Below are 144,179 nucleotides of genomic sequence, written 5' to 3'. Positions count from 1 at the left end.
TCCTGGGATCAACGCTTGTGGAAGGGAGACCAGGATGCAAGATTGGGCAGCGGGAGATGGTGAGCTGCAACCAAAAGAGGCTTCTGCGAACCCACTGAAAAATTCTGGAGCTGAGCAGCCTCTCAGAGCTGTTGTGAGTTGGGGCCAGATGGCTATGCTGTTAAATCTCTGTGTTATCAGTCAATGAGTGCAGAGGAGGACCACCTTCCAGCAGCACTCCCAGCAACTGAGGAATTAAGTTGTCATTGCTAAAGGGAGAGCTGCGTGGTACATCGTAGCCACCACCATGAGAGGACTAGAGCAGAGGTCAGCAAACTTTTGGTAAAGGGTTTTTTTCCCCAGAATTTTCCCCTTCCAATTTTGAAAACTTTAATTCCAGTATAGTTAACAGGCAGTGTTATATTAGTTTCAGGTGTACAATACAATGATTCAACACTTCCACACATCACCCAGTGCTCATCACAGCAAGCGCACCCCAGAATCCCCATCACTTGTTTTCCCCTTCCCCCCACTTGCCTCCTGTCTGGTAACCAGCCGTTTGTTCTCTATACTTAAGAGTCTATTTCTTGGTTTCTCTTTCTCTCTTTCTTTCTCTTTATTGTTTCTTTTGTTAAATTCTACATACGAGTGAAATCATATGGTATTTGTCTTTCTCTGACTTATTTCACTTAGTATTATACTCTCTAGTTCCATGTGTGTCATTGAAAATGGCAAGATTTCATTCCTTTTTTGGCTGAATGGTATTCAGGTATATATACCACATCTTCTTTATCCATTTGTCTACTGACAGACACTTGGGCTGCTTCCATAATTTGGCTGTGCTGCTATAAACATAGGAAAGCATGTATCCCTCTGAATTAGTGTTTTTGTATTTGGGGGTAAATACCTAGTGGCATGGTTATTGGGTCATAGGGTGGTTTTATTCTTGACTTTTTGAGGAATCTCCATACTGTATCCACAGTGGCTGCACCAGCTTGCACTCTCACCTACAGTGCAAAAGGGCTCCTTTTTCTCCACACCATCGTTAATACTTGTCGTTTCTTGTGTTTTTTATTTTAGGCATTTTGACAGGTGTCCCATGATATCTCATTGTAGTTTTCATTTGCAATTCTCTGATGATGACTGATTGGGAGCCTCTTTTCATGTGTCTGTTGGCCATCTGGATGTCTTCTTTGGAGAAATGTCTGTTCATTTCTTCTGCTCATTTTTTATTTGGATTTTTTAGGTTTGAGGTGTTGATGTGTATACGTTCTTTATATATTTTGGATACTAACTCTTTACCAGCTATATCATTTGCAACTATCACCTCCCATTCAGTAGGTTGCCTTTTAATTTTGTTGATTGTTTCCTTCACTGTACAGAAGATTTTTATTTTAGTGTTGTCTCAATAGTTTATTTTTGGTTTTATTTCCCTTGCCTCTGGAGACATATCTAGAAAAATGTTGCTATGGCCAATGTCAGAGACCATACTGCCTATGTTCTCTTCTAGGATTTTTATGGTTTCAAGTTTCATATTTAGGTGTTTAAATCATTTTGAATTTATTTTTGTGTATGGTTTAAGAAAGTGGTCCATTTTCATTCCTTTTCATGTAGCTGACCAGCTTTCCCAACACCATTTGTTGAAGAGACTTTTTCCTGTTGGATATTCTTCCTTTTGGTATTTTACGTTTTGCTGGCCATGTGGTCTCTATCAAAACTACTTGTGTCTGCTGTTATAGCATGAAAGCAGCCAGAGGCAATGTGTAAACAAATGAGTGTGGCTATGTTTCAATAAAACTTTATTTACAAAAACAGGCAGCAGTCCAGATTGGCTCTGGGCCATAGTCTGCCAACGTCTAGGCTAGAGAACTACAGAAGTATGTAAGATCCAGCCCTTGTGATGGCATAGATCACTCTGTCCATATTCCATTGGCCAGAGCTCAGTCATGTGGCCCAATTTAACTGCAGAATGCTAGGAAATGGAGTCTTTCTGTGAGTCCCAGAAGAAAAGCAATGGAATTTGTAAGCATCCAGCCAGACTTTGCCACAGTGTGACGCTTATGTTGAAAGCCATTTTTTAAACATGATACAGTCCTGAAATACATTATACAGTTCTACATATCTATTACTAAGTAAAGTAGTATATGCTTAACTTCAAAGGAGACTTGGAAGATTTTCAAGAATATTTTTCACAGTGTGTGAATTTTGTTCCATGCATTGACTTTGGAACCTAATCTCCATGTGAACTATGACTCCACATCAAGTGAAATCGTGAAGAGCAAAAGAGAGAGGAATCAAACCTGGGTTTAGAGCTCAGGGCTGCTGTTAACCAGCCTCATTTCCTTCTTGATCCTCAGTGTCTCCTTTTCTAAAATGAGATGCTAATAGTGCCCACTCCATGTGGTTTTGGGGAGAATGAAAGTGATACAGTATAACTAAAGCACTTGGCACCCAGCACATAATAAGCACTCAACAAGTAGCAAAGACTGTCAATTCTTTATAGTCTATATACACAGCATAGGTGATCTAAGCCTGCTGGGGTGACCAGATGCCAGTTTCTGCATCTTTCCAAACCTCAATTACAGCCATAAAATAATCAGTTCCCTCAGCATGCAGGGTTGGGATGAGAATTTCTGTGACTCTTATAATTACAAATAAATAGAAAATGGCAGTAATACTTACCTGACAGGATTGTTGGGAAGATAAAGTTTATGTCAATAAAAATGCATGGAGGGCAGAAATATGCCAGGCAATTAGTAGGTTCTGGGGAAACAAACATGCTTAAGACATTTTGTTGGTTATCTACTGCCCCAGAGCTCAGTGATTTAAAACAACAGTTTTAGTGCCACAATTATGTGGGTTGATACTACTGTATCACTAGTTCTTAGACTAGTTTCACTTGGACTCACTTACACAGCTGCAGTTACCTGGTGGCTTGGCTGTGCATTGTGCTCAGCAGAGACAACTGGAAGACTGTGTTCCATGAGCATGATCCTCTGCTGACACCACGATTGTTGACATCCCATTGGCCACATCAAGTCACATGGCATCAGGGTGGAAGGGAAACACACCAAGGCATGGATACCAGGAGGAGGAATTCATCTGGGGCCATTATTGTAGCAATTTACCACAAATATTTTATACGCTCTTAAGAAAGCTGCCACGAGGGGCCCCTGAGTGGCTCAGTCAATTAAGAGTCTGCCATCAGCTCAGGTTATGATGCCAGGCTCCTAGGACTGAGCCCCACATTGGCCTCCCTCCTTAGCAAGGAGTCTGCTTCTCTCTCTGCCCCTTCCCACTGCTCATGATCTCTCTCTCTCTCTCTCTCTCTCTCTCTCAAATAAATAAAATCTTTAGAAAAAAAAGAGAGAGCTGCTACAAAGTGTCCATCTTTTTAAAATTATAATTCTCTTTATTTTTTTAACAGGATATATCCATTTTGCCTCACTAGACTCATTGCTTTCCACCTTCCCTGATAGCCCCCAAGGAAGCACTGATAAAAAGAACCATCTGGTGAGCTTGCATAAAATTGCCTAAGTCTGATTTTCCATCCAGAACATCAGGCATTATAACATCCATCTCACCATCAAATCACTCCCATTCAGATCCCACTGGCCAGAACCCAGTCACATGGCCCCACTATAACTGCAAAGGAGGCTGGGTAATATGGTCTTCCTGGACTGAGAAATGGCTCAGCTCTCACAGAGATTCTTGATTGGCGTTATTTATGTCTTCACAGGGTCCCTCACACTCTGGGAAGTCCACAGTGGGGTCTTCCTTTACCTACTGGCATGTCTTGGCTGACAGTGTAGCAACTAGGGGGAGATGGTAGGATCTGTGGAGGTGGGACCATTGTTCAGGCGTAGAGTAAAATGAGTTCAGGAATACCCAGACATTATACCTTGGTTCTGAAGTCCTGGACATGAACCCCTCAAACAGACACTGAGTGGTACAGCCCTGTAGAGTTTGTCTCTACTTATCTTCTGGGAAAACAATGTAGAGAGAAAATTGGCCTTACTGTTTTCCTTGAAGTTAGTATTTCATGGGTGGTTCTGCCTCAACACCAGGAATCAATTAGGACTTATCTCCTCCTACCATACAAAGGACAAGACCTCTTAGGTTTGGGGAGTGATCCCTAGGTCTCCATCCCACATGGAGTCTCCCCTCCTCCTGCCTTCTACTTCTCTTGTCTCTCCTTGGTTCTACAGTTCTCTCTTTTTTAAGCCATTCCCTGTACAGTATCTCTGCTCTGCTTTCTCCTAGACGTGACAACGCCCCCCCTTAAAGAATGGGGGGTGAGTGTCTCACATAGTGATAGAATTGAGGGATATGAAGGAAGTCTTATGAATAAGACTCAGGGGACAGATGAAAAGATATTTAATTCAACAGAATTTGATGATGTAGGGCTCTTGATCCTGTTTCCTTGATGCACTACTCAAGGCCAGCTCCATAATTTGCAGGCCCCAGTGTAAAATAAAAATTTAGGATTCTGTTCAAAATGCAGGAAGAAAAGTACCATCAAAGATACTAATGCATTTTTCTCTTCTTCCACAGAGTGTCTCTTACGACTTTTCATAGTATTTTTTTTTAATAAATTCATTTATTCATTCATGATAGACACAGAGAGAGAGGCAGGCTCCATGCAGGGAGCCTAATGCGGGACCGATCCCAGAACTCCAGGATCACTCCCTGGGCCGAAGGCAGACGTTCAACCACTGAGCCACCCAGGTGTCCCCCATGGTACTTTTTATTTGCTGTTTATTGTCATTCTAAGTAAAGAAAAATTTAAAATTTAAATTGGTAGCATGAGTTTTACCATTCACCTTTATACTGAGCAATGTCAGTTTTAAATGCAAATAGAAGAGCATTTAGCTCTTATGCAGAATCACCAAAAGTGCACAAGTCTTGTTTCATGGCTCTTACATGCATACATATTTCATTTTTACCAGAGCAGTAGAAATGCTGCACCAAACTAACTCAGTTGTTTTCATTTCTTAACTCACCAACATTCTACCCAAAATAATGAGTAAGGAAGGAACAAAAGGAAAAAGGAACTATGGGTTGTCTATGTTTCCCTTTCCTTCTATATCTACATTTTCAGCCTAAGTAAGGATACAGATGGGTTCCTTGTTTCTGCTTCTTAGAACACTATTACCTTCTTTCTGTGTTCTAAGAAAATTGTTTTAAATCGAGGTATGGCTTCTTGAGGTTGTCAGTAGCCCCACTTGGCCAATCATAGATGTAATATATCTACCTTACACTCACTTTGAGTCTCACTGAACTCCTTCACGTCATGAATCTACTAAAATCTGTGTCGGGGACATGACAACTACTATATGTGAATGGGCGGCAAGGAATGGCAGACATACATAGTGCGTGTCCTTCTTCTACTTGCACACATGCTCAGTTGTCCAATCCAACTTCACTTTATTATGAAGAATTTCAAGATGGCAATAGGAGAGCATTAAACAAAGCACAGGGCCCATCCTTCTGAGCAAAGTGCCCTGCACATGCCCACAAAGCTGAAATAGGCAGCATTTGGAATTTTCACCAGCCCCTCCAGCTAAATGCATCCCAAACTGATGTCTTGACCTACACACTACAACTATCATCAAATATTCTCATCTTCTCCTCCCTAACTCAGTAAATGGTTCCACTGTCCACTGTTGTGCTAAAGTCACACACCTGGTAGACACCTCCTTCTCCCTCTCCCCCAACCCCTCCCCTCTACCACATCCAATCCACTGCCAAATCCTGTTGATTTTCACCTCCAAAATACCTGCCCAATCTGTCCATTTGTAGTTATCTCTGCTAGTCCTAGTGTAAGCCACCATAAACCCTTGTCTGAACAACTGCAGTCACCTTTTAATTGGTCTCCCTCCTTCCATTCCTGCCCCTTATCCACATGGCTCTCAGAGTGATCAATCTAAAATGTGAAAACTCCATTCAACCCTTGCTACTGAAATCCCTTCATTAACTGGCGCCTTCTGACCCTTCAGATCTGAGCTCAAATGTTCCTTCCTCAGAAAGGCCTTCCTATGCCCCCAAAACAAAGCAGTCCAGCCCCACATACCTCCCCCAATCTTCTCTCTCAGAGAGCTTGTTCTTTCCCTTTGCCACACTTATTACAATTTGAAACTATTTATTTGTGGCTGTTTCTTGAGCCAGCATATAAACTGAAGGAGGACAAAGACTGTTTCATTCACCACCTATATACCCAGTACTACCATAGTGCTTGGTCCTTGGTGGGTGCTCAAACTTTTTAAAGAATGAATGAATGGATTCATGAGGTGAAGGAGAAGGAAGAGTCTAGGCTAACTCCCAGGTCTCTGGCTAAAGAGGACAGGGAGCCAGTGGTGGCAGACAGAATAAGGAGCAGTTCTAAGGGGAAAATAATTAATTTGGAAAGAGAATGATATAGGTGAAATTGCTTTATTAACTACAGATATTATAAATGTGCAATGATAAGCAATAGAAGCCAACTCTAGTTGGTGTAAAGTAAGGTGAGTGCACTTTAAGAGCAAATAGGATACTAGAAATAATTATGCTTGGATAATAGGCATAAAACAAGACTGGCCAACCAATAGGACATATGGTCATTCTAAGAATAGATTATAAAGACATAAAGACATGAGGCTATGTCACGGGGCCCAAGAGCAGGGCCCACCACTGCCCTGCTTTGGCCAAGTGCTAACCCCTTGGCTCTCTCTTCTAGGACCAGGGTGCAGAAGACCACTTCACAGACATGGTTTGCAGGTAGTACATGAAGCTGGGCAGATATTCATCTAAAAGAAATCAATCACAAGGTACTAAGGTATTCTAACTCAGCTGCTGATAAGTCCTGACAACGCATCAAATTAAGTGGTGGTCAAATGTTTTCAAGGGAAAGGTAGTCAGGGAAGAATTCCTAGAAGAGGCAATCCTTGATTGTCAGACTTTGGACAGAGGCAGAGGAATGGAAAAGTGTTTCAGGAGAAAGGAACAGCATGAAAAAAGGCCAGGTGGCAGGAAAAATTAAGTTAAATTGGTCATTCTCATTTGTCCTTGATTTCCCCCCCACCACCACCACCACAACCATTTAGGTCATAGTTACTTATTGTGAAGTCATTTTTCTGGTAACACTTTGTTTGAGGATATAAAACCTTGCTCCCCATCATCATCCTGCTCTGTGTGGATAAGCAGCTGACTGTAACTGGCTTTGTCTGTGAGGTCCAGGGTACTGGGACTGGGACTGATGAATTAATGAAGCCATTTTATGAGAAGCTGATGAGACCATTTACAAAGATGTCTATAACAGAGTTTTTCCAATCATGCACTAGTAGATCAACCAGTTCCTTTTTTTTTTTTTTAGTAATATAAAATATAGTAGAGAGAACCTATCAGAATTAATTGCAAAAGTAAGGGTAAATACTGCTTTGTAAAACTTTTGTTTCAGTCACATTTACATGGGTGTATGGATCACGGTCAAAAATATTTAAGAACATTCCCTAAGTCAGAGTCTTTTTATTAACATCTACTCCCAAGGAAATGGCTTTTGGGAGAAAAGTAAGCTGGAGGTCTATGATGGCAACTGGATGCTTTCCTAAAATTGGAAAAGCAGATAGAAGAGAATCCTCCAGCTTTTGGATGTTGCATTCTAAAAAGGAGCCAGAGATGTATGTCATGTTAAATTATAAAGTGCTTCTCTTACCTTCCTTTCCTTCTCATTCCTACCCTCCTTCTAGCCATTAATAGATCCATCCATATGGAGCAGACACAACAGAGACAGCACGGGCTGCTGGGCGGTACTGACGCATGGAGTGGACAAGAATTTGCTTCTCATCAACCTCAACGTGGATTCCTCCGATGGGCTATTCTTGGAGATGCCTTAACAGTGACTTTAACTGTCTAAGATACGAAATGACCAAACCTCCCTCCCATCCATAAACAGATTAGCCCTAATCTTCAAACAGCCACGCTAAGCATTCGGGTTCACCAGGTAGCTCAGGGGAAGTCAGCCCCTGATAAGCAAGCTAAGCAAATTCCCAGGGTTTCAGCTCTTCAGTCAAGATCCTAAAAGCCAACGGACTCTGCTATATTCTTCTCCACCCATGGAGCACTGTGGCTCGGGTCACCGCACAGGCCACTGAACCAATGCCCAGTTGGCCTGTGAGCCACGCCTTGATCACTTCACTGTGGGAGGTCAGTTTCCTTTTTCCCTAAGAATCCAACATTGAATTTCCCAGTCCGTCTTTTCTCATTACATAAGCCAGCTGTTTCCTGCAACCGCCTGCTGGGATGAGAGCACTGGGCCGGGAGATCTGGCCCCCGGACTGGTCTCCAGCACTCTCCAGCCACAGAGTGGCCTCTTGGAGATCCACTTCTTCATCTGCAAAATGGGAGTGCCCTCCCGGCCTTCCTACGGGGCTGCGGAGATGACCCGGTGACATGATTGCCACTCTGCTCCCCTTCCGTAAGCATAGGGTGGTGGGGGTATGTTACAGGGCACAGCTTGTGGCTGTAGCCTGGGGGTGCCCGGGTGGGGGTGCCCGGGTGGGGGTGAGAGAGGCCGAGCTGGTGCTCACACCAAGTGCTGACCCAGTGATACGTCCATTGTCCTTGGCCCTTGGCCCACCCACAACTTTCTCAGCAATCTCGCCGCTGCCGCACCTTAAAACCACCCAGCAAGAAAAGGGGAAACTATTTCTCTCCGTGAAGCCCTCAGGTCCTCCCTCCGAAACCAGAGCTTCGGGGAGAGCGGCAAGTGAGCGGTGACTCAGTGTTTAGTCTATGGCATTCCGGGTGCACACGGACTCCGGGGCTGTAGCCGAGCCCCCCAGGCGGCTCGGAGGAATCTGTGTGGGAACGAAGCACACTCGCAGGGCAGAGGAGCCCAGGGCAGCAGAGGCTGAGGTGACACACTGGTCCAGAAAGAGTGAGGACAGAAAGGTTTCAAAGGCAGCCCTGAGTGGGCAAGCTGGGGTCAGGTAGGGGATGGGCTGGGGTCACCCGGATGGCCATCCAGGCGGAGGCGGAGGCTTCTGGATCCAATATGAGGCAGTTTGGTGGTCAGAGAGCTTCTTTCCCCCAACGGCTCCCTGGCTGTGAGTGTAAACAGCGAGCAGGCTCGTCAGGGCCTTGTGCGTGACGAAGCAGAGGAAGCGGGGCTGGCCCACCTCACGCTTCTGGTCAGACCCCCCACCTCGAGCCCTGGGAGCAGCCAGGGATGATGCCCCCACATCTCAGCCGCTCAGACGTGGGAAATATAACATGGGAAACATCTGCTCCTCTTCATGGGAGTAAAGTGGCCTGTGTGTGTGCTGCTGTTTCCTCCTTGGGCCTCCTCTCTCCCTTCTCTCTTTCTTCCTGACTTTTGTAAACATAAAATGCGGTGCCACGGCCTGCAAACCAAATCCCAGAGATATCTGGGTGGGTTGGACCTGAGGGTCATTTGCTACCACGAAGCCCCGCCTGCCAGGGGGAGACATGTCTGTGAAGAGGGGGAGGGAAGGCCCAGGAGACAGGGAGCACGTCGGAGGTGTGAAAGGAATCCCTGGAATGGGGGACAAGCTAGACTCGCACCTTGGAGATGTCACCACCTTCTCAGCCCATGTGCTTAGTGAGAGCTGAGGAAGCTTTGCTTTGTCCCGTCCTTACACGGAAACCCCCTCGGCCCCAGGCCATGCCTTCCACCTGCACCTTATTTCATCCAAAGCTTACTGCCAGGACTCAGCAAGTCATAAATAACAGTAAAATACAGAATATCCACTGGATGTTAAATAGTTCAATAAATCAGGCTAACTAGACTTCTTCCTGCTCTCCCTGAAGGGACCAGTCACAGCAAAAGCAGCTGTTCCCTGCTGGCCACTAGCCACTCACGCCATGCATCTGGACCAATAATCAGATCAAATGTGAGCTCCCATAATTATTTCCTTCTAATGTGATTGCAAAAAGTCCAGCTACTCTCTCGGGCTTGGCCTTTTATCACCCAGCCTCCCATTTCCAAGTCATGGGAGACCAGACATGCTCCTACTGATGACAGGAGTGTCTTTTGAGGAGTGTCCTGCTGACTCAGAGGCTGAAATGTGAAAAGAGAGTGGTGACCTGAACAAAGAGGTCACTCGCTTACTCGTCTAGATGTGGGGAGCTATGACCAGGGATAAAGTAGTCTTTGTGTCATAGCAAGATGGAAGATGCTCAGTCCCCTTCCTTCATTTTATCATGGCCTGTAGTTTACGTTTTATCTGTATTTTATATGTATCACTATAAGATAAGCTCCCTGAGGGCAGAGACCTTGACTTCTAGGGTTGATTGCTCACTGCTGTGTTCCAGTATCCAGGACACATAGTAGGTGTTCAGTGACTATTCATTCAATGGAAGAATGATTGAATGAATCTCTCTGATCAGATTGGATCATGAATGACATGTGAAATGTCTAACTGTACCCACACAATGGGCATAGACACACATGCACACCCACACTAGAGGTAGTGAGGTTTTCTGAGTATGAGAATAATACTATTAATTCAGATAATAATGGCTAAAAGTCAAGCTTTTCTGTGCCAGGGATTGTGCTAAGCATTTACAGGCATTGACTCAACCAATAATGTCTTGTCCTAATTGTAAAGCTGATAGAACTTTCAAAGAGCTTAAGTGACTTGGCAAAGTCAAGACTTAGTTAAGAGCAGAGCCAGGCCTTAAAGTCAGGTCCAGATGCCTATAAAGTCCCTGCTTCTTAACCATGATACTTGCTCAAAGTCATCATTTCAGAAAAACACAATTAGGTGATTATTATTTGACTTCTCATGGGTATCTTATCTCCATCATTAAATTAGAACTTCCTCAAGTTAGGGACTAAATCGTATGTCTTTATTATGTTCCAAGCAAAACCTACTATGACCTGGACATAGTAGATGCACAATGTATGTCTATTCAATTAATTAATTATTATAACCATTGAGTATATAATAAAAGAGAAATAAACCACAGAAGATATTCAAAGAAAGAAAGAAATGATAAGACAGTAATGTCAAAATGGCCTTACCTGGCTGGAAACCTCTGCTGGGTAGGGCGGAGTTTTATTCCTCTTTATATTTTCAGTTGTTTCACAAAATTCTTGGTATCATGTTTGATGCATGAATTAAGAAAAACTGGTTCACAACCTGGAGCCTCACAGAGTAATAGAATTGAATAGCCTTGAGCAGTGTTTTATCTAGACTTCTGAAGGCTTTGATGGATAAGTACCTAGGATAATGTCTAGCACAAAAAATACTAAAAAACTCATTGAATAAATCAGAAATGGTCTCATAGTACTTGGCATGGTATCTGACATTCAGTAACTAGTTACCAAAATATATGATTAAATGATTTTTGCTGGTCTAATAAAAATAGTTTCTATTTACCTCGCCAGGCACATTTTTGCAGTTATTATCTCATTTAATCCTCATATCAACTCTATGGAGCAATAATAATTTAGGAAATTAAGGGAATGGCCTGGGAAAACAGGCCTTCCCAATTCTTGTCTGGCCTTGCCAGATATCTTATCTGTATTTCATAGGTAAGGAAGCTGAGGCTCAGAAAGATTAAGTAATTGCCTAAGGTCCCACAGATATAAGGGGTGAATATAGGAATTGAATTGTTTGACTCCTAAAGTTTAGCCATGATGCTTGTCAGCTCCTTCTGGCAGAGGTACTGTGTCCTGATATCATGATGGTCCCAGGAAACCCCTAAGCCCTTTATCCTAGAAAGAACTTCAGGTACATGGCAGTGGGGTAGGTGGCACCCAGTCTTCTGACGTCCCCAGTGTCCCACAGCCAGAATCCTCCATGCTATCCTAACCTGGCAATGACAACTTCAAAGCATGGGAAAGAACACAAAATGATTGAGGACTCTTGGTCCAATGAGGTGTCCAGTATCCAAGTTCTTTACTTTCATTATGCAATTCAGGTCTCTTGAAAGCATATGAAGTAGATACTGATTCTATTCCCATTTTATGGAGGAAGATACTGAGGCTTGGGGAGGTTGAGATACATGTCCAAGTTCATACAGCTGGTAAGGGGCAGAGCTGGGTTTGAACTCAGGTCAACTGGCTTCCCAAGCTCTTGACCACCATGACTGCCTTATTTACATTTACAGTATTTAGAAACTACCAGTTAAGATATTACTATTGATATAATAATTACAATCATGGCAACCATGTAGTTATTATTTTCAAGGCATTGTTCTGAAAGTGCATTCTTTATTTGATGCCTCTCCTAGTGCCAAGGAATGAGGACAGTAGCCATATTTTACTGACAAGAAACTGAGGCTAATGTAGGGAAGTAGCTGGTAGAACCAGGAACTGAACCCAGGCCTGGATAATTCTAACAGTTGAATAACTCCTGCCCCCTCCTGGTATCCACATCCTTACCCCTTAAACTTTCTGGCGTTCCTAGTTTGACTTTGCTCTTGCCCTTGAGGTTGTATTACACACCTCATCAGCTCTATATGTACTATATTATGTTTTACTTGGGAACTACAGTCAGGACGATCATAGGGAAATACAAAGGCTTGATGTTGATCCCTCTACTCTCTAACCTCTACTGCACCTATCAGCCCTGGTTTTCTGCCTTTTTCCACACAATTATCAGGGCTACACTCTCACAAGGGCCTGAAAGTAGATGGTTTTTGGAAGGATGCTCCTGCTCCATGAGAGTATATCTGGTTAGAAAAAGTGTGATGTGGGGCATAGTTTCATTAACGAGCAGAATGTCTTCATCAAGGAGAATCTCTCTGAACATTCCCGTAACCAAACACTAAGCAACAGAAAGAGAAGTAAATATATGTGCAGATGCTAAGTGGAATCCCCTTTAATATGTAGGTTTAGGCCCTTTCAAATTATGTTACAAAACCTATAAAAACCTATTGGAAAATGAATAATTCAAAGAGATGCCTCTGGGTGTTTTCCAGAAATAAGCATGCTGTGTTGTTATCATTAGAATCAACATTGTCAGAGTGAGTCTTACACAGTTTTTGAACTACCAAATGCTTCTGAGTATAACTTAAGCAATCAAGGAATGACGGTAACACCCCTTAACATCTGTATAAATTTATGGCGTGCAATATTTTTCCACATATATTGCATTGTTTTGTCCTTATCACAACCCATTGAGATCTATAGGATCTCTGTTTATTTTTAAAAATTTTTAAAGATTTTACTTATTTATTTGAGAGAGAGAGCATGCACAAGCTGCAGGGAGGGGCAGAGGGAGAAGGAGAAGCAGGCTTCCCACTGAGCAGGGAGCCTGATGTGGGGTTGGATCCCAGGACACTGGGTTCATTACCTGAACCAAAGGCAGATGCCTAACTGTCTGAACCACCCAGGTGCCCCAAGATTTTCATTTAGATAAAAGAAAACTAAAGTTCAGATTAGGGTCTCCTGAATTCAAATCCATTGTTTTTTCTATTACTCTTAAATGTAGTAATAATAATAATAATAATAATAATAATAATAGCAATAATGAAGGAAATTAAGGGAATGGTCTGAGAAAGGTGATATCACACCCCCCGTCACAGACACACACACACACACACACACACACACACACACACACACACAATTCTGCCTGGGTCTTGCCTGATATGTTGGCTTCTTGTATTTTACTAGGGATGGTGAAAAATAAGTTAAATAGATGTGATCCCTCCCTTCTGGATGATTATGTTTCAGTAAGGTGAAAGTGCTGCCCATCTAAAGAGTATGCATTTATTCATTCATCAAATACAAGGACATATGGCTTTGCTGGAACACAAGAAGGTTTTGTGCAAATTATAGAAAAGTGCACCTCACCTTCTGAGGTGATGTGACCTCAGATAAAGGCACAACCACCAACCAGCACAGCCCTAGCCAGAATTTTAACCCCCTATTTGTCCCTCCAGCCAGACTCCTTTGTCCAGTGCACATATTTCACAAGCGAGACTCACACTCTAGAGGAGAAGACATCTATAAGTGGATCATTACAGTGATATAACCAATATCATAAAAGAGATTTGAAAAAGACACTATAGGAGTTAATTCCGCTCAGAATTTTACTCTAAACTATTGCTAAGGTTTGAGAGAGCCTGACTAGTGGTATCCTTTCCCTGCCTCTGAGCCAATTGAGAGATAAATTTTAGAAACAAGCTACTATCAGAGGATATGACTTTAGGTCTATGGATAAGTAGACTTCTTCATACTAAGCCCTAGAATGAGACCAGTTTACCCATCTGGTCAGTTGCAGGCAGTATCGGATTTTCACTGCATACAACCAACCCCCAAGACCCACACTGGGGCCTGGCCATGCCAAACTCAATTTTTGGAGAAGTCAAACAGAATGTGTGTTTCCTGAAACGTGGATTATGTACCAGAGAAAGAGGGAAGTAAAGGTTGAGACTCTCATTCCCAGTTACCAATCCAAAATATGCAATTTCAAAGCTTTGAAAGGCTGGAGCCTCCATGGAAAGAACAACCAGAAGTGGGGAAGAATTCCCCTCTACCCCACTCCCCACGTAACAAATATGATGACGTATCCATTCCTATTCCCAACACCACACCACGAGCAGGGACCATATATGTTCCACTTTCCACTTTATCTCCATGGTACCTAGTAGGCACTCAATAAATATTTGTTGAAAAAATAATGATTTAAATGTTGACTGAAATGATCAGAAAAGGCTTCCAGAAAGGAAATAATGTTTAAGCTAAGCCTTAAAGAATCAGTAGCCAAGAAAAAGCAGAAATTAAGGGTAATTGCAAGCAGTTCAATGGGACAGTAGATTTTGTGAAAAGCGCAAGGTTGGAGGTGGCATGGGAGAAAGCACATCATAAAATGTCTTGTGTGCCAATCAAACAAATATTGGAATACAGAGAAAATTAAACAAGGATGAGCTGTGGATTCGTGGAGTAACGTCTGGGTTCACACAACAGCAAGTTGTGACCTTACAGGTATGCCTCCTCCACACCTCCTATTCAAATGCCCAAAGAGATGCTCCAAAAGGTAAAAACATCTTTAACAGGGTGAGCAAAAGATAAGGGAAAATTGTAAATCACATATCTTCTGGAAGTGATACATGCAGTGGGAAAATTGAGAAAAAGTAGAGCAAGGTAATCAGAAGTGCTGAGTTGTGGGACGGTAGGGGTGGGGCCGGCTACAGCTTTTGCCAGAGTGCTTAAGGCAGGTCTGCCTGTGGAGGCAGCATTTGAGGAAAGATTCAAAGGAACCGAGGAAATGCGGGGAAGTGTGCCAGGCAGAGGAACAGCCGGTGCAAAAGGCCTCCACTGGGGGTGTACCTGGCCATTTCAGGAACCACATGAATTCCAGGGTGGTTTAGGTGGAATGGGCAAGAGGAGGGTGGGAGGAGATGAGGACAGGGGGTGAAAAAGGACGTCACCAAAAAGACACTTTGAAAAGCCTTTGACTCTTTCTCTGTAGGACTTTGGAATTTTAGGAGGTAAGGGGGTACATAACTGAGTCTATATAAAGGAGTCACTTGGGGTGCTGTATTGAGGCTAGACCATGGGGGTCCAGGATGGGAGCAGGGAAACAGCATAGGGGGCTATCACAGTAATCCAGCTCAGGGAAGGCAGTGGTTTAGACCACAGTGAAAGATGGGAGATGAACTTATTCTGGGCCTATTTTGAAGGGAAAGTCAGTGGGATTTCCTGAGGGATTGCTTTAGGATGTGACAGAGGATCAACGATGATAACACCATTTGTGGCCTGAGCAACCAGAAGGATGGAATTGCTATCAACTGCCTAAGTTTGGGAAGGCTTTGAGGGAGCAAGTTTAGGAGTCAAAAATGTTGAGTTTGAGAAATCCATCAAACATACAAGGGGAGATGTTGGGTATACAGTTGGATGTGTGAGTGCAGAGTTTGGGTGAGATGTCTCAGATGGAAATTTCAATCAGAGTTTTCAGCATATGAGTGGCATTTAAAACCATGAAGCTGGATGGAAGTATCAGGGGAATGAGTGTAACTGAAAAGAAGACCAAGTCCGATTCTTAGGGCTCTCCAGTAGCAGAAAAGGGAACACAGAGGTAACAGAGAAGGAGCAGCCAGAGAGACAGTGGTACTCTAGAAGCCAAGGGTGGAAGCAAATTAAGGAGGAGAAAGTGATCAGCTGTGTAACATGCAGTTGATAGGACAAGTAAGACAAAGGCTAAGAAGTGAGCCTTGGATACAGTCTCAGGTTAGGCATCGTGGACCCTGCCCACAGTACTTTCAGTGGAACACTAAGGCAGATCAGAGCGGGTTTAAGAGAAAGTGGGAGAAGAGGAGATAAAGACAAGGTATAGACAACTCTTTTGAAAGAATTTTCCTGCAAAGGGAAACACAGAATAGAAAGGCTTTGGGAAAATAGAGTCATCAGTAGTTCATTTGTTTTTAAGATGGAAGAGAGAACACACATGCATGTTTGTGGGTTTGATCTAGCAAAAGAGCAAGATTGATAATGGAGGGGAGGGAGGGGAGAATCACTAGAGATATCATCAAGTGATTGGTTTTAGATTGCGTAGCGCATTTAGTGTAAGGACAGGGCAGGCAAAGAGGGTGGGGGTGGACCTGGGAACAGCATGGACAGCAGGGCAAGGAGGGCATAGAATAAAGGGTTGGGTGTGAATATAGTATGGTATTTATGAATAATCAGTGTATATATTTAAATTGAAAGCCCAAAACTATAATAAAAATAAGAATTATATGGCTTCACAAAAAATATATGATAAAATATTAGTAGTGATGACAAGAAGCTGGCTCTCTAACTCCAGTTTAAAGTCGAAAAAAACCCTAGGATATAAGTGGTGAAGGGAGGCAGAAGATGAAAAGATAAAAAAAGAATCCTCATGGGGGCACCTGGGTGGCTCAGTTGGTTAAGCATCTGCCTTCAGCTCAAGTCCTGATCTCAGGGTCATGGGATTGAGCCCTGCATCAGGGCTCCCTGCCCAGTGGGAGTCTGCTTCTCCCGCTCCCTCCCCTACTCCTGCTCTCTCTCTCTCTCTCTCTCTCTCTCTGTCTGTCTCTATTTCTTTCAAATAAATAAATAAATCTTTTTTTAAAAGTCCCTATGGATTCAGGGGTTAAAAGTAACTGGTCCTCAGCTCTGATAATTAGAGAGAGATTTCAAGCATATTATTATTTCAGAGGTAACAAAAATCTGTAGAATATAAAACAAGTATTTCAAATCTGAATGCCCTAAAAATCTGAGAGGTCTAATCACTCGATCCTATAAGCCACATGGGACAGGCCACGGCCACACCCAGAATGAGGCCCCAGAGGTTAGAAGAGCTCCACCGGAGAAACAGAGGCTAGGTAGGAGAGTGGCCTACTTCACTTTTGTTTTTCCTTTCGGGGATATGAATCATTTGTGAGATTTGCAAATTTGAAGGCAAGCAGAAACTCCCACACATCCATTGGGTACAAAAGGACAGGTCTGTCACCTATAGCCATCATCATTGTCAGCAAGGATCATTCTCTCGGGGCACCCACTGAAGGCTGGCTGCAGGAAGGTCTCTGCTCCTTCTTAGAAGGAAGATGGGAAAAAGCCCGCATTCCTATTCTCTGCACTCTCAGAGAGCCCCACTCCACCCATCCTCCCTCCCCTTCTCCATCAGTCCTACCCCTCCCTACACACACACACACACACACACACACACACACACACACGCACACACACACACAACAGCCCCACTCCTTCCCAACACACAGCAGCTGTGTTCTCATGATTGAAATGATATGAGATCTATTTATTTTGGTTAAGAAGAAAATGTTTATAATTCACAAAGTCAGTGAATGGTTTCCTAGCAACTTCTTGTATAACTATTGTGAAATAATATTCTCTTTCTCTCTCTCTCCTTCTCTCCCCCTTTCTCTTTCATATCCTCTTTCTGGCCACCAAGGATTTTTTTTTTCTGTTTTAAATAACAAAACACATTGAAAATTTGATAAAAAAAATTGGGACTCTCTCTCTAGGAAATACACGTGAACACATACGTGTTCACTCAAAATTCAACTGCAATATAGTCAATTCTATACATAACTCGAGAAGTTCCTAGAATTCCTGAAATGTACCCATGGAGCTCAGTTAATTACCCTGTCCTACACACAGATAATAAAAAATTCATTTCCTACCCCTCTCATCCATGCAAGAAAAAAGATGACTACATGTGGTCATCCCTTCAAAAATTTGATGGATTCAGATCACTTCAAAACATCTCTTCCAAGCAGCCCGGGTGGCTCAGCAGTTTAGCACTGCCTTCAGCCCAGGGCGTGATCCTGGAGTCCCCAGATCAAGTCCCACGTCAGGCTCCCTGCATGGAGCCTGCTTCTACCCTCTGCCTCTCTCTCTCTGCCTCTTTCTCTTTCTCTTTTTGTGTCTCTCATGAATAAATAAATTTAAAAATCTAAAAAAAAAAAAAGATTTTATAAAAAAACAAAATGAAACATCTCTTCCACCCTTCTCTGACATTACACATTTGAATCCCAAAGCATCAGTGGTCCTGCCGGGAAGGATCTGATCTGCCTGCTTTTCCCTACATTCTCCCAGCCAGCCAGCACTTGGGAAATGTGAACACACTTTATGATGGCCTGAGGAATATGCCATTGAGATAAGGCAACTTGAAAGCCTTCCAAAACCCAACAAAAATGGCATTGGTGGTTTCCTCACAAGGCTTCATTCCACAGGCTCAGCCTCCACTAAGCATCAACCATCTGTGAGTGTCCAAGAGCCAAAGCCAAGTGCAGATGCTGAGTTGCCCTTCTCTCCCTCATCCCTTAACACAGCCCAAGGGCCCAAGGTTGATTTCATTGCTTCATGAGGCCCAGGGGCCTCGTAAAAGTCAGCTGGACTGGGGTTAGTCTTAGATCCTTGATCACATCAGTGTCACCAAGTTGGAACATCTTGACCCAAGTCCTTTATAAAATGAAAAACACATTGAATAAAGGAAGATATGAACAATGATCTTGCCCTGCATGTGTTTCTTTAGTCTCATAAGCAATCTTCTGAAGTATCACTTCAAGGAATCCGTATGGCAATGGGAATTAAACAGGTAGCCTCTAGAGACAGAGGAACCTGGTTGGAAACCCATCACCACCACATACCAGCTGTGTGACTGTGGACAAGTTGTTTACCTCTCTGTGCTTCATTTTTATCTGTAAAAGGAGAATAAAAATAAAAATAAAAATATCTCTGGTATAGGGTTGTCCTGAGAATTAAATGAGTATAAGACATTTGGAACAACCTCTAGCCATCATAAGTTCTCAGTAAATGTAAGCTGCTACCACTCTTCCCATTTCACAGGTCAGAGACTAAGGCTCAGAGGGCAAAATGCCTCTCTCAAGATCACACCATATCTAGCAAGTGATTCTAAGGACTGGGATGCTGTTGATCTTTCTCAAACACCAAACTCTTTGAAACCAATCACCTTTTTCAAATTAGTCTTTATGATACTGCATTGTACCTGGGATATTCCTGCCCAAAATGCAAACCTGTATCTTATTATAAGGAAACATCACACAACCCAAATTGAGGGTCGTTCCAAAAAAAAATAAATAACTGGCCCATACTCTTGAAAAATGTCAAGGTCATGAAAGACAAAGCCTGAAATTTACTCCATATTGAATGAAATTATAGAGACATAATGATTAAGTTTAACACACAATCCTGGATTGGACCCAGAACCAGAAAAATGTGAGGGGGTTCTGCTACTGGGACATTATAAGGTCAATTGGCAAAATCTGAATAAGGTCTGCAGGTTAGTTATAGTATTATATTAGTGGAAATCACTTGATTTTGATTATTGTAAGAGAATGTCCTTGTTACTTGAGAAAATACACATTAAGTTATTTTGAGATAAAAGGACATCATACCCACAACTTCCTCTCAAGCAGTTCAGAAAGAAAAAAAAAAAATATATATATATGTATATATATATATATCTTAGAGAGAAAATAAATGTAGCAAAATGGCAACATTTAGAGAATCTAGGGAAAGAATATTAGGGAATCTGTGCTATTCTTGCAACTTTTCTCTAGATCTGGAATTACTTCAAAATAAAAATGTTTTGGGAGGGGCATCTGGGTGGCTCAGTCAGTTAAGCAACCAACTCCTGTTTTCAGCTCAGGTTATGATCTCAGGGTCATGAGACGGAGCCCGGCATAGGGCCCCAGGCTTAGAGTCTGCCCTCCCCCGCATGCTCTCTAAATAAGTAAATAATAGTCTTTAAAAATAAACCGTTTTGAGAAAAGAAACACGAGGAATCAATCTTCTCACTGCCAGTGATTGCCCCGAGCTACAAAGTCTAGAGCAGAATTTCTCTGCAGTGTCACCTACAGATACAGCTTCATTCCAGAGAAGCCTTCCTTGTTGATGTTAACATAGTGTATTTGTTTTTCCAAGAGAAAAAAAATACTCTGAAGCCACTGGACCCTTAAAAAGAGAGACATTTTTAAATTAGAAGACATCATTCTCTGTTGTCCAAGAGGACAGAGTGATTTTTCACCCCTTCCCCCACTCCTAAAAAAATGTCCATGGTTACACTCATCATTTGACACCCACTCACAAAACCCTTTTTTGTCTGCCAGATTTTCACAGGCTTCTAAAGAATGTGGTGAATTTGCTGTTCCTGAATGTGGTTCATTTGCACAAAATTCCTCAACCCCTTTTTCTATCCCCGCTTTCATCATCCATGCCCTTTTGTCCTATAGGCCACTTAAAAACAGCACCACAGAGTGAGCCGATAACCAGGACTGGAGAGGAGGCCGCAGGTTGCTCAGTGAGCAAGCATTCATTCAGGGAGCACCTACTATGCACTGCCCACAGACCAGGCACCCAGGGGGCAGGGGGCAAGCCTGCCCCCCTCACAGAACTTCACTGGGGAGAAGTGGCCACTGCTAACCAGAGCTTGGAGGCTGTTGCACAGGGAGAGGTACAGGGTGCCGGGGGACCCGTACAAGAGGGGGCCAACGTATCCTGCCCAGGACTGGAGAAATCCCACACCACATATTAGTTAGATCAGAGGGAGTTGGGTGGAGAGTGGGGAGGAAAACTAATGCTTTTCACTCATAAAAATGAACACCCATACTTTCTCGAAGCAAAACAAAACAGCACTAGAGGTAGAAAAGGGACTACTTCTTCCTTAGCTCTTTAACCCACTGGCATGGATACTCACAGACTCCCTGTGCGCTTCCCCTCCTGCCGCCCTGCCAGCATCAGGTCACCTGGCCAGAGCCAAAACCGGGTGGCCAGTGGAAGGAGAGCCCCTTAGTTGTTGCTCACTGATCACAACTCATCCCAGGGCTGGGTAAGGGCTCAGCCTCTCGGAAATAGCACAGCCACCAACATGCAAAACCAAATTGTTGTCCTGGCAGTGAGTAAGGAAGAATGGGGCTGCTGGGTGGGAAGCCAAAGGTGTTTGCCAAATCCGTGTCTCTAGCATTTCCCCACAGCTCGGACAGCCCGATTTCACATGGAGCCTTGGGACAGTGATTCTCCAACCTAAACGCATATCATTGTCACCTGGAGACAGAAACTTCCAAGCTTGGAACCCTTGTAGTTTTTGCCCTATGTACAACTTTACCAGCTGTTCATTTGTATCTTTTATAATGAAATGGTAATCATAAATATAGCACCTTCCTGAGTTCTGTAGGTCCTTCCAGTGAATTATCAACCGGGGAAGGGGCAGGTCATGGGAATCCCCAAGTTCATAACCAAGTCAGACAGAAGTGTAAGTAGCCTGGGGACCCCACTTGCAGCTGGCATCTGAGTAAGGGCAACTTTGGGAACCTTGCCCTTCAAGTAATGGATCTGATGCTAACTCCAGGCAGTTGGTGTCAGAATTAAACTGAACACCCATGTGTCAGAGATCGGTATGGGAATGCACATGTGTAATCATTATACATATATAATATACACACATATAATATACATATATAATCATTATCCTCAGTTTAGACATGAGACATGGACACTGAGAGGCTTTCCCATTCCCATGATCACACAGGAGACAGTGGAGCCCAAACCAACACTCAGATGTTGGTCTCCAGAACCTGAGCTCTAAATCCAGGTGACAGCTCGACACAGTGCAAAGGGTACCATTTACCTGTTGTGTTTGTGAACGATGTTCCAGTTTTACATGACAGAGAGCCCTGTCATCACCTCCTCAGTGCGGGTCAAACTCGTCTCATCATGAATCATCTAGGGCATTTGTTAAAAATAGGGGTTCCCAGGCCCTTCCCGGGACAATTCTGATTCACTAAGTTTGGGATGCGGCCTGGGAACTTTCATTTTTAACAGGCTCCCTGGGTATTTCTGACAGGCAAGTTTGGCCAATACTGGGCTGTGCTGCACTCCACAGCCTCCTTCCCCAGCTGCATGGATTGGCCGAATAATCACGCCCTCCTGCCACCCAGTCTTTGTCTGGGTACCTGACACATCCCAATGCAGAGATTCTAAGACCTGGGATATGGTCTCCTCCGATCTCCACACTGTTGTTCAGTCTTCCACTTGGAAGAATTTGAATCAACTAGTCAATATGAAACCAACGTGGCCTGGCCAAAGCCAAGCTCATTAACAGCCCCATTCCTTCCTGCTTCCTGCTCTTTCTCCCATGTTTTCCAGGTCAACAAATGCCCCACCATCTGCCCAAACACCAGAGCCTGAAATCTTTGGCACATCCTTGCTGCACTCTTTCCTTCATTCCTCATCTCCTGGTCACCATGTCCTAGCAATCTCTTCCTTCTACATAACACAAATCAGCTCCTCCTCTTCTCTCTCCCTGCCTAGATGATACCCCACTGCATTTGTCACCCATACCAACTTACTAACAAGACTTTCTGCTGTCCTCCTTCATCCTAACCCCATATATGCCACCCTAGGGAGGTAAATTGCATATTCCAAAGATAATTGCAACACCATCTCCCATGTCACATGTTCTTTTAGAATCTTGCCACTATTCCATAAGAGGTAGAGTCTTATTCCCTTTTACTTGAATATAGGTGTATTTTTGTGACTGTTTTAATTAAGAGAGTATGTAGAAGTCACACTACATGACTTCTGAGGCTAGTTCCTAAAGGTGACTCAAATAGCCCTTTACCCACCATGACACTCACTCTTGAGGCCTTCCGTCTCCATCTGTGTCTCCATGTCAGCAGCCAGCCACCCTGAAACTGCTGTGCTGGGGAGAAATCCAAATCAGTCCACACAGAGAGGCTATAGGGGATGGTTCTGGGGCTACACAAAGGAAGAGAGACACTTGATAGGCCCTCAGTGGCCTCAGCCACTCCATTCTTCAATGCCAGCCACCACTTGGCTACAATCACATGAGAAACCTCAAACAAGAATTGATAGCTACACCTTTCCCAAATTTCTGACCCAAAGAAATGATGAGAGATGATAAAATAATCATGGCGGGATTTTTTTTTGTATTGTATGTATGTATGTATTTATTTGAGAGAGAGAGAGCACAAGCAGGGGGAGTGGCAGAGGGAGAGGGAGAAGCAGGCTCCCAGCTGAGCAGGGAGCCAGACACAGGACTCAATCCCAGGACCCTGAGATCTTGATCTGAGCCAAAGTCAGATGTTTAGCTGACTGGGCTACTCAGGCACCCCAAAATAATTGTGATTTAAAACCAATAAGTGGGACATCTGGGTGGCTCACTGGTTGAGGATCTGCCTTTGGCTCAGGGCGTGGTCCTGGAGTCCCAGGATCGAGTCCCGCATCAGGCTCCCTGCATGGAGGCTGCTTTTCCCCCTGCCTGTGTCTCTGCCTCTCTCTTTATTTATTTATTCATGAATAAATAAATAAAATCTTTTTTTAAAAAATTTAAAAAGTAAAAATTAATTTTTTAAAAAAGCCAACAAGTTTCTGGAGTGGCATTTGTACATGGCAACTGCTAACTGGAGTACCCTTCAATGGGCACACAGTGGCCGGAACTGTATGAAGTGGTGCTACTCAGAGTGTGGTCCCTGGCCCAGGACTAGAGAGCGAACTGTTAGTTATCACTCAGTATGGATATTGAGAGTAAGTGCCTTTGACAGGGTGATTTCCTCCTTGTTGGGTCTTGTTATAAGAAAAGAAAAAAAAAAAAATCTTGGTCTTGAGCTTTGTCTGGTTTTGGGCAGACCTGGGTTCAAAGAAATCACTTTTGGTGGGTTGGTCATATGCTGTCCCTCTTGGAAACTGCACTGCATTGAAAGGATGAAGAGAGGCCATGAGGGAGGAGAGAGGAAAAAGCACACGGGCAGAGACAGTAGTATAGGGGGCAGGGAGTCCCTATCTAAGGCAAGAAAAACAGTGACGTGTTCATGGGACTGTAAGAAAGCCAGATGCCCTTATACAAGGGCTCATCTTGGGAATCTCTTCAGGTGCAAATAGCAGAAGACCCTGCTCCAGTGGCTTAAACAAATCAAGGTTTATTTTTCTCCCTGTATCAGAGTATCCTCTTGGCACTGGACAACATACACCAGCCAGTCTTCCTACTGCCCAAACTTGCAACTCTTTAGGTGCTTTTCCCAAGTCACAGAAGCTCACTCTGCCTTTGGGTGGGATAACTGAAATGTGTGTTCCACTCTGGCTCTGGCCATTCCCTTGCAGGATGAAGCTCCAGGTGCCCACAAAGGATTGTACATAATGATCACCCTATTGCCTTTCTCCCCATCTTGGTCTCCTGTTGCGTCTCCCTTCTCAGCATTTCCTGGGATCAGATTTTACCAAATAAGCTACTTGCATTCCGTGAAGCTGAAGCAGCCAAAGCAAGATGGAGAATGGTGGGTGCTAATGCTGGAAAAGTAGGCAGGGATCAGAGAGGTGGAGAGACAGGGACTTGCCTAAGGACACACAGAAGTTAGAGGCACTGCTGGAATGGGCCCCTGCCCCTGGAGTAGCACACCTGTCCATCTCCAGTCGCACTATGCTCACAAAGACATAAAGAAACAAAATGGTAACTTAAAGTTGCCTCCAAAACAATGTTGGTGGTTCTTCCTACAGATCACCTCATCTGAATTCTTCTCGTGGCTTCCACACCAAGCAGCATCCACCACAGACCCTTTCTCTAATACTGAGACTATCGATAGACTAAAACCAAACAAAAACAAAGACTCAGTAGGAGCTAGGAGTGTCTTACAAGTATATCCACATCAGTCAGCTTAAAGTGAAAGCATAGCCCTTGAAGTCAGACTGCTCTGTGTGTGTCTCCTGCACTTGCTAACTGTGTGGCTAAGCACAATTTTTGAAACTTCTTTGCGCTTCCTCTGGAAATATAGGTACATTCATGATGCTACATTATTGGATCATTTCAAAATAAAATGTATATCATGGACAGGTGCCTAGATCATGCCTGACCACAGTATATGTTTGGTAATAGCCAGGCCCCTCTCTTCTTTTCCTACACAACAAAATGAAAGACCAAGTAGAGATGGATTGCCCAAATAATCGACTCCATTTGTCTAGTGTTTCTCAGCCACTTGCTTCACCTGATTATTTCTATGAGGCTACTACCTCATTACAATAACACTGCACTCTAATACCAGTGGGCCCATAAACAGAGGCCCTACTAAAATAAAACCATTATAATCAAGGCTCAGATTTAATCACTGGCTAGTGGGCTCCCTGGTGGTTTGACCAAGAGCCAGGCAATAGTCAAATAATCAAACTGCAGATGCTGGGATAGCAAATCAGCTTAAATTTAAACAGTGGCAGAGACCCAAACTACAGTGGGGAGAGGGGAGATGAGGAGGGGGAGATGCAGGCTTGCACAGGGTTGGAATTTCCCTTCTGCGGCCTCCCAAGCTAATTGGCCCATAAAATAACCAGGCTTGTTAATGAATAATAGGCTGGTTCCTGAGAGGCTCCTAGGTCAGGCTGTTACTCTGGGCCTGCTGGCTGTTGACTCTGTACTTAGAGCTGAAAGGGATCCTGGGGTGACATGAAGACAGAGGCATTATGATCTCCAGCCTACTGGTTGCCCATGGGCGCTTGGCTACTTGGGAAGAGGAGCCTGAGTCATGGAGCCAATAATGACAGGGAAGGAGCCATATCAGTTATGGTGGGCTGAGGCTTAGACAATTCGGGAGCCCTTTTCAAGAAAAATAAGACAAAACTGTGCATATAAAATACCTTGGACCATCCAGTACCATCTTACGTGAAACAGTGGTAACCCCAACACCAACCAACCCAAAGAGAAGGTTGGTGGGGGAAAATGGAGTGGGGAAGAGTTAGCAGTCTTAGCCTGTTACAGTTTGAATATGTAAAAACATAAGGCCACATAAATATGACTCTGGACCCACTCCTAGGCAAGTGGGGGGCTCCAAAACTTCATTAGCTTCACGGTAAGCCCATCGCAAGAGGGATCTAAGACCATGAACTCTTGAGTTTTTCATGTTTTGCTTCCTGATGTCATTCCATCAAACCATGAACACTGGTGCTATCTAACTTCAGAGACGCGCTGTCAGGAAGAGCATGATGAGCAGACTATATTCCAGGTGAGTGTCTCAGGGCACATCAGACTCTTTCCAAAACCAACACACTATGGGCTTTTGATTCCCCAGTTTGTAGTTCTCTCTGTGATCCGTAGGAACTGTGTATTTAAAAACTAGGTGCTTTGTGAAATAGGCAGACATCGAAGCCCATTGAAGAATGTCCAGGGAACTGGACATTCAGGAGAACTGCAGTTCAGACCCTCACCAGGCAGGTGGTCAGTGTCTGGAAGCATCATGGCTAAGATTAAATTCAACAGATTTGGCTTCTGGTTCTGGCTCTGCCTCTTGGAGCTCTGTGACCTTACATACCTTATTTAACTGCCTTTGACACTGAGTGCCTTACAGAAAATTGAGGTAAGGAAAATATCTGGAAGAGGGCCCTCATCAGAAGCAGCTCCTGCCAGACTTTGATCTAAGACTTCAGTCTTCAGAACTGTAAGAAAATAAATGTCTGTTGTTAAGCCACTCAATCTGTGGTATTTTGTTCCGACGGCCTGAGCAAACTAATACACTTCCACATCAGTCCTCTCCATAGATACAATTACTGGCCAGGAGACCCTGTATGTCCTCTCAAACACTTGCAGCCAACACGGCACTTTCTCTGTGCATATGTGATCAGACCAGAAGGAAAGTACCATGCAGGGACACTTTAGGCAGGTCCTCCCAGATTTCATTCTCAGAGTCGCAAGAAGGAAATAGACCAGCATATATAACTATATATAAGAAGTGATGGCCTTCTTGCAAGGATCCTTGGAAATGTGAGGTGGAGGGAGAAATCAGCACACTAAACGTCAGCAGTACGATAATCTCATCTCTCTCTTCTACTCTGAGGTGGCTGCAGAGTAAAGGCAAATGTCATCCACCAAGGCTCAGAAAGCAACTTAAGTGAAGGCACCTGTCTTCCCTAAACTGGGCCACCATTTGTTCTAATTTCAAGATTTGAACACAAATCTTGATTGTTGAGGATCTCTTCCAGTTGTAGATACACTCCTCCCTGGTCCAGGTGCTCTCCGGGGACTGCCAATCTCCCACTTCTGCTCCGGGATGACCAATCAAAACACTTTACCTCTCCAGTCACAGTGACTGTGTGAGAGGTGGGCACATGACCCGTTGCCATGTGGGCTAGTCTTCACTGAGACTTTTCAGCTAAAACAATCTAGGAAGATCGCTTCCTGTTACAGGAGTTCTTGAGGGGATGTGAAGTCATGGTTTCTAGTGGTCACCTTTGTCCATCATACAGAGTTAACCTATCTTAGGGGGAGAAAATAAAAACAATGCAGAGAGGGAGGGAAAAGAGCAAAGAGATGAAAAAATAGAGTTATCTCTGAAGATGCTGAGGCCTGGATCCAGCTATGCCTAAAACCTACATGGACTTCCCAATCATAAGCCAACAAGTTTTGTGTTCCTTTTGAGGTAATTTGACTTGGTTGGTTTGGTTTGTGGTGGTTGTTGTTGTTTCTGTCACTTCTATCAAAAAGAGTCTTAATACATTTCCCATGATACCCAACCTGACTGGGAAGTTTTGGCACGATTTGGTCAGGGGGTCACTATGGGGTGGCAAATTTCTCTCCTTACTGCCTAGTCAACAGTGGTGAGACTCCCTTGCAGCCTCATCTTCCAGCTTCCCAGTCCTCAGCTGACAAGTGGTGCGGGTGGCATCACACCCACAGACCTATGCAAGGCCTGCTGCCCACACCACAGCAGCTAAAGTGGGGAAGCAGAGTGGAGGCCCCTCTGCTGAAGCCTGATCCAGGCAACTGTAAACCTGCAAATCCAGTTGTCGAAGGGAAAGTTTGTAGAGTCTGCCAGCAAAGAAGGGTCAGCAAGAGGGAGCAGCTGAAGTTCTCCTGTCACCCACAGATGGCTTCCAAAGCAGGCATCACATGTCCAGTGTTTGCTCTAGAGAGAGATGCAGTTTGTCTGCCTTGGCTTGTCTGTGTGCCATGGGGAGTGGAGGAGAGGAGGATCCAGCATCTCCAGCCACAGGACACAGAGAAGTGAAGTCAGCTTGCATCTGAAGATCATCCAAGCCCTGTGACATGTGACCAGGCCACCAGCTTCTGGGGGAAAGCACATTCCCACGTGTTTGTTTGACAGCCCAGTACATACAAAACAGACTTGCTTCTGGGCTACCACGTCACCGTCCAGCCTTGCTGGGGACAGACAGCACATCTGGGAAACAAGAATCCAGAGCTTGATGGCATTTCCTTCCCTTGTGACCTGTGAGGGGCTTTCACAGACGTCAGCTCCCACCAAGTTTGAGGACAGGAGCGGGGAACAGGGCAGGTTAAGTGAGATCACATCGCTTTCTCAAAGCCATGCTGTCAGTCCCATGCCTCACTTTCCCTTCCTCAGCTTCTCCCAGCTGAACCTCATCTTGGCCTACCAGTCCATCTACCCACAAAACCCATGAAGAAAGACTTAAGCAATCCTGTGGCATCCTGCCTAACCAACCTGGATAGAGGCAAAAATTTCTTCAACACACACATTCTTACACATATGCATCTACATGTGGGCATAGCCTCGCTCACATGTTGGCAGGCATATACATAATACGCCATACGCTCATGCATAGAGGCTCATCACAAGCACACATGCAAACATCCATGAAAACATTTAACAGAAAGACACCTCTGCTAGAGTTTAGAACCCTGGCATATTTTTTAGTCAAGTTCATAAAACCAATGCCAGTGTTACTCCATTGAGCAGAGTCACTGAGCCTATAAATGCCTTTCTGACACCCCCCACCCCCCAGATTCCAGTGATTTCATCCAGGATGAAGATCTGAGTTTTTCTTACTTACAACCTCTCACTGATGCTGCAAAGATGCAGATCTGTCGTGACAGCCAGAATAAAATCTGTCACTAACATATGTGGAAATGCAACTGAGAGGAGGTAGGAAAGACTATGGATTCACTTGTGCCAAAAGCTAAACAAGGAGAGCACACAAATAAAAAACCATAGTCCATATTCACCAAAATAGATCATAAATTCCTAATGAATATTAATGGATCAGACTCAGCATTCTAACCTCAGAAATACAAGAATCATGAAGACATCTATTATTGTAATTCACTCTATTAGCATTCAAAAATATTTATTTTATTATTTGAATATGCATTCTTTGCCAATGTAGTATTGGCTCAACTACAGAGAAATAGAGCAAAATAGATGGATGAATATGATCGAGCCTATAAATATATTAATGGAATAGGAGATTCCAGAGACAGACTCACATAGAGGGACAAATTGTAATGATAAAGGTGACAGTTTAAATCAGAAAGACGAAAGGAAAAACCATCCAATATGTGGCACTGACACAACCCTTCAGTTCACAAGGGGAAAAATAAAATTAGATCCTGCTCAACATCATTCAAAACAATAGATCCCAGATGTATGAAGCTTCAACATAAAAACCCAAACCAAGAAACCTTCTCTTAACTGTAGAGAATGAACTGATGGTCCCCAGAGAGGAGGTGGCTGGGGGGGGGATGGGTGAAACAGGTGATGGGATTCAGGAAGGCACTTGTGATGAGCACCGCGTGACATATGGAGGTGTTGAATCACTATTTTGTACACCTGAAACTGTATGTTCACTAACTGGAATTTAAAATAAAACTTCAAAAAAATAAAAAAAATAAAAAAAACTGCAGAGTATGTCCTATAGCAAATGAATTCAGATAACGTTTCCAATAAGTTCTCCCCTTCAGCGCAATAACACTGAGCCCACATTTTGAATAATACTTCAGGCCCCACTTCTAGCACAATGATGAGGTTTTAGTAGAGTAGGAGAGAACCTGCGAGAACGTTCTTACAAGCTTGAGATGAGGAGGTCTTCCTAAGCAAGGTGCAAAATTCAGAGCTGCAGAACACTGACAGATGTTCAATGCTCAATCAGTATTGAATGTTTTATCAAATGGACCCCAAGTGAAAGTTCAAATGTGAAATGCTACCAACAATCCAAAGTGCTTTCAACAGAAAAATCATTAATAAATGTGATTATACCATTTACTATACAGCCATTCTATGGAATCTTAAATAGTGGTTACCAAAAAAGATGCAAAGCTGGACATGGAGCCTTGGTAAAAATTTCCAAGACACGGAGCTAAGGGTCCAGAACTGGCCACATAGACAGATGGATCCCATTCGTGTTGAAAAAAATGCACGTGCAACTTATTATAAGACTTCATGGGAAACGAACTAAACCCATCTGTAATGAACTGCTTGTGGTGGTTATCTCTGAGGAGGACGATGGGGTCAGTGGGTGAGGGATGAACTTCACTTTCTAGCCTATAAGCTTCTGAATTGTTGAGTTTTTACAAAAAGAAGGGATTCATGAGTTTCCTTCGTGTCATAGGTAAGAGACAAAGAAAATCCTAACATTTGGAATCAGGCAGGCTGTTGTCCTGGCTCTCATGTAGCTGAGCTTTGTCACCTGTGGCAATTGGCTCAGTCAAAATCAGGCAACAGCATCACCTCATAATAATGTTATGAGCACTGAATAAGAGAAATTATAACCACTGTTTATTGAGCACCTACTGTATACCAGGCTTTTTAAATGCACTGTTGCCTTTTAAATACACCAGCAAGAGGATCCACAGCAGCAGCCTCATAATGTAACTATTGTTACTGATTTGCATGTAAGGAAACAGAGGCCCAGAGAGGTGAACTAACTTACTCAAGGTCACCGAGGGGCGGGGCGGGGGGGGGGTCCAGGGGAGGACCTGGATCTTTTTGACTCGGAGTTCCCCCATGTTCCTCACTCAAGGTCCTTTTGTTTTCTCTCTCAGAATGATGCTGGCACTGGGCTTAGACAACACCCTGGAATCAACCTTAAGCCAGCTCAGTACAGCCCCCAGGCTAGACCCTGCAGAAAGGGCACCAGGAATTCCTGACTCACAGCCGCAGCCGATTGCTCACAGACTGTCTGGAAGCACCCATCTCCCACTTCCTCTGAAATAGATAACAGTGATTTTAGCCTCAAATGCTCCTGGCATAAAACATGAACTGTAATAAATTTGGACTGGAAAAAAAAAAAAACCCTCCTTGTAAAATAGCAGCCAGAGACTTGTATTATAAAACTCTCTACCCTGCTACATCCTGTCAGAACCCCCACTTCAGCCAAAGAAAAGGAAGAAAAGAAGAGGCAAAGACCAGGAGACAGGTACTACGGTCAGTGAGGGCTAATCAGAACCAGCAGCGGCAGCAGCTAAGCAGATGCTAAAGACGAGGAATGGACAATTGCGTGTTTGAATTATTTACAGCAGGGCATACAATCTCCTTTCTCTCTGTGAACCTGATATTGTCAGTAAAGCCCAAAATACCTATGAATATTAGCTACGCCCTTTTATGGGCTTACTAGGTGCCAGCAACTCTTAAAAATTTCCACAAATTAACCCATTCAGCCCCGCACGATGACTCATAATCCCAATTTTCTGGATGAGGAAGCTATGGCGCAGAGAAGTCAGGTAAGTTCCCAAAGCCAGGCCTGTCTGACATCAGTGTCTGCTCCCTTAACCACTGCTTTAGACTGCCTCTCAAACACCTGGCGTGGGGAGATTGTTTGCACTGAAATCAAGGAAGGAGCAGGACGTTGGGTCTGGATTTATGTGGTGCAGAGAGGTTAGCCTCAACACAAAACTGACCTTGAGGCTATCAAGATACTTAGAAGTCTAGAGGAGAGAATTGGGCCGCCTGGGGAAGGGAATGAGGGGTCAGGCTTCATTCTACTACACCACTGTCCTTGCTGGTTGCTGTGGGACTTAACAGGATCAATCTCACCTGGGCCCCGCTGCCCCCGGGGCTAAATACACCTAGAGATACAGATGCCGGAGTCCGGTGGGAGGTAGACCAGCAGCTCTATTAGTGGGTTGCCTGAATGGACAACACGGCTGATACCCCCGGCGAACTGTTTTCCATCACCTTTCCCAAAGCTCATGCCAGGGCCATCCAGTAGAACTTTTGGTGATGAAGGGAATATCTGCTGTGCCCATGAGGAAACTACAAGCCACCTGTGGCTATTGAGCAGTTGAAGGGTGGCTAGCACAACTGAGGAAGTAAATTTTAAATTTGTGCCTGATTTCAATTCTCAGTGCCACATATGGCTACTGGTTACTGTTTGGGACAACAGAGCACTAGAGCTTGGAGCACACCTGCCGGGGAAGAGCCAGGGACCCTGGCAGCAAGGAGGGGAATCACAGCCTAATACCAACTGAGTCTATATTTGTTTCCTGTCACTGCTGTCATAAAGTACCAAACTGTAGTGGCTTAAAGCAACACATCTGTATTATAGTCCTGGTTGTCGGAAACTCAACACATATTTATTTCACTAGGCTAAAAGCAGGGTGCCACAGGGCTGCATCCCTTCTGGAAGCTCCAGGGGAGAATCTTCATTCCTTGGCCCCTGGACCCTTCCACCGTCTCGCAGCTAGCAGCATCACGCGTTCTCATCTCTGTCTTTCCTTATCACATCACTTTCCCTCTTATATGGATGCCACAATTCCACTGGACCTGCCCAGAGAATCCAGGTGAGCTTCTTGTCTCAAAATCCTTAGCTTAATCATATCTGCAAAGTTCCGTTTGCCATGTAAGGTAATATATTCAGAGCTTCTGGAATTGGGATGTGTATATCTCTGGGAGTGTGAAGTCAGTATCCTGTCTACCACAGAGTCCTATACTGGGACAGTGAAAAATGGACTTCCAGATCTGCCTCTGGGACCTGACCATTGAGGACTGGAATTGGAAGAGAATGCAGGGTACCCTGCTCAACTAGGGGGTGCCATTTGCTCCTTTTATACAAATGAGACCCCATGGAGTTTTGCAGTACACAACCGGAGCAGCTGTACATGGGGCTCTGGGAGATAGCTTCTATCCTACAGACGGGCCATCGTAAAATGAGAAAGGAAAGGTGAGCATACATACTCAATTCCTTCTCCTGGTTCGGCTAATCAGATTATGCCTTCTTCCTCCGTTGGGGGAAGATTCAGTGAACAAAAGGGAGGAAATGCATTATTTCCTAGTACTTTTCACCACCTGGAAAGTGGGGTAAAATTTCCTCATAGAAACACGAGGATAGGAGAAGTAGTTTCTCCTAAAAGGCTGTCTAGCTCAAAGCATCCAGCTCCTACTTGGCTGGAATAGATTCCTCCCCACAGCACAGCACATACCCAACACCTCCCCACCCCAAATGTTCCTGGACTGACGCAGCCAGAAGACCGATAAGACCAAAAGTCCCTCACTGGCAAGTATGACCCTGTATAACAGGCCCACAGGAATGTCCTGTGAGGTCGGCCTTTCCCCACCGTGGAGAAGTGAGTGCAATCAGCATTCTCTACAGCTCTTGCTGCCTTAGTCCAGTTAACCAGATCCAGCTCCCTTAAACAAGAAGGGATGTAATTTCAGCCACAATTTTCTCCCCTTCCTAGTACCAAGAACAGAGTTTCTCTGGCTCTACCCCCACACAGTTGGGGAAGCTCCAACTACCATCAAAAGCCCCTCTAAGGGAGTTATGAAAGTCCTCGTGGTGGGGGGTAGGGGCAGCTCATGTGTGCTCACCGATATCCCCTCCTAGCCACCAGGTAGCATGGGACATTCTTTTTCTGCTGCTCCAGCAATGACATCCCGCAGTCCCTCGGACGGTCTGGGTGCATCTCAGCCTCCCCCACTCCCTGGACAGTGTGGAAGCTGGGACAGCTTACAGCCTGACTCTGTTCCGGCCCCTCCCACACAGGCTCCCCACCCCAACCTGCCTTAGGCACCAGGGTCTGACAAGAGCTCCCACCACAGTTCCCTAAACGCTGCCTTCTATTCAGTCACCAGTTACCATGGCCTCTTTCCAGGGCTCTGCCTTAGACACCAATGAGTGTCAAGAAGGTGGTGAAATGTGAAGATAAGAGTGTGACTTGAGGGCCATGAAGAGGGCAACCTTACTGGGGCAGGCATGACATCTTCTCTGAGGAATGATATTTGGAGCGATCCCTTAACCTTGAAGGAGGAGGAGAGGCAGCTATGCAAAGGGCTTGGAGCAAGAGTACCCCGGGCAGAAGGAAAGGTTGTGCCAAGACCCCAAAGCCATGGGAGGCTGGCTTTTGGTCTGAGGAACAGAAAGAAGACCAGTGTGTGTGACTGGCACTGGGTGACAGAGGACAGAGGGCCCCAAGACAAACTGGGAAAGGGCAAGAGTAGAAAGTGGTCCAGGGGCGCCTGAGTGGCTCAGCTGGTTAAGCATCTGCCTTTGGCTTAAGTCATGATCCCAGGGTCCTGAGACTGAGCCCTGAATTGGGATCCCAGCTCAGCACAGAGTCTGCTGCTCCTTCCTCCTGCAGCCCCTCCCCTGGCCCCTGTGCACATGCACCCTCTCTCTCTCACTCATGCTCTTTCTCTAATAAGTAAGAAAAACCTTCAACAACAACAACAACAAAGTGGTCACATCATCGGGGCATTGTCAGCCATCAAGACATTTGAGCGACTCCTAAGTTTGGGGGTCTCAGAAACTGGGGAGACAAGACACTGTTCATTGAGGTGGAGAAGTGGGAGAAGAAAGCAATGGGCTGCAAAGCCTGTGAGGTGGAGCTACGCTTTCTGTCTGAAGGAGCCAGTAGGACTGACCACCAGGAAGCTGGGTGCTTGGGACCAAACATTTGCCCAGTAAGATAGATGGTTTGCACAGCGTTGCCCACTGTCTGCCCAGTGATGTCTCTGGAAGTGGCCAAATAGCCTCCTGGCTACAAAAATAGAATGAAATTCACCCATGCACTGACAAAGGACATTCTCACTCCTTTAATTAACCTCACCCTCAGGAGTCAGCTAACAGACTACTCTGTCCGAAACAGTAAATCAGCCACAATTTAAATCAAGTGGTCTTGTGCTCCTGCTAAAAATCTTCTCCTGGGATCCCATGCATTCAAAGGGGGAAAAAATGATCTCTACCCGGGTGTGTAGCTAGTGACATGGCCCATCTCCAAATCTCAGTGGCCAAACCCGATAGAAGTTTACTTCTTGCATATATGCTTTGGACTGAATGTTTGTGTGCCCCCCAAAGTCATATGTTGAAGCTATAGTCACCAGTGCAATGTTGGAAGGTAATTAGGATGAGGTCATGAGGATGGAACCCTCATTATGGGATAGGTTACTTCTAAGAAAAAGAGACTAGAGCTCTCTCTCTGCCACAAGAGGATCCAACAAGAGGGCGGCTGTCTGCAAGACAGCTAGCACTTGACCTTGGACTCCCAGCCTCCAGGACACTGAGAAATAAAAGTCTTTGTTACAAAGCCACACAGTAAGGTCTTCATTGTAGCATCCCAGGCAGCCTAGGATCACACCTGAAGTCCTAACGAGGATCCTGAGAAATGGGCAGCTGACATCCAAATAGTGATTCAAAGGTTCAGGCTCCTGCCAACTATGGCTCCACCGTCTCTAACTTCTAAGGTCACCATGCTGGAGAAAGAGCAGCAAGCACTGGGCCACTGGAGGTGCCATTGGCTAGAACTCAGTCACATGACCACATCTGACTGCAAGGAAGGCTGGGAAATGTAGTCTAGCTGTGTGGCCAGGAAGGTGAGGAGGACCATGCCTACTGGGCTCTGGCCTCCATGCTTACAGAGTCCCTCACAGTCTGGACCTGCCTACATCTCCAACCTCATCTCCCACAGTTTTTCCCTCACCTGCCATGCCCCAGCCTCTTTCTGTTTTATGAACACCAAAACCCACACCTTCCAAGCTTTTTCCGGCCTCAGAACCTTTGCACTGCTATTTGTCTAGCCTCTCACTGGCTGATTCTTCCCATCATGCTCACCTTCACTCAGAGATCCCCTCCTCTGCCCTACAGGAGCCCAGCCTCCCCCTATAGTTCTTTGACTTTGATTTTCTTTATTTCATTTTGCAATATTCAAAACTATGTAATGTATTTGCTTATTTATTGTCTCTTTCTGATTAAAATGGAAACATCAAAGGTACAGGAATTTTGCTTTGTTCTCTATTGTATTCTCTGCCAGAACACAGAGTAGCAGCTCAGTAAATATGTGTTGAACAAAAGGATGACTACCACCGGGATTGCACCTGCCTCTGGTCCCCTCAGCAGTTTCAAGGCAGCCTGGAGCAGAGCTTAGCAACCACACAGCCTGAATTCAACTCACATTGCCACACGATCTGGGATGATAAATTCACAAGCCTCTAAACTCTTAGTTCCCTTAGCTCTAAATCATAATGATATTGACCTTGGTTGTGAAGATTAGAAGTAATGTCTATAAGATGCCCAAGACTTTGTAGGTGCTCAAATAAGTGATGACTGCCTGCAATGGCAAGTGTTGAAAGATATAAATTGCTATTTCAGTTAACTTTTATAGAGGTCCCACTCCATGCCAGCCACTGGGCTGGTGACTACCATGACTAATCATGGTAATCATATCACGATTATGAGAAAGGGGTTGCTGTTATTTCCTCTGTACAAATGAATAGGCTTGCCAAATTTAACACATAAAAACACAGGATACTTGGTTAAACTTGGGTTTCAGACAAATGAACGATTGTTCAGCACGAGTGTCCCGTGCAATATATACCTATTTATACACCTAATGAAACACAATAGTATAACTGTGTTTTACACTGAAATATGTATCACATATCTAATAGGTGCCAGGCATGGCCTAGGAAGCAAAGATAATAAAACAGAATCCTGGTCCTAGAAGAATACTGTTGCCTCAGCTAAGACCATATGGGTCAGTCTTTTGAGGGGAAATTTTGCAACGAATATCAAAGGTCTTAAAAATATTCTTATTCCTTGATCTAGAAATCCCGCTGTATATGAATTTCTAAAGTATCAGCTGATTTTCTATGTCCTTAGTATATTTCATAATTTTTGGCACAGCAGGTTATAATTGTAACACGTCACTAGTTTCATCAAGAAAAATAAAAAAATGATTTGAAAACAAACAGGATTGCTGGAGGGGAGGTGGGGGCAAGGGATAGCTGGGTGATGGGCGTTAGGGAGGGCAGGAGATTGAATGAGCACCAGGTGTTATATGCAACTGATGAATCACTAAATTCTGCCTCTGAAACCAGCAAACAGGCAAGTAAATAAACTTTTAAAAAATATATCTGGACTAATGTCCTTATGGTGGTGATCGGGAACTGTTATGGATTGAAATAGTCTTTACAGAGGCAATCAAGGTAAAATGAGATCATCAGGGTGGACTCTAAGTCAATATAACTGAAGTCCTTATAAAAAGGGAGGTCCAGAGATGGACACAGGAGAGGGATGATGATGGGAAGAGACACAGGGAGAAGGTGGTCATCCACAGGCCAAGGAGAGTCTGGGGCTGGTCCTTCCCTCATGGCCCTCTGAAGGGCCAGCCCTGCTGACTCCTTGATTTTGGATGTATGGCCTCTAGGACAGGGAGACAGCCAATGTCATTGTCTAAGCCATTCTCTGAGTGTTATCTTGTTAGGGCAGCCCTGGCAATCTAACACCAGGACATCTGAGCTCATTTTCAAATTTTGCAATGAAACATATTGTGAGCTTCTTTTCCCTCCATTTTGTTTAATTTGGCACAAGTTGAAACCTGTCTACCCCTTGGGTTAAATGAACTGCAGCACAGTAGAAAACTTTGTAGCCATAGCTATGAACAAAATATGAATACGGCAAGATATTCCCATCTCTTGTTAAATGAAAATATTCTGGGGTCAAGCTGGCAAGATTCAAATACTGGCACCATCCCTTATGGGCCACCTTATTAACTTCTCTGTGACTCAGTCTCCCCATCCCTAAATTGGGGATGATCATATTCATACCTCCCTCATAGATTTATTTTGAGGATTGAGCAAGCTCAAACATACAAAGACATTAGAATAATGCCTGCGTGTAGAAGGTCCTCTGTAAATATTAGCGATTATAATTAGTAGTACAGCTTGATTCCATATTTGGAATCAAAGATCACTTGTATAAATTATATATAGGATGTCAGAGAGGATATATATATATATATATTCTAGTATATATATATATATATACACACACACACACTAGATGGCAGCTACTCATTCAGGATGGTGGGCTTACAGGTGCTTTCTATTTTCTTCTTTTGCTTTATATTTATTGACTGTTCTACAAGAAGCACATGTTACTTGTATAATTAATTTGGGAGAATATTTTTATTATTTTAGAAATACCGTGTCTTCGACATTCCTAAAATTATATTGCGACACAGTGATATACAAGGAGCTGATCAACAGCCAGCTAACAAAAGAACATTTCCATCCCAGTGACCTGAGCTTGGGGTTTGGTGCAGGGAGAGAGACCTGCAAGTTTGCCATCAGCAGAGCTTAGCTCTTCTTCCCATTCTCGGGCTGGAGGGAGGCCGCAGAGGGAGGCTGCAAGTTCAAAGCAGAAGGGCTCCTGGACCACAACACACAAACAGAAGGACACGCTAACTATCCTCTGCCAGTAGGTGACCTGACTGTTGTTGATTGCTTCCCTTGTGTGTGGTGTGTGTCTACACTAGCAAGGCTTCAAGTGTTAACTCACTTATGTTCATTCTACATATGCATTCAAGAAATATTTATGAAATAGTTATGAAGGACCTACACACCAGGTCCTGTGTTAAAGAAACACAAGATGATTCAGATGTAGCCCCTGCCCTCAAAAAGCTCACAGCAAAGCCAGGTGACAGAGGCTACACCACGGGTGGTGACAATATGTGCCGAGAGCATAAGCGATGACCCCGTGGGGATGCCAATGAGGCCACGGAAGCTGGGATGGGCCACCCTGCAGAGCCCATTTGGTTGATTCTGAATGGTTATGCCCCATATCAGACGCTCTGTACCCCTAACCCGGGGGAAAGGTCCAACATTGCCCTTGACATTCTGTTTGCTGATGTTTCTACAACCAGCGGAAGAGATGAACCCAAACCCTGAGAATGAAAAGCACTCCAGTCCCACAGAACGCAAATGTTCCATCTCCTGATGCAGGTAAACCCCTGCCAGGTTAGTAATAGCCAATAAAAAACATTTGTAAGGCTCTTTGCAAATTCGATAAAAGGCATTGTCAATGACCCTGGCCAATGTGGAAAGATACGTAAATGTTCAATAACAAGTAGTAATAACTGGAGAGCATTCTACAAACTCACTCTGGAGTCTCAGGCCTCAGGCCAAGCAAATGCCACTGCTTCACGTCATCATCTCCCAGGCCCTGCCTTCCTTCCAAGGGCTGAGCGGAAGAGGGCACCCTATGGGCCGGCACTCCTTGTTATCCTCAAGATGCCTGCAAGATCCAGGGAGAGGTTCTGAAGCTGAGATGGGTCAGAAAGGAAAAAAAACCTCCAAGCCTGGGAAGGAAGGAGGAGGTTAATGAGCCCTCTTCACCACCACCAATGTCACTGCCATTTTCAGCAGCATCATCCTCTTCTGTAGATTTGATCGAGCACCGATGCTATGCTCAGCACCACAAGAGCTGCAAGCTTGAGTGGCACAGAGGAGCATTCTGCCCTAGTGGAACTCCCATGCTCATGGAAGAGGCCATAACGAGCTTTTAGAAAATTCCAGATGATGATAAACCCTAGAGAAGAGATAAAACAAGGTGATGTGCTAGAGGGGAGCTTGGTTGAGCTTGGTTACCTATTGCAGGGCTGGTGTCAGGACACCTATGAGTCCACCTCAATGAGGAGAAGAGAGGATGTACCCTTGGAGGTAAGAAGGGGCCATGGGGCCAAAAATCCATGAGGAGAGCTCCCAATGCAGAGGGAACAGCACATGCAAAGGCCCTGAGGTAGGAAGGGGCTTGGCATGTTTGAGGAGCCAAAAGAAGATTGGTGTGCTTGCAGAATGTGCAATAAACTGTTAGGAAAGGGGAAAAGATGGGATGGTGGACATACTAAGGGCCAGATTGTGTAGGAACACAATTTAATTGTGTAGGAACACAATTAAATCATTAAATTTAATAATGGATTCTAACGGATTCTCTTTGACAAAGACCTGAAGAGTCTGAGCATGGCTTGTAGACCATGACTGGATATTGGATTTTGCTCATAGCTTCATTGATCACCTATTGTGTTCCAGGCCTTTTACAGACAGCATCTCTTTAAATCCTCATGCTAACCACCCAAAGTTGATGCACTGACTGCCACCACACTCGAGAGGACAACAATATGACCTAAGACATCACAGGGTGTGTTTTCTCTCCCACAGTAAATGGTAGAGTTAGAATTTAAATGCATGTGTTGGACTCCAAAGCCTGTGCAGCTCACCACGACATCGTGCTTGGTCCAAGGACAGGATCTTAGCGGTGCCAGTGACCTGTGGGTTCCCCCTTGTCCCCCCTCCTCACCCCCCCAAGGGTCTGTCTCTCCTCATTTCCCTGTTCTTCCCTCACACATCCGTGGTACATGAACAATCAGAGGGCCAGAGCAAGGCAGCCTCCCTAGGGCCCACTACTCCCAGAACCTGGGACCCTGCACCAACAAGCAGCCCTGATGTATCCTTCCATTTCTGCAGGATTCCCCTAGGAACACTCTCAGCCTCCCTGGACCCCTGTCACTCCTCCCTTCAGGGCAGAAGGGGTGACAACATGCTTGGAGAGGTTGAAAGGCAGCCCCTTTCCCTTGCCTTCCCTCCTACCTCTTAGGGTCACATTGCTCAGATGCAACCTCTGTTCCATTCTCCTACCTCGTGGCAGGCTCTGACCTCACAGTGTGCATGGTCCTGAGCTACCTAGGGCTAGTGGGTAAATTACCTATTGCAGGGCTGGTGTCAGGACACCCATGAGTCCACCATCGGACCCACAACTAGCTCACCTCGTGCTGCTTTCTGAGGAACAAATAGCAAAGGGGCACAATTAATCTTGCAGAGTGTGATGCCATCACGAGGCAGCCACTGTTGCCGCCGTCATCCGTGGGCCTCTACTCAGGTCCCCAGTGCAGTGGCTGCCACAACAGTAACAGTCAGTAATCTTAGCTCTGCTTCCCTCCCTAAGCTACTGTGAGAACTGGGGGAAATACAGTAGTGAAGGGTAAGGTGATCCATAGGCCAAGAAGCCCTATTAATAAAGGTAGGGGGAGAAGAATATGATTTGTACAAAGATACAGACATCCTAGAAATAAAAGGACCTCTAAGTCAGGCGTAGTCAAAGAGTGTGATGAGCAGAGAACACAAGATGGCATGCCTCAGTTACACGTAGCAGAGGGGCAGGCGCTTTGGGGTTCAAGATCTGGGTCAGAGGCTGGTGGCATTGCTTACCAGCTGTGACTTAAGCAAGTGATTTAACCTGTTGGTCTAAGCCTCAGTTTCCTCCTCTGTGAAATGAGTGAGGCATCTGTTCTGCCTCCCAGCATTTGTGCCCCTCTTCTAGAAAGAAGCTCCTGATTTTCCTTGCAAAACCACTCGCCCCCACTCTCAGGCTGTGTGCTAGAGCTGATCTCACCCTCAGGCCCAAGGTGGGCCTTTGACAGAGACCTGAACAGTCTGAGCATGAAATGGTGCTCATAGCCAAGGTGGGTTGCTCAGAAGCAGGCACATGAATGTATTCTCATTCTGAGACGTTCATTAAAACTCTTAAGAAGTGGGAACATCTTCTGATTTTGAAGTGGGTGGATTATAAAACCAGAGCTGCTGGAAGACAATTTGTCACAACAGGCAGCCTGATTGAGAAGCAGATCCAAGGGATGGAGAAAATAAGACCAGGACTTCATATAACATTTTCTGAACTCCTGGATCTAGCCATAATTGAAGCACAAGATTTTCCAATGCAAATAAATGTTATCTTTATTTTGATGATGCCAGTTTAAGATGTCACCTCTTACTGAAGGTTTCAATTAATAAATCATTTAATTTAATAATGGATTCTAAGTGCTTGAAACCATGCCTGGCACACAGTAGCTACTCAGTATCTGAAAGCTCATAGGAATCCCACCTTGGTGACAAGGCCTGAACTGAAGGTCCTAAGGAGGCTTAAGTTAAGTCTGTGTCATAGAAAGCAAAGGGAGCACAGGTCCCTCTCTACAGCTCCTTGCCGCATGCATAGAGCCTGTGAAGTATCTCTGATCCTGGAGCCTCTGGCTGCCGACCAAACACTATCTGCCACACTAAGGTCTGCCATCCTCGGGGCATTGAAGGAAAGGTCTCACCCCTTCCCAGGCCCCAGAGTAGATCCAATGACTTCTTTCCTTAGTCACATCTAAGTCAGGATTTCTTAACTTTGGCACAATTAACATTTGGGGCCAGATAATTCTTTATTATAGAGGTTTCCTGTGCATTGGATGTTTAGCATATCCCTGGCCTCCACCTCCTGGATATCAGAAGCTCCCCTAGAACGGTGACAACCAAAATGTCTCCAGACCTTGAAAAATGTCCCCTGGGGCAGAAACCATCCCTGTTGAAAATCACTGGTCTAGACCAAAGCCATGAATGTTCATTCCACTTAGAGTAACCTTGGCAGTGAAATGTGTAACCCAAACACCCCGCAATTTTCAAAGACACAAACGGTGTGAGGTTTGGAAAGTTTAATGGACAGCTTAGAAATGCAAATTACATGATAGTGATGAGAACAGCAACACGGGTAAAAAAATACAACAAAGCTTCTAAAGCATTGTCATTGTCCAACTAAGTAGGAACCAACCAAACACATAGCGAGAAATGACTATCACGGGAAAGAAGACACATCTTAAGTATCAGCACAGAGATGTGGAAGCAAATAATAGGAATACTTGACACAGGGCCCCTGGGGGCTCAGTCAGCTAAGCATCTGCCTTCTGCTCAGGTCATGATCTCAAGTCCTGGGATGGAGGCCTGCATTGGGCCCCCTGCTCAGTGGGGGGCTCTGTCTGCTTCTTCCTCTGTCCCCCTGCCATTGCTCTCTCTCTCAAAGAAATAAAATCTTTTTAAAAATTAATTAATGAGTTAATCTTTATTGAAAAATGGAATGCTTGATGCAATGTGTTAGATTGAACACTATTTAGTGTTCAAGACTAAAAATGTCAATTGGGAATGTGCTCAGGGGCCTGACTTAATCCAGAGAGCCAGTGGTTCCCAAACTATTTTGCCTGCACACACCATCAGTAACAAACTTTTATGCATGCCTCCACCCCATACATATACATATATATAGACACACACATTTGCATATAAATTAAATTATGCTAACAGCTACTCTTCTAATATGCTATACTCTATAGGAAACAAACACAGAAAGAGAACTGTGTGGAAGATAAAAATGAAATAAGTGATATTTTCTCCTAATGGAATTATCTTTCATTAATTAATATCTATTAAATTAATGAGTACTGTGGGCCAATATTACTGATCAATAACTTATGTAACTTCCACAATCAATGAATGAGTATACTATGCTTCTATTGACAAAAACACGAAAAAAAATTTTTAAAAAACGGATTGTCATTGTCACCATCACTATATTCATCATCACAAACCAGTGTGTATTGGATGTTCCCAGGAACTTTTCACTTATTATCTTTTATAATCCTCACAACAGCCTTGTAAGAGGGAAAAAATATTAGACACAAATCACAGATGGTTAAACAGAGGTATAGAGAAGTCAAGTAACCTGGCAGAGGTCACACAGCCAGCAAGGGGCAAAGGATATGTCTGGGATTCAAACATAGGTAGTCTGACCTCACAGCCCAAACTTTTAACCATGATGCCATGCTTAGATTTTGTTTGAGATTTCATCAACTAAGTGCTGAATTTATTTGATAATAGTCATAGGTGACATCTAAGGAATTCCTGAGACATAAGGATAGATAGATAGATAGATAGATAGATAGATAGATAGATAGATAGATAGATAGAATGAGAAATATGGAGCCAGAAAAGTGTTAGATGTCATTAAGGTCTGGGTGCCCCAACCTGGAGTCCTGGTATGCCAATAGCTTACCGGATGCTGAATAGAAGCCCTGTTTGGCTATCAGGGTCATCACAAGAATTTCTAAAAATGTGATTTAATTATATAATATTTATATAAATATAAGTATTTCTAAATCTGAATCATAGATAGCTGGAAAGAAAATTGATAACTACTTAACAAAGAGCCCAGAAGACAGTATCTTTCAAAACATGAGAGGGAAAGGAATCAGGAAAAAAAGAGCTCAGGCCCTAAAAAGTGTGAGACCCTGCCTGCTCCAGTCTGATCTTGTTGCTTCTCATGAAGGTGGGAAATTATGTGAGTCAACTTGGACAAAACCATAAAATGAAAAATTCAGTTGTCCTAAATGCATAGTCCTGAGAACACAGTCAGAGGAAGATGTGCGCATACAAATGTACTTCTTTTTTCTAATCACATGTGGATTGAACTTTCCAATGAACTTCTTACTATGGCCAACCAGTTGGCCAACCTCTCTAGCAATGGAAACGTTCCCGTAGAGTCTCATTAGATGATCACGTGACCAGCAGGTGGCTCTGGAAAAGGCAAAAGAGCAGAAACACAGCCTCCTACATCCTGACCAGACTCTGGCAAGGGTAGGAAGAAAGGCTGGATGTCCATTTCACCCAGACCATCCACAGGACATGATGTGCACATCTGTAGACAGGAACTATAAATCCTGACTGTTGGGGATCCCTGGGTGACTCAGTGGTTTAGTGCCTGCCTTTGGCCCAGGGCGTGATACTGGAGTCCCGGGATCGAGTCCCACGTCGGGCTCCCTGCGTGGAGCCTGCTTCTCCCTCTGCCTGTGTCTCTGCCTCTCTCTCTCTCTCTCTCTCTCTCTCATGAATATATAAATAAAATATTTTTTTAAAAAATCCTGACTGTTTTGCCTATTTACTGATCTCCCTTCTATGGGAAGACTGTAACCTCCTTTTTATCTCCAGTGCCCAGCACATTTCTTGCCATGCAGTAAGCATTCCATAAACATTGGCTGAATTAATTCATTTGCATAGAAAAGTATATCACATTAGTCAACAATGATTAACATGGACGTAAAGGCCCAGGGTTCAAATCCTGACTCTTACTGGAAAACTTTGTGACCCTATCTAGGACTTGTTGCCTTATCTGTAAAATGAGTAAATCCGTAAAGGAAAATTCTATGGCGTGTTGGTGGAAAGGTAAAGGATTACGAACACTTCAGACAGCAACCCACCAGTCCTCAGTGAAATGGAATGTGTGCAAGTCCCGCTGCAAACATATATCCCAGAGAGATTCTGGTTTATGGTAATGGGTGACACCAGGGGGAAAAAGCAAAATTAAATGTAATGAATACAATCTGTGGGAAGCAATGGTGCAAAAAGAAGCAAGAAACTAGACATCCCCAGAGCAATGTGAAGAGATTTCACCACAGTATTAACATGCAAAACAGGCAAGCAGCCAGAAATGCATGGGAAGACCCTATACAAATAAATAGAACGGAAGCAAATTAATTTTCCAACAACAGGAAACCAGTGGAAGAAACTTTCGTGCTTTGTCCCAGTGGAGCACCAGGCAACTGTAAAAAGGATGAAGAAGATCTCTATATACCAATTTGAAGTAACTCCATGATATATCGTTAAGTGAAAGAAAAACAAGCCTAGAATGCTGTTTACACATGCACTACATCTCATATAATAAATGAAATAAGAATGTGCATACATATATATGTAGATGTGTCGCTTTTTGCCAAAAATGGTCACCACAAAGAAAAACCAGAAATCAATATTAATAACAGTTACTCTTAATGGCTATGGGAGCCAGAAAATAGGATTGAGGGGGAGGGATGGAAGGAAGATATCTCTGGGTGGACTTTGTAATTTACTTTTGTCTTTTCAATGATGTGTTTTACATAGTCAAGGAATGAACCAAAAAGGTGGAGGACACATACCTCGAAATTGAAAGCAAGTTTCTAAACACAATGTCCTAACTGTTTATCCTGAGTGGGCTTTATTCTAAGAACCACAACAACAATCCAAAACAATTTTGCAAAGAAATCTTCAACTTCACTCAGCAGCTTTATTATTAATAATAACATTTGTGTTTTTTAAAGCCATAGCATTGGGTGAGAAAATAAGGAAAGAATAAGATTTGTAGCATAATGCCATTTGTGAAAATTAGAAACACATACGCCGGTACTATTGTACAAGGACACACCCCTATTTGAGGATGGAGTTGGAGGGAGTGCAGTGGTAGGTCGTGGGTGTTAGGAAAAGCAGGGGCAACAAAGCAAGACAGTCTTTGCAGGCACTACCTGGGACAATATGCTATGAGCCTAGAGGAATGACTTACAAGAGTCTCTGAGCTTGAATGGAAGGATGGACATGAATCAAGTGAAATGAAGGCTGACTTGAGTAAGTGGGTAGGGTAATTTTTCCTTACTGTTATTTAAATTTTAAATAAAGAAAAACTGAGGAGTCGTGAGCTTCATGATGTCATTCTTGTACTTCCAGAACCCAGCACAATGTCTGGCTTATAGGACAGAGCAGATGCACATCAGCAATGAAGTACAGGGACTGGCACACAGAAGATGTCTGGAGGTAGGCAGTCCAGGACAAGTATGGTGGATCCCTGCTCATGAGAAACACAGACATTTGTCTTTCTGCTCCACTGACCCCATCCTATGGCTTTTGTCCTCAAGGTTACTTCATGGTCTAATACGAATGTCAGAGTGCCAGTCATTTCATCGACCTTACGGACGAGATGGAGGAGGAAATGTGAAAGACCAGAAAGAAGGAGGTTTGTCCCCCTCTGTTTTAAGGAAGCTGTGCAGAAGCAGTAAACAATATTTGCCATTACATTTCATCTGCTATAACTTAATCACTTGGCCATCCCTAAGATATACGGGCCCAGTAAGGGAAGTTGTTCTGGATGATGTGCCCCACTGGAGATTGGAGTTTGTTACTGAGGAAGGACAGTGATAGTAACAGAAGTTGGGTAGGTAGCCAATAGTCTCTGCCTCTGGAGAAGGAACCAAGACCTTTTGGGTGCTATGGGCTAGGTGTTTAATAGAATTCGTACACCTATCACATGGCCATATTGCAGGAACACTTATAATAAAAAATTGTTGTTTATCTGAAATTCAGATTGAATTGGACATGCTATATTTGGTTAGCAAAATCTGGCAATCCTATATCCTTAGGATGCAGTAAAGGTTAGCAGTCGATTGGGAGGCGTATGACTTAGCCATTAAAGCAAGCAAACCCCAGAGTCTGACTGCCGGGGTTCAAATCTGCATTAATTATATGAACTTAAGCAATTTCTTAGCCTCTTCCTATGCTTCAGCTTCTTTCAATGTAAAACGAAGATAATGATAGTCTCTAACTCTTAGGATGTGGTTGTTAGGATTGGATGAACAATGTGAGCAAAAGACCCAGGAGAGATGGATAGGAAGTGGGTCAACAGACCCCATTGGGACCACAGGTCCCATCCACCATCTTGTAGTCCCACTGCTCAGACACCCTACAGGCTGTGGTCTGGGTAACACCTGTTATCATTGACCCTCTACATTTCACAGTCTTTCCTCTTGTAAAATCAGGGTAATAATAGTCTCTATCTCTTAGGGTGTGGTTGTTAGGTTTTTGGTTCTTTCTGATGTTGGCATGCTCAGAGCTACAGGGATATAGGGCAGAAGGAGAGAACTGTACTAAGGTTGCTAGATGGTGCCCAGATCTCGGGACACACCTGGGGGAATCCCACACCCCTCGAACGCTGGGATATTGTGCTGTCGGGCCAGGCACAATCCTGGCTGAGTGGGATTCTCAGGACTCCATCTCACTTCCCTTGCAAGGCCAGGTGGAGAAGGACAGCGAGCAGGGGTGGAAGGCTGATATCCTGTGAGGTGGGCAGGACAGAGGAGGGTGAGCTCTCTCCATGATGGTCTCACGAGGAGAGCCTCAGACATCCCTTGTAGGCATGTGAGGTCAACAGAGGGCAGGCCGCACCACAGGAAATAGCAACCTAAGGGCAGTGACCCAGAGCAGACGTTAGAAAGCATGCCTCACCAAATCAAGTTCTGTCATGCCCAGGACCCCATTCCCTACATCTCCCCACAGTCCCCTGAGCCGAGGACTAAACGGTGTCCACCTGATCCATCTTTCCTCAGAAGGGATCTGAACCGTGATGCTCACCCAGCTGAAGTCACAGGAGGGACATCCCGGGTGATGTGCTCAAGGCTCAGGTGGGCTGGGTTCGAGTAGCTTTACCTCTCTGGGAGGACTCAGTTTCCTCACCTGTTAAATGAAGAAAAGAAAAGCCCCCTGCTAGGTCATTAGGTGGATCTAACAAGATGACACGGGATGATTTATCACTCATTGTGGGTCATCTTTTGGCTTCCCAGCATCTGAACCTTCGAAGCCTACGACCCGAGCCAGAGCAAGCAGCCACATCTGCCCAGGATTTCAGGTCCCCGAGTAAAGGGCCACAGAAGCAGGGAAGAGGAAGAGGTTGCTCTGGCACCTCTGACCCGACCAACTCCTGTCCCGGGCAGCGGCAGCGCTGCGTGGCCGAGGTCAGCCCCGGCTGCGGGAGCAGAGCAGCCCTGAACGTGGCAGTGCTGTCTCCCCAGCAAGCTGGTTCCAGGGTCTGATTTGGGCTGAGGGCTGGCCACTTGCTTCCTTCATATTCCCAAGTCTTCAGCTTGCCAAGCTTTGCTTCTCAGGCTTTCTGGACGTTCTGGGGGGTTGTTTCATATGCCTTCCTAAATTCCTTGCCAGCTGCGATCAGCCGGAGCTCCTTTCCTTTGCTTTCGGGGTCCAGCCTGGAGAACAGTGGGAAGGACTGGCCACAGCGCCCCGGAGGCAGCAGGTGCACTGGGCGTGCTTGGAGCCGGTGTCCGGTCTGCATGCTTTGCTAGGGTTGCCAAAGCACAGGGCCGCAAGGTTCGAGGCTTAACACAACACCCATCCGCTCTCTCCCAGCTCTGCAGGTCGGAGGTCTGGCTTGACGGGGCTGACCTCTGTGCTCAGGGGCTCATACGGCAATAAGCAAGGTGCTGACAGAGCTACATTGATTTCTGGAAGCTCTAGGGAAAACCCCACTTCCGAGCTCATTCACAGTGTTGACAGAATGCAGTTCCTTGCAGCCATAGGCTTGGGATTCCCATGTCCTTGACCTGTGACTCCCTTCCTCCTCAAGCCAGCCATAGGGACCACTGGATCCAGCTCAAACTTCCCATGTCTGAGGCTTGCCCTTCACCTTCCTCGGCTGCTATGAAGGGTTCATGTGACTGCACTGGACCCACCTGGGTGGTCCGGGATCATCTGCGTATCCTAGGGTCAACTGATTCTCATCTAAAGTACGTGTGCCAGGTGCTTTCTGCCATCAGAGCTGGAATCTCATGGGGGCCCCTAGTGTGCCCACCATACCCTCTTCCCCAAAGCCACTCCGCAAGTGTCAAATTTCTCTCCCTGCTAAGACTGTTGATGTCACCTAGAAAATGTTTTATTTATTTTTTTAATGATAAATTCATTTTTTATTGGTGTTCAATTTGCCAACATACAGAATAACACCCAGTGCTCATGTTTTAAAGTGAGATCTGATCTGTGTTTTTGAAAGACAGCTCCTGAGGCAGTGTGCAGGAGAGAGTGGAGAAGGGGCACAGCCGCTGGGGAAATCAGCTCCCTTGGAAGAAGATGAGGGTGAAAATGAAGGTGGGGTGGGGCAGGGGGGAAGCAGAGGCAGCTAGAGACAGAGAGGGGAGGGGAGGGGACAAGAGGGGTGGCAGGAGCAAGGCTGGCTTCCCAGGTTTCTTTCCTGCACATCTGGTGCCATTTAAGCAATGAGGACGAGGAGCAGTTTTCCTGAGTGGGAAGAAGTGATTTTGATTTGAATGCCCGGAATTGGAGAGGCCTGAAGTATATCAACGTGAACACACCTCCCCTCACCCTGGGATGCTGCAGGTGAAACTTGCCAACACCAAAGTGAATGCAAAAGAAAAAAGAGAGTGGAAGCAAAGGAGGGACTGGGGAGGAAGCAAGAGAAACCGCAGTCGAGGCAAAAAAGAAGACAAGCGTCTCAAACATATGATGGGGCAGCTAGGGAGGCAGATGCTGCTCCATCTGCTTCCTATGGGTGCACGCAGGCCTCTTCCCCAGCACTGGAGCATTGGGCTCACATGCTCCCCGGGAAGCTGCCCCTGCCTCAGCCTGCTCTCCGGATTCTGCAGGAATAACTGCTGCTCCAGGACTTGGTGGAACTCCAGATGGCGCTCCGGGACTCCCACCCACCTGCCTGTTGCTTCCCGGGCCCAGGAGGGTCATCACTGCCCGGATTCCTATGACTCCTGTCGGTTCCTGACTACCTTCTCCAAACATCCCGCATCCTGCCACTTCATCTCGCTCCCCTTCCCCCTTCCTCTCCCTCTTCACACCCCTGCCCTGGAGGAAAGGTCCTGGGCCTATCTTTATTAAGTCCCAATAGTTCGTTTTTACTTTTATAGATGTATCTTGCAAGAAGTTGCCATGGCCAAGTTCAAAAAGGGTGTTGCCTGTGTTCTTCTCCAGGATTTTGATGGAATCTTGTCTCACATTTAGATCTTACATCCATTTTGAGTTTATCTTTGTGTCTGGTGTAAGAGAGTGGTCCAGTTTCATTCTTCTGCACATGGCTGTCCAATTTTCCCAGCATCATTTATTGAAGAGACTGTCCTTTATCCAGGGGATATTCTTTCCTGCTTTGTCAAATATTAGTTGACCACAGCAAAAGAAACAGTCAACAAAACTAAAAGACAACTTGCAGAATGGGAGAAGATATTTGCAAATGACGTATCAGATAAAGGGCTAGTTTCCAAGATCTATAAAGAACTTATTCAACTCAACAGCAAAGAAACAAACAATCCAATCATGAAATGGGCAAAAGACATGAACAGAAATCTCACAGAGGAAGACCTAGACATGGCCAACAAGCACATGAGAAAATGCTCCGCATCACTGGCCATCAGGGAAATACAAATCAAAACCACAATGAAAAAAAAAAAAAACACAATGAGATACCACCTCACACCAGTGAGAATGGTGAAAATAACAAAACAGGAAACAACAAATGCTGGAGAGGATGTGGAGAAAGGGGAACCCTCTACACTGTTGGTGGGAATGTGAACTGGTACAGCCACTCTGGAAAACTGTGTGGAGGATCCTCAAAGAGCTAAAAATTGAGCTACCTTATGACCCAGCAATTGCACTGCTGGGGATTTAACCCAAAGATACAGATGCAGTGAAAGACTGAGACACCTGCACCCCAATGTTTATAGTAGCAATGTCCAGAATAGCCAAACTGTGGAAGGAGCTTCGATGTCCATTGAAAGATGAATGGATAAAGAAGATGTGGTATATATATACAATGGGACATTACTCAGCCATTAGAAACAGCAAATACGGGATCCCTGGGTGGCGCAGCGGTTTGGCGCCTGCCTTTGGCCCAGGGCGTGATCCTGGAGACCCGGGATCGAATCCCACGTCGGGCTCCCGGTGCATGGAGCCTGCTTCTCCCTCTGCCTGTGTCTCTGCCTGTCTCTCTCTCTCTGTATGACTATCATAAATAAATAAATAAATAAATAAATAAATAAATAAATAAATAAATAAAATTAAAAAAAAAAAAGAAAAGAAACAGCAAAAACCCACCATTTGCTTCAATGTGGATAGAACTGGAGGGTATTATGCTGAGTGAAGTAAGTCAACCGGAGAAGGAAAATGATTATATGGTTTCACTCATATGGGGAATATAAAAAATAGCAAAAGGGATTATAGGGGAAAGGAGAGAAAATGAGTGGGAAATATCAGAGAGGGAGACAAAACATGAGAGACTCCTAACTCTGGGAAATGAACAAGGGGTGGTGGAAAGGAGGTGGGTGGGGGGATGGGGTGACTGGGTGATGGGCACTGAGGGGGGAACTTGACTGGATGAGCACTGGGTGTTATACTATATGTTGGCAAATTGAACTCCAATAAAAAAATATACATTAAAAAAAAAAGGAAAGGTCTTGGGCTGTGAGATCCCATGGACCAAGGTTAGTACCTGATTTAACTGCTGTGTGGCTTTGAGCAAGTGACTTCACCTCTCTGAGGCTGAGATTCCTCAAACATAGAATGGAATCAGTAATACCTGCCTCAACTGGTCTGTTGCAATGCCAGTAATTGCCTAGGACTCTGGACACAGAGCAGAAACGCATCGATGTTAGGCCCCATCCTCCAGCCTGGCACACAGGCCTGCAGGTCTCTTGGCAGAGACAAGAAGGTGCAGCCAGAAGTCCCAGGGCCAGAATGACTGCTGAGTGCAAGCTTTATAGCAAGGGGATGCCATCTGTCTTTGCCACTTCTTATGGATGTAATCTTGGGCTTGTCATCTATCCAAACTCCATGAGCCTTGGTTTCCTGGCCTAGAAAACAGAAGCAATAGCATGTGCCTCTGCTGGGTTATCTCCCCTTTACACCCCACCCCCACCCCTGCCAAGATATACTCTCCACCTTGCTCTACCTGCACTGGGCTCACCTGTTCTAAGGTGACCCACGGCCATGACAGCAACAGATATAGCTGCCTTCTGGCTCCAGCTGAAGTTGAAGTGAGAGGCACACTGGCTGATCAGAGGAAGGGAGACTAGTGGACCAAGGTGGTCATTTTCAAGTATCCTCCCTGCAGGGTCGCTGTGGAGCAGGAGTCTGTGCACCAGCCCCAATCCCAGCAGGGACTTGAAACATTCCTACCCTCTGCATCTTGGTATGGAAGTTGCAAGAACACAACTGGCCAAGTGTCGGATGGAACAAGGCTATAAGTTTACAGAGAAGAGCCAGAACAAGGTCAGCTTCAATGGTGGGTGTGGATCCCTCAAGGCTAGTAGGTCTCTCCCAGTGACTGATAGAGGGAAACTGGCCTCCATGTACACCTCTGTGCCACAGCATAAAATTGTCCCCTTCCTGTGAAGGACAAATAATAATGGTGGGGTTGACCAAGTGCCACAGGATACACATGCCTTGGACAAAAGAGTACATCCATCGTGCCTGAAACGGGAAGATATTCCCACACAAGGTGATAATCTGGCTCAGGCTACAGAGACTCCTTATCTCTCAGGAAGGAAGCATTACAGGCCCAAGAAGTCCCATTTGTACATGGCATAGCAGGACTTGAAACACTACATAGGACACACCGCCTTTTCCCACAGTCACCTCTGGCCAGCCACTTTGCCTGATAACAGGTCCTGTCAAGGAGGCCTTCCTGACACAGCTGTGACTCCTTCTGGAGCCCGGGACCTGCCTCATCCTCACACCTTCTTCACTATCCCTGCAGCTCCCCAGCATCTGCCCTACTCCTGCCCATACTTTTGGAAACTGTCCTTTTATTAAAATCTCCCCAACTTATCCCATTTCATGCCATAACCCTGCCAGTGAGGAATGAATGAATAGATGCCAAGGGCTTAGAACATTTGCTGGCACAAATACTAAATAAGAGTTAGCTCTTATTATGTTATTTCATCAGGTTTTCATGAAAATTCAATGAGATCACTTTTATAAAGTGCGTAGTAGTGTGTCTTACACAGAGGAAGACCCCAATTAATGATAGTACCAGGAGAGCACTTACTGCTCCTGTTTTGACAAAGGGGAGAGAATGCCCTTCCTACTCAAGAGAAGAGAATATTGGCAAGAGGGGCACATCTTGTCCTTCTCTTTTCTCCTCTCTCCTCTGGTGCACAGTGATTATCTGGCTGGTAAGACCAGAAAAGGGGTGTAGGGCAAGCTTGCCTGGAGCCATTTGGGGTGACTCTTTGGCTCACCATCCACCCACAGGAATTCCAGTTTCTTCCCTTGGTCCCAAATGAGACACTCTGCATGATGGAGGCTGTGTTTATCCAGATTTTCTGCCTCTCACTGCTTCACTTAAAGAGAAAAAGATCAACAAGCCCTATATGGCCTGGGGTCCAAGCCAGGGTCTAAGTTTGCTTTCTCAGGAATAAAGCTAATAATAAAGCCAAAACATGGGTTGGTTTCTCAACAGACTCAGAGCCTCAAGTGGAAAAACTGAGATTATTCATTACTTTATCAGTCTTAAATGGAAGTTGATTTTTGCCTCGTGTTTATTATTATGATCCTACTAAAAGATAATTTGCAAGCAAGAAAGAATGGGCATTGGTCATGTGGCTTCATGGGGAAATTGGCCACATGGGCCTACTTTGCAAAGTTTGTCCAACCTGAGTCTTCCATGGCGCATACTTGGCAGTTTTTGTAGTTGGGGCCAAAGATGGTGTGTGCTCAAACTTAACCTTCCCTAATATGGCCAATCTGTGGGTATTTGTCATCCTAGCTGGCTACCTAACATTTTTAAGACATGTCCTATGTCCAAAGAAGTCCCCATCCTATGAAGTGTAATGTAAGGTAGAGGTTACTATAGAAACCAGACGGTCACCTCTCTTGCCACCAGAGCAAGGCATGCAACCCAGACCCCACCAATCAGACAAATCCATGCTTACCTTTGACCCAGAGGCCAACCCTGCAGGGGTTCTATTCTAGGAAGGGTGGTGGTGGCTCCCTCTAATTTTCAGAGGCAGCCACCGTGACAAATATTCTTATTAGTGACCTGTCCCCAGCATCACCCTATAAGATGTTGGCGGTGCAGGGAGCCATGTCTGTGACCCTTGGGGCTGGCTGGGGATGGGCGGGGGAGGGTCTTCACCTGATAAGTTCTACAGCAGAGTTTTGTTGCTGCACCTGTAGTCTCAAAGTCAGGCCCTCCTAAAATGTCTGTGCTTACTGGATCACCATCAATAATTTCCGTAATAAGAGAACCAGAACTTGCACCTGAAGTGTCTGAAGCTGAAAACTCTGACTGATATAGCCACTGTAATGACAGCCCCCCTTGGACTGTGAACAACCAGGGCAAAGGGCAACTTATCTTCATCACCACCGTACTACTACAAGTTCCTTTTGGCTTTTTATTTCATATTATGCTCAGAAACTGTATCAGAAAAAAAAAAAGAAAGAAAGAAACTGTATCAGTCAAGAATCCTTTGGTTTCAAGTGACAGAAACCCAAATCAAACTAATTAATCAAAAAGAAAAACCAATAACAAAAACCAAGGACTAAGTCTCAAAGTTGTAAAGTCTTGGGTTAGTATTTGCTTTAGGGACAGTTGGACCCAGAAGTTCAAATGAAGCTATAACACACATTTAATTTACTTTCTTATAATTCTGTTTTGTTCTCTCTTGGGCTTCAGTCTCAGGCCTGCTGATAAAACCGCCCACCATTAGTATCTCTGGGTTTACTTCATTCTCATGGCAATTCCAGAAAGAAAAGACAGAAGGAAAAAACCTAATCCCCTCTCCCCCGACATCCACACCTAATCACCCAAATGACACCAATTGGCCATGTTCAGGTTTTGGAGTGAGCCAAGGACCAGTTGTTGAGGCCAGGAGAAAAAGAAATCCAACTAGTTAGGGTGGGTGAAGAGCTCATTCCTACGGGGTAAAAGGTTGTTACAGCAGGTGATGGCCTGCTAGAGCCACCCTGCACGGGGAGGTGTAGGCCCCCAAAAGAAGTGGTGTAGAACCAACAAAGCAGATTTCAACTACCAAACTCAAAGTGCCAGCGTGATTCTAGAAAAGCTGCTAGAATGGAAACTGTAAGGGTTCTCCTTCTAAGATTAATACCTTTCTCTTTCTCCTCTCTCTCTGTTTCTGTCTCTCCCTCTCTCTGTCTCTGTCTCTGTCTCATTTGCCCCATCTTACACATGCAGACAAGGAAGAGGTTTCTTTCTTTTTCTTTTTTAAAGAAATTTAAGCAATTTTTTAAAAAGATTTATTTATTTATTCATGAGAGAGAGAGAGAGAGGCAGAGACATAGGCAGAGAGAGAAGCAAGCTCCTCGCAGGGACCCTGATGTGGAACTCGATCCCCAGACCCGGGATCATGCCCTGAGCCAAAGGCAGACGCTCAACCACTGAGCCACCCAGGGGTCCCAAAGAAGAGGTTTCAAGTAGTCCCTGTGGCACCCACAGGGAAATGCCATGAGGAGCAGTCCCAGTGTTACTCAGGGGATACAGCTGAAGTCTCTGGTTACGTCAAAAGGAAAAGAAAAATACTGAAGTAAAGTATTAGAAGGACCAAATTAGAAGGACCATGATCAGAGGGCAGAGAAAACCTCCTCATTCTCCAATAGGCAATCATCTTCAGGAAGCCTTCAGTAAAAAAAAACAAAACAAAACAAAAAAACTGCCACTTTGACATGAACAAAGCGAGAAGAGGTGAGCTGTCCTGTCCCAGGAAAGGCTGACAGAGAGAAAAACAAAGCTCGTTTCTGGGGTCCCTTCATATCCTCCTCTGATCCAGACACTGAACTCGAGGCCCCACAATGAGCCAAGTATCAGATTCTTGGAAAATCTGCCAGACATTCCTGCCATTGCAGCTTTATTGAATTACTATGGAGTGCAGGCTTAGAAATATAAATCACAGGGAAGCAGGAAGCGCATTTATTTCATTAGCCCATGTAGCCTCCATCTGAGGCCTGCCCGTGCCTCTTCTAGAAACAGCCTTGCAACCTCGCCCTGCACATTCTTCGTGTCTTGTTCTCCAGCAGCAGCAAGCCTGGGGCTAGGCTATCACTTTGTTCCTGCCTCTCCTCTAAAGTGCTTTCTGACCAATTGAGTTGCTCAGATGGAGTACAGAGCCTTAAGATGAGAATATCTTTGTGTCCTTTTGTTTGTCATCTCTTGGTCTCCCAGGCAGTCATTGGCCAGACCTGCTTTTCACTTCTATTCCAATAGACCAGCCACAAAGGGGAAGAACTCGTTCCCAAGATGAGCCACCAACATCTGGAGGACATACAAGAACCCAGACAACCTTTGGCACAAATCATTGTGCTCTGTAGAGGGGCTGCACAAGCAAAATGCTTCATGGATGGCAGGGGTAAGAAAGGCAGAGACAGGTCTAGTCAAAGGGAGCAACTGTGCATGCTGGGATGACAGCGTGACGTTCGGATGGGAAGCCCCGGAGTCAGATGGATTGAGTTCAGATTCGGGCCATGCACTTAGCAGGTGCATGACTTGAGCTCATGATTCCCTCCTCCAAGCTGCCATTTCCTCAGTGGTATTAAGGTTTACTTCCAGGGACTATTGAGAGGTAACCGCAAGAACACAGAGAGTGTGGGGGACCTGTAACCTACAAAAGATCTCTCTCCTTTGTCGCTACTATGACATCCAGACAGAAAAGGGTGAGAGTCAGATACTGAAGCGACTCAGCTTGAAGCAAAATTTCCATCTAGCCTTGCCACCTTTCTTGTGAGAATGCCGGTGCCTTCACATCCTGTCCTGTTTCCTGAAGGGCCTGTGTTGTTCTCCATTCCTGCTCCCCAGTGAGCACTTAATAAATAAATCTCTCCTGAAACGTTAATGGCTGCCTAAGGTTTAGCTGACAATGACTTCATGTGTGATTCCTCCCAGGTTTGCTGGCATTTATTCTGATAGGACAAAAGGCCTAACTTCTCTCTTAACCACTCAGAAGCTCCCCCGGAGTCTAGGGAGACATCCCTAAAATGTCACCATCTGGGCCCTTCTCACATGATCATCACATTGACGGTTTGGGAGAGCGAGCAAGGAGAGGGAAAGGATAGCAAAAGAAAGTCTTCAGGAGTTCCTTCTGTCCTCCCAATGTGAACAGATGCCTAATGCCTGGAACACATTAGGTGTTCCATAAATAAGTTTGAATGGATGGATAAATGACAGAATTACTGAATGAGTCAGCAAATAAATGAAGATCTGTCCAATACTTTCTCCACTCACTCACAAGGAAAAAAAGAAATGAAAGTTCACTTTGGCAGAGCACCTCTGCAAAGTAGCCCAACTATCACAGTGAACTCCTCTCAGCTAATCCTTTTTACTGAAATTGCCAGCAAGCAGAATAGCAATTTGGCTTTTCACAGATAGGATTTTTACCTGACATCTTTCTGGAATGTGAGATTTAAAAGAAGCTGGGGAGTGGGGTGGGAAGAAAACAGGCTCTTAAGAATGAAAAGCATAGGCTTTGATACCCATCTCTGTGATTGGACAAAAATGGCTTAATTCCAACTTTTACTTCTATCCATGAAGGAGGGACTCCCATGAAAAACTCCTTGCCCCATTGTTAGAACAAAATACAAGACATAGCAGATTATATTCAACAATTGCTGTTTTAGGTGAAAAGCAATATAGAACTATGATCATTAGTAGAAAGGAAAAATAAGGTAAACCTTCTAATTGCATCAGCTTAACCTGGGGGGAGTTTCTGGTGAAAATCTTTTCACCAGAAGGAGGAACCCAAACAGAGACCAACGGCAGCTAGATTTGGGGGCATAGAACACTGGAAAGGAAGATACTACATAATCAAAGAGCTCCAGAAATCTGCATAGGGTCACTCTGAGCCTCTAGCTAAATACTAATCTGCTCATGTATAGGGAGAAAGCCCATGAAGCTGGGCAAAGAAAAAGAACAGGAAAAAACAAAGACAATGACTGGGGAGCTGCAAACTGAACAATTCTCAGAGTTCACCTATGGCTGGAAATATTCAAGTTCCCACTAGCCAAAGTACAGAAACATTGCTGAATGCATATGTATACCAAATGGAATTTTTAGGGGCGAAAAACACAAAATCTGAATACAATTTTACTGGACAGAATTAAGAGCATATTAAACACTACCAAAGAAAAGATTAATGAATTTGAAGACATACCAAAGAAAAAATCCAAAACAAAGCACAAAGAGAAAAAAAGATTGAAAAGTGTCAACAGTCTTATTGTCAAAAATGTCCACAATCTCAAGGGGCATAACACATATGTAACTGGAGTTCCAGAAGGAAAAGGAGAGAAAATATTAAAATACACAATGGCAATTTTAAAAATCCAAGTTTTTTGTTTGTTTGTTTGTTTTAACGTTCTTAGTTTATTAATCCTCTCATGAAAAATCTGCACAATCACCACAGATAAAGCCACTGCAGAAGCTTTATTCCTTCTGTTGTCCAATCTCCAGCTCACTTTTTGCCAGCACCAACGTTGGCTTTTGCAGTCCCCCTGACTTTCTTCATTCTGTTTTTGTGTTCTTTGTGCTGTTTTCTTGAAGTCTTTTTCTTCTCATATAGGCCATGTCTTGCAAGTCTATGTTTGGGTTCATTTTTCTTTGCATAATCCAAGGAATCATGAATCATGCCAAAGCCAGTTGTCTTGCCACCACCAAAATGGGTTCTGAATCCAAATACAAATATGACATCTGGTGTGGTCTTGTACATTTTGGCTAGTTTTTCCCGAATTTCTGTCTTAGGTACTGTTGCCTTCCCAGGGTGAAGAACATCAATGACCATCTGTTTCCACTGCAGCAGTTGGTTGGTCATGAACTTCCTGGTCCAGATAGTTACTGTGTCATTCATGATGGTGGCCCAGTTTCAAGCAGCTGGGGAGGAAAAGACTAAAAATCCAAGTTTTGATGGAATCTATAAAATTATAGATATAAGAAGGCCAATGAACCCAAAAAGGATAAACACATAAAAAAAGTATCAAGAGAAATCATAATCAGATTGCCAAAGGGTAAAATGATAAGCAGAAAATATTAGATGTTGCACAGAGAAAAAGAATGAGAACAAAGAGAAAAATTATCATGGACTTCTAATCAGAAATTATGCAACCAGAAGATAGTAGAGTGGTAACTTCAAGGAATAAGAGATAAAAGCTATCACCTAAAATGTTACAACCAGAGAAAATATCTTTCCAAAATAAAGTTGAAACAAAGCTTTTTATTTCAAACAAACAAAAGCTGAAAAGAAGTTGTCGCCAGCTGACCTTTACTACAAGAAATGTCCATGAAAGTTCTCCATGAAGTAGAAGATTGATACCAAAAGGCAGCTTGGAACACTTCTCTGTGAATGAAAGATATTGTCTGGTTTTTAATTTTTAAAAGATCATCTTAAGGTCATTTAAAACAAAAACAATAATAATGTATAGTCTTCTCAACATATTGCACTCCAACAACTGAAGATCTATATGCAAAAAAAAAAAAAGAAAAAGAAACTCAATACCATTTCCACATGATAAAAAAAATTACCTCAAAATGCATCATACACCTAAGTGTAAAAAATTAAATATAAATCTACTAAAAGAAAACAGAGAAAATCAGTACAACATTGGCATAAGCAAGTTTCTTAGGACATGAAAAGCACAAACTATTAATATTTTATGAAATGGATTTTGTCAGGGTTCAAAACATCTGCTTTTCAACCTACTCTGTTAAGAAATAAAAAAGGCAAACCCACAGAATGAGAAACAATATTTGCAAATATATATCTCACAAAAGCTTGTGTCTAGTATATATAAAGAACTCTCACAACTCAATATGAAGATGATCAGCCCAATTTCTAAAATGGGCAAAATAGGGTAGCTCAGTCATTTAAGCTTCTGCCTTTGGCTCAGGTCATGATTTCAGGGTTCTGGGATTGAGCCCTAGGACCCTGAGGGTCTCCCTTTTTCTCTGCCCCTCCACCTGCTTGTGTTCTCTCTCTCTCTCTCAAATAAATAAATAAATAAAATATTTTTTAAAAAATAAAATAAAATGAGGGAAAATATTGGGGAGACACTTTGCAAAAGAAGATATTCAGCTCAGAAGCACATGTAAAGATAGAGATGCTTAATATCATTAGCCATCAGGGAAATTCACATTAAAACTATAATTAAATTCTCCATACCCACTAAAATGACTAAAATTTAAAAGACCAAAAATGTCAAGTGTTAGAATGGGTATGAAGCAATTGGAGCTCTCTTTTTTTAAAAAAAATTATTTATTCATGAAAGACACACAGAGAGAGAGGCAGGAACACAGGCAGAGGGAGAAGCAGGCTCCATGCGGGGAGCCCGACGCGGGACTCGATCCCGAGTCTCCAGGATCATGCCCTGGGCTGAAGGCGGCGCTAAACCGCTGAGCCACCCAATTGGAACTCTCTTATGTATGTTTTTGGTAATAATGTCAAATGGTACAACCACTATGGAAAACTCTGGTTCTTTTAAAGTTAAGGATGCATGTACCATATAATCCAACAATTCTGCTCCTAGGTGTTTACTGAAAAAGATGCTAACATATGTCCACATAAGGATTTTTACACAAATGTTGAAAGAAGCTTTATTATAATAACAAGTTGTAGTATGTTCATACAATGGAACACTGCCTAGCAATAAAAAGGAGTGAACTACAACTACTTGCAACCAGACGGATAGATCTGAAAAGTACTGTGCTGAATTAAAGAAGCTGGACACAAAAGAGTACGTGCCATATGCTTTCATTTATATGAAATGGTGTCAGAAGGCAGGTTGGTAGTTTAGTGGAGACTAAAGGTAAGGAGGGAGGACAGACTGGAAAAAAGCACTAGAAAGACTTTGGGATGGCGAAAATGTTCTATATGTTCACTGTGGTGGTGGTCACAGGCACATGTGTATTTTTCAAAACTCCTCAAAACTAAACTCTGTATGTTTTATTGTATGTAAATTATATCTCAATAAAGTTTATTTTTAAAAAGACGCCTTTTTCATACTTATATGGATAATGGGATAATAATAGCCTCTAGCCCTCTAGGTTGTGGTGATGAAGAGAGAGGGGAAAGGCATGCAAAATACAGTAAATGCCAGGATAGAAAGTGAGTTTTTTTCCCTACAAAAGTTTGCTCAGAAAAGAGATGATTGCCTATCGTGCTGTTCACCTGGCATTTCCACTTTCCCAGAATAGGATTGCATTTGTCTGTCCCCTCTTCAAAGATAGGATACATCTACGTGACGTGAGCTATCCACTGATGGGTGAACCCCACACCACGTATCACTTCCAGTGGAAACATGAAGAGCCAGGATGCATTTCCCCACACTCCCTTTCCACTGGCGCACTAGACATAGAAGCACATGTCCAGATGCGCTCTCATTAGCTCCAACTCAGCCTCAGGGGCAGCATCATCCCACAATTCGAGATCCCAAAAGGATCTGAGCATGTGATTATGAGTTGTTTTCTCTGAAAAGGGGAGTCGATGTTTCCCAAGCATCCATGACTCTTTACTTTGTCACCATGGTGCTCAGCTTTACATGTTTATGAGAAGCCAGTCGAAGCCGCTTCCACTGCCAGGAACCATCTGTACTTCATAGGGACTGAACCCACAAGCATGGCCTCTTAGGAGCTGACCAGCAGGCCTGGTTCAGAGGTCTACATCTGCCTTTCTGCTCTCTACACATATCCTTCTGTCTGGGTTCCAAAGCCTCATGGCTGAAGCTTCTGGAATGCCCCAGGCACTGCCACATCAGATGTTTCTCAGCTTCGGTGATTCACAAATTCCTATTTGAAGGACCTTCCCGGGACAGCTATATTTTTGGAGCCCCTTTTCTCCAGCTGCCTCCAAAATAAGCTCTTCTCCACCCTCAGTTTCAGCTGATGGTGAGATGTCTGATTTGAGGCCATGCCTGTATCATCACCCTGCTCTGGGCTTTGAAGATGTGGTGATGCTCTATTTTATGTGATGGAAGTTGTTGCAATGCCGGATGCCAGACAGGTCTGTGCCACTAGCCTGGCATCCTGTTTTTCCATATGGCTCCAAAGCAGTTGCTTTGAGCTCTCAGTCCCCAGAAGTGGGGCTCCCCTGAGGTATATCAGCACAAGAAAGAGCATGTAGAGCACAGTTGGGTGTGTATGAGTACACAGCTTTGGACAGAAGAAACCCAGCCACTGAAGGCCTACTGCACCCTCTACTGAGTTCGGAGCCACATCATGTGCTCAGGATGGAGAAAGGCTACTCCTCCATCTCATTTCACTCTAAGGGAGTTAAGAAACCCAAACCAATTCTATTAATTTTATCTTCTGAGACTGAATCTCCTAGAACCTGACACCATATTTCTTGGACAGTGCACTGACTGGGGCCAATGTCATCATTCCTGATGGTGTCCATTTAGTTTCTGCAGGAAAATGCCATTTACGTGGACAAGGATGGTGACAAGATGGAGCTTATGATCAAGATGTCTAACTTGAGGAAGGATCATCCTGGGGGTACAATGGAACAGATAAGAGCTTGGGCTCAGAAGCTGGTCAGCCAGGCTTGTGTTTGAATCCAGCTCCACATTTAATAGTTGGGTGACTTCGGCAAGACACTGCACATTTCCAACATTGTTTCCTCACCTGTACAAATGGAGATAAGGGTATATCAAAACATTAAAGGAGCATTAACAGAGATGATGCAGGGTCACCCGGATGGCTCGGCCAGTTAAGTGTCTGCCTTGAGCTCAGGTCATGATCCTGGAGTCCCAGAATTGAGACCGAAGTCAGGGTCCCTGCTCAGCGGGGAGCAGGCTTCTCCCTCTTCCCCTACCCCTCTCCCTGATCCTGCACTCTCTCTCTCTCTCTCTCTCTCTCTCTCTCAAGAAATAAAATCTTTAAAAAGAGAGACATGATGCCTACAAAGGGTAAGCACACTGTCTGCATGCAGCTCAGTAAATACTCAGTTAATATTTATTGATATTATGCTGGTCTTCCCTGTGGGAAGCAGACACAGGCTGACAGAGCCATCGTTATGTGTCCATCTGACTCCATTATATTTTCCACTTTTTAATTACTACAGACTTGAAAGCTACCCAGGAAGTTAGCTTGGGGTCAGGTGACTGAGTAATGGCCATGGGAGGAGGGTACACGTGATGTACCCACATTTGGGCTTGACCCTTAAATGGTCTTCACTTGTACTCTTTCTATCCCTCATTTGCACAGCAAGAAAGGAGGACCCCAAAGATGGCAGCTCCACAGGATGGAGAAACTCAGAGCTCTGTGTGGCTGTGCAAAGACATGACAGAGAGTTGCCCAACACATACTGGACCTGGTAATAGTAAGAAATAATCATTTATCATTTGAGTCACTGACATTCCAGGGCTTGTTACTTTAGAATAATATAGCCTCTCCAGATTAATTCACAAATGAAAACTGGCATAGGGAGTGGATGGGGAAACTAGTAAGTCAAGACACAACACATAGTCCCCAGTCAGGTAGAGATGAGCACCATTAATTTTTGATCACTAGGACGATAATTGGCGCAATGTTTAAAAATTGATTGCTAATTTCCCCCACAATTCCCTGCTGGAGCTAGACAGTTGTGATAGCATGGGGCAGGTTTTATGACACGAAAACCTTAGTCTGCACTATCTGGTCTCCATAGAGCACCACTGCTGCTCCACTTCCATGCCCCAAGCTTTGCATGATTCTGTGGATTAAAAACATCTTCTCCATAAATTTCAATAAATTGGCAGTGAATTTTTGCTGTGGAAACATATTCTTATTTAAAATTGCTTGCCATGGCATGTATCTCATCTGGGGACCACCTGTCAAAGGAAGCGGCTATATGTAATTAAGGGCACACAAAGTCATAAATGATCATAGCCAGTCCACGTTAGAACTCAGCCACATATGTTTAGCAAAACACCACACTCCCTGGACCATGATTGCCCTATGCCAATGGACCAGAAATTAACCCTATAAAGCTCTGTTTTGAAGACCCTAGGGCCTTTGCATGGACTGTTCCCTTTGCCCGGAATGCTCACTCTTCCAATAGCTAGTTCTTCAAATCTCTGTTCAAATATCATCTCTTCAGAGATGGTTTCCCTGACTACTCTTTCTATAAGAGGTACCTCCTCCTTTAATTTTCTATCTCTGCACCCATTTCCTTCATAGCTCTTATTATAATATGTGATTTTGACTGGTTTTATTTATTATCCATTTTTCCACTAGATCTAAGTAACCATGAAATCCATCTTATTTCTAAAATTCAAGGTATATGAATTAATTAAAACTTTTTCAGTGTTTAAACCAGTTTCTGCTGGATTTTCTCATAACTGATTTGACAGCAAATATCTTCCTAACAAATATATCACCTCTCTATAGTGTTATATTGTTGTCTTTCCTGACACTATCTGTATAAATTAGAAATTTTCTGATGTCAGGGTACCTGAGTGGCTCAGTAAGTTAAGCATCTGACTCTTGATCTCGGCTCAGGTCTTGATCTCAGGGTCATGAATCCAAGCCCTGTGTTGGGTTCTATGCTGGGCATGGAGCCTATCTTAAAAAAAAAAAAAAAAACTATCTATCTATCTATCTATCTATCTATCATCTATCTATCTATCTATTCATCTATCTATCTATATCTTCTATGTGTCAAGCCCTGTACTAGGTATCTTATTTTATTTAATTTTCACAATAACTCTGAAAGTGATGGATTATTTAATGCCATTTTATAGATGAGATATTGAGACCCAAAGGTGTAACTTTGTTTCATTAACTCTGTGTCCCTTCTTTTGGGGGAGCTGCCCTCCCCTGACCTCATGTGGTTCTGAAGGAGCTGTCATTCAAGAATACCACAAGGGTGGGCACATGATCCAGGCGGGCCAATCAGAGCATCTCTCCATCTAGACCCTAGAAGGGGACAAGAGGGAGACACCTGACCCCAGCAAAGACAATCACACTCCTTCCTTGGCTCATAAATGCTAGAATAGTAAGCATCTCTCCTGACTCTGGGATCACACACTAAGAGTACCTCATAACACTGCCACTACCAGGAGGTAATTTGCTGCCATGTGGAGAGAGCCTGCCCAGGAATGAAACCCACATCCAGGGAGAGTGAGTGAAAAAGAGGCCGATGGCATCTCTTGAACCCCTGGATCTAGCTGTGCCTGAGACATACTCCTTAGACTTCTCAGCTACACAAAGCAATAAATTTGTCCTATTCCTTAACATGGTCTGAGCTGAGTTTCTGCCACTCTCCATGATAAGAATGAAGTGAGCACCCTATAGAAGCTCCATAAACGTTAGCTTTCTCAATGTTCCTCCTTAAAGTGACCACTTCGCATTAACCTCACCAACCTATCAGTTGCCATGTAAGCCATGCCACTCCAGCCACTCCTGCTTCCTCCCTTACCCTATAGGTCACATTTAGTGCAGTCTCTAGGCCATGCACATGCTATTCCCTCTATGTGGTCACTGAATCCTGTCTTAATTTTCCCCTTTGTTCCTTTAATAGTGGCAGGAACCACCACAAGAATTAACAACCAGGATGATTGCCTTGAAACGTCCTATTTTAAGAAGCAGTGAATGTTGCCCTGTGACGAAAGGACTATGGTTTTCTGTGCATAGTGAGTTTTACACTCAAGGCAACTTCTCAGAAATTTTCATTCCTTCTTCGCGGACCCATTAAAGTTGGGTAAATTCATATACCCACCAGATAAATGAGAAAACAGAGGCACAGAGACTCGAAGCAGTTTGTTTCATAGCAATCAGCAAGTCCAAATCAGAATGGGGATTCTTCCCACCGCAACCCAGCTGGAGACCAGCACAGACATGTCCTAATTTGGCAGCCCGCGTCACAAACATCCATTCCCCAAACTTCTACCATACCAGATACCTGGTCATTTCAATCAATTAAGCTCCCTCAAATTGGCTTGCCAGATAAAATACAGGAGGCCCAGTTAAATTTGAATTTCAGATAAAAATTTTTTTTAGTATAAGCATAACCCCAAATTGCATGGGACATACTTATACTAAAAAACTATCCATCGCTTAACTGGAGGTCCTGTGGCCTTATTTCCTAAATGTGACAAGCTCTATCAGATGATCTCCCAGTAGACCAGACAAGAGATTCAAATCACAATTTCTTTGGAAAGTCAGACTTTTCTTGCATGGATCCTGAAACACAGCTATTCAGCAGAAGCATGACTCTAATGTTTGATACTAGGGTACGGTTTGATGTCATTTGCTATTGAGACAGGGAATCCAGTCTTACACTATTATTTATTCCTCTTTCTAAGAGCTTCCTGGAGGGTCTGTTTGAGATAGGAATAATGCTAAAATGGGACTCAAGATGCCATTTTATCAGAGGCAGAGCAGTGGCCTTCCCCACGGAGAAATATGGCCCATTGATCTTGAACTCTGAGCCATCAGACTAGCAGTCTGGCTGCCCTGGGAACAGAGGGGGCTGCCCAAGAAGGAAAAGGTAGAGGAAGCTGAACCATGAAGGGAAAGCATGACTGGTGTTAACCTCCGATGCTGTCTCTAGTCCAGATTGAAGGAACCCAGTCAATAGTGTCTTCTGAAACCCAGAACTAAGAACATGTCAATCTGGGAGCTATGAGGTAAACCAAGGTGGGTCATAAAATCAGGGATAAATTGAGGCTGCCAAAGGAGGAGAAGGATAAAGCTGTTGTGCAAAGAGGAGCAGAAAAAAAGGGTCTGTAGTTCTGTTGGCTCCTCCTCCTCCAGTTTGGGTTCCAGCTGCATGGCCAGCTACATTTCCCTTTTCAGAAACTTCAAATAAATTCCCATTTTGTGCTGAAGCTAGCTTGGGTGGGTTTCTGTTACTTATGGCCATTCTGTCACTTAACTTAATTAACGAAGAGGAAAACAACCAAATAAAGACACAAGGTCCCGCTTCAGTTCATTGCAATTTATTTAATTTAAAAATAAAAATGGAAACAAAACAACAACAAAAAAAGAAAAACAAAACAAAAATCAGTTTCCAATGAAAATACAAACACTTTGGGTGGTTATCCAGCTTTTCCCCCCCGTCGGCTGTTCTGGGCTCAAACCAATCAAATGACCGAAAACCAATTTTGACCAGAGCCATAAAGCATGTTGCACCAATTAAATTACACCAATATATTATTATAATACCTTTGAAATGCCTTTCAGACCAATAAATAAAAAAAGACAAATTCAAATAAAAAAGTCAACTTTTTATTACCAAAAAAAAATAGAAATTAAATAAAAGTCACAACACGGATTTAAAAAAAAAAAATGTGCAGTCAAGTTTCTCTCCCTCTCTCTCTCTCTCTTTTTTTTTTTTCTTCTAGGAATGATACCATGCCAGTAAATCCCTACAGAACATTTCCAGTTTGGCAATAAGCAGTCGATCATTCACATTTGTACTCAAGACCAGGCCATGGCGACATTCCCCTAAATTTCCCCCCCTGAAAAGCACTCCCCATCATCTGAAGAAGCAGCACCTTTTAACAGGGATGGAAAGTCAGGGAGCACTTAGATTTTTCATTTCACCCAGGGTCTTGAAGCACGTCCTGAAAACTGATCATGCCTTAAAATTTACCAGTACAAAAGAAGTATAGTTCTACTCCTTTGGCAGATCTGTAAACTAAGACACAGAGAGGCCCATGGAGGCCAGGAAAGGACCAGGAGAGCTAATGTGGAATCTCCTGCTTGGTCCACCGGGTCATAAGAGTGTCTCTCACTTGTAATTCCATGGAAATGAATTAAGCATGACTTTCTTGGTTGGGGATTGGCTGGTAGGGATGATAGGACTTAATCACGAAGCAGGGAAGCTGCATGTCAGGGCTTTTCTCTCTATTCCAGGTTTTTCCTTAAAAGGACAAAGTCCACATGGCATCTAGAATTGGAGGATGTTAGCAGAATGTCAGAACCAGGCAGGGCCTGAGAGACGAGCTAGTCCACCCCTCTAGCCCTCAATAAAGGGAAACCTAAGGCTCCAAGATACTGCAGGTGCCTCAGACCAGCAGCTGGTTAGCAGCGCACCAGGATTCAACTCAGAACTTCTGCCTCGAAGTGGAAGACGGTCTTTGCCACAGTCCACTGTCTGGGTTTATTGACAAAAGAGAACATGCATGTGTGGGGTTTTCTGTGGAGGGGAAGATGAGAAGTAGAGTGATTTTCCTTAAGTGTCATTTTAGAAGGAAGGCAAGTATTAAACAGATAGGATCACTTGGCAAAAGGAAAAAAAAACACATCAACCAGTAGGTTGGTGTTATACCTTAGGCATATGCACAGCTACCAACTAGGCCAGCTACCACACATGAGGGACCAGCAGTGTGGCAGGACAGTCTGTCCAGAACAAATTACATAAAAATGAGACAAGGCATGGGGAGCCCAGAGGTTGTGAGATGCCCCCCCACCATGCACCCACATATTCCCCACACATAATTTGCTATCTAGATATATTTTCCCTTTGAACCTATACTGGAGCTCAGGAAGAAGGTGGAATTGAAAGAAAACAGAGAAGCTTCCCATAACACACCGCGCAGCTCAACCTGAAAAAATGCACAAGCCACATCCCCAGAGCTGGTGGCAAGGGGGAGAAATGGAGCCACCTCCTTAAGGAAAGGGCAGTTTCACTCCGAGGATTGCCTTCAGGTGAATTCTTTCGCATCTCCCTATAAGCTACTGTCTGTTGGTTTACCCCAAAATACCCCCCAAAACTAGTCTTCCTTATCTATCTTTGTGGCTACCAGAGGTTGACCATCTTGAAACAAGGCTTTCAATTTGCCCAGGCCAGTAGGCTCTGAAGTCATCCCAAATTCCCCAATGAGATCATGAATTCTAAACCCAGTATCTGAAGATGTCCCATTGTGGGACTGACATCTTATCACCTATAATCTGGGTGTCTAGAAGTTAAATCCCTAGTTATGTTACTTTTTATGATAAGAAGTCCTGCTATACCTCTTTCCTGCCTACCTCCAGAACCATCTGGATAGCTTCTGAGGAAATGTTCCCTTTTCTGTACATTTCCTCCCAACCCACTCTCCTCTTTCAAACACCTTATTCATTTAAATGGGTGGAACTTTCTTTTCCCCCAAAGCCTAGGACTTCAAACCCATGACAGAAAACCTAGATACAGGGGGAGCACCTTCTGCCTACCTTTCTTTTCCTCATCCAAATATCCCAGCTACCCACTAATTCCCTAGAAGCAAACTCACCTGCCCCTGCAGATTCTACACTTGGTGGATGGGAAACCGTCTGCTGTTAGTAAACAGGGTAAATGGTTGAGCCAGTTACTCTTTTGGAGACTGTGGACAGCATCACATCTGAATCATGCAGGTAAGAACCCAAGAGGCAGCATTCCAGTTAATGATGAGATGTTAAAGAAATCAACAAGTTGCCCCTTTGCTGGTGTGGATCGATTTCCATTCATCTGTGCAGAGACCACAGAGGGTCCCTAGCTCTGTTACACACCAGAGTTTTGACCTCTGATACCACCAGGTTTTTCCCTGTCCATCCTCGGGAGGTTGTGCTGAGGAGCAAGGCAGACATCAGGAAAGAAGAGGCAGACAGCAAGAAGCCCAAAAATCACCATGGGCCAACTCTTAAGTCCTTAGTGGTGTTCAGAGCACTCTCTCTCTGACCCGAGGCCTTGTCTTCCATTCAAGGTAGAGTGGAAAATTAACAAAGGCTGCACTAGGGGCATGAAAGACAAGCATAGATCCCACAGGATGCCTCAACCCAACACTTCCAAGGGCTTGGCCCTATCAAGGATGGCAACCGCATGGCATGAGTGCTACTGCGCCCTTCCTGTGCCCAAGGCAGCCACTGCTATTCAGTCACAGCACTCCTTCCCCCAGTGCTCGGGCCTCTCCCCCAGCACACCCAGCAGCCACTATCAGTCAATCACCCATTCAAGTTCACGTGGCTGAACTCTACTTGCCAACCCCATGCAGTCAGACCAAGCCTGCTAGTGCAAGGAGGGAAGCAGTGAAGTCTGAGCTCACCCAAGGCAGATGGCCCCAGCCTCTCTGTCCCTCCTCCAGAAGCATTTGGACGACTTTTAGGGATCCGTTCCCTTTCCCATATGCTTCCTCCCCATCCTCTTCGTGCTGGCCAACACCACCTCCCCTGGACAGCTGGTCCTCTCGGAGGTGCCACAAAGTAAATGCCAATTAGGACCCCAATTCAGAATGGCAGTTGGCAGGGCTGGCGGAGCGCCCACTTCTCCCTTTTAGGTGCCGGCTCAAGCAGGCAAACTTGGCCGAGCATGACGGCACCGAGCCGTTTCTTCAGTCCACGGTTGCTGCCAGCAAAGAGGTACCCAGCCTGCTCGCACAGGGTCATGGGTCCCGCTCCTCCCCGAGCCCACCCACAACCCAGCCCCGCCCCGGGCAGCTAGTTAAGCTTGTTGCAGATCTCCAGCGCTTTCTTGTAGACCTGAGTCACATCGTCCATGTCCATGAGGAGGGAGAAGCTGCTGTCTCCCAGCCGGTTCCGGTACCGCTTCAGGTACTGGGGTCGCGGCCGGTTCTGGAGCCCCTCGAAGTCCTGGATCTGCAGGAAGTTCTCCGCGGAGACGCAGCTGCGCAGGCGCTGGCGGGCAGGCCGGTTCTCCTGCAAATCCAGCAAGTCCAAGGAGTCGCTGGACAGGACGCTGTCATCGCTGATGACGCTGGAGGGCCGGCTGTAGCTCCGGGAGAGGCCCTCGGGGGGCGCGCCGGGCTCCAGCAAGGATTCCAGTGTGGGCACATCGGGGCTGGCCAGGGCCGGGTCCGTGCTCCCTGCCGAGTACTTGCTGCTGTGTTTCAAGATGCCCTTCCTGCGGCAGGAGAGGCCGAGGACGGGCCCCCGGGCGGGGTCTGGGGGGCTGGGGGAAGGGAGGCCGCTGCCCGGCCCGTCGTGACTGTCCAGCAGCTCCGAGGACTCGCTGCGCTCCGGCGACGAGTAGTAACCCGACTCTCGCTGCTGCGTCTTCTTGAGGATGCCCTTCTTGGGCATGGTGGCCGACTGCTTGGGGCTGAGCTTGCCGGGCACGTCGGCCTCGGGGGAGCTGGGGACAGCCACCCCGGTCCGGCACACGTCGGGCTCTATCTTGAAAGCAGACGGTAAGGCGGGGCTCACCACACCTTCGATGAAGCCCGTGCTGTGGGAGCGATGCTCGCTGTTGCTTCGCTTCTTCAGGATCCCTTTGGGCCTCTTGGAAGTCAGCTTATTCGGGCTCTCCGGCACCGGGTCCTGGCCAGACTGCGCAAAATCATTCTCTTTCTTGGATTTCTTCAGTGACCGCTGGCGCTCCAGCATGACCTCAGAGGCGCCGGGTTTGGCCAGGCCCTTGATTTTGGCATCAGCCTCAGCCTGCAGCCCCGTGGACCGGTGGTGCCAGTCAATGATGCGAGCCAAGAGCGGGGACTCAGAGTTGTGGAGGGCATCGCAGTCACAGACGCTGCTCTTATAACCCCAGTTCACCCACCAGTGGTTGGCAATGTCCTCAATGGTGGCCCGGCGGTCGGGGTTCACCATCAGCATCCACCGAATGAGTCCTCGAGCGTCTGTGGCACGAGAGAAAAAGAATGATGCATCACATGGAAGCCTTTGGCCTTGATGGGGGCTGACACTGCAGGAGTGATATGATATTTCATATGCATATGAAAAAATATATAGGCATATACATATGTATTCTTATGCACAGAATCTGTGTTGTAAATTCTCCTGCTCACTAAAATGTATTCGTAGCCCCAAAACCAATACCCGGCCACTCTCCCTATCATTTGCTTACATTCACAAAGTGGCAAATAATTGGAGTTACCCGCAGCATGTATGCATGTTCCCAGCTGAGGTGAAAGGAAGTGATAGGGCCCTGTCTTCTTGGTTCCACTCTCCTACTGTAAACAAATGTACTTTTCACAGCCTGTCTGGTCCATGTTTTCCACATTTCTGTCCTTTCTGTTGGTGATTTTGCTGTGTAAAATGGCCCCCCAGCATAGTCCTAAAGTGCTATCTCTGGTTCCTGAGTTAAAGAAGGCTGTGATGTGCCTTTCAGAGAAAATGCCTGTGTTAGATAGGCTTCGTTCAGGTAGGAGTCATAGCGCTGTGGGCTGTGAGTTTGATGTGAATGAGTCAACAAGACATTTTAAATGAGGTGTCTTTCAACAGAAATATACATGAAATGAGGTCATATATTGATCAGCTGACACAAATATTGTGACCAGAGACAGAGCCCTGTATTTGCCCTGGGAGCAGTGCTGCTTCGTATTCACTAACTCAGTGTGCATAACAACTTTGCAGGACATAACCACCACAAAGGATGAGAATCACCTGTGTGTGCATCCGCATGTGTAGCATGTCTATATACAAACATCTGTGTTAACTGTTTTCCAAAGAGGGCCACCTGGACATACATGCTCTCCATCCAGTTTCCTATCAAGAGATGGAGCTTATGATCTTGGTTGCTTTGACCCATAGAACATGGCAGGAATGGCATTATCTGGCTGCCCAGCACGTACATTAAGAAGGCTTGGAAGCCTCTTCTTCCTCCACCATAGAGCCCTGAGCTGCCATAGAAGATGTCCAGGACTCCTCCTGGAGAGAGAGGCCTAGAGAGGCACCTCATGGAGAAGGAGCCCACATGGAGGAGCACGGAACAGCTGTCCCACAGCCAGACCCAGCCCAGATGCCATCTGAATGCAACCGTAGGAGAAACACAAGTAAGGCCAGAGGAGCTCTAGCCAACCCAGGGAATGGAGAAATGTGGTACCTAGCTGTTTAAACCACAAGATTTATTCAGGGCGGTGGGCGATAGAGTTGTTATAGCAATAAACAATGCAACAGTGCCCACGTGCCATGCCCCTGGCTGGGAGCTTAGTAGTGAAAAAGAGCAGTTGCCACTCTCATGGCACTGAGTCTAGTGAAGGTGGTTTATACGACCACATGGACTAGGAAGGATTTCATGTGGTATCTCTTCCAGTGGAGAAACTGAATCCAAATGGTAAGGGACTTGCCCGGGTTCACATGGCAAGCAAACAGGACTCCTAGCCTGCCTGTTGTAGAGAACATTTGTCTTTGAAATTCTATTCGGGAAGGTTTTGGCAAAGCACCCTAGCAAGCTAGCTTTGCCAGTAGGCAAAAATCTGGAGAGAAAAAGAAGAGGAAAAGCAGGAGACTCCTTACAGACCTTAAAAGGAAGCAGAACGAACCTGTGAGCTACAGCAGGTAAACCAACCACTCCCACTCAACCTCTGACCCTCTAAGGGCACGCACCTGACGGCTGCGTGGGCTCCCGGTACTCTCCACTGCTGATCTGCCGAATGAGGTTTTTGTGATCAAAACCATCGAAGGGCATTGTTCCATAAACGAGAGTGTAAAGCAACACACCCAGGGCCCAGCTGTCCACCTGGAGCAGAGAGACAGGACACACAGGAGCTCAGAAGCAGGTTCCGGGAGGCCTTCTGGTCCATTAGCATCACAGCCTGTGGGCAGCCACCCCCAACGACGCCAGGAACTGAATTTAGCACCTGGTAGACAGGATCCCAGCACAGCCTGACAACTAATATGTGGTGCAGCTGTGCGCTGCTTCAGTGCCTGACCTTCCCATTTCAGAAACCAAGAATCTCAATCTATAGAAGAACTTTCTTAAAAAGATTATCTTCTTGGATCCTCAGTATGATGTTGTGAAACAGGTAGGGCCTAAATTATTTTCAACCCCATTTGACAGATGGGAATACTGAGGCATAAAAAAGCTAAATGATTTCTCCAGACCCCCTCCTTGCCTCCATGATGGGTGCAAGACTGGGACACGGGGCTCTTCACTCTGCGATTCCAGGCATCAGTTCCTTCTTGCACCTTATTCAAATAGATCCGGGGCTGCAAACCCAAATGCTAACAAGAGCCAGCCGTGCAACAGCCATGAACAAAGCAGGAGAGAATGTGGGATACACCCAGGAGTGCTGGAGACAGAGACAAACTGTAGGATGCGTGGACCCACCTCAAACAGGCAGCCTCGCCTTGGCTAACTGCTGCCACACAGCAACGTAGGCCAGGCCCAGCACTGCCAGATCCTTTTGAGAAGTCAGAAACCAGACTGTTGTATGGTATCTCCTAATTATTAAACGTTTAGTTCATTTGCCTTTAGAAAGACTAATGCGGCCAGATAAAGCAGGCCTGCTGGCCAGATCACAAGCCACCAGCTTAGAACCTCAGGGAGATCATCAAAGATCAAAGAAACATTCATTACCTACGATAAATGTACAATGTCACGTTTCTAGAGTCTTGTAAATTGAATCCAATGCTCCTCCCTTACATTCTTATTTTAGAAAGACTTTCTCTTCACTGCAATTGGTAGAGGCACTTGGCACCCTTCTCTTCACCCTCCAGCCCTGCCTTCAAACACTCTTAGACAGATAAATATTTGGAGGGAAACATTTCAACTCACTGAGCGGCTGCTATTTAAAGGATAAGGAATGGATGAATTTCTCTGTAAAGAGAACCATCCTTTTAAAGAGAATAATCACTCACAACTCACCCATTTTCAAAATAACATTTTCACATACACATCTCTTACAGTGGCCCTGAGAGATTTAGGCATATAAAGAAATGTATTTCTTGTGCACTAGAAGGTGTAATGAAAACTGTATTTCCTTAGAAGAGCCTGGTTTGAGTGTCTGCCTCTTGGTTTCTGCTCAGTCATGATGTCATGGGGTCATGACAAGCCCGTGTTGGGCTCTGCATTCGGCTTGAAGTCTGCTTGGGATTCTCTCTCTCCCTCTCCCTCTGCCCCTCCTGCTCATGCTCACTCTCTCTCTCTCTCTCTCTCTCTCAAATAGATGTATAAGTCTTAAAAAAAAAAACACTCTGTATTCCTTTAATCAAAGGTATATACTATCAAAAATGTATGCAAAAAAATATTTATTGCATAGTTAGGGGTTTGGGGTTTGTTTTTTGGTTTGTTCCAACAGAGAAAAACTGAAAACAATCTGTCTAATTCTAGGGACATGATTAAATTATGGTATTCATACAATAAAATATTATGTCATCATCAGAAACCATGTTTTAGGTAATAACAAATTCCAAAAATGTCACAATATAATTTTAAGCCAATAAAAGGCCACATACACATACGTATACACGTATGTATAATGATTGCAATTTTTTTTAAAATGCAGAGATCAACACTGGAAAAAGGTCTAAAAGAAAAGTCACAAAAATATTACATGGTTATCTCTTGAGGGGAGATTACAGGCTACTTTATTTCTGGGTTTTTCAAATTTTCTTCCAGGTGTCTATATTGTGGCTTTTACAATCATATAATGAAAAGCTTTCTTTGCTTGCTTGCTTTTTTGTTTGTTTGAAGTATTTCTTAGATCCACTTCTTGCCCTCCTTCCTTCCTTTCCTCCTGCACCCCACCCCCATACATAACAGCAATATACTCACCTCTGGCCCCCGGTAAGGTCTCCCATTGACAATCTCAGGAGAAGCGTAGAGTGGGCTCCCACAAAATGTTTGCAAGAACTTGTCCTTCTGGTACAGGTTGGAAAGCCCAAAGTCAGCAATCTACAAAAGAGAAGCAAGACTCAGAGAGGCCCATTAGCGTTCTAGAGTGTGCCCACAGTAGATCATGTGAGCACCCGGGCACCGGGGTGTATGTGCTGGCTGGGTCACCATTTTTCCTCCAGTCTTCAGTCTTTATAAAAGAACTAGTCCACAGGACAGGGCCAGTGACTCCTATCTGCAGTCCTGGGCATGCACAAGGTCAGCCATATCTGTGCAGTACACGCTCTCTTGCTTACTCAAAACTGCTCCTTGCATGGACTTGACTTTCACTTCAGTTTGGACCTGCCCTGAGAAATATCCACACAATCACAGGCTTGGCATTCCTGATGCATACAACAGTGCACAAGTAGTACCATCTGTAGCCCACCTAAAACCACACAGCACCCACAGGGACTTTGAAAAACCCTGAGCAGTGCCAATGATACCACCTATCTTTTCATCCACCCCCACTCTAACCAGAACTCTAGTTTGCCAATGCATGACCCTAGAGGAAGTGGACTCAGAGTCCTGGATTCTGAGTCACCATATACCAGCCCAAACTCTGCTACTAGCCATCTATGTGACAGGGAACAGGCCCCTTAGCTACTCTGAGCCTCAGCATAGCCACCAAAAAATGGAAACCCAGGATCTTTTCCTGTTCTGGATCGCAGGATTATTGTGAGGGAGGTTGGGAGAATCAATCAATCAATCAATCAATCAATCAATCAAGATGAGACCATGAATGTAAACCTTTAAGTCTTCAAATTCCACACAAATGTTCTACCTAACTCTGCTTCTCTTATGCTGCATATCCCTTGGAATCACTCCTCTGTCTCCTGGTTTCTTGAAGCATTTTACTCCTTGTCCTTCATGGCAGCACTCTTCCCTGTGTATGTGTGTGCATAAATATATATAATCACATATATACACATCACATATATATGTTATATATGTCCATATACACATATATAGAATATATAAACATATGTACACATGTATACACATACATGTATACATAAATAATAAATTCTCCTTGCCCATTAGACTCTGAGTCCCATGGGGCAAGTGGCATGTGCCACATTTTCCCTCATCTTTGTGTCATCCACTGCTTAGCACCTGCCCCCCCAATACTTTTCACGTAAATAGGCAAATACTTTGAAAGCACAAGATGGTTAATAGAAAATGCAGAAGAAGGGCAGCCCTGGTGGCTCAGCAGTTTAGTGCCGCCTTCACCCCAGGGTGTGATCCTAGAGACCTGGGATCTAGTCCCACGTTGGGCTCCCTGCATGGAACCTGCTTCTCCCTCTGCCTGTGTCTCTGCCTCTCTCTCTCTGTGTCTCTCATGAAGGAAGGAAGGAAGGAAGGAAGGAAGGAAGGAAGGAAGGAAGGAGAGAGAAAGAAAGAAAGAAAGAAAGAAAGAAAGAAAGAAAGAAGAAAAAGAAAGAAAGAAGAAAGAAAGAAAGAAAGAAAGAAAGAAAGAAAGAAAGAAAGAAAGAAAGAAAGAAAGAAAATACAGAAGAAGAAGAAACTTAGTCACCACGTCTTTACTGAACCACCTCCAAGTATTAGGCACTGCTCTGAGCACTTCACCCTCTCTAATCTAACCCCACCTAAAGCCCATTTACACAACAAAGCGAGTGTACCTCAAGCCACTTAACTGTACAGCTAAAAATGGTTAGGATGGCAAATTTCATGTTACGGCTATTTTGCCACAATGTTTTAAGCCGATCAGGAAAGCGAGGTTTAGGGAGATGTGGTAGCGCATCTCAGGAGAGCTGACTCGGAGGCGACCATGTAAGGCCGGGCCTGCAAAGCTCCCGTGCACCGGGCACACAGCACTGCCCCGGGTGACCTGCAAGCTTCCCTCCAGCCTTCCGAGGAGCCACCAGGCTTCTGCCATTCCCCAAGCTGATTTCCATTTGCGGCTGAGCGATTCACATGCCCAGAGTGCAGCCCAGCCCCAATGGCGCTGAGGCTCTGTTTTGAATGCAGCCCCAGAATAAGCCTATTTTCTAAAAAGTCGCCCCTGAATGAATGAATGGAATGCCATTGAAAGCAGCTGGTGTATAACCGCCCTCAGAAAACGCATTCTCTGGGCTCAGATTGCATTTAATTGCCCTGAATTCCACTTTCTTATCAAGGCCTCTCATTCGCTTGCAGGAAGTTGGTTGGAAGCTTATGAAGTGTGCCCTGTCCATCAGAAAAGGAAGGGAACGGCCACAGCCCCAGAGCATGTCCTGAAGTCCCAGGGCTTCATCCTCGGCAACCGCAGCCAAGGTGACGCCCAGACACTGCACAGTGTGCGTCCCGAGGAAAATAATCCCCTTCCCACCCCTCGATGTCTGCGGCTTCCAAATACACACACACACACACACACACACACACACACACTCATGGGCGCATGCGGATCAACCACCACAGCATGCAGATCCCTGCATGCACACACGCTCACACAGCGGAGTGCTCCCCGTCTGGGCGCCCTCACTCTCCGTGCAGCCGGCCTGAGAAGTGTGTTTATGTTAAGGCCCACTCCCATCCCCACAGACTGATGTTTATCAGCCTCTCCCAGTAAAACTGTCATTGCGGCTGACAGAAGATTAATAGAAATGTAGATTAGTTCGTGTTCTTGGCACTTCAACGGAAAAGAAATATTAATCAACACACACACACACACTCGCACACATGCACACACGCATCACAGTTCTCAAACCTTGAACCACCTACACTGGAGCTGCAGCTCTTAGATTTCAGGCCCTATGGAAATTCTATCAACTATAAGAGCGGAAATGGCCACTGGTTATAAAACTTCTCAAAACCTCAGTTTCTTATCTGTAAAGTGGAAGTAAGAACAGCACTGACCTCCACAGTGTTGTTGCAAAAATTAAATGATGAGAAGTATGTCAAATGCTTACAACCGTCATTGGCACAGAGTTGGGCCTCAAGATATATTTGCTTCGCACCCTTAAATCCGTATAGTAGCTTTATCAACTTTCACGATACTTTAATCAACACTGATTTTCCATTTCAGGTAATTACTTCAGGCTTCTTTCTCAAATAAATAGACTTTACAGAAGGAAACTGAACTACATAAAAATATTAAGTAAAAGATATGAGGCCAAAGGCAAAAGCCAAGAAAACAGTGAAAGAGAAAAAAATTGAAAAAGCTGAAATTTTGAGAAACAGTGATAACAAAACAAAAATAACAATTAAAATTGTACTTTGCTGACACATGGGTAACCTCTTCAGAAAGACAACTACTCTGCATTTTTGCTGGTGATGGGGTTGTCTACCTGCCCCGTACAGGCTCAAAATCATGTCCCCATGCTGGGCTGGTATCCCACATAGCTTGGGCTCTGGAAAGGAATGGGAGAAGCCAACATTCAGGTCCTTAATTTTGGGGAGTTTTTTGTCATCACCAAGCTGTTCTAGAGGTGTGCCCCGCTGGATAAAATTCAGAGTTAGAAAGATGAGGTAGGAAGTGATTATCTACATTTATAAACAGCCTTCACTGCAACCTCCATGCACCATGAAGACGCTGAGCTGAGTGAAGCCAGGCAGGTGCGAGAGGGTAAATACTCCACAGGTGCACTTACACGAGGTACCTGCAAGGGGCGGGGAGGGGGTGGGTGGGGGGGTTAACCTCAGATCTCTGTGGATAATCACTGTGAGCTTGCCGATGAAAAAGGAAGTACTTGCTTACTGGTGGGTAAACGCTGAAAATACTGATGAGGTCGATAATATAAGCGATGGGCTGATGGTCGATAATATAAGCGATGGGCTGAAACTGAGGTTTTGAGAAGTTTTATAACCAGTGGCCATTTCCGCTCTTATAGTTGATAGAATTTCCATAGGGCAGTGTCTGAGAGGAAGTGCCGTGGACTGAACAGATTGGAAGACCGGGGGCTAGCCTTGGACCCAGCCCTCCTGGGTGATGGACAGGCTCTGTAAGTGACTCAGTCTCCCCATCTGCCAAGTGGAAATAATAACAGAACCCACTTCAGGAAGCTGTGTGGGGACCAAAGAACAGGCACAAAAAGCCCTTGGAACAGTCTTAAGTCCTGGGAACTCTAGAGTACAGCAGTCATGGCATAGCCAGCAATTGGTCTGCTGAACAATTGTCAGCTAAGAGCCAATGCCCACCAAAGACCAGGGAAATTATCATCTCCCACTTCTGGAACAGGCATGCCCAGAGTGAGAGGCTGCCCCGCACAACGGGACAAGTAAAGGATGCCGGTTTGAGAGATTGGGTTCAAATCCTAGCCCTATCTCTTACCAGCACTGAACTTAGGTGGTGACAGACCAGCAGCTTTAGCACCAGCTGGGAAATGACCGTCCCGAGAATCTGGGGAAGCTCTTAACTGAGGGCACCTCCAAGAAGCAGCTTCTCAGGAGACGCTAACGAGCAACCCGTCACAACTCACCACACATTCGACACAGGCATCCCTATGTGGGTGCTCTGGCCACTGTGGCCCAAGCCACCTGGCCATCAGCCACCATCAGCACTTGGAGAGTCCCTTCCAGGAAGAGCTGTCTACAAGCTGCCTACAGCTTAGACTGAAGCGAGAACCAAAAAAGTGTCCTCGTGTGATGTTCTCTTAGGTTTGGGGCAAATGTGGATGGTAGGGGTAGAGGGTAGAATTGATAAGACACCTGGCCTTCTTAGTCGAATGGCTTTAGGTTTGCAGCCAGGCCTGTTGCTAATATTAGCTGCGGGAACCTCCCCATCCATAAAATGGGGATAATCAGACCCACCGCAGTGGGGAAATTCTGAGAGCCAAATGGTAGAAGGCATGGAGAAGGTCCGCATGGGGCTCAGGCTGTCTGCAGAGGCTCAGTGAGGGTTACTTCCTTTTTGCCTCTGTGTCCTATTCCCGTGCTTGCTGCTCCTTCCCTGTAGAAGGCTGTCAGCACATTTCTTTCTATCAAACTCCCACCCATCCTTCAAAACCTAGTTCAATCACCACTGCCTCAGCAAAGGCATTGTTGGTCCATTTGTAGCTAACAGACCTACCGCTTCCAGAACACATAACACAGGGCACTATGAGTCACATTAGTAGGGCCACTGGCCCCGCCAAGAAAGGAGGATCAGTGAAGGCTTCCTGGAAGAAGAAGCGGTCAAGCTGAGACTGAAAGGAGGGCCAGGCGAAGAGCAGTGGGAACAGTGCACCAAGCACAGGGAACCATGTGTGCAAAAGCCACAAGGCCAGAGAGAGCTCCATGGGTTTGAGGACTGAGTCCTACACAAGTTGTCTTTCTCTGACCACCCTGGCTAAAACGGCACCTGCAGCCTCCCTCCATCCCCACTCTGCATGGATTGTCTTCACCACCAGACAATTATGTTCTGCATTTATTTGTTTGCTGCTTGTGTCCCCAACTGGAATTCAAAGTCCACCAGGGCAGGCACCTTGTCTTCTGCATTCACCTCTGTATCCCTCTCCTGGTTCCTTGTTACTGCCAGCACCACAACCGTGAGATTCCGAGTTCCAGAGGACAAGCACCTGGCAGTCTGGTTCACTGTTAAGTCCCAGCATCCAGCACAGGGCCAGATGCACAGTGGGAACTTAGTAAACGCCGTAGCCCAGTAGGTACTGCCCTCAGGAGACCAGGCTGCATAGGTGCAGAAATAGACGAGTGAGTGCAGGCGTGCAGAGGATACTCACGTATACACACACACAACCATATATGGATGAACAAACAAACCAATGGATTAACTAATGCACGAATGCAGAGTTCTCACATGCATATAATCAAAGCCCAGAGGCCATATCCCCAAGCCACCCCATTTGGCCTTGTTAAGCCTCAGAGATTTCTAGCTCATCTTAGCCCTGGGCATTCAAAGCTTCTTTTCTTGTCCACAGCAGCAGCATTTCCATTGTCATCAGGGGTGACAGGCCATTTCCCCTATGCCCCTCTACTCTGAGCCCTGGGAGCTCACCAAATTCCCAGCCCTCTTTGAGGAGGCGAGCTGACCCTAGTGTTTGGACCTCTTCTTATTGTTAGACATTTTTGCAGGACCCTTCTATGGGAATTGCCGGCATTCCATTCTCCCAGAGAGTGGGATGTGAATCTGGCCCATTTTTATTAATTGCAAATTAATGCTATGCTGGGTGTCTATTTTAGTAGACATAGGCTTACTCCACAGAGGCTTTAGCAGGCTTCTCCGAAGTACGGAATGCAACCCAAAGAAGCACATTGCTCTCATTTTTTCTGCCAGCAGACTATGTGAATATTTTTAGAAGCCACGCCCTCTTGCACTGCCCAGATAAATAATTTCCAATGCCAGATGTGCTCTTTGCAAATCAACATCAGGCAAAGAGGGGAGGAACGAGCTCCATGGCTCACACAGTGACATGTGACAAGTTTAAACCAGTAGCATTTTTATAGCCTTCCTGGGTAAAAGCCCCCCACCCTTGGGATACGGAAGATGGAATCACACGTACCTAGAGAGGCACCAGAGGGGGCTCCAAGAGGGACCTGGCTGCTCATAATCCCTCGGCTTTCTCTCCCAGGGTCAGATGCTAATGCCATGCGCTTTTCTGAATATGGAGCCCAGCATGTGGCCATGTGTCTGCTGCCTTTGCCACCAGTGCCCTTTCTAAATATGTTTCCAGCAAAATGCTGAGTCAGGAAGAGCGCGGCAGATACAGTCGAAAGATAAATCAACATCAGCTGAAACGCATTTTTAAAAACTGTTGGAAGTGCGTGTGAGATGATGAAAAAGAATTTGTCCAGAAGTCAGTCATGGGAGTTCCCATCCTGGCTGTCATCCCTTCACCCCAAACCCAAACAATTTAAGGGTACCTACTGTGTGGCGAGCGCTGGGCCACACTCCAAGGAAATGGAGACATAGGAAGCCCACACTGATTTACCGCGTGTGATCTTGGGCATGTCACCTAGACCTATTGGGCCTTCATCATTCAAACAAGGGCGTTCGAAGATGACCCTCAATGTTTTTCACGCTCTAGGATTCTTAGATCCTAGCAGCATCTCCTGAACAAGCAGAAGGAAGAATGTGTCGGGGAAGGGAAAGGTTTGGTTTCTGTTCGGGTGTGTGTGGGCTTGTGAGCCTGCTTTTCACCCCAGGAAATGCCAGGAGCAGAGATTCTTAAGGAGAAGACAAGGAGAGAAAAAAGTGTGATGGAAATTTCAATCTTTATAATGTTCTGCGTGTCTGCTATTTACCTATACAGTGGGTGGGAGTGCAGATCAAAGTGTGAGTCCTGGGAGCTACAAGCCCAACACCACTGTTCCATTGCTCATGCAAACGAGCCATTCCCCCAGGCTCCTGCCCCATTGTTCCCAGCACAATTGCTTTCAGAATTCTAACTATTCTTCTCCTCCATTGGGAAATTCTATGACTCCATAGGAAGCTATGTGCCTTATCACTTCTGGGACTACATCAGGGGACCAAGGGGTCACACTGTCCCACAGAACCCAATCCCCAGGCCAGAGGCTCACATTCCAGGCCTTGTAAAGACTACATTTCATTCTGAGAGCTCCGGGGGCAGGTGGCAGGAAGAATCTGCAGAGAAAGTTACCAGGGTGGATGACACAAACCCTTAGAAATGTGCCCCTCACACCAGAACCCAGTTCTCTAGCCAGGGCCTGGCCACCACTCTCTAGGGCCCAGGCACCTGCACAGCAGCTGACTCCCTAATTCAGTGTCCTCTCCGATGACCAACTATGTGCGCAGGCGCCTTGGATGCTGAGTTGAGTGCTAAGTGCTCCCGGTATTGTCTAAAATCCTCATGTTTGCCTTGACTCCCCAGGCACGGGGCATGGCACACAGTAACTGCTCAGGAAATGCTCACTGAAAAGAATGAACAAAGAGACAACAACCCCCAGAGGCAGAACCAGCATCTCTACTGGACAGGCAGGAAAACTGAAGGTCAGGGGAGTAATTTTTCCAAAATGCTGCCATTAGTCAGGGACAGGGTCGTCATTCAAATTCAAACTGCAGGCTACCCAGCTCCAAAGCCACCGCTCTTGATTCATTGCACAGTGCTCAGCAGTGTATGAAGCTAAACACAAGGTATCTTAGTCCTGAAAACAAGCCTGTGAGCATCACTGTTACCCCTGATTTATAGTCACAGAAACAAGATGAAGATGCTTTCCCAAAGGCAAGCAGCTGGAAAGCTACACAGGAGGGGATTTTCTGCACTGCACAGCCAGTGCTTCCGCTAGAATAATCCAGAAAGGGAGAAACTTTGAGATCCTCCTTCCTGATTCTGGAAAGAACCACTTTGACCAATTGTTTCCTCCTCATTCTACGGCCTAACACAGAAATAAACTGCCACGGTCAACTACTGGCAAAAACGTGAGGTCATCCTGACATGACTTCAAGGATCCTCTCAAAGGACACTGGTAATTCACGGTTGTGCCATGATCTGCAAACAGAATGGGAACGCCAAGCAAGGAGGCAGTCCCTATGCTGCACCCCCACCGCCGAGGACCACAGCAACCAGAAAAGGGGATAGTGAGAGGTCATTCCCATGCTTTGTCTGGGGACCAAGGATGAAGTGCTCACGTCACCAGCGGCCAATTAGAGGGATCCCCCGGTGTCGGGAGGACTGAGGCCATTTCATAATGAAACCCATGCGGCGAGCTCCGTTTATTTTGAAACCGTATTTGCTTATTTTGCAGACGTGATCAAAAGGACATTCAGAGCACTCCGCAGGAGGCACTTGAACCCCCAGGGCCAGGAGAGCTTGCTTCAACTCCAGTGGCAGCCAGCAAAAACACTGTATGGAAGTAAAGCCTGTCACTGGATGGCATGCTCCTTCCCAGCAGCTCAGGCCACCAGAGTCAGCCTCCCAGTTCCACGACTGGTTTGGGGGACAGGAGGGCTGGGAGGGAGAAGTACGAGGCATGGCATGGCAGTGACAGAAGAATGGCAGGGAGAAGGCTCCAACTCTTACCCAACCTGGGACCCTACTGGCAACTCAGACACACATGGGCTCAAACCCCAAGTCCACTACTTACCATTGTGTTACCTCGGGTTGGTTACTTAACTTCTCTGTGCCTGGCTTTCCCTATCTGCAGAATGATGCAAATAACAGTGCCCACCTCACAGGGTAGTGAGGAGTCAATGTAAGTGATACCAGGCAGACGTGACATCAACTATATAGGCAGTATGTTATTGTTGTTAAGTATTTTTCTGGTGATGATTGTAGACTCCAGGCTTCCTGAGGACAGTATTTTAATTACCTTTTTATGCCAGCGTGAAGATCGATGTCCAGCATGTAACTGGAGGTCGATCAACACTGGTAAAACTTATGTGTTGGACCTAAACTGGGGTGACTCCCTGCACTGCCTGCCAGAGCAGGATGTGGCCACCCGACTGGCAGCCCGAGGCTCCTGCAGCACTCCTCCCTCCCCCCCACCCCCCAGCTACAGTCCCCCAGGCCCTGCGCATCCATCAACCAGGTCAGAGCTTTACCTTAATATTGCAGTTGTCATCCAGCAGGATGTTTTCCAGCTTCAGATCCCGGTGGACCACACCATTCTGAAATGAGAAGACAGAAGGAGCGGGAGGGTGAGCAAAGGGAAGTATCTGACAGATTAAAGAAATGTGCCAGCCCGGTGGTCTCTGCCTCCATCCTTCAGGGCTTCTGTCACTGTCATGAAGCTCCCTGCCAGCCAGCGACCAGCGACAGGGGAGCATTAGTCACTTGCTGTGTGGTTAAGGGAAAAATGACTGGAATCCATTCTCCCCCAGAGCCTGTAAAACAGCAGGGGGATTCTTTGTCAGAATGTAATTCCACTGTGTGAACGCACTAGAGTCGCAGGCGGCGGCAAACAATGTCTGTCTGTGAGCTGTGCTTCCCAGGGAAGAAGCAGATTTCTCTGCTGGAGATTCAGAATGTGGGGCTCATAGGCCTCGCTTGTCTGTCTGCCTGACTGTCCCCTGCAAGGCTCACTCAATCTATTATTCAGACCCATGAAGTTAATCCAGATCTGTCCAGAAGGTAACAAGAAGCCCCATGGGCATTTCCGGAGCGGCTGGCTGGAAGGGAAGGTTCTACAAGTCCTTCTCTGCTCAGCTGGACTCCTGGGGGGGGGGGGGTGAAGGAGGAAGGTGGGAGGGGCCAATGAGACCTAGCCACTGGGCTGACCCCAGCCGGTGGCTGCCGACCCCTGTGACCTGTCCATTCAAGCAAACTCCAGCAAATCTGGTTGCTGACCTGCACTGACAGGCCAGCAGCCTGCTGCTGAGGCTGAAAAGGAGTCATGAATCAACAGGCTGCGGGGTCTATACCACAGGAACAACTGGTGTGCACCATTCTTTATAAAACCCAGTGATCTTTGCAGCGGGGGAGGTGGGGGTTGGACATGGACAGGGGTAGAAGCCAAAGAACCAACCACACTGAGCTGCGCAAACAGCAGGGAGTAAGTTTTCTTATCATTCCACATAAAGAACATTTGCAACAGAAGCTGCTCTTTTAAGCAAACCAACTGGTTAGAACATCCCTGTCTTTCAATCAAGATTTTTAGTTCAGAATCTGCATGTTTATAGTTGGTGCTTTATTGTTTGTTTTCCTTTCCATGTGACAATTCCTACTATCTCCAAAAGCACCGGCTGAAGAAATGAAAGCTCTATTTCTGCTACTCTTTTTCTTTTTTTTTTTTAATTTATTTATTCATATGAGAGAGAGAGAGAGGCAGAGGGAGAAGCAGGCTCCATACAGGGACCTCGATGTGGGACTTGATCCCAGGACTGCAGGATCACACCCTGGGCCGAAGGCAGGTGCTAAACCACTGAGCCATCCAGGAATCCCCTGCTACTCTTTTTCTAACGCAAACCTTCAAGGATGTGTTTTGAATTCAGAAAGACATAAACCAAGGCTCCCAGAAGAAAGATACAGAATCTAAGATCCCCAATTCCTTCTAGTTTTAAAGATTGGGGGTAGTTTTTGGTTTATGTTATTACATTCCTAGTTTTCAGAGTAAGATGGAATGAATCTGCTAAAGCCTCTTTCATACAAAATCTCACGTATTCACACACCTCAAATAATGAAAATATGATCTGTAGTACTTTACGCTGATGCCTGATGATAAGGTACAAAATACTGCATTGACCTAAGTCATCAGTGCCTTTTGAGCCCGCAAAGGTAAGTCCAATAGTGTTCTCATGGATTAAGGATTTTAGATTTGAATATCTTCCAGTAACTTACGGAGCACTCTCAATTAACCAGAATACTTAACAAACCAGGAGACTCCAGGCTGCAACCATTGAATGAAGAAACTGACTCTATTTTGGATGCTATGTGGGATTCAAGTCACTCAAAGTGAAAGACACTTCCAGGTGTGACCATTCTGAGGGAAAGTACGAGTACAATGGGAATCATGACTAACATGATTAATGACAGTGATGGCTGAAATACGTCTTGGAATTACCAGTGTACTTCATTTCCTTTTCCAGAGACAAAGGGCAGCCTATCAGGCTCTATTATGAGCACATCGTATTAGGTGTGTTGCAATAAAATATATGTGTAGGTATGTAACCTATGTGGATATAACCTATGCAAGGAAAGATACCAAAAGCATAGGAATGTTCACAACCAGTAACTCCACTTCTGGAATTTCCCTCAGTCAATCATTCAAATGAGAGGAAAAGGTTAATATATAAAGATGTGGATCACCATATATATTAAACAGAAATGGGAACCAGCCTTAGTGTCCAACAATCACAATAATTACAGAGAATTTTTAGTACACAGAATTTTACAGAGAAATTTTAGAATTTTTAGTAACACAGGAGCATGTTCTGATTAAAATACTAAGTGAAAAGGCAAGACACAAATGTAAAAATACATGCACTGAGGTACTGTGGATCCTGAAATAGAGAAGGGTCATTGGTGGAGAAAACAGGGGAAATCTAAATAAAATCTGGAGTTTTGTTAATAACAGTGCCCAAATGTTGGTGTCTCAGTTTCGAAAAACATACTACAGCAATGTAAGCTGTTCCTGTTAGGATACAGTGAGTGAGGGGCATATGGGAACTCTCTGTACTATCTTAGAAACTTTGCTGTACATCTAAAATTATTCAAAATAAGAAATCCAAATTTAAAAAAATAAATTAGGAGGGGGAGGAAGAAGATGGCAAAGAAACGAACAAAAATGTCCATCACAGGTTATGCCTGGGTTCTGGAATTATAAGTGATGGTGATTTTCTATTTCATAAATTCTCCATGCACACGACATGAACAGACAGCACCTGTATACTATGAAAAGAATCACGTGGCACCATCAAAACCGTTAGTGACCAAAGCTCTGGCAGGGCTCGCCGTACCTTGTGACAATAGTGCACAGCGGAGACAATCTGCCGGAAGAAGTGTCTGGTCTCCCTCTCGCTGAGGCGTCTCCGCTCGCTGATGTAATCGTACAGCTCCCCCTTGCTTGCGTACTCCATGATGATCACAATCTTATCTTTGTTCTCAAACACTGTGGGGGGAACAGCAACACACAAACACCCTGTTTATCCAGAGCTCACTTAGGACTACAGAGGGTGCGAGAGAGGACAGCGGAGATGTCACTGAGCAGGGGCCAAAGCTGCGGGTCAGGACACAAGTTAGGCCATCCCACGTCACGAGGAGCAGCGGGGAGGAGGGGGGGGGGGAGTATCCCAGCCAGGTGGATGATGACATCACCGCTATTGTCACTGGACACACCTCTGCACCCTGAGGGGAAAAGTGCCTTTCTTTTCTGAGGGCCCCACACATCACCTGGATCATTCTGCTAGGCCCCGCCCACCTGAGCAGCCCCGCCCACCAGAACAGCCCGGCCCCGCCCACCGGGGCAGCCCCCTATAGACAGGACCATAGGTGAGAACACCTGCCTTCTATTTTTTTTTTAAGATTTTATTTATTTATTCATGAGACACACAGAGAGAGAGAGAAAGAGAGAGAGAGAGAGAGGCAGAGACAGAGGGAGAAGCAGGCTGCATGCAGGGAGCCTGACATGGGACTCGATCCTGGGTCTCTAAACCCCTGAGCCACCCGGGCTGCCCAACCTGCCTTCTATTAACCTCTCCATACAGACTACCTACCCGGACCTAGGACCTCATAAGCTACTCTGAACCCAAAGTGGGCGGCTGAACTTGTATTTGGTCAAAACCTTCTAGACTTTCCATCTCACCCAAAATAAAACCCAACATTCCAAATGTGGTCCAGCAGGTCCCATGTGATCCTGTGCCCTTCCTAGCCCTGTGTATTCTGTATATTTAGTCAGTCAGTCTCCCCGACTAGAATGTAAGTGAGGGCTCAGCACTCAGACCACTGACAGAGGGGCTGGATGCACAATTATCAAATGAGTGAACCCAGAACTTCCTAAGTGCATTGTGGGCAATTGCAGTGAATGATTTACATTAACCCTTACTATGCGCCAGGCTCCTGTAAGGTTTTGAGTACCTGACATGTACTGACTCATTTAAATCTTACAACAACCGTTCGGGGAGATATGGGTAATTTTACCGCTTGAAAATTCGGACACAGAGGCCTGGAGAAGTTAAGAGACTTGCACAGTTTGGCTGAGCTGCCAGACGGAATGGACGGAGCTCACCTCTGGCTTCCGGTGAGGATGGGGACCCATGATGCCACAGCCTGGTCTTGCCAGGACCACTGCAAACACCCCAAGCTGGGTCCCCTGTCTCAGCCCCTTCCACTCAACCCCCACACCTCCACGGAAATTGTTTTCCAAATGCTTATAAATGCGTCTCTCTCCCCAACTCTGATATTCCAGCGGTGATGTTCACACTCTGCTCGACTGTGTCCTTGGGAGGAAGCACTGGGCACACGCCCATAGGGGCAGGTTAGGGGAGGCCACAGAGCACAGGTCCTCAGCACCACCTCCATCAAAGCCGCCACTACACTGCTATCTGATTCCTACTTTGGGCTTTCACATAGATGTCCTTTGAGCAAAAACAGCATAAATAATAATTGTCTTGAAATCCATCACTCCCAAGGGACATGGTATAAAAACCTATGTAGGGTACCCAAGACCATTCCTGAAGGACTCCTGCCTACGTCCCTCCATCTCATCCGCTTCTACCATTCCCCAACAGGCCTCTGATGTCCACCAATGCTGGACCATATAGTGTCTCTCTCTCTCTCTCTCTCTCTCTCACACGCACACGCACACGCACACACACACACACACACACACACACACACACACAGCTGTTTCCCACCTTTCCTCTGTCTTTATTTCTTCTTGCCTTACCTGCCCAGGAAACTCCAACCCATCCATCAAGATCGAACTCAAATGTGGTTTCTGTTTTGCCTCCCTCTGCCCCTCACTGTGCTCTTCAATACTTTTATCACAGTATTTTCAAACTGCATGGATTTATTTGCTGGTTTACATACCCATTTCCTCTGCCTGGACTTTTAGATATAAAAAGTTTGGTTTTAGAATCAGACACTCCTAAGTAGGATTCCTGGATCAGCGCAGCAGCCTCTTACTTGCTGTGTGACTCTGGGGGAGTTGCTTGTCCTTTCTGTGCCTCAGTTTAGTCAACTGTAAAATGTAAATAATACTAGCAAGTACTTCTTAGAACCGTTGGGAGTGTTTATTGATACTGGGTATGTTAAATGCTTAGAACAAGGCCTACACTCACAGCATGTACTCAGTGATATTAGCTATTATTGTCACCATTGATATTATTGGACTCCAGGGCCTTAGCACTGAGCCAGACTCCTAGACACACTCAATGAGAATGGAATTGAACTGGAACATGCCCCAGGCCTGGGTCCTCTGCCCTCCCACACCTTGTCACTGGCTGTTAGAACCTCAAACCCCTCCAGTTCCTTCTTGGCTCCTTCAAGTCCAGCCAAACCTCTCTGATAAAATGAAGGGGGAAGGAGGAGGGCAGGGTGGAGGAGGAAGGAGAACAGCCAGATAAAATTGGCTGCTCCTGTGTCTGCTGGCCTCGGTGTACCCTGCAGCATTGGCTCCTGCCGGATTTCAGCCTGTTGTGCCCTTTTCATTAACAATCAACTCTGGAAACTGGAAAAGCTGCCTCGGAATGTGTGGCCTGTGCTCCAGAAATGATGGAGCAATGGCCCTGGAGAGGGCAGTGGGCCTTCTAATTTTAAAAAGTGGGGAAGGAAGAAAGAGGAAAAGTACTCTGACAGGGGAATAAACAAGGAGCCTAACATCCCCTGAGAGTCTGCTGTGTCCCCAAAGGAGGCCAAAGTCACTGGTCCCATCAGTGACTATCAGACAGTATAGCCCACTTTCTGCAGACAAAAGGACTTGTTTCAATGACAGGATTCCACCCTTTCCAGCTGGCCCACCTGATATCAAGAAGGAATAAGATGATTCATTTCAACACTGCCCTCTGCACCAAATATTTCACTCCACAGCAAGGCCTACCTCGGTCCTCCTGTCTGACATCCCTGCGCACCCCTTGCTCTGCGCACATCCTCGCTGCTTTCCTGCCTTTCTCTCTCACTCCTCAGCTGACTTTCTGTATTTAGAGGGGGCTGGGGAACAGTTCTAGATGCATGTGCCATGGAGCACTAGTCTTGAAAGATATTCTGGAGGAAAAAAGCACTCTGTGATTGAGTGTAGGCAACATATTTTGGAAAATACTAATTAATACCTGATTGCCCTTGGGTAGGGGTGGGGGGGTCTGGCTTCTTTGACTCTGAGTTTTGTAGATTGATTTGGCCATAGCAACATCTCTACTGACATCCAGAGGAACTAAGCGGGAGCCAGTGTGGTAAACGACGGGTGAATGAGATGGTATCCAAGTTATAAAATCGGCCCGTTACTGTTACAGGTGGGAATTGTGTGTAGCCAGGTGAGAGAACTGTCCAAGTGGCCAGGCAGGGCTCCGGGACACCACGCTTACCCCTCTCACAGGCCCCGATTGTAACCCTAGATTAACTAAATGCAAATAGCTGTTCTACACTTGGTACATCAGTAATTCATCAAGGAGGCTCCATGGTGTTACATATGAAGCTTCTAGTCCTTTCTGATAACAGTGGCACTTACCAAAGGTCTACTAGGTGCAGGCAAAGCACTGAGCTAATAAGTATTTTGCATGAATTATGTCATAGGGCTTTGGTCCTATGAGAATCCTCATCGTACACATGAGAAAATCAGAGTACAGCCAGGTTAGTAACTGCCATAGCCACAGAGTGAGTCTGAGGCAGAGCCAGGCCTAAGCCTGTAGTCTGAGTGCACGTGCCACACTCCTAGCCACAACCCCATTTTACATATATATGAACTCCCTGAACATAGGTCTCCTCATCAGTCAAATGCAGGGCACTCAGTGAGCTCACGGGTCTTGCTCCTTTGGGGTGGCACCTGCCTCTTAGCTAGCTCCTGCAAAACAGAACCCTAAGCCTTTTCTCTCCCTGCTGCCATCATTAAAACATGTTGTGGCTGGCGCGCCTGGGTGGCTCAGTCAATTAATGTGTTTCAGCTTGGGTGGTGATCTCAGGGTCGTGGGATCAAGCCAGGCTCTGTGCTCAGCATGGAGTCTGCTTGGGTTTCTCACTCTCTCCCTCTCCCTCTAACCCCTCCCCACCTGCCTCACATGTACACTCTCTCTCACAAACACATAAATAAATCTTAAAAAAAAAAAAAAAAAGAATGCCTACTTTTGAGAAACACTGGTACATCTAAAAAATATATATAAATTAAAAAAAAATAAAACATGTAGTGGCTGCCACAGAATCATAAAATTTTCGAGCAGAAAGGGCCCTAGGGATCAACCATTCTTTTTCCAGAATAGCCCAGGATTTCTAATGTATAAGAGCAAGGCCTTGGGAATTTGTCCTGAAGAATGACCATCTTCTGCACTCTTGGCCCAAGACTCCTTGCCCACGTTAAGGTCACTATCAGCGAGGTGATAGGAACACTCTCGGCCATTCTTCTGGCAAAAAGGGCCACTTCCCTTGGGCATTTTTACAACTGGTTATTTATAAGTCCAGAAATCTTGTCTGTGTTTATGTTATTAGTCACTAAGCAAAAGCTTATTTTCCACCAGTTGGGAAGGGTTTCCTTTCTGAAAAATGAAAGCCTGTGTCTCTTGGCCAGACAGTTTTACCCAGAAGCCTGGTGGCTCCAGAATGGTAAGGAAAACTATGGCCCTTGACATGCCAGGCCTACCAGGAAAATCAGAACCCTGAATAGAAACTTAGCTCAGCAAGAGTCAGCCCACAGCACTAGGGCCATGTCCATTTGCTGCAGATCCAGGCTTGAAGTACAACAATACACTTTTATAAAGTACTCGCTCTGGGACTGGCATTGGGGATACTGAGAGAAGATGTTACTGGGTTAAGAATGGGGAAGGCTGGCCAGGCAGAGGGAGCAGCATGAGCAAGGGCAGAAACAGGAGTAGAACCACCAGCAGCTGGCAGGTATTAGGGATTAAGAGACAAGAAAGGAGAGGCAGCCTAGGAACAAGCCACCGACGCCTTGTGGACCATAGCTGCCCACAAGGAGCTCTGCAGGGAGGGAGTCAGATGTTCCCGAACATGCCAAGAACAGTAAGTAGATGGGACAAAGGCTAAGGCAGCACCCAGGATCCTGGCCTGTGAAATAGCAGAGCCACCTTCTTCCCGAGAGCCTTCTGCCAGCTCTCCTTCCTCAGAAAGCTTCTTTGTGGTAATAATAGATAATATTTATTGAACAATTACTGCATGCCATGGATTGTCACATTTAATCCTAACAATCCTGTGAGATAGGTATTAGCAGTACCCCTCCTTCATAAATAGGGAACCAGCACTCAGACAGAGAAACAACATGGACAGCACCCAGCAAGGCCTATCTCCCCTGGGTCCCCTTTCTGTCACTAACCATCTCCCTGAGGATATATATATATATATATATATGCCAATACCATGAACATAGTGACTCATAGTCGTCATGAATATGACGACTATGAGCCAATACCATGAACATGACAACTGTAAGCCAATAGCATGAACATGGTGACTGTAAGTCAATACCATGAATATGATAACTATAAAATCAATATCATAGTCAATATATAAAGTCAATACCAAAAATCTGCCCATTTTTTAAAAATGGAATTTTGCAATATGTATTCTTTTGTGTCTGGCTTCATTAGCTCAACACTGTAAGAATAATCCATGTCGTTCCATGTAATGGAAGACTGTTCACTTCCATTGCCGTAGAGTACTCCATTGAATGAAGGTATCAAGGCTGTATCCATTCTACTGTGGATGGATATTTGGGTTGTTTCCAGGTGATGGTCATTATGAATAATGCAGCTGTAAATATTCTTGCACATGTCTTTCAATGCTCATCAGTAGGCATTTCTGTTGGGCAGTTAACTAATAAGGATTTGATCCCAAATGTATGTGGCTCAAAAGCTTCTGTTCTTCCCACCACCTTCCTCCATCATCCAGTTACTTTCCTCAGGTAATACTCAAGTCTCTTCAGTGACCACCATCACTGCTTTTTCTGAAAGTGCTTTTCTATCAATCTGGAGCATGCTCTGCTTTGTGTTAAAGGGGATACAAATGCAACCTAAGGCACAGTCTTTGTCCTGGAGGCGTTGCAACATAGCTGGATACAACTAGTAGTGCTTACAAAATAAATCAGTACTAACCTGTATGATACAGACTTTAAGTACCTAGATGATCAGAGAGAAAAATCGGTGAGATAATCACATGCCTGAGAAAGTTCCTAGAAAAACAAGCATGGAACTGAACCACCTAAAATACCTTGGTTTTTGCTCTCATGAGATGGTTTTACCATTGTTTCTGCATCGACTGATATCCAAACTCTGTCCATTTTCTTCTACTGTCCCACAGAGACACCTTCTTCCCAGACATCAACTTGAATGATTTCTCTCGTTTTCTGTTTATTTTCCATTTCAAGGGAGAGTGGGGATTGGTTACCATAGCAACGGCTACTTCTCCAAATTAATTCTGAATTTCATCAGATGTTCAGTTTGACAGTCCAGCTCTGCCTTCTGATTGTCTGGCTTTCACAACCGTGCTAATTACCCAACTCCTAAAGACTCCCTCCTGCTGCCCCCAGGGTGAATAACACAACTTGCATAACTTGAGCAAATGGCTATTACAAAACAACACTCCGTCCTGGGAGAAACACTGATGAGTGAGGAGATCTTGGGATTTTAACCATCCTCCAGCCATTCTAGAACCAAATACAAGAGACCATTTGGAAGAAAATGGGCTTGGGAAGGAAGGGGATGGGAATCCCTTTACAGGATGCTCCATGGAGAACAGGTTACCAAAAAAGGAAGACGTCTGTCTGGTTTACATGTAACCTCAGAAGAGGAAGATAAGTTTGTTGGTTTAAGCAAAAAGGCCAAGGGCCTAAAGTGGACCAATCAGTATTGTCCTCATGCCTTTGCCTTCAATCAACTCTATTATCTTAAATTAGTTCATTCTTTCCATGAGGTTGTCTCCCCATGTGACAGCATTTTTACTGCTTTTCTGAAACCTCTGACAGGTGTACCATTCTACTCCTCAAAGTCAGGGGTGCACTTTTGTCAAAAATTGTAGGATCCTCATGAAAAGTAGCTTATTTTTCATTTTGGAAATGAGTGATCTTTTCTTTTGCAAGAACTGTCTGCAACCTCATTAGGTCCTTTAGTCAATACAAGATCCATTCTTCAAGAGTTTCCTCCCCAGAACTAAATTTCAAGCACTTCATGGGCTCATGGCTTCACAAAATGGTCTTCTGATCCCTTAAGTCCGAAAGCTCATGGCAGTGAGAGTGAGAAAATTACAGCGGGCTGGCAGCTCTCCCGCTGTCAATGAGTCGGTCAAAGTTGAATCAATGGGTTTCTTGGTTTGGACAGTGAAAGGCTCTTTTGTTCACTAGTTGTCTTTTCTTAAACCAAAACTCTCTCTAGATGTTGGCTGGCATGTGCCAGGAGAACCATAGCCAACCAGTCCAGCAGTGGACTCCACAGAAGGCATAAGAAATGATAAGAAAGTATACAAGCTACCTATGGAAGAAGGGATGCAGAAGGCTTGCCAAGGACCATTCATTCCTGCTAAGACCATCTGTGCTATTTGGAGGCCTAATAAATCCTGGGAGGGCAGGGGATGTGGCCAGGATAAAGGAAGGAGCTCCATGGGAGACAGAATCAATGGCACCATGTTGGAGCAGCCACTGGATTCCATCCTCCTTCCACAACCATTCCTGAGGTATTTCCATGGAAACAAGTGGGGCTATGAGGCAATGTGCTCCATCAACCATCACCACATACTCATCAGTCACACCTCACAGTCTCCCTGAGCATTTTCTTTATTGGTCCATCTGGGCCTTTTTGTCTCACACACACAGTCACATAATTCTGAGTCTGAGAGCACTGACAATTGGTCAGAACACCTCAGAACTACCAGAGGCTAATGCTAAAGCTCTTATACTTGACACAGTGAACTCCCAAGAAAAAAGCATGCTCCTCCAACTCAAGCAATGAATGTGGTAGAAATTCACCCCCTGTGAAGATAGCCTGGCTCTTCCTGGCTTTGCCACCAGGGCTCATCCCACCCTTACCAGCAGCTAGGGTGGAGAAGTCAGCCCTGTGGTCATCACACCTCCGCTTCTAGCCATTGCGCAACCCACCATGTACAGCTCAGGACTATCCTGTCCACTCTAAATTCTGGTCCACCTCATTATGCAACATAGTGTCGTTGTTAAGGGACTGACTCCCAGAGCCAGACTACCTGGGTTCAAATCCAGGCTCTGCCACTTCCCAGCTGAGTGACCTTGGCAAGTTACCTAAACAATCTGAGCCTCAGTTTCTTCATGTGTTAAGGTGAAGACCACCTACCCTCACCGTGAAGATTGGCACAGCATACATATATGTGTTAGGCTGTTGTTTGTAGGCAGAAATCAAGCCTGAATCAAATCCAGGATACTTAAGGATATGTATTAGCAAAATCTGTGCCTGAGATCACATGTGTGCCCTCGAGGGATGAGAGGAAGGGGCGAGATCAGAGAAATAGTAAACTAAAACTCAGGGACGTCAAAGGACTTGCAGCCAAGCCTAAGGTAAAGGCAAGCTTAGCTCTCATAATTAGGGCCTGTTCCTCAGACCCCAGTGGTTTTCCAAAGTATGGATCCCAACCTCAGAGCCACCCCTGACAGATGAACCCACTGTCACAAATCATCTGGGGAGTGGGCCTCCTCCATGCCTCACGAGTCTTCCCCAATGCACGCTGTTGATCACCAAGGCAAATTAACAGAGCCATCACACTTCAGTTCAAAAGATCCTACATCATACGACTACATGGTTCCATTTTTTTTCTTTAAAAATTAACTTCAAGTACAAGTATTATTTGAGGCACCAGACAATATTGAATTCCAGGAAATCTGAGAGGGCGAGGCAGGACAGCCAGGGAGTAGCACTGGTTTTTAGTTGTTTTATTTCTAATCTCCAGCCTCTAGAAAAACGACTTGGGTGTAATCAAATGAAAACAATGAAAATAATACACTTGAAGGTCAAACAGCTAACTTAATAGGAAACTCATTAGAAACGTGGCTGGACATATTCACAGCTGAAGAGCCCATTCGTGTGATGAAACGTGAAGGGAGAGCTGGTGCTGAGTTACAAACCAGGGCGAGTCCTTACCCTGGGCCCAGCCTGCAGAGCCTTCATGTGGAACTTGCAGATTTGGCCGCACAGGGAGTGTGTTAAAATACTCAGCGATTCGCCATGGGTTCAAAAGAGTAAACACAAGCATAACACACCACTTCGCCAAGTTCAACAAACTGTTTCATGGGGTTCTGAGTCCCTGATGAGGGCAGCAACCGAATGGCACAGTAAGTAAACCCAAGCCTGAAGGTATCACTCACTGCTCATGGGTGATCACAGCCAGACAGACATTCTTCTCTGGAATTCACTGATGACAAATGATCAGACCAAGACAAGTTTTGAGAGTGGGGCTCATTTCCTCTTGGTTGCAGGATTAAGTCTGTATTTCTCAGTCCGGCCAATTAAATCTGAGTCTCTAGGGGTGAGGCTCGGCATCAGCATTTTCTACCTGTGTCTCACGAGATGTTGATGTGTGTCCAGCCCTGAGGCTCACTGATGTAGGCAATCTGGCCTCAACCTTCTCTTTTAACACCTCCCAAAAGAAGGTGATAATCCAGCCATTAAGGACCTCTCAGAGCCCTAAAGGAATAATCCCATCAGGAATAATCAATACTATTTATTGATACTGTGCTTAACAATTTTATTCATTATCTGATTTAATCCTCACAACCTTATCTAGCAAGTAGTGAGCTGCTGGTCTCACTTTATAGGTAAGAGAACTGAGCCTCAGACAGGTTAAGTCACTCAGCCCAAGGTCATGGAAGAGCAACTGGCTCATTCAAATCGAAGCCTACTTGGGACAATAAAACACCTACTCACCCTACTAGAACAGTACCAGGGATCTAAGTACTTGCTACATTTTTATAAAAGCAAAGAGTGATCAAATGAATCAGTGGGACCACTGGGTAGAATTAAGGAACATCAGCCTTATCAGTCCGATCAGTTCAGCCATTCCCTGCCTTCAAAAAGCCTTCTTCGGGGAGGAGAGTGGGGGTGGGGGTGAATGGGTGACGGGCACTGAGGGGGGCACTTGACAGAATGAGCACTGGGTGTTATTTTGTATGTTGGCAAATTGAACACCAATAAAAAATAAATTTATTATTTAAAAAAAGACAATTGCTTAGTTATGGTATATCCGTTCAATGGAATATCATAAGGTAATTAAAATTATATTTAACAAAAAAAAAAAAAGCCTTCCTCAATCAGGATCTGCTTGCGGGATAGAAGGCTGGGGTAGGGCACTTGAATCTGAGAAGAAAAATGTGGACTGCTTCAACTGTAGGTATCTCCAAATAACTGATGCTAGACATGAGCCCTGCCTTAGTTTCTGACCCAGTGAGCAGCTGTTTCTCTAACATGACGGTTCTCAAACTTGAGAGTGCATCAGAGTCACCCAGAGGGCTGGGTATTACACACACTTGGATCTAGGGTGGCCCCAAGCAACACAGATGCCACAGGTTGAGGGTCCTTCTGAGAACCATGGCTCCCATGCATTGTTGAGCAGTTAATCAGGGTCCTGCCATTCTCAAGGGGTCACTTTGCAGGGGCAGCCAGACTTGGCGACTCTGGAACCTCTGCTCTGTCCTGTGGACATGTCTTGTACCAGCCCCACTGCCCCTGACCAGAGAGAGGAAAAGGCAGGAAGTAGAATGACCAGTCATCCAAGCCTGCAGCTCACAATACAGCCTACAGGCTCTCCCACAGACCCTGTCTCTTGGTTTCTCCTCTACATCTCTGGGTGGATTTTTAGAGCAGTGATTTTTGCCACCAGGCAAGAACCATATGCCCTTCCAGAAAAACCTAACAAATTCTCAGGGGGCTTAGGTAGCTTTAAAAAGCACAATGTAACATATACTTCTAGGAAGATGGAAGACCTTTTAACTAATAAAAAAAAAAAAAAAACCCACCTCATCCAAAGTGTCTTTATAGTAGGAATTCAGAGAATTTTTTAGAATATAGGCTCTTTTACGTCTTCTCCTAGGCAGCAGGTTTAAAGCTCACAAGATATACATGCTTATCAAGGGAGGCACATTTGCTTGTTCTATTTGGCTTTTTAAAATATCAGACACTCTTCCAAAGGTGAGAGATCCCAGCTGACCAAGGTCCAGTAGGCTTCCCCCTTTGTTCCTGAAAGCCAAGGCCATCCTTCCCTAGCACAGAGAACATGATGAAAGGGTTGGCCCGTTCTAGCATATTGCAGTGTAAAGGCTGATGAAACAATGTCATCTTGCAGGGCCAGGAAGAGAATCTCCCTCACTCACTACCACCCCCCCGCCCTCGCCTTTCATTCCTGGCCTGGCCTAGCAGGACTGTTACCAGATGGGGTGCTAAGTTTCCCTAAAGTGTTGTGTGGCAAGATGTACATTCTCGTGGTTTTACAGATTGGGTCTCCTAGGCTTTCAAGGGGAAGCAAAGGCGAGACAACGTGCCTTTGATGTTTGCACTTGGGTCCTGAAATCAGAACCTCAGGCAAAAACTGTTTTTATCTCTTCCATCCTAGGCAGCCAAGTTGAAAGCTCTGGCGGGCACTTCCTTTTCAGCTGTTCTTTCCATATTGTCAATTCCCACCCTACTGAGAGAATGGAATTCCTTTGACTGGAAACAGGGGTCCATCTCAGAGATGGAGTCAGAGATTTCTTTCTTCCTTTTCTCTCTCCAGTTACATTATTACCTTGAGTATCATACACTGGAAGGTACATGTCTATCCTCTTTTATTTACTTAGCATTAGAAACCAGTTATGGTTTGTGTTTACACAGAGTTGACAAATTTGAGGGTTAATCACCTTCACCCTTAGGTCAACAGGAGAATAACCCCAGGGTCTGGTCCGAGGAAGAAACATTTGAAAGGAATTATTTTTGAGATTTGGTGAACAGCAGCATTAATTCAGCAAAGCCACAGATTTTGTGAGCCTGTGGGTATTGTGAATAATGTACAGAAAACTTACATTTCCATGGACTGCAGTTTAGAAAACACTTGATCTCTGAGTTGACTAGATTTGGGCTCCAAGCTTCTTCCTGAGATGGATGCAGAAATATTTTCTAAAATACCCATGAAGCTGGCCTTTAATGCTCTCACGTAGTTCAGACAACAACCCCTGGGAACACCAAGAATTGTCTGTATCTCAGGGTCTCGAATAATGCTCACCCCCAATTAGGGATCGCTGCACCACCAAACTGACCTGGCTTATATTAGGGGCACCAGCTTCAGAGTGACAAGGTTCAGTTCTCAGACCCACCACTTATTAGTTGGTGTAACCCTGGAAGATGTACTTATTAGCCTCTCAGACAAAATCACTTGGCCATAAATGAGGGATATTAGCAGTCTGCATTTCAAGAACATAAGAATTAACTGAGATAATACAAGCACACAACCTAAAACAGAGTAAAACTCAGTAACTTCTACCTAAATAAAAGCTACTTTCTTCCTCAAAATCAGTGGCTTTGCCCTATTCCTGATACAAAATCCACAGCCCTGCTGTGGTCAAAACCTGGCCTTCCCTGACCTCCTCTCTCCACCACTCACTCGCTCCCTCAGTCTCACAGACCCTCTGTCACATCTGCCAGCAGGAGCTCCTTCTCTCCTCTGGGCATCTTTTGTTCACACATTCTGTTCCCTTTGCCTGGAATGCCCAGGTCTCTGTGGGGCTCCCTCCCCGCTCCACTCAGGTACCAGCTCAATACCTAGGTCACCAGACTACTCATGGAATGTCAGCCCCATGAGACCAGGGCTTGTCCTGCTTGCTCTGTACCCCTGGTGCCTAGAATAGGGCGGTGCATGTAATACACACTCAATATTTGTACTTTTTTTTGAATGAATGGATTGCTTTTCCTCTGGAACTTGTATTTCAGTATCACTGGATAGTATAGTCCACGATCATGTGTTCCCTTCAGGAAGGCCCAAAGTTCCTAAACACAGGGGGTCAGATACATTGCTTTGCCATGTTGCTGCTTTTGCTGCTGCTATGTGTGCATGTGTGTATTTTAAACCACCGAAGTCCTGGCTGAAGAAATGCTCAGAAGGTTCTTCCACAGTTCCATTCATTTGGCTGATGTCCACACAGCCCGATCAATGCCTAGGCACTGATTTTTCATTTAGCAGAATCTGTGCATTGCTGCACCGGCCACGGCTCCTGATTGGCCAGTCACACAACCAATCAGCTGCCGGGAATAAGGTTCCTTTTCACACGGGGGTTGGCAGAGAGACCACAGATTGCATCCCCCACCCCTGCTGCTACCACCCTGCCCCAACCACACCTCAGGGCCAAGGAGAGAAAAGGCCAGCCTCAGGAAGATGCTGGGAGCACCCAGGTGGGTTGCAGAGCCAGAACATTACACAAGGTTGGAAATGCAGGGCGGAGGGAAAACTAATGAGGTCATGAGGCCTGTGTGCCAGGGCCACGAGCTAGCCACAGTACCCAGTTTTGTGAACTACATTGGGTCCCCCAAATTCATATGTTGAAGTCCCAATGCCCAGAACCTCAGAATGTGACCTTACTCAGAGGCAGGGCCTTTAAAAAAATAATTAAGGTTAACTGAGGACATTAGGGTGGGCCCTAATCCAGTGTTACTGGTATCCTCATTGAAAAGGGGAAATTTGGACACAGACACGGAGGGGACAGCATATGACAATGTGGGGAGAAGATGGCCATCTATAAGCCGAGGAGAGAGGCTTGGAAGAGAGCTACCCTGGATCTTGGACTTCTGGTCTCCAGAACTGAGAAATAGCACACTTGTGTTGTGCAAGCCACCCGGTCCATGGTGTTCTGTTGTGGCAGCCGTGGCAAATAATACACCGGGTGAGTCAATCTTCCAGGGCCTCAATCTCCACCACTGCAAAACCTGGCCTGCCCCTTGCACAGGTTTGCTGTAGGGATCAAATGAGGCTCGATGTCAGGGAGCCTGTAAACTGTACAGGATTCCATGGATGACATCCAGAGGTCTAATTTCACTCAGGGCTGGGTCCTGGGCTCCTGGACAGCAAGGCAGATAAAGTCAGAAGGCCCTGGAGACTGTGGGGTCCCAGTTTGAGGTGAAGGAGCTGGAGGGGTGCCTTGGCGATTCCCTACTCCAAACCTCGGGGGAAGGGAGGGGAGCTGCCCTCCTCCACAGTTATTCAGTGGACGTGGGAGAAACAGAACTTGCGTGGGAGAAGGGAAAGAGAACAGAACAGAAACCAGAGATTTCTAAGAAATTAAAAAGGAAACAAAAAGCCACATTGAAGTCTCTGGGCATTTTCTGGATAAAAACAATATGTTTTATTTGTATGATCTTCTGCAGGTCACAGAATAACTTGATGGCAGTAGAGGTATTTTTTAACCTATTTGAAGTCAGGAATCCCTTGGACAATCTCATGAAAGCTGTGCACCCTCTCTCTCCTCAGAAAAAAATAACCCATGCACTCAACATCTAAAGCATTAAATACCAGCATGGTCCTACCCTGCAATGATGAAAAAGTTCTGTATCTACATTGTCCAATATGGCAGCCACTAGCTGCATGAGCCCTTGAAATGTGGCTAGTGGTACTAAAGAACTGATAAATTTTTAACTATTTTGTTTTATTAATTTGGATTTAAATATCCATCTATGGCTGTGGCTTCTATACTGGCACAGTATACAACTATATAGTTGTATATAGGCAACTATACAATATTCTAGAGGACTTACAAACACCCTGCAGTTTACCCATTGACCCATGCCAATGGATCAAGTTAGGTACCATTTGTAATGATTATACTATCTTCACAATAATTCCCTTTTTTGAGCTTACCAGAACATGTATCATATAATTGAATCCTATCAACAACACTAAGAAAAAGAATTGTTATCCTCATCTTATATGTGTAGCTATTGAGGCCTGGGAGTCCCCCAACTCACCCAAAATCTCATGTCAAGGCCACAGTCAAGGATTTGGGACCAAAACCCAAGAGCCTAATGTGAAAACTCCAGCTCTTTCCTGATTCCCCAAAACCTGTTGATAGGGTTTTATGAATGGAGGCCCAAGCTCCCACCTGAGGCCTCGATGGAAGTTATTTCTAGTCACTCAAAGAACTTTAAGTTTTGTGGTACCTATCTTTAAAATTACAAGCAAGGGCTTCTCTTCTTCTTGAAGCCTCCAGTGGGGGCTGAGCTGAGGCCAAGTTGACCTTAATAATAAAGTGCTCTTCCATTCAATTCATCTCTGTCCTTTTCTTGGTATGAGTACAGATTCCTGTTCCCCATACAACCTGCAGGATTCCCAAGGCCAAAGCGAGCATGATGCTAGTCAAGGAGTCAGGCCTCTCTGTGCCAGACTTCAGTTACCACAGACCGTCTCCCAATTAAGGAGCCTGAAAAATCTGTCCCGCCTTCCCAATAAAGAAGGCTCCTTCTCCATGCCAAGCAATCCCAAACACAGTGCTGCTCCACAGAACATGTGACCCACACTGGTTCACACTGGAGAGGACATCCTTCACTAGTGCCTTTGGATTTCCATGGTAACCATGGAAGCCACAAGGAGCAAAAACACTCTGAATTTTTAAAACTCATTCTCATCCTACATTTTGCATCTCCACTCACTTGAACCTTTAGATGTTCCTCTCGTTTGCAGGCATATTCAGATTTGTTTTATCAACCCAGAATTCTACTTTCCCCAATTCTTCCTCAAAATAACTCTTTCAAAGCCCAGCTTGACAGCCACAAAAACCTCTAAGCTCCAGGACTCCATTGTCCCAGAATATGTTGCTTTGCATATCTACATAATATTTTTCTTTTCTTTTTTTCTTTTTTAAAGATTTTATTTATTTATTCATGAGAGACACACAGAGACACAGAGACACAGGCAGAGGGAGAAGTAGGCTCCCTGCAGGGAGCCCGATGTGGGACTCAATCCCAGGACCCTGGGATCACGCCCTGAGCTAAAGGCAGATACCCAACTGCTGAGCCACCCAGGTGCCCCCACGTAATATTTTTCTGTCATGCCTGTATGATGCCTTGAATATAAAGTTCATAGCCTATTGTGTCTTTCAGTGTCTAACCACATATAATCCAGTGCTTAACCAGACTCGGTCACTCAGTAGACCAGTGGTTCCCACACTTGTGAAAACACAGACAGCCGAGCCTCACCCCCAGAGTTGCTGATTCAGCACATCCTTGTGAAGCCTTAGAATCTGCATTTCTAACAATTCCAATTCATATGATGTTACGGGTTCAGAGATTGCACTTTGAGACTCACTGCAAAAGATGTTTGTGAAATTCTGCAAATGAATAAATGATTGAATGAATTAAAATGTCCCTCAAGCACCCTCTCACCACGGGCTCCAAAATTGAGTTTTAGGAAAAATCAAGATAAAAACTGTTACCAACATTTACTTCTAGATGAGGAGCAAAAATAGAAGGCACAGTGGAAAAAATGGCCAGAAACAGCAGGGAATCAGAGGGAAAACTTGAGATAGATATCAGAAAAACTTTCAGGCTACTGTCTGGTTTCCTCTTAGCCATTACTGTGCAACGTATTATGATCAGACCACAATTAAAAATACTATGATGAGACCAAATTAGAAACAGGTTCATTTTTCCGACTCAACTGTGCATATTAAAAAATATTCTGGGGAAACACTTTGACTCAGTAAACCCAAGCCTAGAAAATTTTTCATAAGAAAAAAAATAATCGTCAGAAATTAATATATAAATGATTATAAGGAAGGTCCCTAAAGCCCCGCTGATAACAAAAGGAATTAGATCCAATAAATTATGGTACATCCATAAATGGAATACTCTAAAGCTTTTTAAAATGTCCTTTCAGGGGATACTTACTTGCATAGGAAGAGATATATGATATAACACGTGAAAAAAAAATTAAGTCAAAAAAACATTATCAATAGTATGATCTAACTTTGAATAAAAGTCAGGTACAGATATAGAGAGGTAGATAAAAATATAAATATAGCTAGAGTGCTAATTTATCAAACTGAGGGTGAGAAATGAAAGTATTTTGAAACTTTAATTTGTGCATTTCAGTCACTTCTGCAACAAATACATATTGCTTGAGTAGTATTTTTTACAGATTTAAAAGAAAAAAAATAGGCTATAGGAAGTTCATACTTTCCATTTCTTCTCAGGAAGGAGCAACCAGTTGAAGCATGAGCATTTTTCTTTTTACTGACACTGCTCTTGAATTCCATTCGTGAAGCATCTGCCCCACCAAGATATCCCTATTCTTTCTCGGACCCACTCAAAGATACTCCCAACTCAAACAGCCTCCACTTGGAATAACACGTGACTCCACCATGACCCTGGTCACCCAGCAAACTGCCATTTTTCAGAAACCATGGCTGTCTCGCATGCTGGCTTTTAATAAGGCCAGTTGCTTAGCAACCACCAAAGACCTGGCAAGGAGCTAGAAGAAGGCACTAGCCGGAGCTATTTTATGACCAAAGTGAGCTGTGCTTCGTGTGTCTGGTTGCATTCAAAGTAACCAAATAAGAGATAACACCCAGCTATTTTTGCATCATGAGGAAAAATACTTGGCTCCTGCCCAGAAGGACAATTACCTAAAAATCTTGGCAGGCCCCGTGGTATGAGAAATGGTAACTGATACGCGAGTAAAAAAAAAAAAAAATCACTGACCTTCATAAATACTGATGATATGAGGATGGTTGAGGGATGACATGATCTCAATCTCTCGTCTGATGTGAACCATGTCTTGTTCATCCTTAATTTTGTCCTTACGAATGGATTTTATAGCAACCTATAAAGTCAGGAAATGAAATGTTACCCAGAGAACTAAACAGATGCAAATCAGCCATTGGGGGAACTTGGGAAATAAATACAGATGTTACTTGTTGGCAGAACCGACAATAACCAAAATAAAGCTTCAAAATACCCCCTGTCACATCTTTCGTTTATAGCAAAAACACCCTTCTCCCAACAACAGAAAACATCAGGTTCCAACAGCCTGGGGTTTGGGATGCAGGGTTGGTTTTTTTTATTTTGGGCTTTTCTTTTTTCTATAAAGTGGAGGCTGCTTCACGTGGCCAGATTCCTTTACTCCAGGAATCCTGATCCTTTTGAAAAAAGGAGAGCTCGGTTTACAGGGTATCAATGATTAAACATGGATGGCTGAAATCAGTATCACTCAGCTCCACCGGGCAGCTGCCGAAGGCTAGCGAAAGCTCTGCTGCATGGGGCTTCTCGAGGCCAGTTCTGCCCCTACATGGGGTCTTAGCACTGCAGCCTACAATGTTTGTACAACTGCTCAGTGGCCAAATCCTTCCTTCATCTTTCCTCTTGCTCAAAGCACCTTCGTTTGGCACACGTGATGAGATAAAAAAGGCTCTGCTACAGAAAAGTCAGGATAAGACCATAAGGCAATGACAGCCAGACTCCCTGCCCAGCCCCAGTTGATCCCCATGCCAACATCTGCAAATGCAAACTGTAGAGCGCTGCCAGGGCCAGCGCACAGAGCAGTTACTCAAAAGAAACACATAAATAAAAAAGCATTAAATGACAATGGGAATCTAATAAGGTAAATCAGATTTGCCAAAGGATTCATCTTTGCTCACGAACAAGTTGCTTCGTCATTTAATCCTTGGCCCTGGCTCCAAGGGAGGCAAAAAGTACTTTGGATGGGGACGGCCAACAAGGAAGCCTGCCAACCAATGTGTGGCCAGTTCCCAAAGCCGGCTTCGTCCCCTCCGAAGTGGTCCTTCTGTGATGTCAGCTCCCACCTGGACCACTCTCTCTTAGATGAAAGGCACTTAACCCCGGGACCACAAAGGCACGAAGTGCTCCAGAGACAGCATCCTGGTTACCAGCAGGACACCACCACAACTAAATTGAGATGGGGTGAAGCCCTGCCAGCCTCAGCAGGAACGTCCTCACACCTACGAACCATTGCTTCTTCTGGCTTCCACCAGGTCCCCACCAACCACGATACATGGAAACATGTCTAAAATGCAATCAGTCCATCTATAACTCAGTAAGAATCGGGCAGCTATTATTATTGTTGTTGCTGTTGTTGTTGTTGTTGCTGCTTACTGACCTCCCCACAAGTGAGGTAAATGGACAGGCAGGTCCCCATATTTCTGCTCTGCAGACTCCCCCCCACCCAAGCTGTAATGAAATCAGTATTTGTGTCGTTACTTGCCTCTGTACTAGTGGGAATCTAACTGCTTTATCTGCAGTGCTTAACTCCGGGTTGGCACGTGGCAGGCCTGAGAAAAACCTTAGTGTGGGAAGGCTGGCAGGTGCTAGGTGAACAGAAAGGAAAAGAGGAAGGAGGAGGCAAAGGAGGGGGGAGGCGAGGGTGATGAGAGCGTTAGGTTATGAGAACACGGATGGGAGAAGCACTAATGAAACTAGAGCAAAAAAGGAAGGACCACCCCAGTCAGACATCACCACCAAGACAGGCACCCTGGGAAGATGCTTAGTTTTTCTTTGGCATCCTACCCATGAGAGCAATTGAGGAATGGACAAAACAGACCGGAAACACGGGTGCCTGCTTTAAACCCAGGGACAGGCACCGCCCTCCCTGAGACTGGGGGCAGACCCCAGGCCGGATCAAAGGAAGCTGCCCAGAGATGAATGAGCTTCCAACCTCAAAGCCCCTTTCACCAGGGTGCTGGGCTCAAAGCCACCCCAGGCCCTCCGACAGCCCTATTCAGTATGCAGCAAGAAAAGCCTCCCCATGCTGACGTCAAATGTAAAGATATGACTGGAAGGCTTTATTTTGTCTGAGCGGGGCCTGGCACCCGGGGAGCTGGTTCTTGGGGGAAGCAGTGAACACACACAGGCCGTGGAGGATGTGGGTGGCTGTTGGACCATCTCCTGCATTCCTCCATGAATTAGATGGGCCAAGGGGAGAAACCACCCCCTTTGATGATGCAGCAGGCTGAACTTGGCCTCCAGGAGGCTCTATTGTCAAATGACAATAAGCACAAATTCTTTCCCGTCCAGGGTTCGTCCAGGGTTCGGGGAGGGTAGTGACATTGTTGGGGGTAGAGTGGGCCGTAAGAAAATAAGGCCACTTGTCGGTTCCCCCCAACAGTGGAGCAGGAGGCTGATGGTCTCAGGGCATGTTTGCCAGGGGGAGGCTTCCAGCCCAATATGAAAAGGAAAATGCTCCCATTCTAATAAAGCCCCACTCTGCATTAAGGAAACTAAAAGGGTTCCACACTGTTAATAACCATGGTGGCTGTCCCTCCACAAAAGTTCCCCTCTTCCTGCAGTGAATCTTCTCTTGAAAATGCAAAAGGGGGCTCCATCCTGCCCCATCTTCCAAAGGGCTGGAGGGAAGTCAGTTTGAGACAAAGGCTACAAATCACTTAGAACCATGCAACTGTCAAGGCCAGGAGGAGACATCTCAGTTCAACTCCCAAGAGCCAAGAGCTGACTCACCCAAGGCTGCAGAGACAGTACATGGCAAATCGCGGATGCAGAAGAACCACAGTAATAAGAGCAGTCAGTGGGGAACACCTAACGGGGGGCAGACCTGACGCAGACCTGGGCCGAAGTGCTCTTCAGGCCGCGGATCTTTATATTCTTATTCGGGTGTCAGCTCCAGGATCTTCTGGGGCGGCCCTCCCCAACCCCTGGAGCCCACAAGGCCGCTCCAGCCATGACCACCTCCCTCTCTCCACACCTTCCCCCACCTTATCTTCTTCGGGACAAGTGGCACCTTCTGAAATTATCTTGTGCTTCTTTGTTTGCTGCATATTCAGCCTGTGACCAAATCCAGCTTGTGGCCTGTTTCTGTAGGACCTAGAAAGCTGAAAATGGTTGTCATATTTTTAAAGAGCTGTTTTATAAAAGGAGATCTGGAAGTGCAACTCCTGTAACATAAGGTAGTGCCTGCTTCAGGAAGCCGGTGGATAAACTAAGCCAGCACACGGGGAAGCACTGTTGCGTAACAGTGAGGGACAGGGCTTTGAGGCCTTCCTGAAACCATTCACTAGCTGTGTGACCTCAGGCAGGTTGCAGAACCCCTCTGTGCTCATCCATCAGGTAGGGATCCTGTAAGGATTAATGTCAGGAGGTTAAAACATGCCTGGCCCATGATAAGTGCTCAAAAACTGTCAGCATGTTTAACCTGAAGGGAGGCCCTTCCTGCCTTCCTGCCTTTCACTCTTGGAGCACACTAGGATTCCTCCTGGCTCCTCATGGGCCAGCAAGCCAAGGCCTAGGGAATGGAGACCACGTTTGTTCCCCAAAGTACATAAAGGCCAACGGAATCTGCCTCCTGGGTCTTTGCACCGTAGCTTCATCTGAAATGTCAGGAAGCTCCGAGCGGCTGAGGCTCACCCACCATGACCATTCATGGCATCTGAGCCCGAGACCAGATGGAAGGATGAACAACCTGGAACCCCAAAAGCAACCTCAGGACTATATTCCTCCATCTTCTCCTCATGGTCACCTATGCAGGTGAACAGGGGAAAAAATATTCTCACTCGAATCAAAAGCCTACCTCAAGATCTCCACTGCAGCTTCTCTGAATCTGGACTGTTGGTTCACTTATTTTTTTGGAGCACCTAGCAGGTACCAGACACAGTGCTGCCATGACAGAGAAGGGACCCAACAAAGATTCTGTCCCAGCCCTCAAGGTTGGGGGGAGGATAGGGAATGGACAAAGACAATTAGCACAATGACACAAATAATTACATACTTGTCCTAATAGGGTGGGGGCATTCTGGAGAAAATCTCCTCTCTGGCTTGCCTTAGTCCTCAGCCACATTGACAAAGAAAGAGAGAGGTAAGGAGAGGGCCCAGCAGGAAGAGATTACCAAATGTCTGAAATCATACACCCTCCAAAAAAAAAAAAAGGCAATTTGTTGCTGCACAAGCCAGAGAGATGTCACTCCACCTTCAAAGTGACGGGAATTCCTGTGCAGTACAGCCACTTTCATAAACGTTCCCAAGTCTAGACAGCACTGTGTGCCTTATAAAATGGTCTGCCTTTAAATAAGGCCACCCTATAGTTTAATGTCTAAACCGTATGCAGCGGCACATCTGGCCGTGGACCCGGGATTCCGCCCCACAGTGCCGGCCTGTGTAAGAGGCATCAGCCCAGCCAGTCCCCATTCCTTGTTAACCATAACAGGGCCAGCCTCCTCTTGCATTCACACAGTTTCTCCTTTTTGGGGTAATCATCACAAACCACCTATTCTGCAGCCTGCTGGGCAGGACTTGCTGCCACGGCTGCTGTGAATGTTAAGAGCTTGGTGGCTGCGCAGGGCTCTAGAAGGCCACAGGATAAAGCTCAGGCTACTGCCAGCAGGCCAACCTCAGATGAGCCCCAGCATTGCAAGTCTGTTTCCTCGGCTGTAAAATGGGCCTAGGATAGCCCCCCTCTTGGGGCAGTTGTAGGGTGCGGGAATAATGTGAGTAAAGTAACCAGCACACAGTAGGTGTCCACTGAAAGGTGGTGACTATACATGAGGCTTGGCCAATACGGGGCCATGTTTTCGGGGTGACGAGCCCCCAGCAAATCCTCTTATAGGCCTCTCCCCACCCCATCACCCACACACATCCTCCCCTTCCCCACATTTGTGCTGAGGCAAGAGCAGGTTAAAATTCATACCCGGCCTGCCTGCCTGCAGAGTGGGGCAGCCAGCTGTCTTCCTGGCCTGCTCTGGGGAGTGGGGGAGGTTCTGGGCAGGTTGTGTGTCTGCCAGATTCAGACTGAGAGCGTCACTGCCCTCATCCCTCCAGAGCACCACCCATGGATGTTCATTCACTGCCATATGTCAGCCTGCAGGGAGATCTTAGTGTTGTCTTTGGCTCTGACATATCAGCATTTTAAAATCAGTGACAATATTCTTCAAGATGGTCATAACCAGCATTTCTAAAGTGTTAACCATGTGCCAGTGAGCCTTATCTCCTTTAATCCTAACTAAGGCCCCATTTTACAGGGCAGGACACTGAGGTGCTGAAAAGACAAATACTTCTCAAACTCACCCAGTCTGTAAAAGATAGAGAGCTAAGGCTACAACTGAGACAGCCTGAGCCCCAGGATTCTGGCTCTAGAGGTTACAGGTAATGCTGGGGTGGACAGCAAACACGGCAGGTGACAGGATCCCTCCAAGGGTCTCAAACAGTCTCCACAACCTGGAGATAAAGCTCAGGCCTCTCCAAGTGGATAAAGTTTTATAGGGTCCTAGGTGAGGTGCCAGGGGGCAGCATTTGGGGTCTGAGTAGCAGGGAAGAAATAGGGTCCGCCCATCTGTAAACATGGCATTAGCATCACTTAGTAGGAGTAAGTTTGCATCCTAAGCCAAACAGCCCCTTGGGTCACTTGATGGCTTCTATTCGGACAGGCAGTGCATGGCCATCACCATGGGGATGCCACCCAAGAGGCCACCCTGCAGCCAAAGCCCCTCATTAATTAAATGACCCCCAGCTCTTGGTGAGGAGCATGGCCAACTCAGGACAACACTTGAGCAAGTTGCCATGATGCAACCGCCCCACAGGGACCTAAGCCAACTCCTCCATGGGGCCCAAGGGCCTCTTCCTCTCCGGCCTGTTGATTCATGTCACTACATGGATGTTTCTTCAGGCAGAAGCAGATTAGAAGCCAAGAACTGTATCAACAGGCACTGAGGAGATGCACTCCCCCGACACCAGGAAGCACAGCATGGGTAAGAAAGAGCTTTTTCTTCAAAGAACAGCATCCACCGTGCACCACCAGCAACCTTTTAGTCTTATGAAAGGTCCTGAAAATAAACTCCTCTGTAAGTTGGTTCTCCAGCCTCAATTTACCAAAACTCCCCATCAGAGATGACATGGCCTCAGGTGATGCTGACCCTTCTCCCACCGTGAAAATGTGTTCTATTTCCAGGAGAGCCTGGGTGGCTCTGTCAATTTAGTGTCCTACTCTTGGTTCCGGCTCAGGCCATGATCTCAGGGTCATGAGATCCAGCCCCACATCAGGCTCCGTGCTCAGTGAGCAGTCTGCTTGAGGTTCTCTCCCTCCCTCTCCCTCTAGCCTCTGTACACTGTGCGAGTACCAGTCCATGCTCTTTCTCTCTCTCTCTAAAATAAATAAAATTTTTTTACAAAAATGTGTTCTATTTCCAGAATTTGAATAGCATATCAGATTCTTATCTGACAGGGCCAGGGCCTGCTCAGAAGGACCTCAGAGAGGCGGGGAGGTCTTTATCTACACGTGTGGGCTTCCCTGGCTCTCCACACCCCCTTTTCAAGGACTGGCCTAAGCATGTCATTATCGCACGGGGTAATGCCACAAGGGAGGTGGAATTCATGGCTTAGAAACTGTGGGCACATTCACACTCCCTGCACTGTGCCTGGGTTTGTAAACACCAGATAGTGGCCATGGCTGACCAGGCAGGAATCAAAGGAGCGGAAAAAAAATAAAAATAAAAAAAAGGCCCATGGAAAGTTAACAACAGTGACAATGCCAAAGCAAGCAATGAGCCAGCTCAGAGCACACAATCTGATTCTCTGGGTGAGCAGTTCCCCTCAGAGTGCTGAGCACACCACCTGCACCAGAGCCAGGGGTGGGGCCTAACTGTAAAATGCAGCTTCCAGGCCCCACTCCAAATCTACTGAATTCCAGCATCAGCATTTTTTACAAGCTCCCCAGGTGATTCTGCGGCACTTTGACATTTGAGAACCGTCGGAGTAGATGTGGCCACCATGGCACTTCCTACTCCGAAACTTAGACACTATGCAGCCATGTTAAACATTAGGTGATGAATGAGAATTAACGAACTGCCCACCCATATAGAGGGGAATTAAACACAAGCTGCTTCCCTAAGGGGACTCTGTGACCCGAATTAATGTGCCCCTGGCAAATGGGAGGCTTGCTCCCAGCGGGGGGGCAGTTTCTGGCTGCAGACCTGTGGATGCTATAAGGCCCTAGAGGCTGGCTGGTAATGGGCTCCTTCATGCTCTGCACACAACCTGGGGCTCCCACACCTGGAACCATAAATGTCTCCAAAGGAAGAGACAAAAAGTGAGCCCTGGAGCCTCACATTCAGCCCACTCGGTGACAGAGGGTCTGGCTGGGACTGCAAGGAGCTTTCTCCCACCAGGATCCTCCAGAAGTCTCTCCAGGCTCTCTGCCCAGTGAGTGACCCCAAGACCCGCCACATGCAAAGGCCTCTGGTAGCACAAGACATGTGACATAGGCAACAGCAGAGCCACACAGGGAGCCCAAATTCACAAGGCTGTTTAGTTGGAACTCTAGTGGCCAGGCAGCTGTTTATTTTTGGACTTTCACGTTTCCGAAAACCAAGTGCAGCACCAACTCAGAATCTAAAGTACAGCTGCTTTCTTCCAGGTTCCAACTGTCCTGGGGAGGGAGAGGAAGGGCCAGACCAGAGGGCTGTGGCTGGACAGCCTGGACCAGTAGCATCTGATCACTCTGACGCTCTTCACAACCGGGCTTGGATAAGCTTAGGGTTGTGCAACCTTTATTTATCAACCTCTGAGTGCAGCAGAGCCCCCACCGGAATGGCTGAAAAACCACATCAGCACCTTGGCCTTGTCTTCGGTCACAACAACATGGCCAGGCGCCCCTGCAGAGAGGCAAGCACACCATAGGCTCATTTCCCTCATCCGCGAATGAGGACGCCAAGGGTGCCAGCTCCACGAGGTTGATGGAGGCCTGGAGCAGACAGTGTACAGGAAGGAGGACAGAGAAGGAAACCGGCACACGGCACAAGGAGTAGCGATCAGCCGATGGTAGACCTCAGGATGCTCTATGCCAACCCCCTCATTTTACAGGTGAGGAAACTGAGTCCCAGAGAGGTCAAAGCACAGGCCCTGGGTTCACAGAGTTAGTAGCAGAATTAGTAGCAGCACTGGAGCTGCAGCGAGAGTCCCAGGTCTCCCTCAAGTCCGGGATTAATACTCTGGGCAAGTGCTAACCCACTTCCGAGCCACAGCTAGCAGGGGGACTAAGACTGTCACCCAAAGATCTACAGTACATACGCGAAGCATGCCCCAGCAGCCAGGCCCCGGACTAACAAGCTGAGATGGTGAGCAACAGCTACTCCTAAGCGTGCTGGTGAATTGTGACCTGTTCCTCAGCATGACACCTCCCTCTCGTGCCAGGGGGCTGTCCTCCCACAGACAGGCCAGAGATGCAGTCTGCTGTCCGAGTCAGTCCAAATCTCGGTCCAATTTCTGAAGCCTGATTTGGTAGCACACATGAGGGGCATGCGGGGCATGCGGGGCATGTGGGGCATGCGGGGAGGCTTTTATCCCATTATTTCTTAATTCACTGAAAACATTGCTTTTAAATATTAACTTGAGGCCACTACTGAATCGCTGACCTTGGGAACAATGCATAAGGGACACAAAAGACCTAAGAAACAAAATTAGTTTTCCAAAGTGGAGGGAAAAAATTAGTCAATTGAATTTAACTGATCCAGGTGAACAGAACAAAGAGAAAAAGTTTTTTAATTTCTTAAGATGGTAAAATATATAGGACAAGCAAAAAAAAAATTATATTGCCTATTTCAAGCTTGAGTGATTCTATAAATAAGTGAAAGGGAAGATTCTTCAGGTGTTATTTTTATACCAACAAAACTCTTCCTCGGAAAGCTGATTCGTGGCAATCAGAGTGTGCAAAGCACTCGGGACAGGTAAGGAAGGACAGCGGGGCTGTAATCTGACTCCTGGAGGCCTCCCTTAGCATCTCCTCACAAACCAGAGTTTCTTGTCCTTCCAAAGGAAGCTCTCATTGTCCGTTACCCAGAGAGAGTCAGCAGGCTGCGCCCTGCTGCAGAGCCCCTGCTGCAAAATCCACCAGCCATGCTTATGAGCCCCCTAATAACCCCCCACAAACCTGCCAGGGAAGTTCATCACGGCAGCGCCTCCGGCTACATGCACACAGCCCCAGGCGATGCCAGCCTGACCCCCGAGGAGCACGCTCAGTTCCCCTCGGGCATTTCCTGCCACCCGTCAGGCAGGAGAGCTCTGTAAGCTTCACCCAACACCCAACACTCAGTTCCTACCCTCAGGGAGATGGGGTGGAGGTCTGTGGCTCTTACAGGGATCCAAAGAACAGGCTGGACGGAGAATGTGATGCTCCTGGCCATTCGTGCTCCAAGACCCCTCCACACCGATCATCTCAACTACTGTCTTCAGTTGACCAGCTCCTCCCTCCATGCCCTCCCCCAAAGATGAGCCCCCATAATGCACCTAGAAGTCCACTTCCCTAACCTCAGTCCCCATTCACACAGAGACCATTCCTATGTTATTCACTGTAGCTTCAGTGCCTCCCCGGGGCCTGGCATATAGTATATGCCAAAAAGCTGTGGCTCATATGGTCTCCACGCATTAAAATGGAACCTTAACATTTTGCTAAGTGATAAATCTGACAGGGAGAGGCAAATACTGTGTAATCTCACTTATACATGGAATCTAATAAAGCCAACCTCATAGGAATAGAGAGTACGCTGGTGGGTGCCAGGGCCCAAGGGATAGGAGGGAAATAGAAGATGTTGGTTAAAGGGCACAAACTTAAAAAAAAAAAAAAAAAAAAACAAAGGGCACAAACCTCCAGCTATAAGCTGAATAAGTTCTGAGGATCTGATGGGCAGCACAGTGACTATAGTAAACAATACTGTCTTATGTACTTGCAAGTTGTTAAAAGAGTAGATCTGAAATGTTATCACCATGCACACACACACACACACACACACACACACACGATGATTATGTGAGAGGACAAGAAGTGTTAATTAACTTCATAGTGGTAATCATTTTGCAACATGTACGTGTATCAAATCATCACACTGTACACCTTAAACTTACATATGTTATATCAATAATATCGCAATAAAGCTAGGGGGAAGGACCCTTAAAAAAACAAAACCAAAGCAAGACATGTTATCATTCTACAGCCACCTGCCATGCAGTCTTATTTTACTTACTTGTCTCTCAAATGTTGAATCCCTACTTGTTCTGAGGGATTCCACTGAGGGAAACCACTGAGCCTGAACTTGCTCACCCCTAAATTGGAGATAATATGATGGTATTTAGAAACAGGACCTTAAGGGGTTGATTAGGTCCTGAGACTGGAGCCCTCATGAATGGGATCAGTGCCCTTAGTGAAGAGACCCCAGAGAGCTCCCTTGTACCTTCTGCCAAGTGAGGACATGGTCGTCGATGAACCAGGAAGGGGGCCATAGCCAGACACAGAATCTCCAGGCACCTGATCTTGGACTTCCACGCTTCGAAACTTTAAAAAATAAATTTCCATTATTTATAAGCTAATAAAGAAAGAAAATGGAGATAATTATAGTGCCCACTCCAGAAGGGCTGAGAGATCATTCCCAACAATAGCTAACAGTAAGCCTAATAATTACCAGCTATCAAGCCCTGACAATGAGCCAGGCACTGGGCACCATCCTATTGCTCAACCTTTCACTCATTAAATTCTTGCAGAAACATTATTATTTCTACTTTCTCAGTGAATATAAACTGAGTCTCAGGGAGGTGAAGTAACTTGCCCTAGGGCACACAATTAATAAATAGAACAGATGGGTCTCACAGAACCCAGTACCTGTACTCATAAGCTCTGTACCGCACCCACAAGGCAAGTGCCATGGCACCTGGCACATAGCAGGTATCTGATAAATCTGAGCTGAAGCAATCTCTGAAGACACTGCTCTGTCCCCACCCTAAGTCTTGTTCTTAGTTAGTATTTAAACTGCTTCCATCTTCAAAAGCAAATCCATTGGTATTCCTTGCTTTTCTCTGTGAGGCCAGCCAATGCAGTTGGACAAAAGGCAGAATTGGAGGGGGTGGGGGGAATCTGGGAGGTGTGTCCCTAAAAATGATGCAATCATGAGTCAATTCGCCAGCAAGCAATTTTGGCAAATCTGCTCTGGATAAGGCAGAGATCCAGGTCTTGCAGAACATGATCCAGACATTCCCTTTAAGTTGCTTACAATCCTACTGGAAAGGACAGTGGACATAGGGGTTCCTCCCTGCCTGCACCCATTCACCCTTCAACTGATAGAAACACCCTGACTTTGCTCTGGGGATATCATTACATGCAGTTTTAAAGAGACTGTCAGTCAATGGGTAGACCCATTGCCAATGCCAATGGGTGGACCCATGATTCTAGGATTTGGCTAAGAAGATGTTCTTTCCCCAGAATTGAATTTTAAGTGGTCTGAAAATGGCTGGGACATTCATCCCAACAATAATATCCAAGAAGATATAGTTCCTTGGGGCTTCCTTGGGTTTTATCTTTTCCCCAGCCTGGTCCTGTGGGATACACCAGGCCTTACAAATTTGTTTTCTCCTCAATGAATCACGGAGTCCATTTCTGTCAGTAGTAACCAAGACCCCCTAACTTCTACTGGGAGATACCAATGAGTCAGGGTAGGAAAGGAGAACAAGGTTACTAAGCAGGCAAACACCTGCTGTGTTTGGGTTTCAAGAAGCCAAGGCGGGCTCCTCAGAGGAGGTGGGATGGGGCACTGGACCAGAAGATGCACAGGCTTTGCACAGACAAGGAGAAGCGCAATTGAGATACTTCACCCTCCTCATGACCCTAGAGTCTGGCCAGGATGATGCTTTTTCTAGGACTGTAAGACCCTTCCCAGCAACATGTCTTTTTGTGTGATCACAGGCCAACTGATGTGTATGTGCAGAGGTGGGGCCTCTGAGAAATCCTTCCATGTGTCTCCCCCCATATACACCATTTCTACCTCTGTCTCTCACTCACACTCCTAAATAAGACCAAAACTGAGTCTCATTTTGCTCATTCATTTCCCGTCTCTAAAAAGGACACATCACCACTGTCCCCTTTGCTCACACATACTGCATGCCCACACTCAGTCACATCCTCCACAAAATGGGCCATGTCTCACTTGACTGGTGTGAGTCAAAATGCCAATCTTCAGGAAGCATCCAGATGTAATTTTTACAATAATTTCCCCTCAGACCACGATAAAGCTGTACTAAATTGTTTGGAGTTTTGCCCTTTTTCCTGGCTAATTGGGGGTTCAGCAGGATTATTTTGACCTATCTTCAAAAGTGAAGAAAGTCTAGCCATATTCTCTGACAAATAATATTCATAATATTTTATAATAGTTACCAGTTGTTACAGGTGAATTGTATCCCCCTAAATTCATATATTGAGGCCCTAACCGCCAATGTGACTATAATTGAAGGCAGAACCTTTAAGAGGTAATTAAGGGTAAATGAAGGTGGGGCCCTGATCCGAAAGGGCCAGTGTCCTTATAAGAAAGGCAGAGACACCAGGAGCATGCACTCACCCATGTAAGAGCATGTGGGGACACAATGAGAAGGTGGCCATCTGCAGCTAGGAAGAGAGGCCTTCCTACAAATGAACCCTGCTGGCACCCTGACCTTGGACTTCTAGCCTCCAGACCTGTGAGAAAATTAATTTCTGTTATTTATGCCACTCAGTTTGGTGGAATTCTGTTACGGCAGCCTGAGCACACTGATACACTAGTCCTTGACAATGGTACCTAAATCACAGGCAACATAAAACCCAATAAAAGGGAGGGTCATTCATGGTCAACACCAAGCACAGCAAGCAGAGGCTACAGGACAGAAACCCTAACTACTTTGTTCATCCCTGTGCCCTCGATATCTGAGAAAAAACCGGCACCATAGCAGACATTCAATAAACATTTGTTGAGTTGAATATAATCAGACGTGACAAATATCATCTTAACTTTTATAAGAATGAGAACACCCATCCACTCATAACCACCAACCTGGCCCAGTAAACTGCAAGTTGCCAAAGCCAGACAACCTACCCAGATAATATCCGATTCCACTCTAGTCCACACCACTTCTATCCTTGTGGGTAAGACCACAAACCCCAGGATGCAAGACCAGGGTGTGTAAATGACCCACACACACCATGTATACAACACCACCCCACTTTACCATACTCTCCCTTCTGCCCCCTGAGATAGGCTTCTCATTTTGCAAGAGAGGAAATGTGAAACCAAGAAGGGACTCCCCAAGTCACAGGTCATAAGGGCTACACTCAAGTTTCAACCAGGTACCTGGATTTTTCTGGCCAATGTTGCCTCTGCGAGGCCACACCTGTTCCCACAATTTCATCAAATCGACAGAACCACAGGGTAAAAAAGAAGAAACACCCTGAGACCTGGCATCGTGATGCTTCCTTTCTTGGGAGGTTAGGCCTGGGGGGAGACCAGCTCAGATAGCAGACTGTTCAAATTCTGTGGACGATCAGGCTGGGGAGTTAATCAGAACAATTTGAGTGTGCAGCTAACCAAAGGCACTCCTTCCTGAATCAAGCCCTGCCTATATGGCAACACTTCATAAGAACCATTCCCTTACAACAAAACTGTCAAATCCAGCAACCACAGGCCAGAAACATCCCAGCTGAGCCCCACCAAGCTGCTTTCTGATGTACTGTACACACAAATACCAATAGTCCCCAGATGTTCTCTATGTAAAACATTTGGTTTGAGACACAGCCCTGCTTTCCCAAAAACCCTTACATTTGTTTAATGGACTCATACAGTTCAGCTAAAATGTCCTGGATCAGACATCTGAAGCCAGCCCGGCTCTGATGCAAGCATCCCATCTGCAGAAAAGACGATCAAGTAAATAAGACAGTCTTCCCCCAAGATTTATGCTCCCTGCATCTTTAAGCAGGTCATAAAATGTAAGCTATGTATGGCTAATAATGCAAGTTCCTTTCAAGTGTGTTTCTCAGTCCATCTCCGTACTAATCTAAGACTGATGTTCAAACACAGAGTGGGCCCGGCATGCGGAACAGGAGACCATGTCCTCCTTCTTACTTCCACCGGAAAGAAGGTTAAAAATCTGTCATTTGAGCAAACTTAAGGTAAAGGTAGGTTTTTCCTGGTTTTAGTTATTCAAATATAGCAATATTCCCTTTGTCCCAATGCCACTTAGCCCTTAACCCACAATCTAAAACCCAGGTAAGAGACAGTGAAATGGAAAATGTGCTGGACCCAGCTGGGCCACCTACTCCCTGAGTGACCCGACCAGCCCTCCTCCCCTCACATGGCTCATCCTGTCACATGAGAAAACAGAAGTTCACCAGATTCACTGTCAGGGCTCTTTCAGCTGTGAGGATTATACGAGGATGGGAAATAAACCCTTAGAAAAGCCACCCAAGAAATGTCATTGAATCCATGTGCTGAGCCCCCACAGATGGCAACCTACAATTTTCCTACTAATATTTATAATAAGCTTGGTCACAGCATATCTTTGTGGAAATGGAAAAATGGATGTACAAAGCCATCAGAGGGATCCTCACTGACAGAATCAGGACTGACACCTTTCATCTTGAACTTCTGTGTCTTGTGAGTTTTCAGTATTGGGCAGGCATTATTTTTGCTATAGGGAAAGAAAAATTCTATCATTTGAAAGATCACAGAGAGGAATGAAAGTTGATGAGGGAGAAAACAGACAAGCAGCAGACATGAGAATCCCAAAATAAAGTTCTAAGGACCAGTTAGGAGAAGTTCCCCCAAAGGCATCAAGGAAAGGTCTAACGGGCACCTGAGTGGCTCACTGATTGAGCGTCTACCTTTGGGTCAGGTTGTGATCCTTGGGTTCTGGGATCGAGTCCTGTATCAGGCTCCTCTTGGGAGCCTGCTTCTCCTGCTGCCTGTGTCTCTGCCTCTCTCTGTGTGTCTCTCATGAATAAATAAAATCTTTTAAAAAAAAAAAAAAAAGGTCTAACTTTCAAGTACTTTGTTATAAGAAAGTATACGTACACTTGGAAAATATTTCCCTAATAAATGACTATCATTTTTTTAAAAAGGTTGGCTCTTAAATGGATAAGCTATAATTACCTGGAAAAACATACTTAGAATTTCTGTTATAACTTAGCAGGTCCACTTACCCAGGGCATCACATTAAGCAGTATTCTCCATTTCTCTGACTGAAGCTCGTGGCAGGTTAAACACTCGGGGCTGCACGGCTACTCTCTGCTTTCCCTAGACCCTTCTTGTTCAATCAGCCAACTACCCATCTAGCCATCGTCATCCCAGCCAGTCAACGAACGGCACCAATATTGCAGCCTCCACAGTCCATGGAATCCGTCATCCTCCAACATGGCCAGCGAATTGTGACAAATCATAGGCCCTTCCGCCCCAAGGATGAAAAGCCCCAGCTTTCAGACTTGTCTTTACTCTCTCACTGCCAAGCAAAGGCAAAATGTAGTAAGATATCATGCAAAGAACACTCCGTAGAAGGCCCGACAATGCTGAATGCTCCGAAATGTTTTTACGATTATACTCAACAAAATGCCCTTATGCAGGGATACATGTAAGTAAGAAAACGACTCCAATGAGACCTTCAAAATCTTGAGAGGTCGAGAGGACAGTGTCAGAGGGCAGAGCAAGAAGGGGTTGGGAGCAGGGGAGCAGCTGTGGCCTCTTCCGAGAGGACATTTCAGGTCACCCGACTAAAAGAAGTCCCTCCAAATGTACTTCTGCAGCCCCCAGGGAATTGATTTTGCAGGATGGAATTATTTCCCTGAAATAAACAGACACACAAAGGTCGCTACAACTGGGGCCTCAAAAGAAAACAAGCCAGCTGCCGATTTACGGGCAGCCTCTGATGCAACAGGAGCAAAAGGTCCCGGCCCAGGTCCAGGGGGATAGCTTTGGACGCACCAGTCTTCCCTGGAGAATGCAAGCATCCCAGGGGCAAGGCGGGGGAGAGGGGGCTGGCCTTCCCAAGGGTAAGGTCCCCACCTGGCCAGGCATCAATGGCATATTCAAGAGGGCATACTCCACCAGCCAGGGGCTCTCAACTCAGGGCACAAAGGTGACACAGGGGACTGGTTAACAACACTGCTGCCTGGGGCCCAGCCCCAGAGAGTTTTTAAAAGGTTATTCTAATGCTCAGCCAGAACCAAGAACCTGTGGTGTAAGAAAGTGCCCTCGGCGGGGTCGGATGGACGGATGGACGGATGGACCAGAGTCAGCGCAAGTGTGACCTTGACCCCGCAGGCAGATCAGCTGCTCTTTCTGAGCGCCAACTTCTTTAACTGCAAAGTGGTGGTTAATGGTCACCCCATTACAAAGCTGCTGTGAAATGAGAGGACACGAGTCAGCTGCCTCCTTAAGTGTGTCTTGCAGAAGGCACACTCTGAGTCCCCTGTAAGTGTGCACCTTTCTCCTTCTTTCAAAGCTTGCAAGTGGGTCGGGAATCCCCAGCCACTCCCAACCCTAAGGGGTTTCCTGAATTGCTAAGTGGTTAAAAAAGGTGGGGAGAAAGGCACGTCTTTCCATATGTTGGAGCCCACCAAATTCACATTCACGTATCAAATTCACATTCTCACACACACACACACACACACGCATGCACATGCACACGCTCATGCACACAGAACCCCTACTGGGTGAAATGGGCATGTTTTACAGTAAACTGTAAAAAATAGTCACAAGCAGCAAAATGAGGGAATGCCTGGTTTCTAAGATTTGCTTTGCTTTTTCTGTCCAGAAGAAAACCTATCGTGGGTTTGACACTCTCTCAGGAAGCCCCTGCCCATCCCTCATCGCCCCCATTAGGCCAAGTGCAAATCTCTTTCACCTGGCGGCCCTGAACAGGACTGGCACAGACAGGGCCCGAGGGTATGTCTGCCAAACGAGTGAGTTAATTATGCTCCCTAAGGCCAGGACTCCTAATGTCCACCCGTGTTGATCCACTAACCGGGCATTTCATAAACACACCTGAACTTTGATTCCATGCAACTGGCAGAAAAAGACCTAAAGGTCCATCCAACATTCAAGAGGCAGCTGCTCGAAGCCTAGCAACCATAAGCAGCAGTGTCACCACATTTCAGGGTTTGAATTCCACCTATGAGTACTGCAGATGTGGGCAAGTGACTTAATCTTCTGTGCTTCAGTCTATCTAAGATGGGAATAGTTGTGGTATGTACTTCTTAGGGTTACCACCATGATCAATTTAGGCCACTGATTTAACATGCTTAGCCTATGGCCAGGTATAATCACTGCTATGTAATTGTTTGCAATCATTATTACTCCTTGGGAAGGTATCAGGCAAAGAGACCTCAAGTGTCAGGCCCATTATAAGAACCCCAACATCTGAGGCCCCTCTTGTTATCACATGAGAAAGTGTGGAATGAAGAAAGTAGGGTGCTATATCCCCAGAAGAGTACAGCAACTGGCCTCCCATGGTCCAGAGCTCTGGTTTTTTTTTTCTGTTTTTTTTTTTTAAGTTTTTTTACTTATTTGAGAAAGAGAGCACACATGGAAGTAGGGGGCAAATGGAGAGGGACAGAAAATCTTAAGCAGACTCCCCACTGAGCACGGAGCCTGACAAAGGTCTCTATCTCATGACATAAGCATCAGAAGCTTACGTGACTGCCACCCAGAGGCCCCAGAGCTGTGTTTTTCAAAGTGCAGACCATGGACCAACCCCATTACATTTACATGAGTTGCTTGGTTAAAATGCTGCAGATTCCCAAGTCCCCTAAGTCCCACCCCATCCCTGCTGGATCAGACTCTGGGATATATGCCAAAGATGATGCATTTTGACAGGCACACCCAGGAGAGTCACAGGTCCCCACAAATCTAAGAACCGTTGGCTTGGTTAAGCTAGGGGATCTGTGTCTGTATCCTCCAGAGCCTTGCACCATGCCTGACACACAGCAGGTGCTCAATGAACATCAGGTGAATCCATGCAATGGTTATAATTCTCTTAAGTGTTCATTTAATTTGTTGAAGGCCCACTAGAGAGTACATAAGGCATATGCAAAGCAATGCTGATCAGACTTCATTCATTCATTCTGAAAACCTTTATTGGGTGCTTACAACATGCCAGGCAGCATTCTAGACACAAGATACAGAAACAATGGTGGATGGTGTTGCTAATTACAGATAGTGACAAGTGCCGAATATGGAGCTAATAAAGCAAAGCAAAGGCACTACTCTTTAGCATGGCTATGATGCTGGAAAAGACCTTTCCGGCACTGTCCAATGGTAGCCACCAGCCACAAAGAGTTACCAGGCACTTAAAATGCGGCTAGTGTAACCAAGGAACTGAAGTTTTCATTTTAATTGCAATTAATTTTAATAGCTGCACATGTCCTTATTAGACAGTGCAGGTCTAGAGGCAGAGTTAAGAAATGTAAACGGGAAATGATAACACAGGCAATATGTACTACGGGAGCAGGGGGTAGGGGTGCTTAGAGGACCATGTGTTATCAAATGCCTCTCACCCAATTACCAGATGCCCTGATGTTCTCTGGCTCCAAGAATTGAAAGAACAAGGTCAGGTACAAGCATTGTACTTGGGCTGGAATTTTTATAGCCCATGATCAGTTGGAAGAGGTATGCAGCCCGGCCAAGCCTCAGAGCCTGCAGTTCAGGAACACACTGCTGCTCGCAGAGCCTGCCCACAGCTGCCTGAGGAGATCTCTTTCAGCCCCGCCACTCTGTGGATGGTTGGTCATTCTGTCCTTGGCTAGAACGTCCCCCTGGGCCCAAGACACTGCACGGATTTTATGAGATTTCTCTGCTTCAAGCATAAGTATGAATACAAGCCTTCTAAATTCCACTGGAAAATTGGTGGCTAATCCAAACATTTCATAAAATTAGAACTCATTGTGGGGCTGAAAGGAATTCAGACTGTGCCGCCACCAGAGAAATGCAAGATATTTGTTATAATTTTTTCCTTCATGAGCTTTTTTAAGAAGCAAGTGCTTTTTCTGCTTGAAATAAAGAAGGCATGAGCAGGGGAGGGGGGTGAGGGAGGAGAGGAAGGAGAGAGTTTTTGTTTTTGTTTTGTTTTCTCTGTGGTTTGCAAAAAGCATCACCAGATGACAAATTGGAGGAATCTTGCCTGACTCCCTAATCCCACAGCTAGTGGGGATAACGAACCTTCCTACCCAATCCTGACTGCATCTTGCTTTTGTAAAGTCGGTTTTTTTCCTGGAAATTTGTCCTTTTGCTCCTTCATTTTCTTCTTGGATTTGAGCCCCAGGACTTTCACATCCAGAGACTTCATGAGCAAGAGGGATATCCGAGTCATTTGTCCAGGCATGCGGGCATGCGTGTCGCCAGCATTTATTCACCAGGCAGTGGACTAGGCATTCGGGATGCATCTGTAAGCAGAACTGATGAAAATCCCTGCCCTGGTGGAAGCATACATTCAGGTGAAAGGACACAAACAAGGGAAGATTCAGTGACTGGCACTTCAGAGCAATGTGAGGACAAGACATGAAGACTCGCCCATGCAGGTTCTGGTGAGGCTGGAGTAGGGGCTATGGGAGGGCAGGAAGCCCACTGTCTGATTGTCACTTGCCCCTTTTATCCAGAGCAGAGCAGTTTTTGACACACAGCTGGCCCTCAACAAATATTTGTTGAGTGAATAATGAACCCTGACACAAAAGTCTGTCCCAGAGCTCTCGTTTACAGATGAGTTTGGTGAAGCTCTAGAAGGGATGGATCTTGCCCCAGGTTCACGCAGCTCAAGTAGTGGCAATGATGGGACTGACCTCAAGTTTCCCGACACCATTATGTAACACATAATGTCCCAAGGCCATTCAGCAAGTATTGACTGTATTCTTATTGTGTTCCAGGCCCTGAACTAGGCACTGGAAGGACATATGAGTAAGATGCAGAATAACTGAGATTATGGAGCAAAGTTCTTCCAATTATCATTGTCACAAGCTTGGAGACAACTTCTCTGAGCTTTAAGTCAGGGTTCGGGGCGTATCTATCATCCAGTGTGCAGGTAGAAAACCAAAGCAGGTGGCTGTGGAAGCTTCCAAGGTCCCGGATCCAAGAAAGGCTAGGGAACCCAGTGGTTATGACCGTGACCCTGAAGTCAGACAGCCCGGCCCTAAATTATACAGGAGAGAGGGAGAGAAGGTGTGTGCAGTACTCAGTACAGCACCGGGCATACACTCGTCACTCAATACATGTTTCCTGCCATGAAGACTGTTAGAGAAGGGACCTTCCATCTGCTCTGGAGCCTCTTACACACGCAAGCAGGTGGACAGGACTCAGGGGAGATTTCCACTTAATTCCTCTGCTCTCCAGGATTTCTGCTACCAGCTGCTCGCACGCCCCTCCACACACCGGTTCCCTCCCTGAACATCCCACTTGATTCTGCCTGGGAAACAGATATCATCTGACCATGAGGAAGACGCAAGGTAAGGTTCTCCCTAGAGTGAGCACATCCCACCTTGCCTTTGCATCTGACACATTCACATGCTGGGCTTGGAGCCCACCGGATCCATGGAGGGCGAGCCTCTTCCCTCCCGCTACTCCTGCTAGTTGAAGGAAAAGTTCACTTTCAAATCTACCAAGAACCATTACAAGGTAATTAAGTGGCATCTGGGACCACTGAGAGTTCCTTAAAGTTTGTCGGCATCTTTGTAAAGTGATGCTGAGAAAGTCAAGGCCGCATGATGGATGTACTTAAGGCCAAGGGATGGAATTCTGAGAGATTAAAGCAACACCTCCCCCACCCCCCCACCACAGCAGGGGACTGGTCTCCCAGCTAAGAAGGGTAAATGTGGACCACAAAAATCAGGATCCGAGGGGCGCCTAGGTGGCTTAGTCACTTAAGCATCTGCCTTCGGCTCGGGTCATGATCCAGGAATCCTGGGATTGAGCCTCGCATCAGACACCCTGCCCAGTGGAGAGCTTGCTTCACCCTCTGCCCCTCATCCTACTCGTTCTCAGTCTCTCCCTCTCTCAAGTAAATAAATAAAATCTTTTAAAAAAAAATCGGGATCTGAAATAACTGTAAGTTCTAGAACCAAGAGGTAGTTGAGCTCCCTCAGGACAGAGGTTGTATCTTTCTCCTTATCTCCTCCCCAGTGTCTAGCATGGTGCCTGGAACACAGGAGGAGCTCATCAACTATCTGAATGGTTTTCATTGTTACTGGAAGAGGCAGAAGGAACACCTGCCACAAGAAAACATGACAGCAGGTATTTCTAGTCCTTCTTGGGAAGCTGTCTAGGCTCACAGTGGAGAGTTGGGACAGACACAAGGTTCATTCCTTCCATCTTCCCCATGTGATAAAGAAGGTGGCTCTGGGCCTCAGTTCCCTCTGTAGTGAAGCAGGAAGAGCTTAGCATCACCTCATAGAATAGGTCTAAGGACCACAAGGACATCAGTGAGGCGATGCAGGCCCCCAAGGCCTGGCAGATATAAAGTGCTCCATGAAGAGGAGTGTGATTGATCGACTGATCAACTGACTTCATTTTTAAGGATAAAATAGTCGTAAACACATGAGTCAAGTCTTCCTTTTAAGTGAAGCTGCCGAAGACCTCTCTTACCCTGGGAAGAAGGCCTCCTTAGTCTTTTCCTCAACTCTTGAGTCCTGCCTCCACCCCACCTGTCCCACCAGGATGAAGCAGCCCTCCCTGGACAATGAATGTTCCCACCACTACCAAAGCCACAGGGAGAAAAAAAAAAAAAATGTTGTCTCTGGGGAAACCCACAGGCATAACCCAGGAGCAGAGGCAGCCACGGGCTCCAGCCTCACCAGGACCAACCAAAAGCCCTACTAAACTCTAAATAGGGAGAAGCAATGATTCCTCCAAGCCACCCAACAGTATGAGATCTTGCCCTCCTCCAAACCCCAAATGATAGCAGCTAACATTTATCGAGGGTTGGCTATGCATCAGGAGCTGCTCTCAGCACCATCCCTGAATCCACAGGACCACCCAGGACACACGTTCTAGTATCGCCATCCCATTTTACACATGAGAAAACCAATAGGTTCTTTGAAAGTGAGAATTTTCTATCTCACGCAGAATCTAGGGCAGAATCCACCTCACAGACATGCTTAAAGAAAGCCCTGCCCACCCTGCGCTAAAGGAGAGTGGGGACCAGAGGGCACCGGAGAGCCAGGAAGGTAAGGCCTCCCCAGTGCGCGCTGACCCTCCAAACACTGGGAGACTCTCCTTACACTTGTCAAACCTGCACAACACAATCTAAAATGAGTTTATGTTTTTTTAATATTTTATTTTTATTTATTCATGAGAGACACACACAGAGAGAAAGAGAGAGAGAGAGGCAGAGACACAGGCAGAGGGAGAAGCAGGCTCCATGCAGGGAGCCCGACACGGGACTCGATCCTGGGTCTCCAGGATAGCGCCCTGGGCCTAAGGCAGGCACTGAACCGCTGAGCCACCCGGCGGTTTAAGTGAGTTTAGAGAAATGAAGATAATTTCTCTAAACAAGAGAAAGAGCCCTTCTACCAAAGACCAAGCAGCAGGAAATGAAACCTACATTTCACCAATTTCATTCAGTGAATCCCAGGATTCTCTTCTCAGAGCTTGAGGAACAGTCTGTGTCAGCCCCTAGATTTACAGGTGAAGAGAGGGGGCTTGACACTGGGTTCCCCCGACATATGATGCCCAGCACCCAGGCTGCCTGTGGTATAAGTGTAGCGATGCTGCTGTCCTGCCTTTCCCAGGGGCGGCTCCTTCCAACAATAACACTTAAGGAGCATTCGCTGCGGACCACACACTTCTCTAAGACCTTGATACACACCTCATTTATCCTCACAGCCACTTCTATTTCACAGATGAAGAAACTGAGTCAGGCTGGTCATCTCAAGCTTATACAGGAGGTTCGAGGGCATTCTCAAACCCAGGGAGCCTGGCACAGAGGCCAGGCTCAGAACCCACCCTCATGCTCCATTTCAGATCCACAGGTTGGATCATCACTTCCTTTCCACCATCCTGCAAAGGCGTGAGAGGATCCCTGTGAATCCTACCTGAGTGGAGCCCAATGCATGATGACATGACAAGAGCCAGCGAAGACACCTAACCTGCAGCCATCAGCTGTCTTTGCAGTTTTGGAGCCACAAGAATAATGAGGAGCTTCACACAAGCAGAGGGAATGGGGAGGAGAAGAGGCCCTAGGACATTCTAGGACAAAGAGGCAAGTCCCTCCTGTTCGCTGGGAAATTGCCCTTGGCCCGGAGCCACTTGAACACTGCCGCTCCCCCCCTCCCAGGGAAGGGGACACCTTCCTCCGAAACCTCTCGCTGTCTCAGTATCTCTAATGAAAGTAAGCGATGAGAATTCTTTTCTTGAGTTTAAGAGGCAAGTCATGATGCTGTTTTTTCCAGACATACATTAACTCTGCACTCCAGCCGGTTTACAATTCTTGAAGTACTTGATTTACAACCCAGGGAGAAAATGTTTTGAAAATCTTGCAAACATACTTTGCATCTAAAGCTTGTCTACACTGCAGAGCTGATGGCCAGGGGGCCATCTTCTTCATGGGGGGCTGGGGTCTACTAGGGAAGATGTCTGGGAACAGCCCACGGAGGCCTCCGGGAGCAGCTGCCCAGGGTGGGAAACCAGTTCCCCCACCCTCTGGCAGGGGTGCAGAGTTGCAGCTAATAGTGGTGGGCTGTCGGGGCACCTGGGAGGCTCAGTTGGTGAAGCGTCCGACTCTTGTCTTGGGTTCAGCTCAGGTATGATCCCACGATTGTGGAAGTGAGCCCCGCGTTGGGAGTGCTTGGCACGGACACGGATCTACTTCGGATTCTCTTTCTCCCTCTCCCTCCTGCTCACTCTCTCTCAAATAAATGAATGAAATCTTTTAAAAATTAAAAAAAAAAAAAAAACAATGTTGGGCTCTCCACACCATCTACACAGTGGTGTGAAGTGGGGGGTATTCAGAAAGGGAAGGAGGTGGGGACTCAAGGGGCCTTTCCTGCAGCCTCCCCTAGTCACAGAGCTCCCCCTCTCAGGATTGCTGCTGCACTTCTCTCTCATTCATTCATTCACTCATTCATTCATACTTACTGAGCACCTATTATAGGCAGGCACCAGGCCACAGGCCAGAGAGCACTGAGGGATAGGACAGCACCCCTGCTTCCCTTCCAACAGGGGAAGAAAGGGGTGGGTATAGAGAGAAAGCATCAAAGCTGCACAGTTGACATGTTCTGAAGGAAACGGACAAAGGGCTGAGACAGGGGAATAAGGAAGTGGGAGTTTAGGCACTGGTAGAGGCCTTGAAGGACATAGCAAATTCCGAATTTGGTTACCATGCAACCCATGGCAGGGTTTTAAGCAAGGAAAGCCATGATTTGGGAGAAAAAGACCACTAAGTACTCTATGCTGGGGCTTCTCACCAAAATAAATAAGAATACCAGCCCTGGTTTTCAAGAGCCTGCTAGTCACCAGGCTCTGTGTCAGAAGCTTCCAAATCCTGTTTCTCCTGGTAATCCTACCTGGTAGGAGGCTGGTAGCCGCACTTCCTAGATAAGGAAACAGAAGCTCAAAGAAAACATGCGGCTTGCCCAGGATCATCTAGCCGCCAAGTAGCAGGCATGAATTTGAACCCAAGTCCTTCTGATCCTACAGCCATGACTTCTTCCTCTACACCTAGTTTAGGTACTACCTTGCATTGTTCCCAGATTATTCCAGATGTATGATTCACATGTCCCAACTAAACTCTCAGTATCTTGGTGCAGGACTTGTCATATTCTCTGAAATTGCCAAGAGTCCTGAGCACTTAGGAAGCACTCATTCACTACATCTGGTTTACTGCTAGATTAAAAGGAAAAGTACGCCAACCCTCAACATATGTTGTGTCTTTATCGTGTGTTTTTAGTATGTTGTGTCTGAATATCACTATTCAGCCACAGAGCAGTGATGAGTGCTAGCTGAAAAGAATGATGAAGGCCCTGACCAGGGCTGCCAGGTAGGGGCCTGCAGATCATGTACACACAGGCACCCTGTGGAGAGACAAGTGAATGGAGACCAATTCTCCCAAGGCCACCAGTCTGGGGGCTACTTCCAGCCAGGAGGGGAGCCTTTTCAAATTCATCCACCTAGAGGGAAAATGTACCTTTTATACAACAATAGCCCCAGAAGCACTGAATATGCATCTACTGTGTCTCAGGTACAGGGCTAGAGGCTCAGCCAAATCACATCGGCTCATTGAATCTTCTCAACAGTCTAGAAGATAAGAACTATTACAAGCCCCAGGTGAGAAAACAGGTTTAAAGGGGATTAGGAAGTAGCCCAAGGTCCCAAGATTGTCAAGCAGTGGGATGGAATATGCACTCGGGCCTTGTGGCTCTGGGTGCTTTCCTGACCACGGCACACAGGACACTGCTTTCCACTTCTGACACAAAAGGAGTGTGAGAGTTCTCCAGACTCACAGACTGGAATCTTCAGGGCCTGACAGATACAGCCTAACATTCCCATCCCCATTCTCCCCAGTACCCCGAGCCCCGGCTTGTTTTGTTGGGTTGCTTTGGGTTTGTTTGTTTGTTTGTTTGTTTTTTTAACTAATAGCTTTACTGAGATACAGTTTCTGTATCACAAAATTCACCCATTTAAAAATGTACAATTCAGGGACTTCCAGTATATTCACAGAGTTGTGCAACCATCACCACAATCAATTTTAGAACATTTTCATCACTCCAAAAAGAAACCCCACACCCATTAGCAGCTACTCCCCATTTACTTCCAACCCATTCGAGCCCTAGGCAACCACTCATCCAGTTTCTGTCTCCATGGCTTTGCCTATTTTGGACATTTCACAGAAATGGGATCATACAATATATGATCTGTTGTGACTGGCTTCATTCACTTAGCATAATGTTTTCAAGACTCATCCATGTCGTAGCACGTGTCTGTTCTGCGTTCCTTTTTACCGCAGAATAATAACCCATAAATATTCCATAAATAAAATATGGGAAGGATCATATGTAATATTCCGTAAATAAAATGAACATACCACATTTTATTTATCCATTCGTCAGTTGATGGGCATATGGGTTGCTCTTACTTAGGGGCTCTTAGGAACAATGGCACTAGGAACATCTGTGGGCCCGTTTCTGTGTGGACGTGAGTTTGCCCTGCTCCTGGGCAGGCCTAGGAGTGGGACTGCCCATCCCCATTCTAAAAAGCCGGTTAAGAGTTTACCAAGAGCCCCAACCCCACCCCATCCCCCCGCACCGGGAAGTCAACATCTGGCTGCTCCTGGGCCGTTTCCAGAGAATTTTATCAATACAGCCAGACTCCACTCACGGGTGGGTCATCTGGCTGAGCCTCTCCTATGCTGGGGCCTGGGATCCGCTCATTCCTGGGCTGCTTGGTGTCCTCTGGGCCAGCGCGATGATAAATGCATTCTGCTTTAAAACAGATACTTCACAAATCATAACTCACAGATGCTCCGGGACTTTCATGTGGGAAACACAAATGAGACTTAGGCTGTCTGACTCCAGAGCCACTGAGGACAGGAAGCCACGGCCAGGAAGCCGACAGGCCCTGGACAGACAGACGGCTCTGCCCCCCAGGAGAGCGTGAGCGCCGTAACAGGGAACCCGCGCCCGGAACCCTGTGCCTGGCTTTGCCGGCTTCGCCGTGTAACCCGCCATTCATTTCCAGCCATGGCCTTTCAATCCCAAAAGGTCAGAGGGCCCCTGAGGTCGGAGGCCATGCATGACCTACACAGACTCCTAAGATATCAACGTCGCAAAAAAAAAAAAAAAAAAATCAACGTCGCTCAGTTTATTCCCATCAGTTCCCGTCCTGGAAGCCTTTGCTGGGGACCTACGACGTGCTTGGCACCATGCTGGGTGCTGATGAGAGGCTGGAAGACCAGACTGATGGACACACAAGACACCTTATCCCCTGCCACTTCCCAGGAGGAAGTGAGATGTCCTGCGTGGCGTGGGTGCGCCAGGGAAGTGAACCGCCGACCTCTCCAGGCCTGCGAGAGATTCCAGAATCTGAGGCTACTCAAGGAACAAAAAAGTCAGTGTGTGTCCAGGCAGAGAGCTCCCTGACTTGCTTCATTAAAACAGACTCACGGCCCAACGAGCAGACAGTTTGCCAGAAGCAGACCTATTAACGCAGTTCCGATCCTTATCTTCTCATACCTCAACTCTTGCGTAAACCCGCAGGCTGGCCTCCCTGCTCCCAGCCAGCACCCCAGACTGCTGGGCTCAGAGCCCCACTGTGACCAGAAGCCAGCTCAGGCCACCTAGAGGAAGGTCTCTGTGTTCACGATGCCTGGGGCCGAACCCCGGCTCTGCTGCTGCGTGTGACCTTTTTCATCCGGAAAATGGGATGATAACAGGCTCATGAGGAGGATTAAGTCAGTTAATACGTACCTAGAGATGCAGCTGGCCTGTGTTGCGTGATAAGCACTCAAAAAGTATTAGCTGTTCTCACTATTATTGAATATTATTAAATATTACTACCCCCATTCTATCTCCTTAATCTTGCCTCCCACTGCATCCCAGAACAACTCCTGCATTCGAAGTCAAATGGCCTCCTCACCCTAGAATCCCCTTTTGCCTGAAATGCCCCGTATCTCAGTCTCGTGAAACCCAAATCAAGGATCATCTTCAACATCATCTGCCCTCCCTAATCCTCCAGAATGCCACCGCCACTTCTCTCGATCCCTTTCCTGAACAGTGCAAAGAAACCGCCCCCCCCCCCCGCCCCCAGGAAAAGAATTACCCCATTGCTAGTCTTCCGGACCCTGTGAGCGAAGTACCCCGCCCAAATCCAGAGTTCACCTGTTGTGCAACATAAGGAAGGTTCTCCACTTCTCCAGCAGCAGTGAGTTTCAAAACAGACCATTTGACACTCTCCAGCTGTATGACCCTGGGCAAGTTACTGAACGTCCCCCATGCATCATTCTGCCCACCTGTTAAATGGGTCTAACTTGAGTACACACCTCTCAGGGTTGTTGAGAGTGGTAAATGAAAGAAAACGTTAGCACAGCTTGACAACACCGCAACCCTTCAAAAATGCCAGCTGGTAGTAATCACGGCAGCAGTGACCGTATGGGGAGGGAGGTATTCTTGTCCAGGATCAAACGCAACTGAAGGAACTCCGCTTCAGTGAGCGACATTCCAACCTGAAAATCACCTGGTACGATCCTGTCCTGTATAGCAGAGGCACTCAGATCAGTAACTGCTTACTGCCTCTTCCACCAGATGGGTCCCTCCATGGGCCTCAGCCACACCTGTGTCCCAGCATGTAAAGTGAAGGGCAGCATACAGGAGATGGTAATAAATCTTGGTGGGACTGCACAGAACGAGTTTGCTCTTTGTAAGTAGGTTTTATCTTGACTATGAGACTGTGAGCTCTTTCAGAGTGAGCATCCTATCTTGCTGTAGTCAAGATTTATTAAATGAGTGATGCAAAAATACCAAACTGAGAATCAGGTTGCTTAGACCCAGCTGGGTCACTTAACAGCTGCTGTGCAGCCCCAGGGAGCTCACTTAACACTTCTGTGCTTTATTTTTCCCATCTCCAGGATGGGAAGTTTGGATCACATGTTCGCCATCATGCCTTACTCCCCACAACTGGGTTTGGGCCTTAGCTGCAACATGGCATCTGAGGCACCACAGATGACGGCCCCATGACCCCAGCTCAGTAGGCCAGCTTGCTATGTGATAGCACCCCTCATTTGCAGTTTCCCAGAACCAGGCTGGGAGTAACTTCCGGCCAGTGCTTAAAAGATCCATTTTTGGTCAAATCAATGCCTTAGCTGAGTGAGGATGCCCCATCACCCAGGCTAGAGCTTTGGTCCCCAGGGACACCATGGCAAACTGGGGGTACGCTCTACCCACTGGTCCTGTGACTCCCATGCAGACCCCTCCCAGAGCCCTCACCTCCTGTTCCTGTCACACAACATACTGCTCACAAGAGATAACCTGGTACAGAGGGAAAGTTGAACTTGGCCCTTGACAGTGAAGTGATCACATGACCCCCTCCTCAAAATGTTGTTTGTTTTGGGTTTGGGTTTTTTGACAATAGTTTGTGCAGCCTGAAGGTCCAAGCAGCTTGGCTCGAAGAAAATGCACAGCATATTATGCCACAGGGGCTCCACTTAACAGCCCTGCCCAATGCTATATCAAAACAAAAGTTGTGCAAGAAACAAAGCCCAAATTCAAGGCTTTAGAAACACATTCAGATGTAATCAGAATCTGGCTAATGGTCTTGGCTTCTTATGGGCTCACTTTTCTGTTCACCTCACATTCATTAATTAACCTGAAAAGTTGATTGTTTCCCCTACCACTGTCTGAGAGATATGAGGTTAATTTGTCCCAGGCATCCTGGTCTTAAAACCTAAATGAAAAGTCCATGTGAGATGAGAAAAAAATTCGGTTGAAAGAAGAACTAAATTGGCTAATTTCACCTCTGGAGGCTTTCCACCCATTATTTTATTTAATTATTACACAAATGCATGCAACTGGTACTACTGGTAGCCCATTTGACAGATGAGGAAGCTGGGGTTTCAGAAAGTGACATAGCTTGCACAAGCTTGCACAAGCTCACAAAGCCAGTGAAAAGTCAGGATCTGAATGTCAGCCAGGGCTCTGTGCCCTTCTGCAAGAGGGCTTCATTGTTGGGTGTGTGAGGCTCTGGAATAAACCACTTGGAGTCCTTGTGTCATGGACACCCTCAGGCAGTGGCCACAAACCACATCTGGGAATTCAGAGGGGAGTCTGCCTGGATGAGGCCAGGTCGAGGGCCACTCCAAGCTCCTGATCCTGCAACATTCTTCGGAAGTGGCTTTCACAGAACACAGAAGATGATGTTGCGTGGTGCTCTGTTTGATTCAAAGGGCCCTTCCAGATGTGCAATTAAAAGCCACAACGTTTTCATTTTTAAACACTTCGCTGTCTCTGAGCTGCTTTCCACAAGGAGTGCTGATCCCACAGCCTCTCCTACCCGGGACACCACCAGCAGCGCTGGCAAAGTGGCTTAAAGGCCCTGCTCCTCTTGGACGGTGCCATAAAAGACATGGGTACAAGTGAAATCACCACGTCACTTCGGAACTCGACTGGAACACTGAAAAGGCAGACCTGAGGCGGTGCTCTCCCTACTCACCTCTACCACACCCCAGAGTAAGTTGTAGATATTCGGAGAATCCTTAGAACCAGAAGGAAACCCCAAGTTCATACCTCACATAACAATTTCTTGCTGCTCTTGACAGATTCTGAGTCACCAAAGTGCTGTGCCGGCAAGGACAATTTGCTGACCAATTTTTTGGCGTGTTTGTTTTATTTTCTGTTCAGCCAGGCACACAGAATTTTCCACCTGACAGTTCCTGTTTCTCACTTAAGTTCTGACACCATCTGTGGGCACTGTGCTCAGCAGGGGGAGGACTCAAGGCCAAGGAGGACGTCCCAGCACCAAACCTCAGTCATCCCATCTGGTTACTGCAAGCTTTTCTCCAGAAGATTCGCCAAAGGTTCTAAGTTTATCTATCAACTAGAAAGTGGTCTGGAGAAAACTAGCGTCTGGGCCTGGATCTACCGGATTCAGAACCTTTACATAATCATTGAGTAAAAACAAGAGATTTTGCTGCAATTCATAGCACAACGGGAAACCAAGGAGCAGGGCTGGACAACAACAGAACAGGAACAGGACTGGAGTCTCTGGGCTGAGAAATGAGCCTCTCCCATTCTCAGCGCGCCCCCGAGCGGCCGTTTGACTAAATCCCGACAGAATGTTCAGAGTTTCTGCAAATAAAGGAAAGACACCCACTGAAAGAGAAAGGCAGGCTCCCGTCCACTGATGCAATCCCTTTCACTCCAACCTCGTCTGCAGATCAGACGCGAGACCAACACCGGACAGGAAGCCCCGGTGAAGCTCAGAAAGGGGTCTGCCCTAAGACACGACTTCATTCTCTCCAACAGGGGCGGCAGCGGTGCCCCCCGCAGATCCCAGACACACCCTTACCACTCAACCCCTCGAAAGCTCACATCCTCAACCTGCAGCTCCAGCCGCGTCTGTTTTTCATTATTCCTCTTTCCAACTTCCCAGCGCGATTCTTCAACAGCTATTAAGACAACACGAGCAAGGAGCGAGGCTTAGTTCTTGCTTATTCAACACCCAGCCTGGGGAATATCACCTCAGAAGAAAAGCATGAATGAAGTGCACGTTTCTCAGCCTCTTCTTCCACAAACCTGAAAGTGTGTTCCTCAAAGGACATCTGTAATAACCATCTCCTCTTTAAAACTTTCAACCTACAAAAAAAAAAAAAAAAAAAAAAGGCACCTGCCCAGAGTGAATTCTTAACTACTTGCTGCCTATAGGATTTGTTTACTGGAGACAGCTTTAAAAATACAATGTACAATGTTTCAAATTTCCAATCAACCTATAACAGACTTTTTTTTTTTTTTAAGCTATAGAAGACAGCTGGAGCAACCCAAACAATGAACCTTAGGATGAGGGAGTTATTCCAGGTATCCAAATATCTGAGAATTTCAGAAGCCAAACCCTCTGATCGGCTCATTTTTTCCCACAGAACTGTCCCTGCACAGATTGAAAAGAAAAACACCAATATCAACCAACCACTTCATTCAACAGTTCGTATTGCTTTCTTTCCCCTCTGGTCATTCGTTAAGTTTATGAGCAACCCCGGGGCCCCAAAACACCCCCAAAAGCGCACACGAGGAGTACCATAATGAGTTCCTGACTTTGGCCCCAAATCGATTAAAATACATCTGATATGCTTCAAATCAAAGAACCATGTTAATTTTCTACCACACACCACACAAAATCTTTGCGAGTCAGTCACTTTGAACCCAACCCTCTGGCCACAAGCAGTGTGGATTTCAAGGGCCTGTTCCCCAAGCCAAGTTGGGAACAAGGCAAAGACCCTGCGCTAGGCGCTAGGCGCTAGCCACTCCAAATGGGGCCGGGACCCCCGCAGGGCTTCGGCTGTCACAAAGAGCAGGGCGCCCGGCCAGTCCCCTGGAGCAATTCAGTAGCCGGGAAACCAGGACCTGAAAAGCAGTGGGGTCTGCGGGGACTCAGCATCTGTGTGGTTACGCCTGCCCTGGGCGTTTCAGTCTTCCCAGAAGCGGGAGGCAAACTGTCAGAGCCCTCAGGCAGGCAGCCGCCTTTCCTTTTGCTCCCTAAGGGGCAGGAGTCCACCCTCCCTTGCAGCTACAGCAGCACCAGGGTGATGGGGAGTAGGAGTGGGAGGGTGGAGGGTCGCCTTCGCCTGGAGGGCACTGCTGGGGGAGCGGGGGGCGCCGCTCTCCGCCCAGGACGTGGGTCTGCTCAGAGTTAGAGCAACAAGGCATTCCAGGGCATTCCAGGGCTCGGTCTGAATGCGTGCCCGCGAGGGAGACCTCCACCGTCCCAACGTTGCAAAGTGTTTGCAAATCATAAACACTACTTTGCTGCTGGGAGAAAAACCCCCAAAATATGCGCAGACAGGATGTAACAAGTGTTTCGAGAGAGACACGCCTGAGTCACGGGGAGCTGGGGAGAGAGTGAGGCGTCTGTCTGGGGGTTCCAGAGAAGCCCCCTCGCGGGCAGGCGAGTCTCAGTGCCCCCGCGCCCCGCGCCCCGCCCCCCGCGCCCGGCGCCCCGCGCCCCGCGCCCCGCGCCCTCGGTCCGCAGCCGCCGCGGGCCCTCGCCCCGGGGAGGGGGCTCCCCCACTCACCACTCGGCCCGAAAACCTCTCGGTGGCCCTCTTGACTTTGCCGTAGGTGCCTTTGCCCAGGGTCTCCTGCAGCTCGTAGCGGTGCTTCAAGTTGTGCTTGTGGTGATGCCGCTTCACCCCGTGCGGCTTCCTGGGCTCCGGGGCCGCCGCCGCCGCCGCCGCCGCCGCCGGGGCCGCAGCCGCCCCCGCCACCCCCTCCGGGGGAGAGCCCGGAGCCCCCGGCCGCAAGTCGGGGCCGTCCCGGGCCGCGGGAGCAGCGGCCCCCTCCATGTCGGAAGGCAGGGCGAGCCGGGCTGGAGAGGGCAGGACCGGGCACAGCGTCCGCGGGGTCGGGATCCCAGCCGAGGGAGCCGGCGCGCTCAAGGTCGCCCCCGCAGCATCGGGGAGGCGGCCCGGCCCCGCTCGGGCTGCGGCGCGGTCACTGGCGGCGGCGGCGACTGCACATCTGGCGCCCCCGGGCGCGCACGGTCCGCGCACCGCCCCCCGGCCGCGGCGAGCTGCGGCGCGTCGGGCGAGGTGGCGGCGGTGGCAGGGGAGGCGGCGGGGTTTGCAGGAGGGAGGGGAGAGGGGTGGCTCCGAGAGCGGGAGGGGGAGTGTTATGTGGGGCGCCGCACCCCCGACCCCTCCCCGGGAGGACGCGCAGACGGGGCGGGGGCGGGGGCGGCGCGCTCGGCGGGTCCCGAGGGAGGGGAGCGGAGGGGAGGGGAGCGGAGCGGGGGGCGGCCGAGCCGGGGCTTCCCCACCTCCCCGCGCCACCCGGGACCCGGGGCCACCCGAGCCGGGGGGGGGTGGCGCGTGGCGACTCGCCCTTTGTGCGGCGCGGCGTAGGCCGCGGCGGCGGCCGGGGGCTTTGTCCTCGCTCGGCCGGGCCCCGCGCAGGGGCGCTTCCAGGCCCGGGCGCCCCTCCCCGGACTCGCCCGCCGCGGCTACCGCGGGCCCGCCGCCGCCCGCGCCCGCGCCCGCGCCCGCTCCCGCCGCTCGGCCTCCCTGCCTGCTGGCGCCCGGGCGGCGGCGGCTGCTCGCCGAGCCCCGGGGCGGGGGAAGCGGGCGCGCTCCGAGCCAGACGCAGCCGGGGCCTGCTCGCGACCCGGCCGGGGGCGCCACGGGCCCGCGCGCCCCTTCATTTTGTTTCAGGTGTCGCCGCGGCCGCCAGGCCGGAGACGGCGGAGAGCGGGGGGAGGGGAGCGGGCAGGGTGTCGGGTTACAGCGTGAGTCACGGCCCCTCCGCCGCAGTGCGCGCCCCCGCCCCTCCGGGCCGCCACCCCGCCCCCGAGGCCCCCTCCTCCGGCAGGGGCGGCCGCGCGCCGTGGAGGACCCCGAGAGGGGCGCCGCGACCCCGGCCGCGGAGGGGCGGGGGCGGGAGGAAGGGAGGCCCGGAGGCCGCGCCCGGGGCCCGCCGCGGGACGCTCAGCGCTGCGACACCCGCCGGGACTCCGGCCGCCTGGGAGGGGAGGTCAGCCGGGGCCGGGCCGGAGCTGGGCGCGGGGGTGCTAGGACGGAGCCGGGGCCCCGGGCCGCCGCGGCTGCCTTCGGAGGGGGGCGAACCGGGGACCTCAGAGGGGCAGGGCCGGGAGCCTCCTGAGCAAAAGGAGGCCCCTCGGGCCCCTTGGGCCTTGAGAGTTTTCCTTGAACTGAGCGGGCCGGACCCTGGCGATGGTAACAGCGACTGCGCCCCACAGGTAGACGGTCGGGCAGGAAGGCGTCCGACAGGGGAAGCTGCCCCCCTCCCCCAAGCTGCAAGGCAAGAGAAAAAGAGGCCTTGGGGAATTTTTTTTATAATGGTGCCGTACAGCAGACCCGGATAGGAAGAGTGAGGTACGAAGAATGTATGGTACGTTGTACACATCGCCTAGTTGTTCTTTACTTTTTCACCAGTGCACCCCTCTCGACCTTCCTCTGCAGCTCTCAGGTCTATGCCTTCTGCATTCCCGCTGTCTTCACTCCTGTCTCCCCTGATCACCTTACCCTGGACCCCTGCAACAGCCGGTCCTGCCCCGGAGCCCGCTCCCTGCTGCCAGAGAAATGGCCAAACACATCACCATACCCGTGCCCACGCCGTCTGTGGGTGTCCAAACTTATCCTCTAGGGATGCTGACATAAGCCCCCTCTGCCCCTTCCTGCCTTCCCCAAGAGCCACTGGTTATTGCATAATACCAAGACAAAGGCCCTGTCTCTTTAATTCCTGTGCTGTCCTCCACAATTGCAGGGCCTCCCTGCCCCCATCCTGAAAGTATGTTCTGTTTTATACAAAGTCTGTAGACATTGTGCATGTGAGTTAAAGAGTCAGAGTGAGCAAAGTGCAGGGTGATCCCCAGTGGATGGCTGTGTGACCCTGGTCAAATGACTTAACCTCTCAGAGCTTCTGTTTCTCCTTCTTAAAATATGGGATCTGTTTCACAGGTAAACAGACTGTATCTGTAGTGCTAATTGAAACCGTTCACCAAATATTTCCTGGTTCTTAACCTCCTGAGGGATGTGCTAGGCATCCACCACCCTATAGGACTCACTTAGGCCAATGGAATGAGACCAGAAGCGATATGCATTGTTTTCACATAGAAACTTTTAAGGGCCAATGGGCAAATCTGTGTGTCTTCTCAATCCCAAAAGTTCCATCTTGGCAATCTCATATTGACAACTATGGAAGTGCACTGAGAGAGCCTACCCCAGGCACTGTGGCTCTCTATAGATGGCAGAGCAGGCCCAGCTAGCCTGCTTTAGAAAACTAGTGCGAGCAAATTTTAAACTTGTGTTGTATTAAACCAGTGAGGTTTGGAGGTTGTTTGTTACAACAGCATAATGTAGTTTATTCTGGCTAACAGTGTTGCTCCCAAATGCCTGGACTTAATTGGTATTTGGTGAATAAATAGCCCTACCATAATCTGATACTATTTTATGATAGTAAACCCTCCTCTGTAGGATGGCTCTTATATTCCTTATTTTTAATTAAGGACACTTTACCCGAAAGAATAAGTAATTTGCCTGAGATTACACAGGTCATAAATAGCAAGGCCAGGACTTAAACCCTACCTGTGCAGTTCCAAAGCTCTTGCTCTTCCTCTTCTACATATGCCATGCTACCTCTCCTTAAATGGGAAAGATGGAAACACCCAGTACAATGCCTGGCATACAGTCATACCCAAGCACTGGAAGTTCCTCTCCAGACTGAATTCCTATAGCAGTCATAATTTGAGCCACACTTCAGCACAATGTCATCATGCATTGTGCTCAAGTGTTTTCACATAGATAAAGCATTTCCTCCAACAAGAGCCCAGGCTGCCTGATTAAGAGCTTGAGATCTGGAGTCAAACTGCCTGAGTTCAAACCCCTCTTCTGCCACTAGTAACTGACCATCTGGCCAGCTCTTTTCCCTCTCTATGCCTCCATTCTTTCATCTTCACAATGGTTGTGGCCATCACGTAGGTGATATTGGGGTGCTAGGAATAATATGCATGTGGGCTCATGTGAGGATTAAGGAGTATAATATATGCACTCAATAAATCATGGCTATTAATATCATACTTGTTTTTATTATACTTATTCTTCATCTTGCATGACTCGTCCTGGCATTGAGGCAATTAGAAGCAGTTTAATCATATTACTTACTTGATTAAACTCTGATTTCTGGCTTCACTCTCATTACATGACAGAGGTAATAACATATGAAGTTGGAAGCATGACTTCCACACTGCCCTACAACTTATATTTACATAAGACTCATTACTTGTTCTTTATTACACTTTTTTTTTCAAAGCAATTTAAAAGAAAGTGTGCTTGCTTTCTTGAGAAATATTTGTTCAGAAAACGTAGTAATACCAGTATCATTTATCCACCATCTACTGTCTGCCAGGACTTTTATATGTATTACCTATAATCATCATAAAACTGTGAGGTGGACGTTATGATCCCCAATTGGCTGTGAAGAACAGGGAGCCTCCAGGAGGTTAAGATGCCTATGACCAGGCAGTACCTGCCCCGGTCAGAATTTGAACCCAGTTCTTCCACTCAGGTTTTGCTCCCACCCCTATTCTAAACTGCCCAACATCCCAGTTCATATCGATGAATGCCTATGCTTTGGTTGGCATTCATCTTCTATTTTTAGACGAGGTTTTGGAAAGTTACCTAAGAGTGTGACTTTTTATTTTTACTTATTTATTTATTTTTAGCGAGAGAGAGCATGTACACATGCGAGTGGTGGTTGGGGAACGGGAGAGAGAGAGAGAATCTTTAGCAGAGCACAGAGCCTGATGCAGGATTTGATCCCATGACCCTGAGATCATGACGTGAGCTGAAAACCAAGAGTCAGATGCTTAACCGACTGAGCCACCCAGGATTGTGACATTTCCTGCATGAGGATGTTGTCTGGTAGGCACCATACACTAACGAACAAGGTATGTCTTCTTCACTGTGGCAGAAGACTGCTAGCTGACCACCAGTCATGTGTGTCCTCCCACAGGGGAGCTGAGAGACAGCTGTTCAGCTGGGGATATACCTCCTAGCCTCCCTTGCATCTGAGCCTGGCCACGTGAATAGTTCTCTCCAGTGGAATATGAGCCAAGTGATTTCACTTCTTCCTAGGCCGAGGTGTTTAGAAAATGCCTGGTTGGGAGCTGAAGACTCCAAGTACCAGAGGATGGCAGAGTCACTAGACAAAAGAAGCCTGTGTCCTTGAATCACTATAAGGAATAAAGCCACCCTCAAAGCAGGACATTGGACTGGTACATGTGTGAGAAATAACCTTCTATTAAGTCCCTGAAATTAGAGGGTTTATTTGTTACAACAGGTAGTCGTGCCCTAACTAATACACACGCTTACACTAAGTCTGTATTCATACAGCAAAAGCCAAACGGAAGACCATAACAACCATCTGAAGAGTT

The 144,179-nt window shown here is 46.3% G+C and overlaps 1 protein-coding gene, 1 long non-coding RNA gene and 1 pseudogene across 3 annotated transcripts; 1 reads left to right on the top strand and 2 right to left on the bottom strand.

Annotated features, from left to right (window-relative positions):
• Positions 1-59,220: 59,220 nt before the first annotated feature.
• On the bottom strand, positions 59,221-59,714 carry LOC112929154 (small ribosomal subunit protein eS24 pseudogene; annotated as a pseudogene).
• Positions 59,715-67,760: 8,046 nt separating this feature from the next.
• NUAK1 (NUAK family kinase 1) lies at positions 67,761-140,327 on the bottom strand. 2 transcript variants are annotated; one of them, XM_072742366.1, is made up of 8 exons: positions 117,425-117,538; positions 117,000-117,100; positions 106,522-106,642; positions 88,657-88,808; positions 85,804-85,869; positions 76,266-76,385; positions 74,096-74,228; positions 67,761-72,387 (listed from the first exon to the last, which is right to left on the bottom strand). In XM_072742366.1, the coding sequence occupies exons 1-8, from the start codon at positions 117,480-117,482 to the stop codon at positions 71,234-71,236; spliced, it is 1,905 nt and encodes a 634-aa protein (XP_072598467.1). In that variant the 5' UTR covers positions 117,483-117,538; the 3' UTR covers positions 67,761-71,233. The 2 variants fall into 2 exon arrangements, with proteins under 2 accessions (XP_072598467.1, XP_072598465.1); XM_072742364.1 differs by lacking the exons at positions 117,000-117,100; positions 117,425-117,538 and adding an exon at positions 139,306-140,327.
• On the top strand, positions 140,312-142,821 carry LOC140595953 (uncharacterized). Its single transcript, XR_011997956.1, has 2 exons — positions 140,312-140,758; positions 140,985-142,821. It is a non-coding gene; the product is annotated as an uncharacterized lncRNA (long non-coding RNA).
• The last annotated feature ends 1,358 nt before the right edge of the window (positions 142,822-144,179 follow it).

Source organism: Vulpes vulpes, chromosome 16 (genome assembly GCF_048418805.1).
Source record: "Vulpes vulpes isolate BD-2025 chromosome 16, VulVul3, whole genome shotgun sequence".
NCBI classification, from domain to species: Eukaryota; Metazoa; Chordata; class Mammalia; order Carnivora; family Canidae; genus Vulpes; species Vulpes vulpes.
The sequence above is the reverse complement of the archived record's forward strand: the minus strand, read 5'-3'. Positions and strand labels throughout refer to the sequence as shown.

Excerpts from the sequence above, each read along its gene's own strand:
- NUAK1 (XM_072742364.1), bottom strand. The coding sequence starts at position 139,575 with ATGGAGGGGGCCGCTGCTCCCGCGGCCCGGGACGGCCCCGACTTGCGG. Across the intron at positions 85,870-88,656 it reads CTGTGCACTATTGTCACAAG|AATGGTGTGGTCCACCGGGA; the intron begins GTACGGCGAGCC and ends TTCTCATTTCAG. Across the intron at positions 74,229-76,265 it reads GACCTTACCGGGGGCCAGAG|GTGGACAGCTGGGCCCTGGG; the intron begins GTGAGTATATTG and ends TCTCTGCTCCAG.